Consider the following 144,179-nt stretch of genomic DNA (forward strand, 5'->3'; position numbering starts at 1 on the left):
TATACTTTCTCTGATTTCTTTATTAATTTTCGTTAAATGTTTTCGTCTGTCTGGAGCGTCTCTTGCACTAATTAAGTGGTTTCTTTCTTCTAGGAGATTTGTGGTATTTGTAGTTAGCCATTTCTTCGGTGTGGTTTTGGCATTTGCGCTGAGTTGTATCTGAGATTTAATGGTATTTTCGATCCAGTTGTATTTATCTTGTGTCCCTAATCCTTTCGTGTTAGATTGGGAGTCTGTGAATTTGTCTTTTAGAGCAGCTGTTATTTGTTCTAACTGGTGCTTTCCGAAGTTTGTGTTTTCTGGGCGTTGTCTTGGTCTAGGTTTTTTTGGTTGCTTTGAAACGAGTTCTGCCCTGATTAGTTTGTGGTTAGTATTAAAGTTCAATTTACTGATTACGGTACAGTTGGTTAAGTAACTGTTTCTGTTGGTCATTATGAAGTCAATTTGATTTTTTGTTTTACCGTCGGGTGAGATCCAAGTCCACATGTTTTTCTTCTTTTTCATGAACATAGTGTTTAAGATGGTAAGGTTATTTTCTAGTGCAAAGTTCGTAATAAATTCTCCATTTCTACTTCTAGTTTTGTTGCTATATGTGAATGGTCCCAGTATCTTATTTTCTTCTGGGCGTCTTTCCCCTATTTGTCCATTGCAGTCTCCCATTACTATAAGGTTTTTATGACCGTGCTCTTGAATCGCTTTGTTTAGATCAATGTAGAATTTACTTATTGTTTCCAGATTTGCTTGTTCAGTAGGAGAATATATTTGTACAATAGACCAAGGATCTTTGTATCCAGGTATTTTCAAATTCATCATAGCGATACGCTCCGAGATGCCTATGAATTCTTCTATATACTTTGTAATATGTTTTTTGATGATAAATCCAACCCCATGAAGGCCCGGGGTCTCCCCTATATGGTAAAGCATGTATTCTGGGTGTGATGTGATATTTTCGCCGATTCTTCTCACTTCGCTCAGGCCAACGATGTCCCATTTGATGTTTTCTAACGCATACATTAGTTCTGTAAGATTTTCTTCATTCTTCAGGGTAAGTACATTTAGGGTTGCGATGTAGAATTTCGATATTTGTTGTTTGTGGTTTTTGTTGTTGTTGTTGTTGTTGTTGTTGTTGCAGGTGCTTGCTGGAGGGTTGTGGTCTCTTTCCCCCACGAGGACCAGTCGGCTTGGGGGAGTTTGGTGGTTTTCTGTTTCTTTGTTGCTAATAGTTTCTTTGGTTGGTTTTGGATTCCGTTTGCCGATTCTTAATTGCTATTGTTTTTTGGTAGTAGATATATTAGAAAGAGAGCTGGAACGCATCATATCAAAAGCGTTTGTTCTGTTTGTCTTGGTTGAGGATATAGTCAGTTGCTTTTTAGGCTGGTTGTTATAATCTGAATCCATTAGTTTGTTGCCGGTCCCATATTGGGATACCCTCCTACAATTTAGGAGGGAATTAAATCTTCTCGGGTCCGTGGTGTAGGGTTGGAGCCGGCATAGTTTATTTTTATCGCGTATATATATATATCTTTACTTGAAAAATAATTATAGTATAAAACTAGCCTTATGAACCAAATTTTGCATGTACAACCAGCCTTAAAGTTTGTAGTCTATGATTGTTCATTATTTTAGTATGTGGGTATTTTTGCATTTTGTAATTTTTCCTCAGTCACCCGTTGACCACGAACGCTGTAAAGAGTTCGAAACGTCGGGATGTATTATAAATTCAATATACGCGATATAATCCGTTTTCATAGTTTTATTTCACAAGTTATATGTACTTAGAATGCTACTACTTGAATGATTTGTCTGAAAAGTAAATTAATATTATTTTAGTATCTGCTATGGATAAACGCCTTATTCAGTTAATTCAGTCGTAAAAATGGAGAGTTAGTCATGTTAAGGATGACTCACGTTAGACCGGGCCGTGTCCGGGCCGGAGCTTCCGGCGCTCACTTTTCTATGACATGACAGGTGATCACGTGATGCTTTCCATATAAAACGAAGCGCCGGAAGCTCCGGCCCGGACACGGCCCGGTCTAACGTGAGTCACCCTTTAATCTTACACTTGCATCGTCGCCGTTGTCAAACGAAGGAATGTTCCATAGAGTAAGTGTTCTGTTGTGTTAGGAGCAGCCATACGGAGACTCGTAGGTATTTGTTGCAAGAAAAAAAGTATAATAAATCTCCAATGTACGTCCTTAAAATTATTTTAATCTTGTACTTAGATAAACCTCACGCTTTCCCATTGCGTACATTTATTATTGTATTTTAGTACTATAAGTACTTTACCAAATACTATTTTATTTCTGTAATCATCAGTCATATATATTTAATCACTATTCGGATTGGACTCGTAAGTACGGTAAGGGCTGCTTTGGCGTAATTATTTCTTAATATTTCATCGCTTGTCAGGCGTCATTTGTGACTGGCATCCATTTAATAAACGCTCCTAACGGTTTTGCATGGATACCCACAGAAAATAAGTAGAATAAGTACAAAGTACCTACGTACTTGTAGCTACCGCCTTCACGTATTTTGATATTACGTATCGTTTATGCGTAAAATAATACATTTCAAATTAAACGAATAAGTAAGGAATAAGTGCTCAATACTGCAATTAAGAATAATGATCATAATCATAATCATAATAATCATAATCATTTATTGCACCATGTTAAAAAACAAGTTATTACAAAATAGTAGTGTCTCATGGACCCTAAAAGGGTATGGCAAACATTTCCTTAAATTAACTGTCGCGCCAAGCGCGATGTAAGTTGGTAAATGGTATCAACCAGGTTTCTACTTGTCATGTGGCAACACTGACAGATAGAATGACAGTTCTCATGGCGGGGAAAAGCACGATGGCGCCATTAGAGAAAAAATGAAGGCACGTGCATGAGGTGTTGGACGGCGCTGGGTGTACTGAGTCGGTACACGGTGCGCCTTCACGCTGTAACGAGAGCCTACCCAGGAGTCGTAGCACGGTACGCTTATCACCATGCCTGTCACGTTCTAACAAGTATGTGAGTGCGAAAGTGACGGACTTAGTGATAGGGGAAACCATGCTGCGCGGGCTGGTGAGTGTTTATGCACTTATTTATGCGTATATAATCGACATCCTAGCTACATGGGAGTGGAACAAGGGGTTAACCAACGGTCCTTGGTTAACGTAGTTTCACTAAGGTGTAGTCCAATCTCGACATTGGACTGGGAAGCCCGGGGCTTCCAGGAGTGTGTACCGGAAGCACACAGGCAGGCATGTAGTACGGTCGGTTATGAGTTGGAGTATAAGGGCCGGATCTAAGGGGCAGGCATATGGAGGATCCCGTGGTGTCCATGTCCAGGTGGTGTGCAGGACACCAGGGTACTAGACGGTAGTACCTAGCCTGGAGGCGAACCGATCGTACGGGAGAGTCACTTTGGATAGGCCAGTAGACTGCACTCTCATACTGATACAGACGTGCGATGCCAACTCGGAAGTAAATGTACTTGTACATGTAACAGTGTGGTAGTAGGTGACCCCTTCTCCTATTCTCATGTAGCATGGTGTTATGTGTATTCATGATGATATATTTTGTTGCCCAGAGCAATCTATACCCAATTGGATTCAAGCACTTGTATTATGCATAGCTGGGTATAGATGGCGCGACATTAACTAGGTTATAATTTTAAGAGATCAAAACTATCAGTGACAAAATCGGTGACTGAATAATATGCTTTTTCAGCAAGAAACGATTTCAACTTCTTTGCATACATCGTGTCCCTTTCCTCTGCTTTTAAGTAATTTGGTAGGTGATTATATTTTACTGCTGCATACTCGTAGTGAGGGCTTTTACGGTACCTATATTTCTAATTTTGGCGGGGGTTCGAATAAATTCGAGTTTATAGTTTTGTCTTTTATTCTGTAGCTCTTTGAACAAATGTTTGTTTTTTCTTACATATATACATAACAGATGTAAAGGCATGGAAGAGTGAGTATGCCGTGTTTGATGAAGTAGGGTTTGCAAGTTTGGTTGTCTTTAGTGAGTTACGAATACTAACATAGGTTTTAGTATATAGAATACTAACAAAGTGGATCTTGTTATCTAAATAAATAAACGTTTTTTTTAAGGTTCCGTACCCAAAGGGTAAAAACGGGACCCTATTATTAAGACTCCGCTGTCCGTCTGTCCGTCCGTCTGTCCGTCTGTCTGTCTGTCTTGTTAGGTTGGTAATAACATCACTAGTTTAGTTTGACATTTAGTGTTATCTATGGCAACTCTCTCTTCTACCCAAGATGGCGTCGCTGTACAAGTGTTGAGACTGAGCTCCACAAATATATTATAAGAATAAATTATATAAGAAAGTCAGTTCGTCTTTCCTTCATCACCATTATAACATGGTGTCAGAAGTGTCGTGATGAGTGATTCAGAAGATCAGACAGAAGTCAAACGGAAACAAGAAAAAGTCACACGCGCCGAACTTGCACCTCCAACAACGGAAATGGCGGAGGGAAGTGAAGATGTCGGAATCAAGTCGCATGGACTTGGTACATCTTTACCGAAGCTCATGATCTCGTCGGACACCACAAATAATAATGCGGAAGAATGGAAGAGGTGGTGGCAGCGGTTTGACATATATTTATTGGCATCGGGACTTGACAAGGCGGACGACAAAAGAAAAATTGCAATCATGCTGCACTCCATGGGCGTTAAAGGTTTGGAAATCTTTAATTCTTTCAACGTAGACTTCGACAAATGCCAATTAAAGGAAATCAAAAAGAAATTTGACACTCATTTTGAACCTCAAAAAAATCTTACCATGACACGTTATATGTTTTTCACACGGAAGCAGAGTAAATCTGAAAACATCGATGATTTCCTAACTGATTTAGAGAACAAGAGCAAAGATTGTGAATTTAAAGAGCTGAGAGAGTCTCTTATCAGGGATATTTTTATTGCAAACATGAGTTCTGAGCTGTCACATGTTCGACAAAGGTTGTTACAAGAGCCCAATTTGTCATATGCTAGGATGCGTGAGCTTGCAAAAGCTGTCATTGCGGCTCAACAAGATTCGGACAGAATAGTACAGGAGAGCACCGGCACACAGAATGTGTTGCAACTGAGGGGCAGAAGCAACAACCGCAGTAACAGTCATCACAGATCAAAGTCAAGATACTCAACGTCAAGTCAGTCACCGTCAAGAAGTCAGTCAGCATCAAGAAATCAGTCAACGTCAAGAAATCAGTCAACATCAGAATATCAGTCATCGGGTCGACCACACTACACCCAGTCAGCTCCGTCGAGGCCATGGCAGAGAGGTCAGCAGTCTACATGCACGCGCTGTGGGCAGGTGCATCGCTTCAAGTGTCCAGCAGTCAACGTACAATGCAGGTCATGTAACTCTTATGGTCACTTTGCAAAATTCTGTTTTAAAAATAAAAATGTAAGACAATTAGAGCTAGAAAACCTCGATGATGATAATGCTTACTGCGCTGAGAGGTTATTTGTGGGGCAAGTACAGAACAAAAACAGAAATAAAAAGTCTTGGTACTTAAATGTCAATGTCAATGGTCGAGATATAAATTGCCTTTTAGACACTGGGGCCGAGCTTGATTTGATGTCGTTACAAACTTACAAAACTTTAGGGCTCAACAATATAGTTGAAACCACTCTTACTGCTAAGGCATATAGGTGTGAACTTCCAATAATAGGGGAAACAGAATTGGAATGTCATTTCAATAACAGAGTAGAGAAAATAACCTTTGCAGTGACAACTGTAAATGGTGAAACCATTTTAGGTCTAGATACATGTGATCGAATTGGTATAGTCAAACGTGTTTATCAGCTAACTGAGGAAGTAATAGAAAAAAATAATTGTCAAATTCTTACACAATATAATGATGTTTTTCAGGGTCTGGGGTGTCTACCTCCTGTCTGCCATCTGAAACTGAAGTCTGATGCTGTGCCATGCATTGATCCTCCGAGGAAGGTACCATTTGCGCTACTGAAGGACCTACGGGATGAGCTGGATCGCATGGAGAGCATGAAAGTCATTGAAAAAGTCACCAAGCCAACGGCATGGGTCAACTCTGTAGTAGTCACCGTCAAGTCAACAGGTCAGCTTAGAATATGTCTAGATCCTAGAAATTTGAATAAAAATATTATGAGAGAACATTATCCATTAAAAAATATTGATGAGATTAGGTCGCAATTGAAAGGTGCTACTTGTTTTTCACATCTGGATGCGTTCTCAGGTTTTTGGTATTTGAAACTTGATGAGGAGAGTTCTGAACTTTGCACATTCCAAACTCCCTTTGGTAGATATAAATATCTTAGATTACCTTTTGGCATAAATGCATCAACAGAGATTTTTTATAGAGTCATTAATGAGTTATTTGGTGACATAGAGGGCGTTCTCATTTTTGTAGATGATTTTTTAGTTTATGGTGAGACCCCAGAGATTCATAATCAACGACTTAAAAAAGTGCTAGATAGGGCTAGACAAGTCAATTTAAAATTAAATAAGTCGAAATGCAAATTTGGAGTGTCGGAGGTAGAATTTTTAGGATATATTTTTAACCGAGATGGTGTCAAAGTCAGTCAAGAAAGAGTCAAGGCGATCAAAGAGATGCAAAGTCCCAGTAATCTTAAAGAATTACAAAGATTTCTCGGGATGGTAAATTTTGTAGGATGTTTCATTGATAATTTGTCAGCAAAGACCACTCTCATGAGAACTTTGTTAAAAAAAGACGTGCCCTGGCAGTGGGACAGTAACTATGAAAAAGAATATTGTGAATTAAAGGAAATAATATGTAACACGCCAGTTTTAGCACACTATGATGTAAATTTGCCACTGATTCTATCAGTAGACTCGTCAAAGTCAGCGATAGGTGCTGTAATTTTACAGAATAATAAGCCAATTGCATACAGTTCAAAAACACTAACTAAGTCACAAGAAAATTTTGCACAAATTGAAAAAGAGCTATTTGCAATTCAGTTCGGATGTTGTAAATTCAATCAATATGTCTATGGACGTAAAGTCATTGTGCACACGGATCATAAACCATTGGTTTATCTGTTTAAAAAGCCTTTGCATGAGGTACCAGCAAGACTGCAGCGTATGATGCTAACTTTACAGAAGTATGATTTAGAAGTTATTCACATACCTGGCAAAGAAATGTATATATCTGATACTTTGTCTAGAGCAGCTATGAAAGACCATTTTATTCCAGAAAATGAATCTGATATGTCTTACCATGTCAATTTAGTCGAGTCAAATTTAGCGATCAGTCAAGAGTACAAAAATAAATTAAAACAGGCAACCATTGATGACGAAACCCTTCAATTGTTAAAAAAATATTATTTTGAAGGTTGGCCAAGTAGTAAAGATAAAATCAATTTATTAGTGAAGCCATATTGGAACATGCAGGGTGAAATTCATGTCATAGGAGATTTATTGTTCAAAGGGTCAAATTTAATTGTTCCAAAGTCCATGCAAAAAGAAATATTAAATAAATTGCATGAAGGTCATCAAGGGATAAATAAGTGTCTAAGATTAGCTAGAGATTCATTATATTGGTCTAACATGTCTGCTGATATAAAAAATGTAGTGGAACAATGTGACACCTGTGCCAAGTTCAAGCCATGTAATCAAAAGGAACCCTTAAAAAACTATGAAATTAGCAAATATCCTTGGCAAAGAGTTGGCATTGATCTAATGCACTTTGATAACTTAACCTACATTGTAGTAACTGATTATTACTCAAAGTACATAGAGACAGCATTGTTAAAAAATAATAGTACGGCTCAAAATGTCATAATAAATTTAAAGTCAATATTTGCCAGACATGGGATACCTATGACATTAGTGTCAGATGGTGGTCCTCCCTTTCAGTCATCAGAATTTAAATCATTTCTATATGAATGGGACATAGAACATATAGTAACAGCTCCTTATCATTCAAACTCTAATGGCCAAATTGAAAGTGCTGTGAAAATTTTAAAAAATATGTTCAAAAAATGTAAGGAAGATGGATCAGATCCTTACTTAGCATTATTACAGTATAGAAATACAGCTAAAAATCATATGTTATCACCGGCTGAGTTATTAATGTCTAGAAAATTAAGAAGTAAGATACCAGTAAACTTTAACAAACTCAGACCTAAAGCTGTGACATTTAAGGAATACAAACAATCAGCTGTTAAAAATAATGAAGATATGTCTAGATATTATAATAGGAATGCTAAATCAATGTCCATTTTGTATCCAGGAGACCAGGTTTATTATAAGAAAAATCCACACAGTACTTGGGAAAAGGCTGTAATTGTTAAACGGTTAAGTAATAATAGGTCATATGTGATAAAAACTAGTAATGATGTAACTTATGTAAGAAATAGGATTCATCTTATTCATAACTATAGTATCTTGAATAGTGACTTGACACAATCGTCTCCCATGCGATCTTGCTCACCACGAAGGGAAAGAAGTATGGAAGTGGCAGAGGCAAGACAGGAGACGGGTACTCCAGCACCAGTAATAACTGATCACAGAGTGACGAGATCAGGACGTATTGTTAAACCTCCAAAGCGTTATATAACGGAAATTTAGATATAATATAATTTAATTAAGTCAACTGAATGTAAATGTAGTTTTGCAATTAAGCTATTTCATAAAATGTAAACTAAATTGTGTAACTGTAAAGACCAGTTAATGGAAAGACTGTATCATAATTTGTAGAATATTTTATTGTTAACTATAAACATAAATACATTGATTTTAGTAATGACCATAGAGACCAGTTAAAGGAACAGACTGTCATGTTTAAATGTGAAGATTATTTAATTGTTAATACTTAGGTAACTGAAAGACTTTAACATAACATGTTGTAAAGATGAGTTAAATAAGAGACTGGTCATCAATGTAATTATAATATAAACTTAAGGAAAGGGATGTTAGGTTGGTAATAACATCACTAGTTTAGTTTGACATTTAGTGTTATCTATGGCAACTCTCTCTTCTACCCAAGATGGCGTCGCTGTACAAGTGTTGAGACTGAGCTCCACAAATATATTATAAGAATAAATTATATAAGAAAGTCAGTTCGTCTTTCCTTCATCACCATTATAACATGTCTGTCTGTCTGTCTGTCACCAGGCTGTATCTCATGAACCGTGATAGCTAAACAGTTGACATTTTCACAGATAATGTATTTTTGTTGCCGCTGTAACTGACATGACATGAAGTCACCATAGAAACTCTTCAAGCCAATTAAATCTTTGGCAACCGTAATGTGATCTAAAAATGCGGTGCGATTTTTAAAAAACTCCGCTCCCTTACAGCATGTATACGTCATTATGACGTCAGCGACGTCATAATTACGCCATAATTACGTCATTATTACGTCATAATGAAGTTGCTGACGTCACTTCGCTACCTGACGACGGCACCTTTAGGTAGAAAATTGACAAGGCAGAAAGCTACACTCGAATAAACTTGCCTAAAACATCAAAACCTACGCAATACTACGAGTAGTAGGTATCTAAAGTTTTGCTTTTAGTAGTAAAGTTTGCTATTATCTTGAAGTCATTAGAACTTTACATGGGTGCGGAATTAATTGTTTCTCGATTCAGTAACGATCGTATTATGTAATGATAAAGGGCTTAACTCCCATTCCGGTTTATTTACTGTTATTTATGGATTGATATGAAATTGCAAACCAGCATTATGGCCTCTCATCTCATAATAAGCTCTTTCATTTGATATAGTTTAGACACGAACACGATATAGTTTGAAAAACTTTATTTTTTAATTTTCTCATTTACCCCCCAAAAGTGGCCTCCACGTTTAAAATTCATTTGTTTACGTTACATGTCCATCTTTGGGTCACAAACTTACATATGTATACCAAATTTTAACTTAATTGGTCCAGAAGTTTCGGAGAAAATAGGCTGTGACAGACGGACAGACAAACAGACAGACAGACGCACGAGTGATCCTATAAGGGTTCCGTTTTTTCCTTTTGAGATACGGAACCCTAAAAATACAGTGAATTAAAGTGTTTCATACAAAAATTGTTTTTGCTCTATTACGTTTGTTTTGAAAGTTGGAGCTGTATAAAGTAATTACAATCATACCTAGATATACCTCATGTCGTTCTACGGGATGGTAAAATCCGGTCGAGCTTGCCGGGGACTCTTAATAGCCATAGTGAACCATATTAATACCTATAAGGTTGATTTTTGTTCAATATTTTTTTGTAATTAGTGAGTTTTGGTTGTCACCCACTTGTTACCTGACGATATGGTGAATGGCATCCATTTCGGTGTTATGTGCTTCCAATAAGATGATATATTGGTGAAGTTTCTTATTACAACCAACAAACAATTTATATTTACTATATATATATATAGCTGCTATCCATGCCGTAATAGGCAACGGCGACCCTAGCTAATTACGAGTGTGTGCTCTGATATGGCTGGCAAAGACGAACTTATTTTTAAAAACTCTATCGCAGGTGGGGCATATTTACTATACCTATGTGATTTGTTCCGGCGACGACGCTGCTATCTTACTTGTTTACTTTTAGAATATCTTGCTTGTATCTTTTATTTATCTATTTGTTCATTGGTCAAACTTTTCCATACACCTACACAGTGTTTTTTGCACATTTAAGGAAACTAAATGGTATAAGTAGTTAATTTTGGTAAATTTTGACTTTTTTCATAAAAAGTTCATTCAATTAGTATCAATAGCCTCATAATATAGCATTATTTTATAATAACGGATTAATACTATAACTGTACCCGTACCATGAGTTACTGACAGTGTCAAAACTGACATAATTACGCTTACGTTTACGTAATTTAGTTTCTAATGTTTCTATACACCTCGCTCACACTAATATGCGAGTACGAGCGAGATGCATAGAAAGTACGTAACTTACGTTTACGTAGATAGCGTTTATGTCAGTGCCAAACTAGTGGTAGCCACACTACATTACACCTACCATAGAGATAATCTACCCTACCCACAGAAAGTCTAATTTAAATAACCTTATTTATCCAAGACACTTGAAATTGCAATAAAAATAATTATCAATTAAATGGAACGCTTGGTGGATTTATAACACCAGTAAATTGTACGCAAACCACAGAATAGAACAGCGTGATTTTTTAAATTCTTTTAAATTATTTACTAGAGCTAGACCAATAAAAGTCTGTAGAGATTTTGACAGCACACGCAGTGCCAGTCTGCCAGTGTTATATACGTTAATTTATTGAAAATTTTATTTTTATACAGTTAATAATTGCTAAAGTAAACTTTGTTTCCTTATAAGTTAAAATTTCTAGCAACGGTAATAATGATCACTGCTACACTGCCATAGGGTAGGTACCTGTACGGCTACCATCATGCGAGTGCGAGCGTGATGCATAGAAAGTAAGTCACGTTCTCGATGACGTTTATGTCAGTGCCAAACTGATGGTAGCCGTACTGCTATTTTGAAGTACTTATTAAAAAGGCTTGTTAAGATTTTTATTTTAAAATTTTGTCTGCGAAGTGGCTGCTTTGCTGTAAGCTACAATATTCACGTGCCATAAACTCCATGTCAGTATTAAGTTAATCTTGTGTGATAGTTAATGGGCCTATTGGACTTAATTGAAACGGAAATTACTGCAATGGCTTGAAAAATTCTATTACATGTAAACACAGGTAAATAATAAAGACTGTTAGTCTCCAACTCTTTCCACAAAATCGCGTGGGATATTTGTTATAAGTAGAAAGTGCCATTACTTGAAATAACAAAGATCATGACATAATAGATAGCGATGCTCTATTATTTTTATGCCTGAGACTTCTACGTGTATACCTATATATATATATATTATAGGACATTCTTACACAGATTGACTAAGTCCCACGGTAAGCCCAAGGAGGCTTGTGTTATGGGTACTCAGACAACGATACATATAATATATAAATACTTAAATACATAGAAAACACCCATGACTCAGGAACAAATATCTGTGCTCATCACACAAATAAATGCCCTTACCGGGATTCGAACCCAGGACCATCGGCTCGGCATCGACGTGTGGCATTATATATATAGTTATAATGTAACAATGATGAGCAAGAAATCTCTACACTATCACAAATAATAATAAAATTTAGTATACTTAGATATAAAATGCTAACGTATACAACAACGTCCGCTGTTTAATTAATTTGATAGAAGAAAAACAGGAATCCTTCTTTCGCTCTGATATTGTTTATCGAACTCTAAAAAACTATTTTTAATATGTACTACACGCAAGGCGTCTTGTTTGCACCAATATTATTTTATGCGAGGGTGACTGATGTAATATTGTTAGTGTAATATTATTTGTGAGTGTAATATAATAATGACGCTGGAAAGGAGAAATGGGATACGCGACAGTTTTAGAGATATTGAGTTATATACATCGTTGGAATCGCCAGATTTTTCTGCGTCGAATGGACTAGGTTTCGTACCAATCTGACGACTTTAGTGTCACTCATCCAGTCGGTGATTCAGAGAATCACGGACACAATTTAATCACTAAACGACTTAGAATTTAACAAATTTTTAAAAAGTGGAGATTAGATGAAATGTTATTCCACATAATGTACCTTAGAGTTTTTTACTTATTTGCCAGTACAGTTTAATCTTCACTTGGATAATTTTGCCTTATGACAATTTAACTTTTCACTGTCGGTTAGATTTTTTTACCTGCCTTAATAATAAATTTTAATGTCGTTTGAGACATTTCACCTATATGCTTATGTGGAAATTAACATCGATAGATAAATTTACCTAACTGTCAAAGCTGAATTATCGGCGTTTATCTTTTATATTTACATTTAAAACTTTTGTCGTTTATCCCATTTCTCCTTTCCAGCGTCGATTATTTTAACATCTCAAAATAATATTATATTAGCATCAATCTGTAAGTTTAAAATCGGCCAGCATTTCAAGAAAAGCACCAGTGTGCTCGGAAAGTAGCATACACCTACTCAGCTAAATTTAGCAATTAGTTAGATACCTTATTATTTTGTACCTATTTTAAAATTATACCCTTAAAATGATTTCCACAGTTCCCACAGACTAACATATGTGAATAAGTTCGTGATTCACCATTGACACAATTTCATATAAAGATTATCAGTATTTTATTATTTGTTTGACTGTGTTGCTAAATGTGAACATTGTACGAGAACTTTTAATTTAATAGTATACGAGACTCCAGTTCAAAAGGTTGTTAACATAAGAAATTAGAATGGATGTTTAAGGCGGTTCCCTGAGCCAGAAGGCGAAAAATCTCCTTACATGATCATGTTTTTCTAAGAGGTCTTAATATTAGGAGACGTGGAAAAAATATATGTAGTTCTTGACTATATTATCTTTAATAACATAGCTTCCGATACACGAATTATGACACTTCGCTCGATACAATTAATTCCTAAAGTAACCTCTAACTCGGCCTTTTAATCCAACTTTACTCGGTTATTTATTATGTGATTCTATAAACAAAAAAATAAGAAAAAACAATCTTAACTTAAATAGTAATTTCATAGCTTTCGAATTTCGATATTGTAAGGTAACGTTTTTAAAATAAATAAAAATCGACAAAATTCGATCAAAATTGACACTTGGCGTGCATTATCTTTCCCGTTCTTTCTTGCGAAATGTGACAGTGACAGTGGCGAACCGATGGAACGGCCTTAATAGTTTAGCTGCATGAGGTTGATAATTAATGTAAGTAAGGTGCACGTCTAACCTTTTAAACATCGCTCTCTGTAAGTACTTCTTTAATTAATGAAATTCTTCCAATGCTCCATCCTTTCTATTAATATTGAAGAGATGAAAAACAATCCTTAATTTTATCGCAGACAGTTCCTTGAGTAAATTGGAAAGTCAACATCGTAATTAAAAGTTTTCAAGCAGGACGCTTTGAGCGCTTTATTTCGACCGAGTGTACCTGAAATATCGTGATAATTACTTTCTCGCTTCCGTGTCCGATGGCTGGCAAACGGGATCTTACTTCATTATTACCAACGCCCTTATTCAGGTAATTCTGACGATTTTTATATATAAAGATGATATTTATTGTATAAAGAGATCTTTATAACAATCATACATAAAATGTCAATAACGATTTTCAGCGGTTTGTTTGGATTGGCAGCCGTTTATAAATAATGCCATGAGTCTCTGCTATCTATTAGTATATGTGTCACACGAACCTGAAAACTTAGGTATAGGTCCATATGGTGTGTCATTTATGAATCATGATTCTCATGAATCGTAATTGAAGAGGTATATTCATTATTGCACACTTCAATTTAAGAAAATAGCATAGAAAAAGCAATAGAATTCGCACCATATCAATAAATTATGCAAAACTTGTAACTAAACTTTATAACACGCGACTCTGAAAGTTGTAACTAAACTTTATAACATGCGACTTTCAATGTTTACAATCAATCAATCAATCATTGTTTTTATTTTGCATAAAAAGTGGTACATACTCGTAGAAGTAATAAAAAGATATTTACAGGTTCGCACAATTTACCATATATTATTATATTTATTATATTGTTCCGTAATTTAAAAATATCATGCGAAATGTATTGACATAAATATTCGCATTTTTGCCAATTAGAATGTCAGTTAATATAAAAAGAGTTATTTAATAAGAATAAAAAATTAGAAAAAATTAAGTATGTCGCCTATTAAAATAATCACAATATTCATTTACAGGGTAAAAAACTACTGTATCAACAACAACTACAGCGGCATCTATCTCGGTTTAAACACATCGTGAATATAGGCCGCTGACTAATTCAAGCCTCTTACATTTCAGGACGTCGTATTTTATACAATCGAGAATTCAGACAACCGCGCCACCTGTAGGAGTTATACCGCAACGTTTTAAGGGCATGCTTGAGATAATATAAAACTAGATGGCGCCATCAGACTAAGTTATTTAACAAAATCTTATGGGTACTATCGTTTAGCATGAAGAATTTATGTATAGTGCAAATAGGAAACACCTAGTACCTATTAGAATACATATTACAAAAATGTACCTATTTCTACTATTATATTTCAATTTAATCAATCTTTGGTTTGTTTGAATAACCGAACTTCATGATGTAAAAGTTAAACCTTAGCCTACATTTAATTGATACTTAATGTCAATTTTAATAGGTTTGTCTATGGTAATAAGTGGGCGATTTCATGACAAATCGGTCAAAACTTACAAAATATAATAATTTCTAGTATATTTGTTTTTAAATATGCCTAGCGTTTTCTAATATAAGTTTAGTGTCTGTGTTTTGATTGATCATGGCTGATAATTTGCCTTTGATACCCGGAAAAGAGTGAGTATTTTCACTCTATAATCACACGGTGTGCATATCTACACAAAGTATTGTTTGATTACATAGTATATAATATATCATAGTATATTTTATACTTACTAGGTTCTTGGTGAATCAAAATATTATTGTGTTAACCTACACAGTAATAATGAAATATAGTAGTATATAATAATAAATGAAATAACTTCCAGGCAATACCATATCTGTAGTTATGTCAATACTAGAATGCTCCAGAGCCATTATCGTTGGGTCATAATCTTGAGGCAACCCTTGAAGCATTATAGCAGCCAGAAATTCATCATCAAGAGGTTTCTTCCTGCTACTCAATTGTTCAGCAAGTGACAAGATCTCGTTGACATAAATCTCCATGCTATCGAACTGAAAAGCAGCAGCAATGGGTAGGGAAAGCTGTCAGAAGTTCGTTCCACTCATTATTTCCAGCAACACCTTTGGTCTCGCACCAGCTCAGTCCAACTACTCACAGATTTCGACGGCCCCGTCGTCTGACGATTTCCATGCAAGCCAGACAATATTTGATTAAAATTAATATCCCTTTTAGAACAGTATGCGCGGACGTGAAACCAGTTTTACGGGAAGTGTTTCGAGAGAAGGATCAGCTTCCACCCATCCCAGAGAAGAGCAGTGCTACTGACGATGAGAAACAATGGGTAATGTCAGGTGTTTATTGATATTTGAAGGATTACCTTAGACAAGGGAAAAGGACCTTATTTTAAAACATTCACTGCCAGTAACACGTTACGTGCTTTTTGCTACTAAGCGGAAACAACGTGTTATCGGCTTCGAACGTAGTACGTAGCTCGCGCGGATGGTGAATGATTTAAGAAAGCGGGTAATAACAGTTTACCGCTTTGATAAAATATTTGCATCTCGAACGTCCCAGGATCTTTCTTTTAGTACTTTCATAGAAAAAATACCTCATGCCAAAAAACACTCAAAACCCTGTTACCCCATTTGGAATGTGCCTCAAACAAACTACCTCTTAAAATAAAACTATGGAAACGGATTATATCGCGTATATTGAATTTACAGCGAACTCTTTACAGCGTTCGTGGTCAACGGGTGACCCGTTGACCACGAACGCTGTAAAGAGTTCGAAACGTCGGGATGAATTATAAATTCAATATACGCGATATAATCCGTTTCCATAGTTTTATTTCATGAGTAACTATCGCGGTAACCGAAGACAATATTACCTCTTAAAAGTTATACCTATCTTACCGCTGAAAACTTTCTGACACAAGCCGTTTTCATTCTTAAAAAGTGCAATGTTGCAATGTGCCGAATAAATATCCCATACAGGTTTCTACTGTTTTAACCCGTGTCTATAACTTTTAGTCGGTATTTGTTATTGGTCCTTAAAGTGAACGCAATTATAATTACTGTGTGGGTAACTAATGACTATTTTATGTAGTGCATTTATTGGAGACAATATGTTTTTATCATAAATTATAAGTAAATGGGGTAAAAAAAGAAAGGAAGAGTAATATGTACTTAATAAATTTATTGGTCATGACATTCGTTCTTAATATCAACAATAAAAAAACATGTCATTATTTATAAAAAATGTGCGATAGCTGCACTCGACCCGTTTCCGACATTTGATAATCACTACATAATACCTGTAGGTACTTATAATCAGTTATTACATTTATAATGAAAAATACTGATTAATACTTCTTTATTCGTTTTAATTTATATTGAATCCGATAAGGTTATATAGATAATATGATAAGCGAATCCTAAGGTCTGAAATTAAAAGGTTTCTATTATTTTATTCACACATGCAATACTTAATTATAATATCCTATCAATAAGTTTAAATTGCTCAGCCTTACCGTATAAGTACCTCTAATATGTATATTAGCACTGCCATAAATATGATTACGTATCATTTTTTTTTCACGAATAATATATGTGACTCATTTTACTACGAGGTGCTCAAAAATATCTGAACACGCACTGTAGCGCTTTGACAACAGAGGCGTGTTCAGATATTTGTGAGCATCTTGGCCGCTCCAATATATCTGATGGCGACTGTACCTTCGTATAATGAAAATTAAAGTTTCCTTCCTCTTTTTATGCACAATAAAAACCTTTTCTTAGTGCATGTTTTTGGCTATCTGAATTTATACTTAGATATTATGAAATGAGAACCTATAGAATTCTTGATTTCGTTATGTAGGTAAGTATCACTTCACACATTGAAGTGGGTTTTTAAATCCGCAGATATAATTAAGTTGTTTATGTAGGTACCGGTACTTTGAAATACCGCCACAATTTCAAAGTTCGGGTACATAAACAATAAAGCAGATATGGGTAAGTTTTTTTTATACTACATCTGTGGCAAACAAGCATACGGCCCGCCTGATGGTAAGCAGTCACCTAGGCTTTGGACTCCTGGAACTCCAGAGGTGTTACATGCGCGTTGCCGACCTTTTAAAAACCTGTAGACTCCTTTTTTGAAGAACCCCATATTGTAGCCCCTAGGGAAAACTCGGCAGGAAGCTCATTCCACAGCCGAAGCGTCCGCGGTAGGAAATTCCTCTTAAACCGCGTAGCACCGCAGTATCATGGGTAGTATTACATTAACATACTTCTTATGCCCAACACTTTATATCCTCATTGGTTTCTTCGTATGTCCTTCCAGCATCAGAATTTACTCCGTTTTTTTTGGCACTTTTGATAATATAATAATTAAACCCTCTCAACAAGCACGATTACATACTAAGGTTATATTCGGGTAATTTCGACTACTTCAAAATGTCGGCTAATTTCGAAAATCACCCATAATTCCATCATATAAGAGTCAATATTATTATATTACTACAATATTAAACTGGATATAGTTTATGATTAGAACTACATGCTTACGTCTCCAGAGGTCTTTCTAATCTAAAAATAAAATAAAACATGTATATCAATATCCTAATATATTCTTTGACATTTTTGTTTCCAGTACCTTTACCACAAGTTACTGACAGTGTCAAAAGTGTCAAAACTGACATATACGCTAACGTCTACTTAACTTACTTTCTATGCATCTCGCTCATACTGGCTTATTAGTGAGAGCGAGCTGTATACAAAGCTTTCTATAGAAAGTAAATTACGTAGACTTTAGCGTATTTGTCAGTGTCACTGTTAGTGACTCGTGGTACGGGTACTGATTAGAATCTGAGGGCCTACCGCGAACCACGTACGACGTGTTGCCTCTCTGTCGCTCTTGTAAATTCGTACGTAGATGTGACAGGAAGGCAACACGTCGAACGTGGTTCGCAGTAGGCTCTCTGATCAAGAATTTGTATCAACTAAGCAGTCGACAAAAGTTTTTTTAATTCGAATAATATTACTACGACTAAAGAATCGGTTTTTAGTTTCTTTCCAGCTAAAATGATAAATATGATAGTTATAGCGAATGTTTGAAACGAATTTACAACACAAAATGTATAAATTATATCTTCATGGCCAACTATGAAATACGAAAGCAAATCCGTTGTTAAAACTTGTGCACTAGTAATGCACACTAATATAAAAGCGATCACGGAAGTCTTTACTAAATGCTTAACATTTTTCGTTCTATCAACACCTATTTTACACGCCACGTGAAATATCTCTACAAAAATCAATGCGTTCAAGAGCAACATAAAAAATTTAACCTGAGAATAAGATTTGTAGAAAATATTCCAGTATTCTTTGTAATACGTTAACAAGACTGGACATAAAACTCCAACAGGCAATGTCAAGAACCAAACTAAACATGAAACAATACGTAATTTTATTTTCTCGTAAACAAACACCAAAACCACTTTGTCATATAAATTCTTCGTGAAAATAAACATCCAGAAAACTAAAGCGAAATCCGACTGAAAATATAAGCCGTACACCACTTCGTTTAATAATCCTTGTTCCAAATTCTCGAATGATATCTGAAATTCGCACGCCGTATTCACAATCCTCGCAATGGTTAGTTGCACTATCACTTTTTCGTCGTATTTTCTTGCATTTGGAATCAGAATCAACACCAGCAACTGCAATATCAAACAAGCCGCAGACACTGCAATCCCAAACAGCCAAGGCGTCTTGAAAACTTGCAAAACTTCAATTGCTCCCAATTGGGTCAAATTTATATTTTCCGCACTCTGATTGGCCATTTTAACTGACGGCACTGTTTGTGTATAACTCTAGAGAGTGACTGCCAGTAACGAGGGCAAAAATAACTCCCTAATATTTAAATACTCATCGTTGAAACGGCTTAACTGAATTGAATTTTTAGTACAAACCGTTCTTTATGACTTGCAGATTCATTGAGATATTGTTGTTTTTGCACATTGCTTTATTAAAAACTTTATTTACTACTGTTATTTGAACAGGACACGCGTTAGTCGATAAACGTTGTTGTTACTAAAAACTGGGATGATTCATTGATAATCGTGTATGAACTTACGCTATTTTAATTTAACAATGCATGTTGTCGCTTGGAGTGATAAAAATATCGTTGGAGCTAATTATCAAGTGGCCATCTGGTTTTAGAGTCGTAAAATGCTTTATTTTGTAATAGACTGAATTAAATAGATGCGGCAGCTTACAGTTAAGTTCTTAACTTTAAGTTTAAGTTCATCATCATTTCTATAGACTTGACCATTTAAACACGATCGGCTAACTAAATATACCTATACAATCATTATAGGCGAAAACTCAAAATTTTGTTAAAGTCTCTACCATCAGAACTTTAAATTCATACATGAAGTTTTTGCACACTGACACTGATAGCAAAGATAGATATAACTCCGTAATAGATAGATACAGTCTGAGGAAAAAACGTGCCTCGAAAATCAAGAAAATTTGATTCTCGTTCAGAGGGCGCTACTAGTTTTGGCCTACAGTCGTATAGATGGCGTTGACAGTTTCGTTTGTTATTTAACAATTTTAACGCATATCAGTGAAAGAACATGGGTCAAAATCATAAAAATAATTAATGCAAATAAAAAAAAATCATTTATCTATATTTAAATACATTCTATCGTATTTTTATAAATCTTCATTTTCAGTTTTAAAGTGTGTCGACAGATGGCAGTGAATTTACTGGGGTTACAAAATTTACTATGACAGTACCGCTCTAGTATAAGTTACTCTATGCTGATAGTGACAAGACAAACTAGTTGGATATCTTTAAAGGTTTTCGTTGTCTATTCTCATAAATCTGTGTCTGGTTATTGATACTCGAAATCTGCTAACGGCAAAACCACACTAGAGCCATGTGTGCATAAAAATAACAAAATATTATCTGTTGAAATAGGTTTTAAATATATAATAACATAAAACATAATATATTTACATACTTTGTATGGTTTTCTGTAAAACCTTTATTCGATTATACGAAAGTATGTATTATTTGCCGATACAGATTAATGTTTGATCTCTTAATGTCTCAAATTACAAGTTATTGTCAATTCCATAATTTAGTACTCAGATGATGTCTCCAGACATGCACACTATCTTCACTAGTCACTGGACTGATCTAAGCCTATACATCTTCTTCCTCGCGTTGTCCGGGCACCTTGCCACGACTCATGGGAGCCTGGGGTCCGCTTGGCAACTAATCCCAAGAATTGGCGTAGGCACTAGTTTTTAACGAAAGCGACTGCCATCTGACCTTACAACCCAAAGGGAAAACGGCCTTATTGGGATTGTCTGGTTTCCTCACGATGTTTTCCTTCACCGAAAAGCGATTGGTGAATATAAAATGTTATTTCGTACATAATAAGTTCCTAAAAACTCATTGGTGCGAGCCGGCGACCTGCGACCTCCAGATTGCAGGCCACCAGCGCTTCATCTATACCTATACATAACAGTTTTATATCCTTTTAGCTGGAAAAATACAAATCGGAATGCGAAAAGATCTGGCACCACGAAGGCGATTTGAGACAAAAATTTGCGAAGAGAATATCTAAGAAACCTACACCAAACTTGTACAGACTTTATGGGCCTGAAAGCAAGCAAGATGAAGAGCAGGATGGCTTGATTGTGAGAAAAGATCTTATCCCAAGTATTTTGCAGAGTGCAACAGGTAACAAATAAAATGTATTACCCTACTACCGATTTTACTTAGAACCAAATAACAATAACCTCTTCGTATTTGGAACTCCGATATATGAAATAAAACATTTTTACCATCAGTCAAATAATGGTCCAAAGATACATTACATACCTTAAAACTAGCACGCTCACAAAAATCATTAAAATTCACACTGTTGCGAAATTGTTGTAGTATAGATTAACCTTTTGGACGCCAAGAGCCACTAAATAGGTCGTGTGCTGTCGTGCCTGCCAAGCCAGCGACCACTAAAGTGGTCATGGCGGACGCTGTCAAAGCAATTGTCCTGCTGACATATAAGGTTTATATTCCTTATTCACTAGTCGGGATATTGGCGTGTAGGCCACCTCTTGACGCTTGAGGAAAAGCGTTCAAAAGGTTAAAATCGTCTTCTCTATTCGCACCCAACGTTTTATTCAGAATTAGAATAAAACTTGATTGTCTTGAAAAATTCTATAAAAGTCATATTTTACAGTTCTCGTAAACATTTTGATTGATTAACTAAAAAGCTACTATGATGATTTGACGAAACAACACCAGCGACCTAAATTACTAGTAAAGGCTGTCCCAAAAAGGACGCAAGATTTGAAATTGATGAAAAACACATTTTTTTTTTCGTTATAATACAATTGTATATAAAATCTTGAAATACATAAAATCGGGTTATTTGTGGAATAATACGTCAGGCAAATGTCCTCCTAGGCTTTGCTGGCATACGCACTCTTTTGTCAAAATTTTCTATGACCATTTTGCATAGATGCGGCTGAATTTCTCCGATGCAGCGTCGAATTTCCTCTTTTAAACCATGAGTGGCTGTGAGCTTATTGGCATAGACTTTAGAGTTTAAATAACCCTAAAAAGAAGTCTAAAGGCGTTAAATCGCAAGATCTAGGGGGCCAATTCTGATCACCGAATCGAGAGATCACACGACTAGGAATTTTCGAACCATACCCACCAAACTCATTACTTTCGAAATATTGTTCAATAATAAAAACGCGTTGATCTTTCGTATAACCCGCCATTTTTACAAACCCTAAACATTCAGCTGTCAAATAGTTTTTTTTAGGGTTGCCAGCACTAAAATACAAAAATGGCGGCAAATTGAAATCTTGCGTCCTTTTTGGGACATCCGTTAGGTACATATCTAGCTACAACCATTCATCGTCGTGTCCCTGTCATCGTTATAAATAGCTCTCTTAAAGTATCCTAGTTCTGTGGAGTCATTGCCTTATAAAATTAATTAATTTACCCAAAATAACACGAATGTTTAATTATTTAACGATGCACTAGTTTTCTTAAACGACAAATACTTACAGAACTTGTAAATAAACCTAGAAAATTGCACAGTCATAATAGTTCTACTGTTTGATATGTATACTAATTTGACCGATTGATACTAAACTTGACAGCTCTAAACATACCAGTTAAGAGTATTTTTAAAACTCGATGGGTAGGGTGACAGGTGCCATCTCCATATACATAATTTATAACCTACAAAACGCCAAATCACGCTAAATTGCATTGAAATGACACCTGTCAGCGTACCCATCGAGATTGAAAAGTACTATAATCCATCTATCGGATGGATAACAAGGCCGAATTCATAAATAGACATGAAAAGTAACGTAAAAAATCTTGCCCAAGCACGTTCTTGATAATTTATAAAGAGTAATTTGTTTGAAATTGAATTCTCGGAATTCCCCATAATGTTAGTCCGAGATCCCGCTTACTTGTATATACCCTTGTCTGTTTTGATAGAATCTTTTTGCAAACGAAGGCTAAACGGTATCCAACCAAACGGAGTATTACTAGCCGATTAGAAAAATATGCGCGCTCAAAACCATTTGCGTGGGGCGAATTCCGACGCGCCACAATGAACTACTCAGAACGATAATGAAATTATTAATTTTCGCTGAATATTTTAGTGAACAAATTAGTAGGAAGCTCTCAAGGGGTTATATCATGGGCCTTGGTTTGATCTGTACCTTTGTCTGTACTTAATGCGACCCCACGAGATACGAGCATATTCATCACGAGAAACCCTGATCCTTTAGAATACGATATGAAAGTGCTAAGATGGTAAGGGGATGCTATTGGAGTTGTTTGCGTAATAAAAAATATCTCATAATATTAATCACCTGACGAGCTCATATATTAGGCAGCGGTTCCTCGACTCTGATTCCAAATAAGATGATTGATTTAGTACCCGGAAACTTATCACAAAGTCTGATAACTTTTAAAGCTTCTGGCAAATTTGAGGCAATCATTTTCAATAGTGATTACTTAGCTACGTTAAAGTAAGTACCTAATACCTACCCCACTCCTCTTCGGTAAATATTCATTCAAAAGAGCTTTAGTTTTGAAAATATCAAATGTAATTAAAAGTGTAAGAGCGTTTTCACATTGTCCGATCCGATATCGGATGTAGGATCCTACATCCGCGTAGTCAGGCCGCGGAGGCGCGCCCGGGGGGCACCGTCTTTAGGACACACACACTACAACAAGCATTATGCTTAGTTGCCTACACATACGCACACAAATAAATAATATCGGTCCCACAGCTGACGAGGGGCTCCGACATGGCTGAATTTATCGGAAGCGCTTTCCGATATCAGATGTCGGAAGGCGCCTATGACAAAAACAGCTGCAGGAGAGTGCCGTTGTCTTTATGTTTGCCTTTTTTGCGGTTTTTATCGTTTTTTGATAATAATGATTTAATAAATGCATAAATAAATACAGTAAAACACATATATCTTACATTATAATGGTTTTATCACAAGATCGTGCAAGAACTTTAATAAGTTAAAATTTAAAATCAATTAAAATTGTCTATTGCGCATTTGTAAGAAGCCATCTCGAATACGCCTCTCAGGTTTGGAACCCTTGTTATGACACCTATATTTCTAAAATAGAAAGAGTTCAAAAATAGTTTATTCGTTCTCTGAGATTTAAATTCAAAATTCCAAAACAAAGTTATAAACAGCATTGTGCAAAACTTCATCTGCTACCTCTCTATATCCGGCGTAATATATCCGACGTAATATATATTATGAAAATTGCTCAGAACCATGTAGACTGTCCTGATCTACTAGCCAACTTGAATTTCACAGTCCCCCCACGCATATCCTCTCGCACCAAAAAAACCTTCCATATTCCCTCCGTTCATACTAATTACAGGAAAAACTCCTTCCTTCTAAGAGCTGGTAAGTCTTTCAATCAGTTTTGCAAACATCATGATCTCATCGATCTGTTCTGCGATAGCTTTAGTTCGATACGTAAGCTAATGACTCAGGACTTTTCCCACTGTTAAGTGTTAACAGTGGAAAAAGTGTTAACTCAACATTGTATCTCTATCCTGTTCTTTTTTCTCTCTTTTGTTCTTCTTGTTAACTGTTTAAACCAATTTTCCCTCTCTAGTAAGATAAGTAAAGTATATTTATAAGTTAGTAAGTATTATTAGTTGTAATTTCGCACACCATGCACTTTACGCAGTTTCTATCTGTGGAAACTTGTAATTGGCTCACTGCTTCTATGTTGTTACCTAACGTGTTACTTCAGCTGTAAGTTTTCCTAATAAAAATAAAAAATATATATATATATATACTTCCATCCGACATCCGACATTGGATCAGACAATGTGAAAACGTTCCAATGGTTGTCCAAACTTGTACACAAAGCGAAGTCAATGCAAATATGGAAGGTATTATACATTAAACATAAACGGCCTCCTAGCCTAGTCAGTAGTGACGGTGACACTAGGCCAATACGAACTTATATTTTGATGTCAAACTGATATTTAAATGACATCATTGTATGTACCTACTTGTTCGTCCATGTAATGGCATAAGCGAGATGCACTGGCGAAAACTAACAAAATGACATCAAAATGTCAGTTTGAATTGGCCTATGTCTTGGTTCCGGATTCGAATCCCGGTAAAGGGGCCCACTGACTATCAGTCCGCCGGACGATATCGGCCTGTAAGTTAGAACAAAAATTTTACAGTTCCGAACAACTGACAGGCCGATATCTTCCGGCGAACTGATAGTCAGTGGGCCCCTTAAGAGAATTTATTTGTTTGAAAAAAAAAACGCTGCTGTACGGAATTGTCCCTATGACGGCTTTGGCCGCATTTACATGTATATATACTTGCTTGGGCTACACCCGATAAGCATAATTATTTTAACAGGTACCAAGAGCCTTTGGGTCCAAAATGTTCTGAACAAAAGTTCTTGCGACGTCATCCACAAGGATAAACCAGTGGACACAAGAATGCATCAGCCACTTAAGACTATTGGTCTTGACGAGTATTCCAGGCAGACTTACAGGTTTGAAAGAACATAATCAGACATGATTTGACGGATGGAAGAGAAAAACAAAAATATATGTACTTGGGTTCAGTTCATTCTGCTGCTGACTGTGTAACTTAAGAATTTTTATTTTGATACACTGTTCAAGGTCTATACATAATAAATGATTGACTCTAGGTACTCTCCGCATTCCGAATATCATACCTGTCCTACATAATATGTGGAGAGTAGTCAATCATTTTTGAATGTCATACAATGGACAGCAATTTCTCCTTGGAGCCGTAATTTGCATTAGGACCCGGGTATGTACATAAACTACGTCCGGACCCGGGTATGTCCATAAACTATGTCCAAAAGAGAGGTATGGGCACTGCGAATGACATCTCGCTTTGTGTGGTAGGGCACAGGACAGCGGATGTCATTCCAGATCTAGAGCAGAGCCCAACTGGGGAAGTACCTCCACCTTACAGAAAACCGCAGCCAAATAACACTAGACCCTACTCATAGTGTTGTGTTCCTGCCGGTGAGTAAGGTTGCCAGAGCTCAACGAGGGAGAGGAGTGTTAGGGTCGGCAACGCGCATGTAACTCCTTTGGAGTTGCAGGCGTACATAGGCTACGGAGACTGCTTAACATCAGGCGGGCCGTATGCTTGTTTGCCACCGACGTAGTATATAAAAATAATAATTAGGTATCCGGTTATTCAAACGTTGTTCCCCCTTTGTCTAAAGTATTGCAAATAACTCCCAATTACTCAAGTTTCTTTGATATCTAATCCGAAAGATAATGATGAGAGTTATATTTATGTCGTAATTACGTACCTTTTGATAAATTAATTTGATACATTTGATACATTCGATCTACCTTTACACATACAAAATAGATAAAGTAAAAATATCGATTAGTGCCATCGCTCATACTATTAAGTGACATTTCGTGAACGTTATTAATGAAAAATAACAAGAATAATGATTAATTTGCTTATATATGGCAAATTGAAGTTGTCATAATCTGTATAGAGTCAAACCAAGAAGTCTGCAGGGATATTGACAGCACACGCAGTGCCAGTGTTATTTATACGTCAAAATTTCACAGAAGTTTGTCGTTAAAATAACACCCTTTTCTTGGTCTAACTCTAGCAGGCGAGTCCATACTTGAAGTCGCGCTAGATGTATGGAGTCGCGCGCGAGAACGCAACTTATGCTAGACCGCCTGTATCACATGTTTAGCCAATGTCAGCTTGCCAATATTGATTTTAAAATTAAGCTATTTATATTACTTACGTTAACAATAAACGATTTACATCCATTTTCCATTTTAATTATTAATTAAATTTTATATATGTATATTGAATTATTATTAATATTATTATTTCACAAAAACTACACCTTATTCGTCCAAAAAATATTTAATTGTATAAAAACATTTATTTACTAGCCACTTCTTAAACTTTGCCATAAATAGTTCTACAGATAGTTAAGTGTCACAGAAACCCGCCGCCAAAAAGCCGCTCCCATACAATCAAAGTTACGCTCTCATTTTAAAATGCCATGATTAAATTCGGCGGCTTAGTTCGTGCGACTCTTAAGTGTGTTCAATAGTCAATAGTCAATATATTCTTTATTCAAATAGGCCTAGCAACAAGCACTTTTAGATTGTCAAGATTTAAATAATTATTACCTTAATCTAAATATCAGACTTACTTACTTAAATTCTATTTCTTCAGCGTTGGCGAGTTGGCAGTTAGGAAAACGCCCGCACCACCCGTCGAGATAATAAAACCAGTGCCTGAATACGTATTCTGCTTGCCAGAACAAATTAACTTCGTTAACTTCACTCTGGGACATACTCATACTGTGAGTACTGTGTACAAATTGCCAGCGACCCAAAAAACTAAAGACGCATCTCAAATTGATTTGATATTTATTTTACACTAGCCGCCGCATGTGACTTTCCAACGACAACCAACCAAAACTTTCAACCCCATTTTCACTTCTCTACATTTCATACAATTTGTGTTTGTCCGTTTTATTACGGTCATAGAAGGTTGTATTGAAAACGTAACCAAACGGACCAAACCATTTGGATACATCTTTTTTCTCATTAAAAATGGAAAAAGATCGTGATTATGAGTATAAATAATTTAAAAATTTCCAATTCTGACAAACATTTTTGGTACAACTTTAAATAGAAATGCCCAGTTCCTCAAGTGTATTGGAGTTCCGCCAGAATTTTCCCCTTCTGCACAACTTTCACAGTAGCTCGTTGTAGCCTCTTTTCCATCTGAGGACTTTATAACGTTCTCGACTTTGAATTCAATTGGTTACCTAGGTATATATAGACTTTAACTTTTAAACTTAGCAACCTCTTACAAACCACTCTTACAACCTCTGTTAAATTTTTTGACAAACGTTAATCAATAAAGCCATTATTTGTTTCCTTAGCAACATCTCCGATTGATCAACGTCTCGAAGTTTGAAATTCGTCTATCTGTGTCACTGCCGAAGCGTACTGAGCTCAAAGTAGAACTTTCCGGTTCTCGTGGTCTACGGGTCACTGCCGGCTCAGCTACTGAATTAAAGGTAACTTAAGAGTCCCCGGCAAGCTCGGCCGAATTGCACCTTCCCATACAAACGTAGTTCCGCTCTCATTTTAAAACTACGTATTGAATTGTAATGAAAATTTGCACATACAATGACATGAGGTATATCTAGGTCTGAAATTAGGTTATATAGCTCCAGTTTATAAAACAAACGAAATAGAGTAAAAACAAGTTTTGTATGAAAAACTTAAATGCGCTGTATTTTTTTAACTATGGTATCTGAAGCTACATAAACTAACTACAGACATAGATATACCTTATCCTATTGTAAGTACAAAGTTTCAGAGCAAACTAGCTACATACTCGTTTTAAAATGAGAGCGTAACTACGTTTGTATAGAGAACCGAGCTTGCCGGGGACCCTTCAACCAGGGGCTACTTAATAATAATAAAATATCATTACGCAACAAGGGGAGCATAAGTATTAAAAACTGTTTACGAAAGCTACAGAGGTAGTGCATAATTATTTCCCATCATATTTTCACGGAAACTTACGAACGTGTCTTGCTATGTCAGTCAGTTTTGGTACAAAAAGTACTGACATTGACTGAACTAGCATGACAAATACAAACGTTTCTGAGAAAATACGATGGAAAACAATTATGCACTACATCTGTTAGATATGTTTCGCTCCATAACCACATCACAAGCCGTTTGCGTTGGCTGACGGGCGGACGCAGAGCTGCGATTCAGAGATTTTCCAGTGAATTTAGATTTCCAACGGACGACTTATTGTGTTTTATTATTATTTATTCAGATATCTGCTTATTACTTGAGAATTATTTGTCTTTAGTAGAGATGACATCTATTTCAGTTTGTTCATACTTGTTTGTCTAGTAACTAGACAAATAAGTTCTTTGGATTGGTTTCTGAACTATTTATTTAGCTTAACTTCGCATGCCATTATCAAATACACTACCTTGACAATTGATATTAACATTTAAAACGGCTGAGATGAATATTAAGCATGTCATACGAAGGGTGAATAGTAAATACTTGAAAGATGAAAAAAATTGTATATAAATTTGTCACCTTATGTACGTAAACTTGTGAAGTCCCCAAATTAGGCCAGCGTTGAGACTGTAGCCAAACTCCTCTCGCAGCAAGGCCTGCTCAGCAGTAGCAGCAGGACAAATGTTGGCTGAATTATTACTTTATTCAATTTTATATTATTAAATATTTGCATTTCCTGTGTCCAGATACACTTCCACCCAAACGACGTGCGCGCTTTTCATGACGAGCTGCGTATACGCACCTCTTTGGGCAAGGGCTTGCTTGTGCCAATCACCTGCTACATGGAGCCGCCCGAGTTGCACAGTGAGTCATTACAATCTTCATATACTTCATCACCATAATTTCATATTAAATATATTAATAACGGGTCACTCACGTATTTTAAGTCGAAAAACGCTCCACATGTTTCACTCCGTACCGAGAAATGTCATCAGGAGCTTGCGTTGACGGTGACGGACCGGCGCAGACTGCGGGCCGCAGCCCTTCGCGCCCGATGACGGCGCGGGCGCCGGTGGCGGCAGGGGGGGCGAGAAACTACCCTCGTTTACGGCATTATTTTCAAATGATGGTTATTTAATATATCTGTGTCTCACGGAGGTTTTGTAATTAAAACCATAATTTCAGCCAAAATATTTGCTTGGCTTGACAAAGACTTATCCTAAGTATATCCAGAACGACCAGTAATGCGGTCTTATAACCTCATTATGTACCCTTGGGAATTGAATTTTAAATAAATCTTTTCATAGTGAAGCCCTCAATGGCTGCGACTGACAGCCGAATCTAAATAACGCGACGGTTTTTAAGGTTCCGTACCCAAAGGGTAAAATCGGGACCCTATTACTACGACTCCTAAGCTTTGTCCGTCTGTCTGTCTATCTGTCACCAGGCTGTATCTCATGAACCGTGATAGATAGACAGTTGAAATTTTCACAGATGATGTATTTCTGTTGCCGTTATAACAACAAATATTAAAAACAGAATAAAAAATAAATATTTAAGTGGGGCACTTTTTGCGTAATGATACTGAACCCTTCGTGCGCGCACTTGCCCGGTTTTTTTATATTAGATAATAATGACATACTAATAAATATGTATTACTTGTTATAATTCTTATAAATAGTTGTTATAAATTGTTTTTTATTTATTTATTAAAAGTATATTTTCCTTATAGTGTTCGTGCAAAAAATGGAAACACATGATTTCACCAGCACTGACCTCATGGCCTTCAAAATCTCAGAAAATCAAGGAAATATTGTAGATTTGGGTGCCAAGCTATTGGGAGAACAGCATTACGCTTCATTGGTATTGCAATGCAACGAAGCTCATGCATCATTTTTTCTCCTTACTGAAGACGCTTGGCTTGAATGCAATATTGAGGTAAGTTTTATTTTATTTATTTTATCTATATTCATACCACAAACCCTCTTTGGTGATATAAAAAATGTGAAATCGGATGGGATGAAAATATACTAGTCACAGAACGTACTCCAACTGTTAAATTCGATATTAGGGTTCCGTACCCAAAGGGTAAAAAAGGGACCCTATTACTAACACTCCACTGTCCGTCTGTCTGTCTGTCTGTCTGTCTGTCTGTCTGTCTGTCTGTCTGTCCGTGTGTCCGTCTGTCTGTCTGTCCGTCCGTCTGTCTGTCCGTCCGTCTGTCTGTCACCAAGCTGTATCTCATGAACCGTAATACCTAGACAATTGAAATTTTCACAGATGATGTATTCGTTTGCCGCTATAAAACAACAAATACTAAAAACAGAATAAACTAAATATTTAAGTGAGACTCCCATACAACAAACGTGATTTTTTTGCCGTCTTTTGCATAATGGTACGGAACCCATCGTGAGCGAGTCCGACTCACACTTGGCCGGTTTTATTAAATCGCAAAACAAAGCGACGTCGCACCGTATATCTTTTGTAACTCCAGTTACAAAGGAAATAATCAAAAGATGTAATAAAATAACGTTGGAAATTAACGTAGACGGATTTTTTACATGCTAGTCTGGGATTGTATTTTCTAGAGTATGTTTTGTCTGGTTATTAGAAGTCTATTTAATCTGCATGGTTCAGTTAGGAATAAACAGTGTGCGATCCGGGAAAAAAAAGCTGTTACAAAGTTGCCTTATTTTATAACAGTACTGTTTTCATTTAGCTATGATTAAGCTATACAAATGTGAACCTAATCTTTTATAGGTTCATATTTGTCCTTACTTTTCGATATAAATATCCTGTATAATAATTTTCACAGGAGCTGACTGCCAACGGAAACTTAAGAACCGGCCCATTTAGCATCCATCCGGCCTGGTGGTCCGGCGGCGGTATCGTTCGCGGGATCGTCCATTGTTGCGCCTCAGATCCGGGGTTCCACAGTGCTGAAATAAGAGTTCTGTCATCTACGGCTGTGACTAGAATGTTCCATGTTGTTGCTGACTCAGTTTATTATGATCCTGCGCATATTACGATTCAGGTAATTTTCATTTGCAACTCAAACAAATTGTTAAACATGGGACCGCCGGCGCCGCTGTTGCGCCACAGCTCTAAGATTTCAATGTTATATCAAATTCCTGGGGACCATTTATCAAAAGCTTGTAGCTTGTAATACAAGTGGAAGCTTGTATTACAAGCTACAAGCTTTTGATAAACGGGACCCTGTAATCAACGACTGTCAATAAAATATCCGACGTGTTGCTGACACAGTATATTTTGCCATGCACATATTTTGATTGAGGTAATTTTCATTATTGATACAAATTGTTAAACATAATTATTTTAGTTTCCGGACACTTCCACGGCTGACGCAATTACGCTTTATGTTTTATTATTGATTTTATTTTTGGTTGAACATTAATAAACATTAAAAAATAGTTTTAGCCACTAATACAGTATTTCCATGATTTTCGTAAGAACATTTTCTAAAGGAAATTACAGGAAAAAACCTGACCTCATCTCTCCCATTTTCTTCGGAGAGATGCATGTAACAATCACTATAATGTCACGATCTTACGATAAATTCTGCTCTCCTCGCCGTTTTATCGCAAGTAGTTCAAGAGTTACCACTTTATCTAGCAGAACGAATTGTACTTGTAATAATAAAAAGTTTAATTGTAGTATTTTATGTAACAGATTTTTAGTTATTGTAGCTTTTTGGAAACTTTTGTGTCAAAGATAAAAACAGTAAACATTCTCAAAAAGAATGATTGCCGACATGCATATAAAAACGCAGGTATGTACTAGTAATACTTATAATTTGCCGGCGTATTATGTAAAGTAATAGCTATTTAGAAATGAAATTCTTGTTACTCAGGCCCATGAGAAGGATTACGATATAAATAGCGAAGATGATCCTGATTGCGAGTATTATGTAAACTTGGGCACGGCTTTCCCGAATCGTCCTTTATTCGCTACAATACAAATCGTTAACCATAGGTAAACAACATTAAATATCGTTATATCACTGTATTTAGAGTGCTCGTACTTTCTTGTTAGATTTTTTTTTGCCAAGAAGTCTGCATTTATGAGCTTTTTTATGTGTCCCTGAACCCTGCCGAAGACCAGAAAAATCCAAAAAATATTATAGAAACCTAAAAAAAGTTATTAACGTTGACTAAGAGGGTAAAACCTGTCAAATCTTTTTTTTAAATAGAGAATTTTTAACCTACATACTTATTATAGTTAAAAATAAATTAATTTTAATAATGGATTTACCAAATTTTAGTATGTTTATACTCTTAACCAACGTATACCTTGTTCAGTTGTATTTCCTGGATACTCATGAATGGTTTAAATTGTTTTAAATTGTTTTCAGTCCACTTTCATATTCATTTTCCTGGAAGTCAAGAACTTGGGGCATATGCTCGTGCTGGCAGGAGAACTTGGCCTCAGGGTCTGTTTTGGAGGAGCAAGAGGAAACATGCAGTCAGTTGTGCCCTGGAGCACGAGCTGCTAAGGAGACCGGTGAGAAGGTAAGTAACATATCTAAACATAGTAAAGAAAAAGTAAGTAAGGTGTTCCCATATCATTATGTTCCATCATTGTATATACCCATGTTCTACAGACAATAAACGAATTACAAATTACAATAAAAACTTTTATAAAAAAAAAGATAAACCGACTTCAAAAAGGATGAAATAAAATATTATCCTTTTTAGGGTTCCGTGTTTAAGTATATGCGTTACCAACTGATATTTTTGAAGTCGGTGCCAAGCCAAATTTTAAACCATATATTCATAATGATTTTGGTGCAATTCGATAAAGATACATAGATATAGAAGTGTCCTACGAGGGCGATCTCGTTGCGAACGCGAACGCCTTGGGCCGGCCGCGCCGTGCCGCGTCGCTTCGCTTCGCGTTCGCGAGTGTTCGCCTATGTAAGACGCAGCGTACACGACGACAATAAACGAACTTTCTGTACACCTCAGAACAGAACACACGGTTGAACCTTCTTGGCGCAGTTCGTACCATGCTTGTCGGCACGTTAGTGTAAATCTAATACGTTTTGTCGTCGTATTTTTTTAAAGAGCATTTCTTACTAATTCTTGAACAGTCATAGCACGCAAGTGTGGGATTGGGACTGTCGCTTATCCAGAGGACTACATTTCAAAATATAAAACAATTCAAGGAACCTTCATGCAAAATTTCAGCTAAAGCGGTTCAGTTGTTTAGCCATGAAAAGGTAACAAAGAGGCAGACATAATTGCTTTCACGTTTATAATATTTGTACAGTTGTAATGGGATTTATAGACATAAAGCTGATTATTTTTGACTGGTATTGTTACTACTTGGAGTACTTGGCTTGGCACCGACTTCAAAAATATCAGTTGGTAACGCATATACTTAAACACGGAACCCTAAAAAGGATAATATTTTATTTCATCCTTTTTGAAGTCGGTTTATCTTTTTTTTTATAAAAGTTTTTATTTTTCAATTTTTAGTTTTAAAACATTGTTAAGAGCGTGACGCATGAATGAAAAACATAATGATGTTTAACTGTAAATTCGTAAACTTTATTAAATAATCAGAATTTTCCTCGAGTCCGTCTGGGAAATCATTCCTGTCACTAAATCCATTCTCCGCCCCGCCACTGACCCAATCCCTCAAACCCGGTGATCACTCAACCTCACAGCACATCAACCCCTGATCACTGAACCCCTCGACCCTAAACCACCAACCCTTCAACCGCCATTCCCCGACCCCTAACCCCAGACCCCTTAACTTCTAACCCTAACCCCCGATCCCTTAACTCCCAACCCCACAGTCCCCGACCCATCAACTCACCTCCCCTCAACCCCCAACCTCAAACCCCCCAAACACTAATACCCTCTACCTTCACCTCTCAGTCTCTTTGGTTGTTTCCAACACTACCTACATCAAAAATCATAATACACATACGAGGGAAGTTATCAGTAGCCTTACCACGAGTTTGACATTGATATATTCGCTATCGTGTGCGTAACTTACTGTTTATGCATCTCGCTCGTACTAGCATATTAGTGTACAAAGTAAGTTACGAAGAATATTTAGTGTCAAACTCGTGGTTAGGCTACAGTTGCACTACATCAAATTGGTGGTTTTGGGGAGGAAATGCTTGAGTTACTTTAGAAAACACCGAAATTACCACACACGTGCCTTTAAAAATTGAGGAGTTCCCTCAATTCCTCACGGATTCCATCATCAGATCAAAACCAAAAATATTACGAAAACACCTTGGAGAGGTAACTTCTTTCAAACAGAAAAAGAATAACTCAAATCGGATCATGGGTGCCGGAGTAATCGCTGAAATCATTATCATCAAAACAATCATCATCATCATCAGCTCCACTTCATCAAATTGGTGGTTTTCGAGAAAAAATGCTCAATTTGCTTAAGAAAACGACCAAATCACCATACATGTGCCTTTAAAAATTGAGGAGTTCCCTCAATTCCTCATGGATCCCATCATCACAACAGCACCAGATTAATGTGGGACCACCTTGGAGGTAGTTCCTTTCAAACAAAAAAATAATTGTTCAAGTCGGACCACGGGTCTCGGAGTATTCGCTGAACATCCTACAATAAAAAAATCATCATCACTATCTTCAAAACAATCATCATCATCAGGTGCAATTCATCAAATTGGTCGTTTTCGAGAGAAAATGCTAAAGTTGCTTATGAAAACACCCAAATCACCATACATGTGCCTTTAAAAATTGAGGAGTTCCCTCAATTCCTCAGGGATCCCATCATCAGATCAGAACCAGATTAATATGGGACCAACTTGGAAGTAGCTCCTTTCGAACAAAAAAAGAATTACTCAAATCGGACCACGGGTCTCGGAATAATCGGTGAACATACATAAAAAAAAAAAAAAAAAACATAGCCACAACCGAATACAGAACCTCCTCCTTCTATGAAATTGAAGTCGGTTAAAAAAGAAAATGGACTGTGTGAGAGAAATGAAAGGGAAGATATTTGAAAAATAATCATTTGAAATAAGAAAATTTCCTTGAGACCAAAATTAGTTTTATAGGTACCTATCAATACAAAAACGCCTACAAAGGATACCGAAATGATGGGCTGGTATCTAGGTGTGGCGAGTTTAAGTCTCACCACAGAATGAATTTTTCAACTTTGAAATGTACTCTCGGTGTACAACTATATTTCAAATGTGCACGGTGACTCAAGATAAAAATCTGTGCCTACTTATGCAACAACTGGCTGCATCGTATGCACATGACATTCGCCTGGTTTCATTCCATTTGAGTTACCTTACGAAAGTCTTGGAGCGAGGCCAGAAATTTCTGTACTTACAGAAACATTTATTTTAATTTGTTTTTGAAAAGCAAAAGTGTCAGTTGCAGGCACAATGCTGCCTTAAGCAACATAGCATGATTTTCGAGCTTAATTTTTTTTATAATAATGTGCGTACACCGCTCTACCTCGTTTGTTTCTGGTAAATAATTTACTAAATTCTGAAGCCTTGGTCACCGTTTGCCCTATTTAATTATATGGGAGTACAAGCAACGTTTCTACAAAACGTAAAGCTTACAGCCCTTGGAGTCAATCGGGATTTGAGTCTAAAAGTTCTTCTTTATGTGCAGCTATCGGACCCTAGCTCGGAGGAAAACAGTCGTCGGGTACGACTGGAGCCGGACAGAGCCAGTGTGCGCGAGCGCAGCGCGTGCGCTGTACGAGTTCACGTTTCCGACACCGGCGCGCAGCTAGGGACACACCGCACTGTGTTGCAGTTAGTACAGTGTACAGACTATCGGCAAAATTCGAACATTGCTTATAAGATGTCACAGCGATACGATTGCGATACCGATTTGTGTAAAGTGACGTTTTTGGTTGAGGAAATGTCACTTGTTGACACTAACAGGTCGGTATAGTATCGCTGTGTCATCTTATAAACATTGTTAGAATTGGGCCGTATGGCGCATAATAGCAAGTTTCAAGTTGCAGTTCATGTAAGGTCAACCGGGGTAAATGCCCATAGTTGCAGTGCCTAGTTGCGTCTATTTCGTTATTTCTCGAATATGATTGGCCCATTGGTTCCATGTTAAGTTTTATTATCCAAGAAGATCAGGCTTTTAACACTAGATAAAGGGAACTCATGTAATTCACGTTGTTTAAAAATAACTTAAATAGACGTAATAACCTCATAGTTGCATTTATCCAGGTCGACCTTACAGTTACGTCACCACTTAACCCTTGATTCAACAACGTCCAAAATACTGGACATAACCTTGACCCTCATTTTGTTCCTGTTTTTTTTATAAACCAGAATAATTAACTATTGAGCGCTGATAAGGTATAAGAGTGATTCTCAAAATAGTGGCATCGACAGGTTAAAGTGAAACCTTTTTTTTTATTTTTACTTTTTTCACATTTTAAGGATGGAAAAATATTATTAAAGTATCACTTTTAGCATTTTTACTAAAGGCCACGAAAAAATCATACAAATGTAAAAGTTATAGTCTGTTAAAGATTTGAAGGTACAGGTGAGAGTCACATTAGACAGGTTAAAGAGAGTTGTATGGAAAATAAAATAAAAGTGTTATCAATTAATCAATATATTTTTGAAATATTTTTACAACCAACGTTATGATCGTAGCTAAGCCGAATCTGAAAGTGCTCTGATTTTAATTAGTTTATACCAAAAATATGTGCGGTCGAGTTATGGTAACAATACCAATCATGTTTAAGAAATTTGTTAATTTTTATTATGCTTATTTCTACGAACAATAACTAAATGGCAGTAACTATATATTTCACAACCTCAGTATAATCATTCACAATCACCATGGACATAGAAAAATAAGTAAGCTTATAGAGTCCTCACTCCATACATTCGTTTCCTTACTTAATAAGTAATATTAAGTTGTTTGGTTTGGGAGGTATGATAAAAAGTTTTATTAATAAGTTCAAAACTCGCTTAAAACTTAATAGCAAAGTACTTATTATCAACTCTAAAAGTGTTACAAATATAATAAAACTATGAAAACGGATTATTTTGCGTATATTCGGTATATTGAATTTATAATACATCCCGACGTTTCGAACTCTTTACAGCGTTCGTGGTCAACGGGTGACTGAGGAAAAACTACAAAGTGCAAAAATACCCACATACTAAAAATAATGAACCATCATAGATCATAAACTTTAAGGCTGGTTGTACATGCAAAATCGGTTCATAAGACTAGTTATAAAACAACTATTTTCAAGTAAAGATATATATAGGTATACGCGATAAAAACTACGCCGAGTTTTGAATGATTCACGGTTAGTTTCACTAGACTTATATTGATCCCGGTCTATATCCCGGTCAATATAAGTCTAGGAAAACTACGTCGGCTCCAACCCTACACCTCGAACCCGAGAATATTTAATTCCCTCCTAAATTGTAGGAGGGTATCCCAATATGAGTATAATATGTTTTGAAAAGATGTGTCCCGCCGAGTTTGTTGCCGGTCCCATATTGGCATATTTCAAATGACGACAATTTAGGAGGGAATTAAATCTTCTCGGGTCCGAGGTGTAGGGTTGGAGCCGGCGTAGTTTTGAAGTTATATATATATTATTTAATTTTGCCCTCTATTTAACATATAAAATTTAAGACATAACACACTCAAATCCAAACAAAATAAACAAAGAAAAGCACTCATATTCATCGTGTTCGAAATTCAAATGACTTTTGCACGCTAGCGGATAAAATAGACTTTTGCACGCAGATTTCGCGCTATAAACTGAGGTTTTCCGAGCGAGTGAGGTGAAAAAATATTTTTCCCCTGGCAAGCGTCCCATTAACATCCATCCATTGTACATGGGGCTCTTTAACCTGTCTATGATCACTTTAACTTGTACATTGATTACAGGTTAAAGTTACACAGGTTAGTGTGAAAAGTGTTGTTTATTTATTTTATCTCTAAAACCGTTAATCATACGCATTGCTCATTTTTAGTATCAATCAGTATTACTTATTACAACATTAAAATGGTATAAGCAAAAAAGGCTCCATACCAAAATGATAAAATAATTAAGGTAAGTTAAAGTCAACATACCTGTTACAAACTCCGGATTCTTTCCTTCAATTAGTTTTATCCACAAAACTACGACACCTCAGGCACGAAAGTTTACTACGACGGGTAGTTCGATACTGGCGGCATGTTTTGCAGGGATTATGATCTTAATATGTTTTTCTATGTGTGAGTCAGATGCATAACCACGGATGTACAGGTTACAGTGAAAATATCGCTGGACAAACTTCGTGCGCAAATATTGTTGTATAAAAAATATATAAAAGACCAGTGCTATAAAAAAAACTAAAGGTATTATTCTTGTTGTTATATAGCATGATATTTTTGTGACATTAATTGGTGCTTATAAAATCTAAAGAACTAAAACTAGAACAGCGATGCGTTTGGACAAGACAGGTTACAGTGAAAACTGGTACTCTTTATTTTTTTTAAATATAAGTATTAAATAAAAATAAAAATAAAGACTTGGCCTCGATAAACATTGTTTTTGTTTATCTATACATATTTTTGTTTTATATGAAAAAGAGAAAATAAGCATACATTCCATTCAAAAACTCGATGACAGGTTAAGATGCCACTATTTTGAGAATCACTCATAAACTCTCGATTTAAGGGTTAACGTGGATAAAAGAAAGCGTATAATGCATCGACACAAGCTTTCAAACCACGCCTTACTCGTACATTCATTTAGTTTGTCTTTAATGATAATCAAAGCGTTAAAAAAATTAGATAATGTAAAGTCGAAGAAAAATCGGTGTCTCGAATTTGATGCGCCGTACCGTACAGCGGCATCTCAGTCCGCAAACTACTATTAATATAAAAACGTATTTGTGGGTAGGTATGTCGACAGTTTCTGTTTCCACAGATGATGACAAAAACACACGAGACGGCTCTCTTTGTCCTATTTATTATAGGTATATTATCTGGAGGTAACTGTGGTAGTCATAAGTTTGATAATTGCCATGAGAAAGAGTTAAGTGACCGCCCCTGTATAGAAATTTGTTTGCAGGGGGTTAACTTAACTTTGCAGCTCACTGAACATCAATACATATTTACACTTTACACCTCTTCTACAATTAATAACTGTAGTTATTTCAGAAGTAACAATACAGTAACTATAACATATATACTATATAACAGTACAGCCAAGTCAGTAGGCGGTTTTTACACTGTTGCTGTATCCTAAAGTAAACATGACACCGTGGATGATATACTGATGTCAGTGTGATAACTGCGGCACAGTTGTTTCTCAATCAGTCGAGTAAGTTTAATGCAGAAAATATAGTTTAAAAAAATATAGAGAGATCGCACACAATATCCCACCCCCTGACACGGAAACAAAATGTTCAAGCTCACTGGTACGTGAAAAAGCCTAAAGGTTTAAAATTTAATAAATTGCAAATGAATCCCCGGGTAACAGAAATTCAAATTGTCAATTATGTTCGTTTGCGTTTAAATTTGCATACAAATGTTTGGGTAAAATACCAGACATTGTTTTTAAAAGATTTTTACTGCAACCGGTTGACTGAGAGCACACATATGTATAGTCAACGCATCGAATAAAACATGTGTGTAAAGCACTTTGCACTATAAATGTATTTCATCTAGTGTACCCGAGAGGTTATTAATGTTATTATACAAAATTTTACTCTACATTATGACGCCATTAGTTATCCAAATACTTCTATATTTTATGCAGGTTATAACTAGCAGTACCTACCTTACCTACTATGGTCTTATGTATATCTAAAGATAGGTGACATTGTATGAGTTGCTTTTAGTCGCGCCCAGGCAAGCGAGAAATGTGCACGCGCTAATGAGCTCCCGCATACCGAAAGAGAAATCGACAAGCTTATGTTTAACAACAATTTCTTCGTAGGTATAGAAATAAATATAGAAGTATTTTTTGTGCTCCTTATTATGAGATGAGTATAAAACCTATCTATAGTTATATAATATCATTTCCTACCTATCTATTTATTAAAATTATTAGATTATTACTATTACCTACCCCATTTTGAACATATTAATCTACTAATTTCACAAAAAATTTATATTTTACAGATTAATTTTGGAGAGCATACCAATAGAAAGCTTCAAATTTGAATGCCAACCGAATATCGTATGCACAAGAATAGTGGATGAAGTTAGCCCTGATGGAAAAGTAATTTCCTAATTTGCCTACATGTTTTTAGAGTTAACAGTAAACAAATCCTACAATTCTATTCATTGACTGTCTGTGTGTGTAAAGATTAAGAAAAAATGGCAAATACTTAATGGTTACCGCATAATGTACGGACTACCGACGGAGCCAAAGCGCTATCTAATATTAACTGTCAAATTTCGAAGCACAAATTTGTTCAAACATCAAATTTAAAAATTTTATTTGCTAAAAATGCATGTACAGTCAATTGATAAAATATGGGTGCATATTATAACTTAAGTACTCAAAAATATGCCCCATAATTCTCAATTCGCTGACATAAGAGCTATGAGCCATATTTTTGAGTATGATGTGTGCACCCATATTGGTACACTTGACTGTACCTATACATATTTATGGATGTTGTTATCCTATTGATTTGTTTTAGATTTATTACATCTTAGGTAGCGGTAAAATTAAAAACTTTCAGAGATAACGAGTTTTTGATTTCTGGTCCTGAACCATTTGCATTTCTAATTTCACTTCGATAAAAAAATGATATCAAATTTTGTCAACTCTTAATTAAAAATCTCAACGAATGTTTTTTGTAAAGACTGGCGCTTTTCAAATACGTAACGAGTGTTTAAACACTCGGCCCGATTCAAACAATGATTCTATGTCACAGCGATACGATACCGATCTGCCAGTGTCAAAAGTGTCATTTCTTCAACCAAATTTCACGTTTGATACTGACACATCGGTATCGTAATCGTATCGCCATGACTTCTTAGAAGCATTATTCGAATCGGGTCGTCTCTGTGTGGTAATTTCAGGTTTGGTCCCGCACAGTTTGCGATATCGTGCAAGCTCAATTAGAAGTCTGGTGGAACGTGGTACCTGTTCGTTTCATGCTAGACCCGGTCGTGCTGCCTCTCATTCATTCAAGAAGGTATTTAATTAGATAGCAGATTGAAATGTCTTTTATTAGACTGCATTCTATACCGTCATCTAAAAATCAAATTTGTAATCAGACTGTGTCGACGTCAAAGATGATAAAAATTTTGAAAGATTCACGGTCAGTTTAACTAGACACGGGGGTAGCTCGAAAACAATACAATAAAACAATAGATCGGTCGATTGATGTTTCAGACTTATGTCTAGTCAAAGATTACGAGTATGTTAACGTTTTTCGCCTTATTTGCAACCACCAATTGCTAATTACAAAGGATTGAGTAAGGTGCAAAAAACTTTGACGTCGACTGAGCAGTCGCCTAGGTGTTCAGAAATATATGAACAAAGCCGCTACATATACGTTAATCAACTTCTTGTTTTTAGGGTTCCGTACCCAAAGGGTAAAAACGGGGCCTAGTAATAGACTCCGATGTCCGTCTGTCCGACCGTTTGTCCGTCTGTCACCAGGATGAACCGTGATAGCTAGACAGTTGAAATTTTCACAGATGATGTATTTCTATTGCCGCTATAACAACAAATACTTAAAACAGAATAAAATAAATATTAAAGTGGGGCTCCCATACAACAAACGTGATTTTTTGCCGTTTTTTGCGTGATGTTAATACGGAACCCTTCATGCGCGACTCCGACTCGCACTTGGACGGTTTTTTTAATGCTATCGCTATACAAGCCATTGCATGAAACAGAACTACGTCTTTGTACATTCGCATGTTTTTTGTTTTAGACTTGATGATATAACATCTCACTCCAAATACCTATACCACAGAATAAATAATAGTACTACCGTACAGTTAGGAAACTTCCTATAAAACCGAAGTTTGACAGCGATTTAAGGTCGAATCATGCTATTCCTTTCTAATATATGGCAATCCCTTTCGTCTATTTAGGGTTGTCAAAATTCAAGTCATTATCTTATCTGTGGTCGTGCACGCAAAGGGACGTCAAGTTGTGCCAACCCTAATAATTGCTCGGAGCAATGCTGAACTGAACGGAGCCGAGTTTGCCCGAAGCCAGGAGATTCGCACCCCTGCCTATACATTATAAGGCTAAGAACCTTTTGTATCTACGAGTACTTATATGCCTCAATATCGTAAGTTAAATTATTACTTACGTGTTTTATTTATAAAGGGTGAAAGCTGTCCCAGTCTCGTTTTGCGTGACGCAACTGTATGGAGTGGACGACGTCTCCACACTTTGGCACTCTTCAGCTCCCATGGTGCTGCCAGCTGGCTTGAAACTCTCTCCCTTTAATACTATTGGAGCTAAATTGGTAGTGCCACTACCGTTGCTGCCCAATGAGTATCCTGAAGATGATGTTATAACGTGAGTCATCATTGATTAATTTATTTGCTGTTGTATATTATTATGATCATTACTTTATCTCTAGTATAGCAAGGCCAACATTACAGTATAGTATTTTTTAAACTCGATGGGTAGTAGGTCATATAGTCAGTAGGTTCGTGGTCCACATTCCATTCGTTCGGACGAAACGTTTTGCCTCCTCCTTTTTGGTACGGACGGCTAAGGAATGGAATGCGCTCCCGCCATCTGTATTCCCTGATCAATATGACCTCGGTCTCTTTAAAACAAGAGTGAATAGGCTGTTACTGAACCGGTGAGCTCCATCTTAGGCCCTGTCTTCACTTTCCATCAGGTGTGACTAGGGCCAATCGCCGATCAGTTTATAATAAAAAAAAAATATATATAATTTATACCTAACCTAAAAACGCCAAAATTTTTGCAAATTGTATGACGTAAAAAACTATAAAAAAAATAGAATTTGAAAAAGACTATAGTCATCCAAGTTTGTATGCGTCATTAGTATAGGCGTGCGTCAACTGTTAGGGGGCAGCACAGGAGCCCCCTGTTTATTGGCTCGAAGTGTAAATGTCAAGTTTATGCTTTCAACGTAGCCCACAAGATGGCAGAACCTACAATGCACAAAAAAATACGTATACTGTAGAGGGCATCATTTGCTTTGGCGTGTAGTGTCAATGTAGTATATGTTTCTGATTCTGGCCACAAGATGGCAGACCTTTCAACGCGCAGGTTACAAACGCCCCTATTACAAAAACTGTAAAATTCAGTTGTCCCTAAATAAACTGACATATTAAAATAGCTGATGGAGACAAATGGAACGGGAAAACACGTTTGTTGTAACCCGCAAATGGCTTGTGCTGATTGATGTTACGAGTAAAAGCCATTGGCTCGCGTTGCCAGAGATTATATAACCATCAATGGAACCGCTTACTTTCAGCCAAGCTAATGTGGTATTTTTCATTCGTTTCACGCAGAGTAATAAAATATGGGAACAAGGCGCCGTCTCTTTTGATCTTTTGTCTGTCTAATGGCATTAATGGCATAAAGGTGCCAATGACAGCGCAATATGAGCAAAAAACGGCGTATTGTTCCCAGTATTTATGGTTCCGCGTGCAACGAGTAACAATACCAACAGCTAGGTTGCGTGTTTGGTATGGGACTTTTCCAACATATGGAAAAAGTAAGCACTGGCTTTAGCAGTGATAATGCATACCATATCCCATAGGAACCTATAGGATACTTGATATTAGTATGGTCGGACTTTATTACCATTATCCTCTATAGCCGAAAAGTCCTGTTTTTTAACCGACTTAATTTTTGAAGCTATTAATATTTTTAAATCAAAACCAATTAAGTATAAGTGCCAACAATATTTACTCCTACTGCCAGTTTTTCTTGTATGATGGGTTGTGACTAAAATATTTCTTCAGTTTGAAAACAGGAATGGACGAGTGGTCTGTGAACTGCCGCGTGACACGCGCATGCGCGACACGACACCCAGGTTTAACTCCAGCGCGCCATTGGCTGGGAGTTGTCGTGCCTGGAGCCAAGATTTGTGCCAAAATGGAAATCTTCAACGATACCCACCAGGATGTAAGTTAAATTTTGCTCCAAGGATTCCTACTATAACTGCTACATTTTACGAAGATGGGGACCGACAAACGGTCTACACGCTGTCATGTTACTCGCGCAATCTTGACGTAACTAGAATTCCCGCCAACGGTATACCAGTGGTTTGGTTTAGTCGTGCCTTGAAGTAATATAGTAAGAATGTTGATACCATAAATTAATTCAGCACCCCCGATTTATACGAAATCGATCCCAAACCCGGCCTAGCAGCTTCACTGGTGTAGATAATCAAGATAAAAATAAGAGCCCTAAAAAAACCTTCAAGAGCAGATATCTCAAAAACTATACAAGATATCAAAAAACTTGACTGAATAAAACTTGTAACAAATTAAATCTCTTTTCATTTTGTATAAGTGGCCAAGTCGCTCAGACGTATAGTTTCCGAGATATAATCGAAAACCCGAAAAATGGAACCTTCAAACCCCCCTCTCCCTCCAGCACCAGGGTTATGACCGGGGACTTTTGATATGTTCACCTCCTAACTAGTCCAAACAAAGTTACGATGTCAAAAATTGTGTTCCAAGCATTTCCCTCTATACCTTTTATTGGGCATTTGTTTCTTGGCCTATATGTTAAGAAGACAACGATTGTACGCTAATGATAAGAAAACAATCCTAAACAAATAACACAAACAAAGACGCTCCGAAAATGCTTTAGGAAGATTACTTACGTTCTATAGCAGTGGTTCCTAACCTTTTTAGTACTGTGACCCCTTTGACTAACTAGGGAACTCGATTTTACCCCTCCTCCATAATCATTAATATTTTTTCTTATAGACAGGTACCTACCCCCGTAAAATGCCAGTTTTACCCCGATGGGGGTAATTACCCCTAGGTTAGAAACCGCTGTTCTATATGTAGCGGAATAGATTTTTGTTTAAATTACATTTTGCATTTTCTACGATTCATTGTAGGTAGTTTTGGTCGGGCTTAAGTCACTTTTTTGTAATTTGTTAATGTGATATAAGACATCAGCACCATTTATTAAATTAGAAACAACTATGTTTGTCGTAAAAGAATTCATTGCCAAAGTTATAACAGAATATACTGGAATGATTTAATACTTCAGGGGGAAAGGGATTGTAATTGAAATCGAGCCAGCAATCCAGCCATCATACGCCGCATTACCGATTAATCTTGATTTGACAATTTGCAAACAATGAACTTTTTCCAATACCTGCTTGTTTATAATTCAAAATAAATGCAACCCCTACAAAATACGCGTGCGAGTGGCGAGACAAAATTAAGAGGCGAATAGTGCAAAATCTTTGATTTTCTTTATGAATTACCCTTAAAACAATCATAAATCAACAATTCGGTAATTATTTGAATAAGAAAATGTGGATTAATCTACTAAATAACATATTCAAACTAATTCTGACTTTCCCAATAAAACCCTTAAAACAATAATAAATATTATTAAGCACCACAATTTGTAAATTACTCGGAAAATATGGAATGATCAACTAAATAACCATAAAATAACCAATCAAATGTGCGAGAAAATAAATATTGTTCGAATAGGTATTTTTATCATTAAATTCCAATGAATCATAAAATTACAGGATAATGTCCCGTATTGGTTTTGCCAAATTAAGGGATAGTGAAAAATTCGTGCCTAAAATACTGGACATCCCGTAAAATACGGGACATCTGGGCACCCTAGTGTAGATGTAAGGTCGAAATAATAATAAAAAACAACATTTCTTCGTAAGTCTTTATTGTGCAAGTCGTCTGCTTTCAGCTCAAAGAAATTGTTCTCCGCTAATAAGCTCATTCAACGTTTCTTTAAACTAAATTATCCGTTTCGTTATTCATTAGATACATTTTAAAACTCTCTGTCTGTCTTCGAGTTGTTTACTATTGGATGCAAAATTTAGCTGTCACTCGTCACTCCCCACTGTTGCAAAATGAAATCCATATTATAATAAGGCGTTTCCTTAAGATATTATAAATATTTACTTATACATTATCGTTTTGCGTTCAATCACCTTTTCTTATTTCATATGTAAGAGTCGAGGGGGAAAACATCTTTGGATTTCCCTAGGCGATTAATTTCAGTTTTCCCGATACAAGGAATTGGGCCACAAACGTAAATACAAATGTTATCGTATATCTAATTGAAATATAATATTGTGGCTTTGGAAGATTCCCAGATACTAACATACTCGTATAATAACAAAACTTTAGTTAAAGGCAGATAACTAGGAACTTCGTTTAACAACAATACTTTTCCAGTTATCATAACACTTCCCATAGTAAGAGGAAAATAATTATTTACTAGTATTTGAATTCAGCATGTTATAACATGTAAGAACTAACTACCTAAAATAAAACAATATATTTAATTAAGGCTACACTTAGTTAAGATAATCTCCAAATATATAGATTGTAACTGAGTTGACTGTACCTCATACATTAATTTTTGAAATAAAGTTTTTTTTTACTTAAGTAAATGATACTTATTTCCTTAGATCTGCTGGTGGGCAAGTCCGTACCGCTGGACGGGCGAGAATCCGCCAAGCAAAGCATGCGCGCAGGCCGATCAAACATGTGATTTATGTCTCGAACGCGCTTGCACATGCTCTCTACTCAGACCTAGTAGAGGAAGTTTGACTCACAACAAGCGCTCCAGGATCGAATACCACGTCCATGCGCCTTTGGTTAGTTTTTTTTACAACTTGCAATGTTTTTAAGTACGTATGTATGTTTGGGTCAAATCTTGTAATCCAAATTACACCTACTTCCCATTATTTAATTGAGCTGAAACTACATATTTTCATATTTAAGTTGGGTATGACAATGCAATATTAATGGTACCATCGAGCTGATCTCATGATGGACACAGAAGGTGGCCATAGGAACTGTGGACAAGCCAATGCAACCTAATTGTGTTTGTTAATTATCTCGATGAGTATTAGTTGCCTGTTGATGAAAAAGCACAGTTAGCGATAAAAACCTGTATTTTGATTTTGTCAAAAGACTTATAATTTCTTGGTTATTATCTGTTGTCATTTAATGGATGTCTGTTTATTGCCTACTTTAGACGGACCGCATCGTAGCCACACTGGTGAAACTGACCCGCACAGCTCCTGACACGGCAAGAATACCGGGCGCTCCGGCCTGCAATTCAAGGGCCACCTTGCTGGCTTACCGGGTCGTTGCGCCCCGTCTGGTGTTAGAAGTATTTCCTTGCGGTGGTGACAAGAAGGGCGATTGTAAGAAATACACGTTCAATGGCCTCCCATTTCCTTGTAAAGATCCTAAAGTGTGACGTCGTAACATCCTGATTATCTAGCTGTCGTTACAGCGAAGCTATTGAGGTGATATTTATGGGTTCGAGTCAGAACTATAGCACCTATCCCTCTTGTGCAATCAAACAGGCTGATTACGGTTCAGCTAATCCAAGAATTATTTAATAGGCGAAGCGTGCGACCTGGACCCTGGCGTGAATATCCAAGGCTGCGCCTTGTTGCGACCCAGCCGAGTATTGACTCCTTGCTGCTGCTCATGCTACAAGCTGCGGATAACTAATACTACGCCCATAGCCACCACTGTGCGTTGGGAGGCACCCCTTGGTAAGCAGATACAATTAGTCTTGGTTCTACAGGTGAAGACAGCAAACTTTAAGCTGTTTTTATTCCGTCTCAAACCAATTTTAAGTCTTATTTTGGGTCCTGGTCGTTCGAAACTTAAACCAATTTCGCGTCAGCTGAGAAAGCTTCAGAAATACTTTAAGATCAGTCTCACCACACCATTTGCATGCTAATGGCAAATAGCCCAGTGGAAAGATGGTATGCCAAAAATCAAAGAAACTTGAGGCACCGTATATTTGCTATTTGTTTATTGCTACCTGTCTGTCGTAAAAATAATTTTCCGTCTCACAAACTTAACACTTTACTCGGTTGTAGCAGTTTGTGGTACGTAAAGTTGTTACTTTATTGTTTGTGTTTGAAAGTATTGAAACCTTTCCAATTCCATTCCATTTTGTCTTTTTCTACACTACGTATATAATTAGGTTTGGAGATTACATCCAAAATGACTTAAGTCTACTAGAAAATGTACGATATTTTAGGATGATGTATGCTTTCAAAAATAAGTTGTATGTGTATAAAATGACAAAGAAGTTACTAAGAAGTAAGAACGGATGTATCAATGGCGTGCGCAGTCAACCGACTTAATTTCTAAGTCTACTGAGAAACTATATTGCTCTTGAATTCGTTCTGTTAACATAAAACATTTTTATGAAAGAAGACGGGTAACGTATTATATATCAGAATTGCATCAAAAACATAAATATAAAAGAATGCCAAAGTTCCTAAACGGTTTCGCTAATAAAATAAGTAAGTGAGATCAAACTGGAAACCAAGCCCTTAAAATAAAAGCCTTTTAAACCACAGCTCATGTCATGCATAACATTCTTGAATTACTTAAAATTATTTGTTATGAATATATATCGGGGTTTTCAGTGCGGGCATGTTTGGCATTAGCCAAAGAGTAGGTATCGACTTAAAAAACAGAATTTTCTCGAGCAGTTTTCTACCCAATGCATAATTAACTAAACAAAAGTTTAAATTGGTAAATAATATTTTTTTTATAAATAAACAAACTTTGCTACCAAGTGAAACAGTTTTTTTCACCACACCAACACGAGGAAAACACTAACTGTAAAACATTACAAGTCAAACACAAATGAAAGTTATTTAATACTTATCATTCAAAATAATTATAAAAGTCAATTCTACTAGCCAACATCAGAAATCAACTTAAAATTTGCAGCAAATTACTTCTCCACTCTTGCGGATAAAATGCAACTTTCTCTTCCGTTTTTGAAAGATAGAGGTTCTTTACGAGTTTATGTGGTGCGAATCATCCCGCACTGTAAACCCCGATTTATGGACTTATGATATTTCCATTCATCGAGTTTACTACTTAAAAGATTACCAATAATATTTCACTGATTAAATATTGATGTTAATAGTCTAATTTTGTTTTCAGAAGGCGAAGAATATCTCAGAGTGAAGTTTTTGCCGAACGATTTCGAAATTGGAAGTTACAACGAAAAACTAATATCGGTATGTCTGCCTAGAGTCTTTCATTTGTACATTCCTCTTTCATATTTACATATATTACTCATGTACTATGCAGCCGCGAACATGCTCATCTATAAACTGAAATAAATGTGTGTGTGTCAGGCACCTGTCCGGTAAACGGGGCACGCTCGTTCGATTCCAGCTCTGGACACTGGAGGCTTTGGTCATTTTTTCCGTCGTATATGACATTTATTTCAGTTTATAGTTTAAATAGTAGTGTGTCTACTTGAAAAAACACAAATTAAAATATTTTCATAGAAAATAATTTAATTTGTTCTTAGAGATGCTCATCTATGTATTGTATTATTTGTATTTACATACTGTGTACTTACCCACACCTAAACCTCTATTATGTAAGTTGCCCCCATAGATATGTTGCCCCCTTACAGAGAAGACGGATGATAATAGCTACCAAAGATTACTACTATCACTGGTTAATAACGAATGAAACTTATTAATGATGGATAAATGAAAATTTTGTAAAAATGTGGTCATTTTAGTGCATAATAAAATTAATAATATGGTAAGTGCAAGATTGGCTGAAAAGGGTCTTTATAATAAGTATTTTAAGTAAATAATTATGCGAGTATTGCGTGACAATCATTCAGTTACGATTACGAGTATAGGCTCGTATCAATTCTGTCAAAATACATTTTTTGCCTTGGACAGGTATCAAAGAATTCAAAAATCCCCGCGTTTAAAAAATCCTCAATTTTAATGAATTATCATGAAATAATTTTGTCAGTCTCAGTAAGTCTGTCATAAGATACATTATAGGATGTAAAAGAAATTAAAAAATGCCAAAGAAGTAGACATACGCATATAGATACAATACGCTAAAAACATAACCGTCCCTCAGCAGCAGTAGTCGGGTAAAAACTGAATAGGTTTTAACGATGCCGGGTAAAAACTGAATAAAAGTTAACGGCGCTTAGCGATTATACTAAAAGGCCATTCGTTAGGCACCGTGCCAGAACTTCTTCTTCTCAGTTGGAGTAAAATGAGTAGTCATACATATCAACACAAAGAAACGCATCAATCCGATAATAAGCATCTTTTATCTCTCTCTTATTTTAGCCAAATTGAACCAATGGCACGTTTGTCGTTCTTGGCGACATATAATTGATATAATATACCTAACAGTGTTTTTGGACTCCTTTCTCTCGGCTGACTTTGTAACAGCAGAAAACGAATTTATTTCTTGGCGAATTATAACGATAGTAACTATGCTCCCGATAATGATTAAATTATTTTCTCGATTATTCTCAGACGGCTCCAATATCGTGCGTTCTTAAAGGGGCCCACTGACTATCAGTCCGCCGGACGATATCGGCCTGTCAGTTAGAACAAAAATTTGGCAGTTCCGAACAACTGGCAGGTTCCCTTTATATCACGATTCGCTACCGATTTTTTTGCCGACAGAGTAATGAAACCAGTGGTCCATATTATTTATTTTTAATTAGCTTAAAACAATGGGCTACATGCATGAAAAATATTGTATGATGTTTGTTCAAGCAACACGTTCAACAATACGAAATTGATGCAAAAATGGTAAAGCTGCAATTTATAACCCTAAAAAGGGTATACATTATAATAATAATAATAATAATGATAATAATAATAATAATGGGACCCGATGTAGACCTGCTCGCGTCGGTGAACTGGTTACGATTCGGGGACCTCTTCGGAGAAACCGAGGGTTTTGCCTGTGCAATTGCGGACGAAGTTATGATGACGAACAACTATCGGAAATATATCCTGAAGGACGGTACGGTCGACATTTGTCGGGCATGCCGCCGTCCCGGAGAGTCACTCAGGCATATCATTTCCGGTTGTTCTCATCTTGCTAACGGCGAGTACTTGCACAGACATAATCTCGTAGCCAGGATTATTCACCAGCAGCTTGCTCTTCTATACGGCCTTGTGGACTGCGAAGTACCGTACTACAAGTATTTACCTGTGCCAGTTCTCGAGAATGGTCGTGCCACGCTCTATTGGGATCGATCTATTATCACTGACAGGACTATTGTAGCCAATAAGCCTGACATTGTGATAATAGATCGATCGCAGCGCCGGGCCGTGCTCGTCGACATCACCATCCCCCATGATGAGAATCTCGTGAAAGCCGAGAAGGACAAGTCCAGTAAGTACCTAGACTTGGCTCACGAGATAACCGCCATGTGGGATGTTGATTCGACGATCATTGTCCCGATAGTCGTTTCAGCGAACGGTCTCATAGCGAAGAGTCTCGACCAACACCTTGAGAGACTCTCGCTAGGTGGTTGGATCAAGGGTCAGATGCAGAAGGCGGTGATCTTGGACACGGCGCGGATAGTCCGCCGGTTCCTCTCTCTGCGGCCCTGACCACCGGCAGCTTGGGCCCTGCCCCGCTGCTGGCGGCACCCTAGGTTAGGTTTTTTATAATTTGTTTATATGTATTTTGTATTGTTTTGTAAGTGTTTTTATATTTTACTTTTATATGCATATTATAAAAAACCTAACGTAAGAAAAATAATAAATAAAGAGAATAATAATAATAATCTCCGGCGTGTCTTCGTCGGTCGGAGTGGACCCCAAGGGGACCCGCAGGACTCTCAGCTCTGGCTTGCCTTCATTGGCTGTCCAGAGAGGAGTCGCTAGAGCTATATGCTCCAGGGGTGGAAGTGAAAGATGCATAAGACGCGAGTTGGCACAGTGGCTGGTAACAGCCACTGGGTAGAAAGCGGCGCACACCTCTCGACACCCCTGAGCCGCTCACACCGGTGTTGCTCCTGGTCGTCTTCACGACGGCAGTTTCAGGGGCCCATCTAGTCAGCGGCAAGTCACCACCTGCCTCGATAACGTGTGTTAGCATTGTTATGGCAGGTGTCCGGACTTCTTTTCAATAGCCCAGTCTCATTGTCCACCCAAACTTCAATCCATAGACCGGTATACTGTTCACTTTTTCTACAATAGTCCCAATGCCTGTTGCAACCGGTTCATGGGTGTCTATTGTTGCACCTGTGAACGGGTTCCAGCAGGCGTTCTACATGACATTAAAGCTCTCCAAGGGGCCTCTACGTGTTGGATCTATATCCCCACGCAAGCCTATCAAAAGACCGGGATTTATAGGCCCGAGAAATCCGAGGAGATACAAATAATAATAAAGCCTCTTTATTCCCATATAACTTATAGCTACATGATACATAATTTAAATTTAATCTTATTTAAAAAAATTAAGATTAAAAGGGTATACATTAACGTAATCTAATTATTATAAAAGTTCATTAGGGATCTAAAATAAAATCCTAACTAAACTGAATAATTTGGAAACTTCAACATTGATTGCTTAAAAGGGTATTTTTATCTCGTTGAATGATTTTATTTTATTGTTGATTGCTTCGAACCCTTTAGTCTCTTGAAGTGTCTAATTGAAATGAAATGACTGTTGAGCTTCTAACGAGTACTTTTTAGGGTTCCGTATCCAAAGGGTAAAAACGGGCCCTATTACTAAGACTCCGCTGTCCGTCTGTCCGTCTGTCACCAGGCTGTATCTCATCAACCGTGATAGCTAGACAGTTGAAATTTTCACAGATGATGTATTTCCGTTGCCGCTATAACAACTAATACTAAAAAGTACGGAACCCTCGGTGGGCGAGTCCGACTCGCACTTATCCGGTTTTTACTGATTCAGGTACTGTTTTACTCATTATGCAGTCAACAGTACCGAAGACAAGAGCTTGTTTAAAATGTATGAGCTCGTAGCTCATAACGACCTGCAGTGTTGTCAAAAGGGAGAAAACATTATAACTATTGTTTCTATTAGTCAATCTTTACTATAGTATTTTAAAACTCAACAGCGAATTTAAGCAACCCATCGCAAACAGAAGTCGTGTCACTGTAAATCTCCCACATTTATTATTTATGATCGGAATAGGCAGGGTATAGGTAAATACCTAAACTTGGTAGAATAAAGTTATACACTAAAGTCTCGGAAATGTACTGAGTAAATTTATAATGTCGTTATAAATAGGTACAGTAAAAACCGGCCAAGTGCGAGTCGGACTCGCACACCGAGGGTTCCGTACTTTTTTATTATTTGTTGTTGTAGCGGCAACAGAAATACATCATCTGTGAACTTTTTACTGTCTAGCTACCACGGTTCGTGAGATACAGCCTGGTGACAGACAGACGGACAGACGGACAGACGGACAGACGGACAGAAGGACAGACGGACAGACGGACAGACGGACAGACGGACAGACGGACAGACGGACAGACGGACAGACGGACAGACGGACAGACGGACAGACGGACAGACGGACAGACGGACAGACGGACAGACGGACAGACGGACAGACGGACAGACGGACAGACGGACAGACGGACAGATGGACAGACGGTCAGACGGACAGACGGACAGCGGAGTCTTACTAATAGGGTCCCGTTTTTACCCTTTGGGTACGGAACCCTAAAAACAATGCATTCCTCGTTTTTGTCCTTGCTACAATAAGATACTCGACCATATTGTGAATATGACAAAAAACAAGTTCAAAACTATAATAAAAGATACTTTAATAAAGAAAGGCAATATTACAGAGTAGACGATTATACAGACAAACACGTATGGTGATACCTTATCTACAGTTAAGCGTGGCATATAAGTTATAATTTTAATTTTAAAGACCTATATACTTATTATATAATTTTAATAAAACTATATATTCAATGGCAATTATTTTTAATTGTTCTCGACAATTTTTTGACTTACAAAAAGTGTTCTGTAAGAATTTATTTTGAATAAAAATATTATGATTATGTTTATGATTATGTGTATTATTTCAGGTAATTTTGGAGCCTCGAGGAGTGTGCAGGCGCAGATTGTTCGTGTTTAGAGCGAAAGTCGCGCATGCGTACAAGCCGCTTTATCTTCTCATCGACACTGCTATAGATGTGAGTATAGAATGGATAAAGGTATCTTATTTTATTAAATCCTCGGTGTTTAGTGACATCAAACTGACATCGTTTGATAAACGCATAAAGTCCTATAGTATATTGGCAGTAAATGTTACATTTATTAAATGCCTGGTCTCCGAAGGGTTAGAGGCCGGTTCACACCTCATGCGCATGCGGTTTCTTTGGCAATATATCGCTTGCGTTGCGTATGTACAGTCGCCATCAGATATATCGGAGCGACCGAGGTGATCAAAAATATCTGAACACGCCTCTATTGTCGAGGCGTTAGAGTGCGTGTTCAGATATTGTGAACGCCTCGGAGATATATCTGATGGCGACTGTGCTAATAACGAACGCGGCACTCCACGCAAACGATTTAACCCGCGATGTATAGCCTATAATAATTATGAGGTGATGTTTTTAAAACCGGCGACGAGCTTCATATGCAGACGCATAAAATTGTATGTATAGTTAACAATTTTACAAAGGCACTTCAATGTCATCACCGCCCCTTTTCACCACTTTGGACCTGATTTAGCTAGACAACTTATGTCCAATCTCTCTGTGTATATTTTGACGTGAAAAAATGACAGATGAGACTAGCAATTCATATAATTGTAACTTGTAACGCATCTAACACTAATTGTATAATTAATTGACAACATTATACTGTGTAGGTATTTAAAATAATACAGCATGTTACGGTTGTGAAATCGTAACTTGGGTTTTGGATTATTTTTATTTTTATAATTTATTTAAATATATTTACACGGCATCCCAGCATAGGCCAGTACACCGAATAATTAAAACTAGTTACAGGTATACAAATTACAAATACAAAATATATGTAAAGTAAAATACAGATAGTCATATTAAGTCAAATGCAAGTGCTGGAAAGCCTATCATCCTTCATCTCACAAAACCTCAGACACTCCTGGCACACATTCGCCCATCTCCTTATATAGGAATCAATCTCGTTTCGATACTCCTAACGCCATCTGTCGAGGTCGGGCAATACCTTTGGATAGAACCTGGCAACATTTACTGCAAGGCGTGTTTTTAGATGTTTAGCTACATTATTACTCGACTCGACTGTCACATTTCAAACGTAGACAGAGAGAGTTATGCCGTCTTTGTCTTACACTAGTACTAGCGCCCGAAAGAAAGGGATGAATATGATTTTCCTGGTTGTTACTGACTGACAAAATTGGTTTGACCGACTATAAAGATAATTTCGATGGCTGAGTAATAGTTTTTTTTGTCCTCTGTTGATATGGCAACTTAATACGTGGAAAGGAGGACAGTGCTCGATGACTTGGAATCTGACGGCCATGTAAAACGTGACGCGAAAGACAATCTCATCGGGCAAGCAGCCCTAAAATGCAAACACACTAAGCATTACAGCTTATAACAACGTGGCAATGGCGTGCTCTGCTTTTTGAATCCCTTATGGGAATAATTTGATTTGGTTTCGGGTCAACATGTTACAAGTTGATACCAACAATTTCATCAAAAGTCCGGCTTGAAAGCCGGTGCTTCCTTCCTTCCCCACGGCATCCTTCCTTGTGCCCCTGCACACCTGGCTTTGTCTTCTGGAACGTGCTAGTGCAGCCTGCTCTTGCGGTATCGTCCTTGTGACTCCGTGCTGTTCATCGCGGCTGTGGCGTACCGGTAGAACGGCTGGCTGGATACGCAACGACGGTCTCGCTGCGTATCGTCGCGACTCCTGCCGTCTGCTGCGCGCCACTGGGATGGCACGTGGCCACAGTTCTGCTGCCTCTGTAGCAACACGTGTCTCAGGTGTGGTCAACTCTAATTTCTCTTAGTGATCCTTTAAGACTTAATTAACCTAGTAAAGAACATATAATAGTGGCCTCTTAGATTTGATTTCAAGTGCGAAGTGTTAAGCGTAGAAACAGAACTTCATAGTCTTTTACACGTTTAACGTCTAATTATAGCATAGTTCACCCTAGCATAATTACCATAAGTATGTAAATTCTGTATCAGGCCTACTGCCCGTCATCTATTTATTTAAAGATTGTAATTAAATATGTAACTGAGCTCAAACAATAGTTTATTTCATCTCATACTAATCTTCCTTCTTTTGCACGCTTTATGTGTGCTGGCGCCCAATCTTTCTTTAGCTTAGTATACTTTATCTACTAGGAGATACCTTAAGAAACTGCCAGACGGGTATTGTGATAGCAGCGTCGAGACCCACGACACTGAGAGAACCTATATATAGTCCACAGCTTAATATACATGTTAAGTGTGTATGAACCTGAGCAGAACACAAACATGTATACATGTAATTATCTAGTAAGCAGTTGCAGGAATATAACAAGGACAGGACCTTTCTTATTTCCAGAATCCCTCGGGATTAAGTAGACGAATATTTTAATTATTATTCATTAAAGTCACTATCACTACAAACAAAATTAATATTAAGTACTTACTGGAATTTCTGAATGTATTTCTATATATTATTTTATTCCTTGGCCAGACGAAACAGATATTTTATTTTGCTTTCTATTGTGTGAAAGTTAATTACGCTCTCTAATTAAGGAAACCGATTTTATCTACCAACAAACATATGGTAATTTCAGTACAGTACTGAATTTAGTTAAATTCTCACGAATACGTGGCTTTTTCTTGTTAGGTAGTCAGGTAAAAAACATGGAAAATGTGTCAACAAATGGTTCTGTTAAACCACGCCATTTCCTCCAGGGATCACTCCGTTATTGATTAGCGCCCATCTCATCCATCCTGGCGACGTGTGATCGATTTTAGGTTCAAAACCCGTGAGTGATAATTCCGTTTGGTCATTGATGAAATAATTTTATAAATATTTTTTCCCGTGTTGTCCTTTATGAAGTCCGGATAATTTTACTACGGTCTACGAGTACCTTGGGGAAGCCAACTGTCGAGGGCTAGATCAAATCGTTTGTTTCCACAGTCAGCTGAACTATAAAAGACATGACGAAACTCCAATATCGCCAGGAATGATAATGATGTATTTAAAATCCCTGTTTTTTTCCGGCTGAAAATAACCGGACCCGGGTATGTCCTTAAACTTCGTCCAAAAGAGAGGTATGGGCATTGGAATAATATCTCGCTTTGTGTGGTAGGGCACAGCACAGCGGATGTCATTCCGGATCTAGAGCAGAGCCCAACTGGGGAAGTACCTCCACCTCTCCACCTTACAGAAAACCGCAGCCAAATAACACTAGACCCTCTCATAGTGTTGTGTTCCTGTCGGTGAGTAATGTTGCCAGAGCTCAACGAGGGGGCGGAGTGTTAGGGTCGGCAACGCGCATATAACTCCTCTGGAGTTGCAGGCGTACATAGGCTACGGAGACTGTTTAACATCAGGCGGACCGTATGCTTGTTTGCCACCGACCTAGTATAAAAAAAATAACGCGAAAACAGACTTAAAACGGACAAACGGATTTTTATACGGGGTTAAAACCTTGCTGCCATTAGTCTATGTAGTTGCCACACGGTTGGATTTGACAATGGATGTGTGCTCCCCGCGCTTATTTAAATGACGTTCACATTTGCTGATCAAATTTCATACGTGCATATTGTCAACAACCGTAGGCGACTTGAACGTTTAGACGAGTGAAAACTGAAAACACACCATCCTATTTGCACTTTGCAGGATATTTTTATTTATTTATTTATCACAAGGTACCTACCTACACAACAATTTTATTACAATGAGGGCTAACGCGTATGAATTCGCCGCTAGGGGCGCTAGTGTAGATGGTGGTCTTTTCCATACTTCGAAATGTCAGATGTCACTTGTTACTTTAATGACTGACAGCTGTTCTTTAGTCTTTTGGACCACCATCAACAGAGGCGCCAACTGGTGAGCAAAAAACGATAGCCCTCATTATATTCCTCGCCAAATTGCGGTTGCAGTTTGCTGGCGAAATAGCTCGCTGATTTGAGCGGCTTCATGCTTAATCTTGCAGAAATAATCACTAAGCAATAACACATGTCACAATGTATAAGTTACCATATTACAAAAACGTTTACGCAAATTATTTGTACATGCAAGTCGCTGTAATGTGGCCGACGCACCGAGTACCATGTTATTGATATACTTAAAGTTTTGTTTATTTTTTTTTAGCATACAATGGCATGCCATGATATACTTCAATATAACAACGCGTAGTGCTGGTGAATTAGGTATTTGACTACTGTGCACAACCTGACTCAAACTTATGGCGCGTTTCAAAGTGCCGCTAATTCAGCCGCTACTCCTGCCGTCCGGACGGTTCGGTCAATGTGCGAGTTCCCGGGGGCTCCGGCAACGGTTCAACTATACATCTGTTAATTTATTATGAATATGCACGTGCATCAGATTTAATTTAAATAAAAAAAAATTGTTAACAGGGTGTTCGAATAATCTGCGAAGTGCCTCTGGGTGGAGGTGAGAGGAACAATTCCATCATTGCTCTTCGCGGAATACAGGTAAATCACATAATCGAATTTATTAACTTTTTTTTTCCACACATCCAATTATCATTACGGGATGAACCCAATGCGATAATTTAGCAAAAAATTAAATGTATAATCATTTCCACTTAACCATATACATTGTTAGCCTTAACGTTTATTTATAACAACTGATATGATATGAGTAATGATGAGCGACGACCGATCTGGCCTAGTGGGTAGTGACCCTGCCTGTGAAGCCGATGGTCCTGGGTTCGAATCCCGGTAAGGGCATCTATTTTGTGTGATGAACACAGATGTTTGTTCCTGAGTCATGGATGTATTCTATGTAATTAAGTATTTGTTTAAGAATTATATAAAGGGTGCCCATGAGGAAGGGGAAAAATTTAAACAACGTATTCCTGACTATATTTAAAGTTAGAAATGTTTATTAACGTCTGCTAAATTAGGCTCGGTTTTAGAGTTATTTCCATTTTTGTGTAAAAATGTTGTAATGAAATTTCCAGTATGAAACACCTTTATGATTGCGACGTTGCGAGACTTAAACATCTAATTTGACTGTAAAACTCAAATCCAGTTCTGTCACTGTGAGTGTTTAGCATGACATTGTTTACGTGTCACTTAGTATCAACAGAAATATCGTCGTATTATTTTTTAATAAATAAAGATGAAGAAGGAATCCAAGAGATAGCATAGAGGATACCCCACAGAACTAGGATGACAAAGAACAACTGTCAGGCTTTAAAAGTGCGACCAAAAATGAAATGCAAGTGTGTGCGTAAATTGTCTATGTGAGATCAAAACTAGTGATGTCAAGTTACAACATATTTATTTAATCTTTATTGCACAAAAGAAAATACAATCGTACAAAAGGCGGACTTAATGCTATGAGGCATTCTCTACCAGTCAACCTTCAATCATATTAATAATCTATCGGTGTTTGACTGCTTTATCGACTACTCCTTCAATGTTTCTTATTAAAATATAATGAATGAATTGAATCCTAAACGAAGCGAAGAATTCTATAGAATCCTGAGCGTAGTGAGGGATTCAAGTGTGTTACGCCCAAGATGGAAATAATTTTGCTACCATGTGACACATACTGCTTTTCACATCACCTATGAGGTAATTATGACGTTTAAAAATATTATTTAAGCTAAATTAATAATGTGCATTTTTTTTAAATAGTGTCTTAGAACAGAAAAGTGTTACTTTGATGAAAACCCCTTTTTCACATCACCAATTCGAAAAAGGGGTTTTTCTTCCCTGCTAGGAGAGATCAAAGTGGCACTTTTCTTCCCTGCTTCCTAGCAGGGATCAAAGTAACACTTTTCTGTTCTAGGACACTATTTTTAAATTTTTTGTACATTTTTTTACTCTAAGAAAGGCGGCGCCACAAGCCTTCGGGAATTGTCATATACTTGGAAATTGCGACCCATGCCATCGTGACCGGATAGCCGAGCGGTTCAGGCACCTGTCCGGTAAACGGGGTACGCTAGTTCGATTCCAGCTCTGGACACTGGAGGCTTTGGTCATTTTTTCCTTCGTATATGACATTTATTTCAGTTTATTATTTTTTTTAGCTTAAATAATATTTTTAAAAATCATAATTATCTCATAGGTGATGTGAAAAGCAGTATGTGTCACATGGTAGCAAAATTATTTCCATCTTGGACGTAACACACTTGAATCCTAACTAACATAGCGGTTTCACTCACGTGTTTTTAGTCACCGCTACTCACTCAGGCACTGTTAGTGCTTGAAAATGGAGACCTAGGCTCTCCGAAACATGTCGCGCGAGTGACTAAAAACACGTGAGTGAAACCGCTATGTTAGTTAAGTTAATATGTCTCACGATAGTTTAAATTCGCTTATTGCAAACACTTGAATCCCTCACTATGCTCAGGATTCTAGTTTAGAATCCCTTGTTACTCTTGGGATTCTATTATAGAATCCTTCGCTTCGTTCAGGATTCAATTTACGCCCTCGCCGTAAATGTCATTTTGCTCCCTTGTGACACAATCTACTATTTCGAATTGGTGATGTGAAAAGATATATATTATGTAACTCCGTAAAAGATAAGTAGTCTAATGAAAAAAAAGCAAGCAAGCGTTGATAATAGGCGTAACATACTACCGCACCGCACCGTTACAGCTTTAAAGCAGATTTCTCGTCGTATGCGTGTGTGTGGTGCAACGTCGTTAACACAAACACATGCTAACAGTAGGCGCAAAGAGTTGACTTACCACAGAAAATATTAATTTCGCCACAGAATAAATAATAGTGCATATGAACATTTTGTCAAGCCCTAGCGTATAGTAACAGTTTAAGTTTTTACACAAAATATTCCAAATTATTGACTAATATGATAAAATATTAGCACACAACTGACGAAAAACTTATAATTAATTGTATAAACCGGCTTTATACACTTTTTATGCTGTTAATTTGACAAAATATCGTTAAGAAAACTTCGCTCGGAATATCATAATTACCTGTGAAATGAATGTTTGCCTGGGTTATTTCGCCCTGTGATACTACAATCCGGCACACTACACGACACTATCTTTACTACATTACTTTATTGTACGTTTTCTTCCTGATTCCTTTTTATTTTCAAGATTAAAAAATACGGCAATGCGCTCCCGGTCGAGTTGGGCCGCCTGTCACTCAAAAATGGTTACGTTTTCTCATTTGTAGTCTGACTCTTTCGCACTCATGGGATGTTCATATACGTGATGGCTTCCCTTTCCCACACTACAGCTGTCTTTAAGCGTAAGCATAAATTTTAGGTCTGTGGGATACCCAATGCAAATAAATTGATGAGTATTATGGCTAAGAATAGAGTGATCGTATTTTTTGTAAATGTACTATTGAGAGCGTCCACTGATGCCAGGGGGCAAGGAATCAAAGAGTGATAGGTTTGTGCACTGTTCACCCAACGTTTGTTTCACATGCAGATTACTCCTGCTAATTAACTGGACTAAGTAACCGCGAAAATCGAAGTTCACGGGCATCTTTCTGTCACTCCAATTCCGCCTTCATTGGAGTAAAAGAGAAATATTTCCGCAATTTGCGAATTTCTGCCAACCGAACGTTAGAAACTATGTACGGTCTTGCTCTCCGGAGGATATTGTAGAAGACGCCGCCGTGAGATATGACTGGGAGTGGGAGATCTACTAGTAAATTTGATTGTGCATGTGATTATTGGACAATAAACGGAATATTGTAACTATTTAATTATGTATCTTTTGTTACTATTTGAAAAATCTAAAGTGAATAAAGATTAACTCTTATCAAGATCCCATCCATATTGGAACAGGCTATTACACCATACATTGCAGGTAACCTATGACTGCCCAGCAAGTAATATTTCAGTCTCATTTTCAATCAGCCGCAGAGAGACCCCCTGCATCCAAAGTTTGTATCCATTGGGGTCCCGTTTATCTGCAGCTGGCTGTACTCAATTGATTTTGTCCTTATTATGATTATCATTGTTATGATACCAGGTCGCTTAATTGCATCTAACTAAAAGTAAACAAGTCCCTACATAAATAAAATATTTTATTTTTTTACAACTGGGACATAGACTCATGTAGAACAATGGAAGTGATATTTGTTTACTAGATTAAACTCCTTTCTTTATGAATCATAAGCGAGGTTTAGACTAGCAAGAACTTGCATGCAATTTACGTTAGGTTGCTGACTACTAAGGTTAACTGCATACAAAATGTTTATCAAATACCGCAATGTATTGAGAAGTGCATGCAAGTTCTTGCTAGTATAAACCTCGCTTAAGAGGTCATTATTTGATTGTATTAAAAGTTTAATACGATTATTATTATGTAATTAATTTCATCCATAATTTATTTATTTATTTATTAAAAAAAAACAAATGACGTCCCTATGTCGGTGTGAAGAGAGCGAGCATTTGAATTTTTCTAATTGGTCATCTCAGCGAATTACGCTCGCTTCAGTATAAAGATACGAGCCAGAGATGCTCTGTCTGTGATGTCAAATTGAGATGAAGTGGATTTAAATTGGTAGTCAAATACTCACTCTTATTAAACCGATACAGGGAATATCACTGCTACTTTTAGTATTTTGCTAATTTACTCATTTACTCAAAAACATCGCCCGTAAGTCTGAAATTGCCGCATCTCAGTATAAATGAATGTTTTCAGAGTTATTGTTATGACTACATGCACGCTTACACTTTTTTCGCATCTTACTTACACTGTTTTCCCATTTGTGGTAAAAGTGAAAGTGAAAATTTCTACTTCGCAGATTTTTTCGCAAAAGAAATTTTATTTTATTAAATGTTTAGTTTTCCTTCAATGTAAAATTTAAATCTCGTGTTTTCGAAACATATTTATATCTGGAGTAACAGACATCCATAAGCTATCCTCCTATATATCTACATACCACCAGGTGGGTATGGCTCTTATTAGCTAAAGTCAAATATGTGTAGGTACTTATAAGTAATAAGTGAAATATAAAATATTAATTAACAATATGCTCAGGTACGTTAGGCAATATTATGAGACCCACTTCTACACAATTTGGGCTGATAAAGAGCAATCAGAAGGATCACTAGGTATTACAAATTCAATACGATGGAATCCGTTTTCATTGTTGCCCAGTGATTATTCATAATGATTTGGGTCACTGGGATAATTATATAATTGTCCTGTCAGTAATAGTCATTCAATTTACTCTATAAAATGAATTTTATACTTTTAATTAAACGCCTTTTCGAACTAATGATGTGTAAATGTCATTAAAATAAACAATACGTTCATGAAACTGGGTACTGGATAAATTTACAAAAGCCTACAACGTACCTACAACCTACAATGTATTTATATGATGTATTTATATGATAGAATGTATTGAAAATGTAAATGTACATTCTGCATTGTTTATAAACAAAATGTCCTTATTTAATATAATAGATCAATTTATATGTTAAAATAGCTGTACATTATGTATTTCTTATAATTAAGACTACGCCTTTTAACAAAAGCATACGATTTTATTTCTAAAATGACATAATAAAGTATTGATTGATCCATCGACGTACAAACATATTGCGGTACAGTGTTTTCGTATCAATATCAACAATCAATCGGTCTCATTTATTTGCACCCGATATATTCTCAATATAATAATAAGATTTGACGAGCTTCGATATTATAATATCAAATTACAATTGTTTGTTAGATTACGAGTAATATTAGACGTAATGGATCTTGAACTTGATACTCTCCAAAAATTGTAATCATTAGGGAGTAACTGGATATAGGGGATTTGTTAAGCCTGTTTGTGTTTTTACTTTAATTAGTGATTAGTGCGAGTGATTACATCAGGTCTTTAATAATTAGTACTAAACATGTTTTGATGGCAATTTATTGACCGAGCGGAGCGAGTCTTCGTTTTAGCTTGGGCAAAAATGCTTTCGTATGTACGGATGTACTCCTCTACAGGCCGCAATTTTCAACTGATGTTCGTGAAATTTTGTGACCAGGTTCGATGATTAAATAGAATTTGTTTGTCGTTTCTTTGGAAATTTTTCATCATGGCGGCATATACATATACATTAATTCAATTTTAAGTTATGCTCGCGAGGTCTACAGTTCACAGAGCCACGAGTGCCACGACACGTTAGTGATTAGGGAAGTAACTTATTATAAGCATTACTTACTATTCTAATTATAATTTTCTGCAAGTAATTGTGCCCCACGCACTTCTAACCCTTATCTGCAGGGTACTTTTTTTTACTTCACTGACATAATAATTGATACCTAAATGGGTGCCAAGTTCTTCAAGAAATAGATAAACAGATAACTTATGATGAATTGAATCTTCAGACTTGATTTTTCAAGTTTTTACCAGCAATCCAAAATTATGGAAAAGTTAGGTTTTTTTATCTGATGGTAGGATAAAATCTATTGATTGATTGTGAGCTAACTTTTATGTAAAAAGCGGCTAAAATATAAAATGCCGTGTGGCCGTATATATGTATTCTACAAAACTTATGTATTATGTATTTCGAAATTAAACTTTCGTAAGACATATTTTAAAATATTTAGACCATAACGGTTACAGTCACTTGAATTTTTAGTCGCAATTGGCGACATGTTTCGGGCCCGTCGGGGGTCCTTCTTCTGGCTCGAGTGCTCGCGGCGGTTGCACTCCGTGCACTACGCGCACCGCTGCCCGTCTCCCGCCCGCCGACTAAAAATTCAAGTGAGTGTAACCGTTGTGGTCTAAATATTTTATGTTATTCTCAAAGAACAAACATATCTAAGCTCTTATTACTTACCACAGAGTACGTGTTATCTTCAACGCGCTATTCATTCCAAAGACAAAACCTGTACTTCAAAGGACCCAGTTTCTATTCAAGACGTTAGAATAGCAGCTGGTATTACTGCGAGAGTTGCCCCAAGGATTATCTAATTTTGTTAACACAATAAGCAACTAAATTTTCGCTAAATTATAAGGTACGCGACTAGACTATATGGTAGTAAATAGGTAATAATAGGTAGGTAAAGGTAACCTACCTACAGGTTACCTATACAACCTCCTTTGTTTGAGTAAGTACCTACGTCCTACAGTCGCCATCAGATACATCGCAGCGGCCAAGGTGCTGATAAATATCTGAACACGCCTCTATTATCAAAGCGTTAGTGTGTGTTCAATTTGTTTTTGAAAACCTCGGCAGCTCCGATATATCTGATGGCGACAACTACATAATACTATGTCTTTAGCAATTATACAGTCGTCTCTAATAGGAACCCCAATTCAATGTGTTAGTCGTATTGTATTGTATTGTATTAGATTCTATTCCTATTATTCTCCTCTATCTGTCATTTTGTCCTTGGTTTAGAATTTACTAATGTACTATCGTAAGCCGTATAATATTGAAAGCTTATACACAGGCCTCTCTACGTAAGACATCAGGCTTTGTATCATATCAAGTATTGTTTTAATGTCCTTTTGTTGACATGTTCAATGACATTAGCAGCAGTTTAATGATAAATCAAAGTTCTTAGATTTGTACCATACAATATTAGAATACAATTTACTTTGTACTTTTTTATACACGGGTTACATTGCACTTGAAATTATGAGCTTTTCAATTGATTTGGAAAACAGTCTTAATTGCTTTCCAGAGCCCAAGAAGACAAAGTGACCTCTCGACCTGAATGGCTTCTCATATTTATATTTGTTCGCAGACATCACAAACATTTATTTAAATTTGAAATTTGATTAAATTGTTGTTGTTGTTGTTCGAATTTCTTCCTTTTAGAAAAACAATATCCTTTGCCAAATGTTTATAATAAAATAAAATTAGGTACGTTTTTAGCTTTTTACGAAAGCGAATGCCGTATAGCGAGCAGAGCCTTAATCCGTTGTACAGCACGTATAACCATTTGCAGGGGAGGTTGACTTGGTCCCGAAGGACCCTTCAATTTCTGTTATTTACTACATAATTGCAATTCTCAACGGTTGTTGATAACGGCAACATAACACTCGTGAATTTACAACTTGTGTTATAATGGCTGTTCTATTTTGCGTGCTGCACTCCAAAGTTTGCGGTGCGAACTTCACTCCGCCTGAATATTGCATAATTGAATGCAAATGTGACGAAAAGCTTAATTAATGTTTTATGTTCCTAAATAAGTTTTCGCAAAGTTTCGTCGCCCATTCCTCGTTTTCTCGTGATCGTAAGTGAGGTTACCTCTTCATCACGAGTTTCGTTGCATAGGTCTATCAAAAATACTCAAAAGTAGTTTTCGAGACAGATTTTATTTTTTATATGTAATGGCATTACATAATAAATTTAAATATATCAATTTCCGTCAAATGGGGTACCTATCTGGGGACGGATGATGGGGTAACTAATAGACAACGTTTTTTGAGTATGTTCTAATCTAGCTAGTTGAATAATCGTCCCTAAGACTGATCAATCATGATTCAAAGATTGCAAAAAGTTCACTCCTGTCAACCACGTTCGTATAATTACTATAATTAGGGAATATTTCATGTCTATTGTTACCTCAGCCGTCCCCAGTTCCCCTATTTGACGGTTATTCGGTTTGAAAAAAAAAACCGGACAAGTGCGAGTCGTACTCGCCCACCGAGGGTTCCGTACTTTTCAGTACTTGTTGTTATAGCGGCAACAGATAATAATGCCCGTGTTATAATAACACGTGAATAACGCTATTGATTACTTTTTACGAAAACAATATATACATACAGGTATTCCCCTGGCTTACGGCAGCTAAACGCTGAATAAATGTTATTGTATCGAGATAGTTATCGAAATTTGGTTCTTCGTATATCTGTCACAATTATAAATACCTACTGTAATATATATACGTCACACGTTGTAAAATAAAGGAAATATTAAAAATTAAAACACATTTATCTCCGTTGTGTTTATATTAGGTACTAAATAGTGAGTTGGTTTTCACCCGTCGAATAAATATTTTTCACTTTGTTTTGACATAAACTGCAACATGCATAATTATCAGTATCTAAATGAAATGAAATGAAATAAAATGAAATGAAATGAAATGAAATGAAATGAAATGAAATGAAATGAAATGAAATGAAATGAAATGAAATGAAATGAAATGAAATGAAATGAAATGAAATGAAATGAAATGAAATGAAATGAAATGAAATGAAATGAAATGAAATGAAATGAAATGAAATGAAATGAAATGAAATGAAATGAAATGAAATGAAATGAAATGAAATGAAATGAAATGAAATGAAATGAAATGAAATAAAATGAAATGAAATGAAATGACATGCGTTTATTTGCTTAACATTATGTACAGATAAGATGGTAGAGTCAAAAGTATTATGTCCAGAAATTGTCAATACCTTATAATACTTAAAACCTATTAACATTATATTACATTATATTACATATTTACACAATCAATTACAATAATTTATTAAACATTTACATTTACAAATTGAAATTAGAGCCAAGAATAGGCGAATTAATAAATAATAAAATGTCACAATATTAATAAAAATCTACATTTAAATATTCCTTAACGCTATAAAAATTGTGCTCGCTTAAAAATATTATAATTGCACGTCTAAATTTAATAAGTGGCATGTCTCTTAACGATTGTGGCAGTTTATTATATATTGTGTATGTCATCCCATTACATTCTTTCGATAAAGAGCCAAATTGTTTTCTAAGTAACATAACTGCAAACACAAATACAAAAAGCTGCTGCTTTAACATTGATATCCTTCACAACCTCATGGCAACCTAATACAGCCGACATCAATGGGTCGCGATCAAATAAACAAAATAAATAACAGAAAATATATCTTATCTAAACATCTCGTTTTCTTCCTTTCCTTTGCCTGTGGCAGGCTCCCCTAAATGACAATGCAAGACATAAAATATGTAAGTATGCTCTCACACATTCAAGTTTCCCTTGACCCTCTGTGTGTCCTCATTGCTTAAGTTTGCAGTTGTACGAGCGAGTCGATCTTAAGTAAGAACAGATGTAAAGTAGCTTCAAGACAGTGACATGACTCAAAACGCGGAACAAGTAATAATAATAAGCCTGCAGGGCAGCTTGTGGCGAGCTGTTGGGGAGTGACGACCCCACGGACCCGAGTGCTCCAGAATCGGTCAGGGTCTCCGTCTCCGGCGTGTCTTCGTCGGTCGGAGTGGACCCCAAGGGGACCCGCAGGACTCTCAGCTCTGGCATGCCTTCATTGGCCGTCCAGAGGGCAGTCGTAAGAGCTATATGCTCCAGGGGTGGAAGTGAAAGATGCATAAGACGCGAGTTGGCACAGTGGCTGCTAACAGCCACTGGGTAGAAAGCGGCGCACACCTCTCGACACCCCTGAGCCGCTCACACCGGTTTTGCTCCTGGTCGTCTTCACGACGGCAGTTTCAGGGGCCCTTCTAGTCAGCGGCAAGTCACCACCTGCCTCGATAATGTGTTTTAACATTGTTATGGCAGGTGTCCGGAGTTCTTTACAATAGCCCAGTCTCATTGTCCACCCAAACTTCAATCCATAGACCGGTATACTGTTCACTTTTTCTGCAATAGTCCCAATGCCTGCTGCGACCGGTTCATGGGTGTCTATTGTTGCGCTTGTGAACGGGTTCCAGCAGGCGTTCTACATGACATTAAAGCTCTCCAAGGGGCCTCTACGTGTTGGATCTATATCCCCACGCAAGCCTATCAAAAGACCGGGATTTATAGGCCCGTGATATCCAAGGAGATACAAATAATAATAATAATAATAATCCAACGTCCAACGTTTATACGTCCAACTGCAGGGCACACAGGCCTCCTCTCATGCGCGAGAGGGCTTGGGCTAGGTGCGTAAAAGGGCCTCTCAAATGTATCGCCTGCGGGGTAGCACCAACAGCTTGCTGGTAGATATAGCCGAGAGGTGGGATTGTCCGTTTTTTAGCCACTGGGCGTCGGTTCATCGTCCTGTTTACCGGGACCCCAAATAAGTAAAAAAAAACTGTAATACCTAGGTTAAGATGTACTAACTCTAATATTATAAGTCTGTATATAACTAACAATCTATGGGCAATCTGGCCTGAAATAAAGAATTTTATTATTTATTATAAGTCCCCACGCTTGCCCAATGCGGATTTAAGAGAACATTACATTGCATAAAAAAATGAAAATCGAATTTAAACTATCGTGAGACATATTAACTTAACTAACATAGCGATTTCACTCACGTGTTTTTAGTCACTCGCGCGACATGTTTCGGAGAGCCTAGGTCTCCATTTTCAAGCACTAACAGTGCCTGAGTGAGTAGCGGTCACGATGGATGGGTGTCACGTATAGCGGCGCGGCGCGTCGCGCGCGCTGCCCGCGATGATATAACCGGTTGAGGGGAGTCTTGCGCTGTTGTTGTAGGCGGGCGCGATGGAAGGTTTGGGTCACCCAACACTTGTAGCGATGAACAACACGAACTCACTATGTCCACTGCACTGTCACAACACGCACCGGATTTTCGTCCCTGGAATGATGCAAATTTATAGTGTAATTTTTATCCTGAAATAAATAAATCTAAATCTAATCTAAATCTTGTTACTAAAGGCTAAGGCACCCCCTGGCCATCCCTAAGGTAGAACAGTATGGTTCGACCTTCTAACTGAATCATCCATGTGATTTCGAGCTAGCGAGAGAGATGGCGCTGCCAATCAATACTGTTAGAATCAATACTGTGTGTGTGTGTCTGTATTTTTTATTCTTAACTTTTCATTAAGTGAAATGTATATACCTGTGACCAATGTAAGATTATTAATTTATTACTGAATAAATGATATGATATGCATGCATAAACATCCTACCGACGGCGAGCGGTGCGGTGATAGAAAGCGGCCGTTGGCATCATGTCAAACAATTCTTCAGAGCACAGCCTATTGTACAAGCGGTATTAGAACTTAGAACACACACAGGGAGGCGAAGTCCCGCTTGTGAGTTTGGGATCGTCGACGATTCGTACAGCGTGCCTTTGGACTGAGTGGAAGGGTCCAAGCTGGCATCCAGGTGCTCCTGCCCAAAGGTGAAAGCAGCACTCCATAATATATGGAGTACTGCTGCGACCTGCTGCTGCTGCTGCTGGAGTAGTGGAATATGCAGTTTTGTTTCTTTTATTTTTTTAAAGAAACAAAACTGCATTCAAAGATTTTTTGAAATTCGTTTGTTTCTCCCGGGAATCGAACCTACTAATTAATAAAAAAAAAAAAAACGCTATTTTATTCTACTATTCGATACAGTTAATGTTAATGATAACATTTCTCCAAGAAACATTAGGCCTTACACTCGTCTGAACAAAAGAAACAGAGGCTTTTGTTTAACAGATTAGGGTGCGAGGCGTAAAAATCATTACAGAAAATTCGTACTAATTCATACTATACTTATATTGGCGCCAGCGAGACGGACGGGCGAATGATTATAAGACGAAGTAAAAATGTAAGTTTGAATTGGCATCCAAGTAACAATATAGAACTTTGCGTTATTGCATTGGAGAATTTGCTACTGAAACTAGCCGTATGGTTTGGCCTCTAGCCAGGGTGAAACTACTTGAGGAAGATTCTTAGCAAGTCATAAAGTTCTATCACTTACCCCTAGCTGATTTGATCTGTAGCATGAGCCAGCCTTAACAAGCAACTTGTATGCAGGGCTCGTAAAATGACAAAGCTGCTATAAGTACTTATTTATGATCGTATAAAACAAAGTTTTCTCGCGTTGAATACTTTTTCAACCGACTTCCATAAAAATATACGATACACATCATGTTTTTTATTTTAACCTTTTCGCCGCCACGTCAATGAAGTGTCATCAACGCCAAGCGACAAATTGCACGTAAACAACCCGTATAACATAATTATCTAGTCGTGGCATGTGGGGCACGAAATGTAAGAATTTATAATATCAAGTCAACGGCGGCGAAAAGTTTAACTCATAACAAATTCTGTTCTTATTGAACTAATTAGGACGATTCAAATTACCATTACTTTGACATTTCCATTACATTATCAATTTACCATTAGATATTTCAAAAAAATTTATTTACATTTTTGTTATATGAAATTAAATTCGTTTAACTTTTATTTCCTCGAACTCTTATCGAGGAAATAAAAGTTAAACGAATTTAATTTTCTCCAGAAATTACTTCAAAGTGACAATTTCTCTGAAAATCGACGTAATTTTGATACTTAAACAATGTACAATATTTGCTGAAACTATTCTTATACATCAAGTTGTATAATTTACCACCATAATTTTTTGATGAATCTTTAAGAACTGCCCCTTCTCTTCATATATTACCGGTGACGCACGCTCGCGACCTCATTATTAAAAGGCAAGATGAGAAGACGTGCTAATAGAAACCAATTCTTGTTATTTAGATATTACGTAACAAAACGTGTATAATTTCAACGACTAAATCTATCAATTTTACATTTTTGCTCCAAAATCGACTACGGCCTCTTAACTACTTACATACACACTTCACTACTTACATACTTTCAGTATGCTCCTTCATTTGATTTTTTCGTTTTTATTATCATTTTAAATTTTAAGTCTTATAAATTGCTAAATTAATTAGAATAAAATCAAACAAAGTGGCATAGCAATAAAAATGTGAAAAATATTTTCTTTAATATCGATACCCAGGGAGGAAAATGGAGACTTCGTTTGTATGGCGAAGTGGCTGTCCGCTATCGTGTAAAGGCAACTGTCAAACACAGACATAATTACTCCCGCGTACTGATGTGTTGCTAAAATGTTTCCAAACTTGCGAAATTTATACAAAGAAAATTGTTGTCATATTTTTTAATGGAGATAATCCATTTCCGTAATTTTAGTTTCCATCAAATTTTCCATAAATTCCTAAGAACATTTCCAGAATTTAGAAAATTTTCCGCAACATGCATGTCCTGTTCTACCGCGTCACATTATTAACTAGTATAGATATTATAGGTATTTGTTGTCAACAGAGGGAGACAAATCCATGGGACAACACTAACAAACCCACTACGCCAGACGAGTGTTTTGAGGCCGAAGACCACAAGAGAGCCATAGTGCAAGGTAATCTTCATCGTACCAACTTTTCTTTGTTTTATGCTGCTCAGGAAAGAAGTCAAAGAAGTCAGGAGACAAGTTCGTTTGAGAACATTATACCGTCAGGTGACAGCCAAAACTCACTAATTACTAACAAGTTAAGGACCGTAGTGAATCGTGCTAGTACTAAAATAAGGATATCGTTTGTCTTATTATTATATTTTATTTATATATCGAGAATTTAAATTGGCGCAAACTGAACTGGCCATACTTCACTTGACGTAACGTAACTTATTGTTAGCACACACCACGACCACCTTCGACCAAAATTTTACACAGGACTTTGCGTTACCAATGGGAGGGATTGTTTACCCATTAAGTGGGTATTCCCCACTTAATGGGTAAACACCGGCATTCTGCTGAGGAATCACAGGCTTCCATGCTGGCGGCACAGCCCAGCCGCTATCCCGATTGAAATTAGGCTCTCCGAAACATGTCGCGCGAGTGACTAAAACAAGTGAGTCTAAACCGTAAAATGATTTAATGTTAGTATGTCTCACAACAGTTTAAATTCGGAAAGTCTAATGCTCAACGATTTTCAGCTATTACTGTAACCGGATTAACCGGAACTCTATTTTCAGCTCCTTTATTTATTTATTTATTTAATCTTTATTGCACAAAAGAAAATACAATCGTACAAAAGGCGGACTTAATGCTATGAGGCATTCTCTGACAGTCAACCTTCGGGCAAAGCAGAGAATTTGTAGGCGGTGCAACATAGTGATTACATATATACAAGTATAGTTAAATAATGCATAGGCATAGACATACATACATATATCTGTATATATAATATTCATATAAATACATACAATATACATACATACAAATACATAAGATATCAGATGAAACTTTCAAAACAGAAACACTAAGAATTCATCGTTCTGCCAGCAAAGTACTCACGTAAGGATTTTTTAAATGCAATCTATTCGGACACTGTCTAATTTTAACAAGGAGACTATTCCAAAGGCGAGCTGCCTGAATAGAGAAAGAATAGGACATGAAACCTGTTCGGTGAGATGGTATGGACAAAGAAAGAAGAAGAGTAGAGCGAAGTTGACGGACACGAGAAACACCATAGTAGTTGAGAAAGATTTGAGATATTCGGGAGATTGGGGATCATTAATAACAGAAAAGAGGGTGCAAAAGCATGCGAATATTTCGACGAACACGTATAGGAAACCAGCCGAGTTTAGAGCGGAAAGAGGAGACATGGTCGTATTTACGAAGACAGAAAATGAAACGAATGCAGTTATTTAGTAAACGATCTAACTTGTCCTTCTGCTTAGATTAGATTAGATTTATTTATTTCAGGATAAAAATTACACTTTAAATTTGCATCAATGTCAAAATTATTTTTATACCTGACTTTCAGAAAGCAGTTCATCGGTAAATATGCAAAATGCAGAAAAATGTTCCAGTTTGCAGCGAGAACTAGTGACATATATTATGCTTGCTGGCGAAGTTTATTTCACATATCTACAGTTAAAAGATATTGTTAAAAAATATACAAAGTAGTAAGGGCTTGGAACAAACTCCCGGAAGACGTAGTTTCAGCACAAAATGTGAACCAGTTTAAAAATAAATTAGACAAGCATAACACTACATCTAATACTCGTTCATGATATATATCTTTATGATTACTGGATACAGGCCATATCAGTTGCCATAACTGCCTGCCTGCTTATTAAATAATAATAATAAAAATTACTTGAGCACAATGATAAGTAGGTACCCTGGTCTCAGTATATTTTCGAAACAAAGGTAAAAAAAGCACCCTCCTGATTGACCCCTACCTTAAGTGAATTATATCTCAAAGGAAAACTGACTTAAAAAGTTGCTTAACTTTTTTCCTCCATTTTGCCATAATTTACCGGACTTATTTACCTATATTCCTGTAAAGCTGGAATAGAATATGAATTGGAAGTGAAAGAATGAGTTTTAAGAAAAAAGTAAATATTATTTTAACATGGTCACTAAATATAGTCGCGACTTAAGTCGCTAACGCAACTTTCAAAGGGAAGTTCCATTTTTAGAGAGTACGAACTATCATGGCAGTGGAACGTGCACTGTTAGGTTATATTCAAGTTACTTATAGTATTATACAGATACATTTATCTAAAGCCAAAAATTATTAACAGATTCTGCACTCGCCAAAAAAGTGAACTAATGGGAAAATCCGTCCGTCTCACCAAAAAGAAATAAGAAGACATAGAGTGCTCACTCCATACATCAGTTTTGTTACCAAAACTACTTTTATTTTCGAAGTCTACATCTAGCATCAAGTAGCGGAACTCTCAGTACTGCTCCTCGACAATAGATGTCGCGGCAAATGGAAAGTCTAATGCTCAACGATTTTCAGCTATTACTGTAACCGGATTAACCGGAACTCTATTTTCAGCTCCTTCTGCTTAGATTAGATTAGATTTATTTATTTCAGGATAAAAATTACACTATAAATTTGCATCAATGTCAAAATTATGCTTTTCTTATCATGATCGTCAAACATATAATATTATAATAACAAATAATAAATTAATAATAATAATAAGTCCAGTAAGTACCTAGACTTGGCTCACGAGATAACCGCCATGTGGGATGTTGATTCGACGATCATTGTCCCGATAGTCGTTTCGGTGAACGGTCTCATAGCGAAGAGTCTCGACCAACACCTTGAGAGACTCTCGCTAGGTGGTTGGATCAAGGGTCAGATGCAGAAGGCGGTGATCTTGGACACGGCGCGGAGAGTCCGCCGGTTCCTCTCTCTGCGGCCCTGACCACCGGCAGCTTGGGCCCTGCCCCGCTGCCGGCGGCACCCTAGGTTAGGTTTTTTATAATATGTTTATATGCATTTTGTATTGTTTTTGTACGTGTTTTTGTATTTTATTTTTATATCCATATTATAAAAAAACGTAACTTAAGAAGAAAAGTAAATAAAGAGTATTATAATAATATACTTATAATATTAGTTACAAAATGTTGAGCAATACACTTTTCGCCAGTCGCGACACATGACATCTAGTGTCGAGTAGCAGTACTGATATAGTTTCGCTACTTGACGCTAGATGTAGACTACGAAAATAATAGTCTTTTTGGTAATAAAACCGATGTATGGAGTGAGCACTCTGTCTTCTTAATTCTTTTTAGTCTCACTTTTACGTTAAAAGCTTTATGACACTAGGTCATCGCCGACTGAGCACTCTTAGCAGCAGACATTTTGCTCATTACATGGCTTTGAAAATTCGGAGCGAGTATTGTGCCCGCAGTACAAAAGTTATGAGTATTTAGCTTAGCTAGCTAGCTAGCTAGACTGGGCGTTGTAATTGTTATTAAATCCATAGTTATTGTTTAGAAAACATGCATGATTAAATAGGACAGTTGAGGTTAAAATGATGCTAAAAATTCAATTCATGTCCGAAGTCGAAAACGCTCGACATGTTTCACTCCGTACCGAGAGCGTCATCAGGAGCTGACATGATGTGGATATGTTTAATACGTCTGTGTCTCACGGAAGTTTTGTTATTAAAATAAAATATTGTTTTCTTTTTTCCTCATTTTTTTTTGTTGTTTTTAGGGTTCCGTACCCAAAGGGTATAAAAACGGGACCCTATTACTAAGACTCCGCTGTCCGTCTGTTCGTCCGTCTGTCCGTCTGTCTGTCTGTCTGTCACCAGGCTGTATCTCATGAACCGTGATAGCTAGACAGTTGAAATTTTCACAGATGATGTATTTCTGTTGCCGCTATAAAAACAAATACTAAAAACAGAATAATATAAATATTTAAATGGGGCTCCCATACAACAAACGTGATTTTTTTGCTGTGTTTTTTCCGTAATGGTACGGAACCCTTCGTGCGCGAGTCCGACTCGCACTTGGCCGGTTTTATGTTGTTTAGTTTTTTATCTTATTGTTTGTTTGTTGTTACTTTAATGTTAATCTTAAGTTTAGTTATTAGTTAGGTCCCTACCGAAAATCAGCGCTGCGGCCAGCCATGGCATTAAGCTGAGTGGGGGTCCTTTTTTCGTCCGCTCCTTTTTTTAAACTCTCTTATGTAACCTACCATTGTGACGTTAATAAATTTATTCTATTCTATTCTATTTTATCGCCATGGGAAAAGGTACTGCTGTCTGATCGATATAGACCAGCGCCATCTCGTGATTTAATTTATGGCTTGCCAGTTCCCTCCCTCGTGATTGCTCACCCATGGCCTCCTAATAATAGGAGCTTCTCGAAAAATTGAATTACTTCCAAGTTAATGAGGTGTTGTGCTTACGCTTTGTTTTGTGAGGGCGAGAATGTTTCAGATACGGTACTTTATCATAGTTTACCTTGCTGTAAGTAAAGACGTTAATACCTCTTAGTAAATTTACTATATCTCAATTATAGCACTTAGGGTGATGAAACTGTGTCTGTTTCGGAATTCCTGTTCTTAAAACTCCAATAGAGTTCATGATGTTATTTGTAGAGATCTAAATCAATCTATAGTATGTATTGTATACAGTGTGGAAAAAATAATGGGCCCTGGAGGGAAAGTGCCTTTAAACTTTAAGTTAGCCCATTTTACTTAAAGGAACTACTACTTTCTCGCCCGGGAATCAAACCGACTAAAAACTTCAAAAAATAAACACTCGCTATTTTATTCTACTAGTCAATACAGTTAATGTTAATGATAACATTTCTCTAAGAAACATTAGGTCTTACACTTGTCTGTCGTACAAAGTATCCATAAAATCGAATATTTAGTACTCAAAAATATTTAAAAAAATTGAAAAAAAAAAGAAAAATCTTGAATGCAGTTTTGTTTCTTTTTAAAAATAAAAGAATGTTTCCTTTAAGTAAAATGAGCTAACTTAAGGTTTTAAGGTACTTTCCCTCCATTTTTTTTCCACCTTGTATAATGGAGGCTCATCGTAAAAATGTAAAAATAAAGTAGATTTACAGATTTTCCTGAAATCTTTTGAATTGTATTAAAAAACGTACGGCACTCCGCTAAAAGAAATTTTAGTGTAATAAGATTCTGGGATAAGAAATAAACGTATACGCATAGGTAGATGGGTAATTAACCTTAAAAAGCCATCTATAGTTACGAAAACTGTTCGTGGCACTATTTGGTACGTAAGACCTTTCTAGGAACTATTGCAGGTCTGAGAATTCGCAGAAGTTCGCTTCCTGCATTTGCTCATTACACAATTCTAGTTTCCAGCTAAAGTCTGCTTGCTAGTTTTATTGCTTGTCTAAACCTCGCTTGATAGTTCCGACAGTCAAGTTCAAGTAGGTAGCTAAGCGCGGTGTCGGATTTCGGATTACTTGACGGATTGTCTTTGCTAAGTCAACTAATGGTATTTCATTATTTGTAATACTACTAGAGTAGAGTATAATTTTGTAATACTACTCTTAAACTAAACGAAATTAGTTTTTCGCCATTTTGAATTAAATGTAGAAAGTTAATTTTCTTGTCTTTGCACTTAAAACGCTTTGGCGAATAACTCACTTATGTAATTTAATGCGGCAGTTGAAATAAATCACAAAGAGCTACAATGGCAAGATTTAATCTTCTGTGTGTTACAACTATTATCAATTCCGTGTACACCTTCTGTTGTGGCACATTACTGCGGGCTGATGACTTAGTTGGCATGTTTTATGACCTGGTTCTGTCTATCTTCTTCGTGGTGTACCGTGATCGTGACGCCGCGCGGGGCAGGGGTTGTAGAATCCACGAGGTTGTTATTATAGCCTATAGAAGACTTGCTTCTTCTACAGTTAACGCATCCACTGTCCCTCCCAGTTAAATTTTAATTTGACCACTATTTGAGCTACGTCAGCTAATGTTTAATTTACTTGTAGCTTATTGGTTGATTCACGCCAGAAATACTACGTTCCTGTACCCATGGGACACTAGATTGGTCAGTTTAAATACGACGCGGACTTAATCGCGGTAGAGGCTAGTTTGTTTATAGATGTTAAAACATTTTGAACTGAAACATAAGGAAATATAAACATCAAGTGACTAATGAAATACGACGCCCTATTAAACAAATTAAGCTTGTTTATGAAAAAGCAGATTTTCCGAATCTGTGTGTATATTAATTTAGATTAATTGCCTACGTAAGAAATAAATTATAATTTATGAGTCCTTTAATTTACTTCGGAGCAAATGAATCAAATCAGAATTAGACGTAATTTCCAATGTACTGAATGATCTCTAATTTAAATCAATTTCCAGATATAAATTTGAGAATTGTAATGTTTGTTATGTCTTGATTTTGGAGAAATGACTAAAAATAATAACTGTTAATCGTTTTTAATTATGTATTGTGTTTATTATTATACTACTGTCTGGAATTAGAAATATCCTACAAATAACAGGCTTATGTTTATATGCAGCAGGGCAGTTTTAGTGTTTTGCAAAAGTCGCCTAAAGAGTAATAGAGTCTATTGAATAAGCAATAATTACGAGTAAGTATATTGGGCCATGAAATGCATAAAATCTTCGTAAATAAGTTTTTGGCAAAAATTCAATTTTTGGTACAAGCTTTTATCGCTAACTTGACTTTTCTTTCGACAGGCAACTAATACTCATCGGGACAATTCTAAAAAGCCCAAACACAATTTGATTGTGATATAACAACAGATATGCAATATTACGGTACTATCGAGCTAATCTGATGATAGAGACAGGAGGTGGCCATAGGAACTCTGTGATAAAACAACGAAACCTAATTGTTTGGGGTTTTTAGAATTGTCTCGATGAGTATTAGTTTGCCTGTGGAAAGAAAAGTACAGTCAGCGACAAAAGCTTGTACCAAAATAGTACATTTCGATGCTAGTGCGGAAAGCATGTCATTACTGCACGAGTACCGAGATATCTTGCCACGAGCCGTGAGTGGCAAGACTCGGGACGAGTGAAGAATGACATATTCGCACGTGTATCGAACGATGTTTTTTAATACAGTTTCGAAAAAATAAGAAAAGCAACAAGTATTAAGAAATGGAATTCGAAACTTTTTATATTATTAATTCTGTGACATCATTGACATTGACATTATGAAGAGGTGTTTTTCTAGCTTTTATACGACTAGAATAGATTTTGTTATTATTATTAAACCCACTTCAATGAAAGTTATTTTTTTTCAAATGCATGTTCTATAAGAAAAAAACAATTGTAAATATTAAAACATTGTACTATTATTACCTAAATATCGTTATTTACGATTATTTGTGTATCGTATATTTATAAAAACAATATCGAATGTTGCCTTTAAATACTACGGTCGATGAGTTTCTTTTTCACTTAAGGTTAGATGGGGTAAGAAGACCACTGGGGCAAGACAAACACTTGTAGAATCTTCATAGTGTTTCTCTTGCCCCGAGTAAAATAATCTCCCACCCCTACCCCACATGACCTTATTCCTAGTTTTCTTGAATAAATAACGTTTTTTCGTCTGGAATACTACTATAGATAGCTACTTTTTGCGTTTTCTCAAAGTTAGGTAACGGTCTTTACTTGAAACAAAGATAGATATAACTCCTTATTATATCCTCTTTGTTTGAAACCACTTAACGATCTTGTTAAACATGACTTACTATCATCGTAAGACCCCGAGTACTTGTTCAAGTACAAATTCAACTCAAGTTTTAAACTCCAAGACACAAAATAAAAGGAAATAAAAGAAAATTCTAAATTCAAAGACACAAAAATTGGCCAAGGTCTGAGCTATTTCTTATTTTGTTAAATATTACCGGCCAATACTTTTAATTTCACCTTTCATCAGCTACGTAACTAAGACATGGTTTATTTGCTAAAACAGAAGTTCTTATTCCACCAGTAATTTTAATATTTACTGAAGTGCTGTTCTTTTATACGACTTGTTATTTATTACTCTTACTCGTAACATGTTGTGCAATATAAACGAGCTTTGCGTAGGTAAAATTTATGATTCGCACACTGACACCGAAGAGCGCGGTTGTTTTATGCGATAAACGCAGCGTTGAACGCATGCGGCAACGGAATGTAGGAAAAATGATAATACGCTTACCGCTGCGTTTACTGCGTAAAAAAAACGTAGTCATTAGATTATCTGATGTAAAATGGGTGTGCGGCAAACGAAATGCGTTTAACGCAGCGTTAATCGCATAACAACCTCGCGCTTTAAATCTTCACGATTTAGCGGAGCAACAAATTAAACTAAATGTCGTCATCATCTTATCAGGTCTTTATCGCCCACTGCTGAGCATAGGCATTGGTATGTATTTAAGTCGCGCCTTACTGCTAGCCCAGACTGTTCACAGGACAGGACTAATAAAATTTGGCGTCCCGTGGCGTGGCGATCATTGTGTGAATCGCCTGCAGTGAATAAAAAACGCAACTGACTGACGTTTAATTGTTAATTTAGGTCGCAAAATAATTGATTACGTCTGTTTATTTTAAAGTAGTTATCCGCGTTCGTATTTGTTCAAATTATAATATAAAGCCTGAGCAGAAATATATGATCATTGTCAAGAGGGCGCTGTTATTCTCAATGTATAGGGTGACAGTTCAGTATAGTATGAAAAAATCAGAAAAAATTAGTTCCAGTGAAATTCCGCAACACGGCGCGTGATCATATATTCCTGGTCAGGCTTTAAAATACAAATCAAGAGCTAGCTTCATATTTGGCAATGGTGTCACTTTTTAATTGCGTATATCCGTTTGATAAAAGCATACTTTTAACTCTTTGTTGCAGAAAATATATGTCACTGCAAATTTGAGTTGAAGTATATTCCATCGGTAAAACCTCTTCGACCGCCGTCGTCCGTACCCTCTTCTACAGAAATAGGTAAGAAACCTTACTGTATTTATAATTAGTAACTAGGAAGGAATCTGGTTAATAATTGTATTCTAGTTTCACTAAAAATAACTTTATTATACATACTTACATATATGTACTAAATATTTATATATCACATTGTAGAAATGAAACTATGCACACATGACCTACATAGTTTCATTTCTACAATATTTTCACAGGGCGTAAAATTGTACTAAGGCAATATCTTGGCCCTTTATCAAAAATTTTGCTGAGATTTTCCAGAGAGACTACAGACTACTTCTTCTTCATAAAATGAGAGTACCTACAAATTTTTAAAGCGTCGGCAATGTGCATGTAACATCCCTAGAGTTGCTGGGCATCAATAGGCTACAATCAATGACCAATCAATGAATGGATCAATGACCGATTACCACCAGTTCCGTGTTTGCCACCGACGTGGTACAAGTGTAAGGCCTGAGTGGACGCTCGAAGCGGAGCGTTCGGCGGGGCGTGCAGCGTGGCGTCGGGCTCACAAGTGATTTGAGCAGCGTGCACTAAGGCCGCTCCTTAAGTTTGCATTCAATTGCTTAACATGCACGCCGCACGCCCCGCTCCGCTGCACGGCCCCACTCAGGCCTTACACTAACAAAAGTCGTCATCATGATTTCAGCCACTTATCACCCACTGCTGAGCTTAATATAATATCAGACTGTTCATTATGAGTTTCATTTAGCATCTTTCACTCAAAGTGACACGTACGAACACAAAGTGAATCTAAATAGCAGAATGAATTATATTTATTAGTGAAACGATCCAACAATGTTGAATATTTTCATTCGGCATCATCATTCACTCGCATTCCGTATTAACAAAAAAAAATATATGTATAATAATTCATCTGAACACAGAGAGAATTTATTCGGGTTCTACAAGTGAAAAATTCTCTTCTCAATATAGATAAATAGAATACTCTTTATTTATAATGTATCTGATTTAATCTTAGACGCGAAACAAATTTCTTCTAATCCGTGGCCCCTGTGTTGCACCTACAACACGAGTTAATTTGCCGTGTTATGAGAAAAACTAAAAAGGCAATCGTAACAATTACAACAGTGACTTCGCCTCCATCGTTGACGAGAGTTTGCGAGTGTTTCGGCAAGACAAAACCAGTAGTCCCTGCTAATGAAGAATCCTGCTGCTTACAGTTCAGAAGCATTCCTATAAAAACAGGTATTGTGCCTATAGGCCAATTCGAGATTTAGTTATTCAATCTTCCGATATGATACTGATCCGTCAGTGTCAAAAGTGATACTGACACACACTGACAAAATGCAACTATCTCATGATGAGATATCAGTTTTTGAAGAGTAAAGAGAGCTGTCAATAGCTGGTGTGCTAAAAAAATATTATATTCCTGGTTTCTTTATAACTGCCCTGGTTCTTTGACTATTTGTTGCGATGCACCACGTTTCCTTCGCTTTGTCCATGTGATTGCATGACATATCTTGCGCTCTTACAATTAAAACTGAAAGAGGTTCTGCGCTTGGGGGGGGGGGGGGGGGGGGAACGTAAGCCGAGGGAACCTGGTTTTTTAATAGAAGGACGATGTCTGAACCTCAGCATGGACGGAACGACTGAAAAATACCAACATATATTATGCTTAATCACTTAGGTACTAATATTTTGAATAGGTTATGTTACAAAGTCGTGTGCATTTACCATCCTTCTTGGCTCTTCTTTTTCTCAGTAAGAGCTCGGAGGCTGACCCTTCGCAACGATGGCAAGGTGACGGCACGATGGCGGATGGTGGTCCGACGCTGGCCACGCCAAAAAAATCGAGTGGCCACTATAGACGCATTAACTTTTGGTAAGTATCTGACTCTTTACAAAGTAATGTCATTAACATTAATTAACACATCATCATCAATAACGCGATTAAATTTCATTACTTTTTCCTTTTTCTTAAACTGAAACGTCGGAAAAAAGGTAAAATAATGAAATTTTATCGCATTAGACCCGTTAATGACATTAATTAAATCAAATTATTGTATTATATTCTCATTTGTGTTTTTAAGTAGTCACTCTACGATCCAAATACCTATCTCTATCCTTCGCGTTGTTTTGACCCAGACAATAAAATGTAGCGTTCAAAATTAAGAAATGTCAGTTGTTCAAAAAAGTTGATTTTTAATTGGCTTTTCCAGTTTTATAAAAATCTCTGCTAGAAATTAAAAAAGCCAGATTTATCAATGTAGCTTTCAGTAGGTACTTTGTGTAGCTGTGTATGTAACTATGTAATCATTCACCTCAACTCTACTGGCGATATCGATACCTATAGATAAGGCTGCTGTGTTTAAAATTTATTTTGTGTCAACGCACATCTTCCGTCTACTTGGCAATAAATCTTATTTCATTATATTTGAATATCCTAACGATATGCCTAATAAATGTTTCCAAATTACTTAGAAGACTATTAAAAGATAAAGATAAAGTTTATTATTTAAGTAGGCATATTACAATGCGCTTATGAACGTCAAATAAAGCTACGCCGGCTCTAACCCTACAACTCTGCCTCGAGAAGATTTAAATCTCCTCTCAATTTAAGGAGGGTATCCCAATATGGATATATAAAATGTTAATCTGTTTTTTTATTAAATAAAAAAAATAGATTTTACGGATTTCCGTAAAATCTAAAATTTCTCTTATCCAGTTCCATGAATCAAATGTCAAACCAGTTGAATGATCATTTGGATGCAGACCACGTATTGCAATTTTGGACTAATGACGCAAATAGGTTAGCCTTTGACCATTGCATTTGCGTGATGCGATGGCGGTGTAATGTTTGGGAAAAGCTTCTAATTAACATCATTAATCAAATAATCATCAGTATGTCGAATCCAATTCAAATTTCCAATGTGGTTCTAATTGTTTATGATAGCCGTTAATAACAAAATACCTGAAGGTCTGCCATCTTATGACCTGAATCGGAATATCGGAATAAACATATACATTGCCAAAGCAAGTGCTGCCATCTACCGTTCCCGTACGTTTTCTTGTGCATAGTAGGTTCTGCCATCTTGTGGGCTACATAATGGAAGCATAAACTTCACATTTAAAGTGTATTCATCCTTACGTGTCATAACTATCATGTAAACAAACGTGACGTCAGTGCCATTCCAACAATACAATCCATACATCGTAATGCCAGATGTTTTTGAAGTGATCCGTTCGTTAGTACGATTAGTGATGAATCTTATTAGAATATATATTTTTCAGTGGTTATTTGGTTGATTTCAATACTTTGTGAGTTTGTTTAAGTAGTGATGAATTGATGATTATTGTGTAATTCCAGAGAAAAGTGTGATAATGTCTCCAAAAAATGACTGTTTTCATGATAGGACAAGTAAGGATGAATACACTTTACGCCTCGGGCCAAACGGACGGGCGATGCTGCCTCCTATAGTTCATGCGCGCTTCCTATACATAAAAATAAGTACTTAAGTGCAATGTAAAGGTTTTTCGTTCTTGTTAACTTGATATTTTATTAAAATAGGTATCTATAATATTTCCATTACGCAATTAAATTATAAAATCGTGTGCAAGTTAAGAGTCAAATGTACAGGTACACCGGTATTTACCGGTATTGATTTTAAACCGGTTCAGACTTCAGAGCTATGGCTTCCATGGCTTTATTTTTCATTTTATTTAATTCAAGCTTACATTTTGACATCATCATCATCATCACTTAAGAGCTTTGCTCTTGTCGGTGGAGTAATTGCCAGTCCTTTCTTTCCTGAGCCAGTCTTTTGATTGGCTCGTACGATGCATTCTCTTTTACTTGGCTCAGGTATGTGATTCTAGGCTTTCCACTGCCTCTCGTCTTTTCAATTTTTCCTTCCAGGATGTTAAGGAAAAAGTTGTCGTTTCGTATTAGGTGTCCTAACATCTTGCCTCTCCTATTCCTTATGGTATTATGGTTTGACATCATAAGTAACCCGTGCGTCTTGCTTGTGCCAATAAATGTAAAGTATGAGCAAAATGCACGCGCGAAAGAGAACAACATGACATCATTTGCATATCAAATTGCACGTTCGAATTGGCGTCATGGTAACAACTATCTGTTATAGGAAAGTTCACTTACGCTGATTTACCTCAAAAGTTTCGGTTTACCTAACTAATAATATATTTTAATTAATCCTGGCCATTTTCACGAATTTCAACAAAAAGCTTTTTCATTTTCATAATGCAGAACGTTACCAAACTGATTAATTTGCGAGCTGAATTTACTTGAAATCCTTTGGGGCTTCACCGATATCTGCTTTATGAAATTGAGCCTTATTTTGTTTGTTATAATGACATAAAGTCGCAGAGTTGGATATTAAATTTGAAAATTCAATATTTTCGTGTGTAGATAATATATGCAGTGTGTAAATTCGGGCGAATATTTAAAAAGTGACGAAGCCCTCCGGGCCGGCAGGTCCTGCCTTCACCCCTGGAGAGCTTGGTCACTTTTTCTTTTAGGTGGGGAGGTGACGATGCTAAATGTGTAGTAACTCGAGCGTCGAGAGATCTATTGGAATCACAAGACTAGATGATGGGAAGAAAAAAATTTTAGACAATATTTTCTTTTTTAGCGAGTAGGAAAGCGTCTACAGATTTTTTAAAATGTAAAAAAAGACCGCCATGTGGAGTTACTTGAGCGCGTCAGATATTGGTAATGTCAGTCGCGCAACATGTCTCGGATAACAAGGGTATGTTAATCTGCCGGTTTACATATGCAGGGTGGGTCATACGGAAGGATAGAAAATTCGGAAAAAAAATTTACTCGAGCGCGTCAGATATTCAAAGGGGTTGTTAAATGGGCCCTACAAAGGTGTCTATTTCAATAATCTGACGATTTCAGCGAGCAGAAAGCAAATGGCAGAGTCTGTATAATAATCTGACACGCTCGAGTATTTCAAGGTGGCGATTGTTTTTTACTATTCTGACGGGCTGTCCTTGCCTCTCTGCTCGATGTCAAGGACGCATACTTGGTGGAGTTACTCAACAAGATGCAAGGTATCCCCCATATCTTTATCTGACGCGCTCGAGTGACTCCAAAAATCCCCTCTTGGGCTCCCCGACCATTTAATATTATGACATCTATTTTAGTTTATAATTAATTTACCTATCGTCAGTGTGACCAAATTTAATCGAGTTCCATTTATGATGCTTGTAGCGAGGAGTTTTAGTAAATTAATGTTCTTGAGAACATAGACATTTATGGCATTATTCATAAACGCGTCACTGGCCTCAGCGCTTCTTACATTACCTAGTTTATTTGTGTACGTCTTACATTATTTGTTAAAAATCTACACGAAACAGAGGAGGATAGACAAGTTCGTACCAAACAGTAAATTTGTATAATAGGCTACCAAACGAATTAAAGGAAATACGAGATTACCATGTTTTTAAAAAGTCCCTCAAAACGTTTTTACTGAAAGGCTGTTATTATAATATTTATAATGTATAGTACCTATGTTGAATGCAAATAAAGAAATGAGATGAGAAACGAGCAATTGCGATAAAACGATCTTACCCGGGTATACCTTATACCTTATGTCATTGTATGTGCAAAGGCTAGTAAAGTACTAAGCGATGTTATCACAAGTTTACAAACTCGTTAAAGCTGCGAAGTTTCTGTTGAGCAGAATTACGTGACCAACATGAGATAACGGATCGCAGTTACAAGCTGTGTAACCGTCTGAGAATCAAAATTCGCAATTTTTCAAATAGCCTAGAGCAGGCAAATAGTCATCAAAATTTGTGCGACTATTAAGTCTACCGTTTAACTGAGATGGTTATTAAGAAGTTATTAAAACCAGCTATGGGCTTATTGAAAACTTGGCTGCATGTTTGAGCAAATATCTATATAAATCTATATACCTATATATAAACGTAAAAGTCCTGACTGACTGACTCACTTAAATCAACGCCCAGCCCAAACCGTTGGACCTAGAGAGCTGAATTTTTCAAAATAGGTAGTTTTTATAACGTTAGTATCCACTAAGAAGGAGTTTTTCAAAATTCACCCCCCAAAGGGGTGAAATGGGGGTCCAAAGTTTGTATGGGGTTCAAGTTTTATTTTAAGCTATGAATTCGAACCTTGGGTAAAATATATATTATTAAAAAAACAAGTAAACAAATTTCAGCGTTTTTGAAAATTCATCCCCTAAGGTGGTGAAAAAGGGGTTGAAAGTTTGTATGGAGATCAAAAATTTTATCAATATGCGGGACTTAAAACTTTGTATATGGCCATATTATTAGGATACAAGAAAAGTAATTTCAGCGTTTTTAAAAATTCATCCCGTAAAGTGGTTAAAAAGGGGTTGAAAATTTGTAGAGGTCCTAATTTTATTTTAAGCTTGGTACTTGAAACTTAGTAGAAAGATATTGAATTAAAAGGGAAGAAAACTTATTTCAGCATTTTTGAAAATTCATCCCACAAGGTGGTAAAAAAGAGGTTAAAAGTTTGTATGGAGTTCAAACCTTTTTTTGAGTACAGGACTTCAGTCTTTGTATAAAGGCATATTATTTGAATACAAGAAAAGTAATTTAAGCATTTTTAAATATTCATCCCCTAAAAGGGTCGAAAAGGGGTTGAAAGTTTGAATCCATTACAAATGCTTTGAAACTTCTTAGAAAGGCATTGTATAATATTACAAAAAAAGTTATTTCAACGTTCTTCATAATTCAACCCCAAAGGGGGTTAAAAAGGAGATGTAAGTTTATATGTAGTACAAGTTTTCGTTTAAGCTAGGAACATGAAACTTGGTGAAAGGGCATTATATTAAAATAGACGTAAACTGATTGCACCGTGTTTGAAAAGTTTGTATTAATAAAGTTAGCATCGATCGGGAGCGAACATTTTTTTAAATAGCTGACTTGACAATCTAAGTGTTGAGAGAGATTATATCGAGAACAATTTTTTTCAGTTAGGGGCTTGAAACTTCGTACTTTGTGAAAGACAAATGTCATGCGTTGTATAATTATTAACAAATGATTAACCGTCCCTACTGATATATTTTGTTGCATAATATTCTATGCTCATGTAAAATATTTATTTATTTATTTAATACAATTCTGGTTAAACGGCATTACAGCAAATTTCATTTCCAGAAAAATATAATACAAAAGTAGGTACAAGATACAAAATACACAGGAAGAAACAGAAATATATAATCACCAACATACATATCCACGCGTACGAAGTCGCGGGCAACAGCTAGTACCTATATAAATATAAACTAGTTTTAGTTCCAAACTCAGTTACCTTCTACTAGAAAATCATCGCACAACTTTTTTACCAACCGCCTGAGAGGAAGAAGAATCATGAGTTATGACCAACCTAAAAAAATGTTCTGTCAAAAAAAACTAATGTAAATTTCATCATCATCTTCATCATGTCAGCCGATAGACGTCCACTGCTGGACATAGGCCTCCCCCAAGGCTCGCCACTCCGACCGATCCTGTGCCGCTCGCAACCACCGAATTCCCGCGACCTTCACCAGGTCGTCGCTCCATCTCGTTGGAGGCCTACCGGCAGTTCGTCTTCCGGTAGGCGGACGCCACTCCAGAACCTTAGATTAGATAAATAATTGTATTAAACCTTTGTAGATTTACCACTAACTAATTAATAGGTAAACTAATGTATATAGAATAGGTACAGCAAAAACAAGCCCAGTGCCATAATATTGTTTGTTTAAAATTACCCTTATCAATGTTGTCCATAAAGTTGAAACTTTTGTTGACATTTGAAACCGAAAGCAGACTCTAAAGAGGGTTTGACAGAACAACAACTCCCTAGTGATATTAGGAACCCCAAAATGTTACTGGTTAAAAGTTCCCTGCGATGAAATAAAAAGGGTGTTTTTTTTGTTTATTTCATTTACTAATGCTGTATGCTCGTTGCTCGTACCGTTGAGAACATAATTATTGAATTTACATTTTCTTTGACTATATTCCCAGTTGATTCTGGTCGGGTCGGGTATTCTCCAATGGGTTGGTGTTTTGCTCTTAGATCTCTCTTTGCACACTGGACTACCATGTAGAAAGTGACCTAGGCTTTTTATGAGAAAGATTTCCTCACTTACCAGTGACTATATGTAGAAGTCTGACTAGACCCCAAAGGTATTGTGCCGCGACCGTCATAAAGAGCGGTCGCGGAATTCAAACACTATCACAAAATTTATCAGTGTGTAATTATGAGTTAATTCGTGCCTATTGCTAACAGGGTAATATCGCGCCAACATTGCGGATTATAGTAACAGGTCACGCACTGATATTACCTAGTTACTCCCGTTGGATGCACGAAAGCGGACATGTTCATTTCTGGGGAAAACCGGTGTAATTTGACCTTGATATTTGTAAAAACTTTGTTATTAGAGAGGGCACTCCTGGGTTTGCGAAGCGATCTGAATAACAGAGTTAGATGGCTCTAACTGTAGGTATTGAAGCGATTATTCAACCCCTCTCCTCCCGAAATCACGGCGTAATAATTTACGATCGACGGTGCGCAGCCCGCGAGGTCATTAACGCTTTCATCGTTACTGAACAGTGAACAGGATTGATTCCTTAATATATTTAAAGTGTGCTATGATTATATCCTTGACACGGTAAATCTTCTTACACAACGGGAATTAAACTTGGAACTCGTACGCGTCTCTTGACTGTTTGCCGGTTGCATCCTAAAGTAGACCTCAGAACTGAAAGTAAGCCCGGCCTAAAGTAGACTTGGCACCTTTATCCCAAGAAATGGCACAGGCACTGGGTTTTGCGAAAACAATTACCCATCTGACCTTTAAACCTAAAACAAGAAATTAAGACGAAAGTACTACGTTTGTTTTTTTTTTTTTTCAAATTTAAAAATAGACTAGCTATTTATTATTCTTTTCGTAGCTGTTAAATAAGACAGGAAAGCTCAATTATTTTAAAAACCACGAAACTTTTATATATAAAATAAGTGCATTTTCTCGACCAGTCTAAGGTGTCCTGTCGGCAGTTAGATTAGAAGGTTATCCATTAATTATAATACTGTGCACCCAGTTTACATAAATATTTATCTTTTCGCACTGCCTATCCGAGTCTTCATAATTAAGATTTTATGCAAACAAATTGTCAATTATGACTCCACTAACTGGAAATATTAAGACCATTAAAGTTATTAGTGTTATTACCACGAACCAACTCGATTTCGGGTTCCTTGTTGCTTGGGAAATGTTTTAATATAAGAAAACTTTCAACGGGCATAGATTAAAAGTTTTTGCAGCTTTTTATAGTCGTTTTAATTTCTCTTTATAAATACTATGATTATAATGGAGTAATGGTTTACAAATTGAGAGATAACTTTGACGGAATTATTACACACGTGTGTAAAATGACGTTTAACTCACATTCGGTTTTGGTGGTATAAACCCTTTTACAGCTAATTTAAACATGTTGAACTAAATAATTATAAATGTTTCAAAACGTTATGAATCAAAATATTTATCAGTACGGTTTTTACTCACTATTATGTTTAGTCGCTTTTGGCGACATGTTTCGGATTCTTTGGGAATCCATCCTCAGGCACGAGTGTCCGCGGCGGTTGTACGTCGTGCACTGCCCGCGCCGACGTTATGAATCGCTACTAATCAATCGTGTTTCGGTGAAAAAATTTCGGTTAAAACAACTTGAGAAACGGAACTAATCGTAATAAGGCTAGTTGACTCGTGGCAATCGTTTCCGCAAAAGCGAGAGCCAGTGCCAATTCTATCAGACCCTAGACTCTCTAAATAAACCGTGGCAGACAATGCCGGAACAATGCAAGGAAGATATGAACAATGTCAACGATATAGATATAAATATTGGTCGTAAAAAAAACCACAAATGAACGAGCGATCGAATGATCTGAAAGAAATCCATTCAATCGTTCCGCATAATTAAACTGGATGGGTCGTGTGAGCACTATGGTTGCCACATTCATTCAAATTCAACTTTTTAATTACTAGAGTTAGACCAAGACAAGTCTGCAATGATTTTGATAAGCACACGCAGTGCAAGTATTATTTATAAATCATAATTTCATAGAAAATTGACGTTTAAAATAACGCACTGCGTGTTCTATCAAAATCGATGCAGACTTATCTTGGTCTAACTTTAACTTAAATTTTATAACCACTAGGTGTTGCGGCTGAGTATATCAAACGGTGGCGATTAGGTACAAAGGTTTAGACAACTGCCTAAGCGCCATTAGTACGAGTATAACTAAGTTTTGTATGGACGACGAAATGGATGGTTTACGAAACCTTTATAAGAAAAAAAATACAGATTTGTTATTTACTATCACATTAATTTAGCTTTAAGGTCATTAAAATTACAAATAACTTGTGTAACGTTTCAGAAATATATTTGATCTCCGTTTATTTATGTATTTAGAAAGTTAGTATCCATATCCATTTCTGGCAAATTAAGTACAATCGTGCCATTTTTTAGTTATACGTGCAGTACATGCACTAATAAGAGGTCTATTTAATTAAAATTACTTACATGTACAATTGTACATTGCTTTATGCATGCAATTTTGCAGCTTGCTGTACACAAACAAGTCACAGTGACAACCATTTATACAATAGAAGTATTCTGTCACAAATTATAAAGTGGCAACCCTGAGCTGTTAGGTAACGGCATGGGCAGTCGTAACGCAATATCGTGAAGGATTTATAGACGCCACATCCCAAATCCAATTCTTTGTGTCGATATTTGAACGGTTTCAGAAAAAAATCGTGTGAAATATGTACACCAATTAAAATATGTTACGCTTGGGGATTGGAATATTTTAGCAAGGCATTTAAAAAACAAGCTGTTATTCACTGGAAGTTTTATAAGTAAATTGATTGCGCTCTTTATTTAACCTTATCGCAATTATAAAGAAGCAGCTCTAACTCTCTAATACAATCTTTTTGCACAAAACTTCTCAGACTTTTGAGAACTATTGTTACCCCACTTATACAGTTTAGCGGCGATCCCAGCGGTTTACATAAGAAAACCTCCTTAAAACACATTCGCCCGCCATTAGTTGAGTCTCTTTCGTTTTTAGACTTATAATTAAGTTGAAACTCGAGTAGGGAACTTGATAAACACCCGAGTCGTTTGTAGGGACTTGTCCTTTTTTTACAATCATTTTTTTTACAGGAAAAATCATAATGACTTCATGTAAAATGTAACGTAGGTAGTTACACAAATCATACAATAACGCTTACTTTCTTTACTTTTAGTTAAATTAAACCTACAAAATTGTTGAAGGAGTCTTTATTCGATGGCTCGCGTCCTTGTGAGTTGCGTTCAAAATCACATTTAGGTTCCTTATAAGGCTCAAACTGGAGTTTCCGATTATCGGAGTTTTGTTATTATTTGAGAACAAAATATAAAGTTATTATGTAACTTTAACAATACCTTACAGACTTTGAAGAGATAACGTTTATTAAACAACTAGCTTTTTCCCGCGACTTTGTCTGCGTGGAATTAGTAATTTGGGTACCTTAATTCTTAAACAAATCTGCTTTTTAATACATCCTTTTTTTACCCCCAAATTGGTCCACACTATACATTTCCACCCCATTTTTTACACCCTTAAGGGATGATTTCGGGGATAAAATTATTCTATATCCTTTCCCACAGCTCAAACTATCCCCATACCAAGTTTCATTTAAATCGGTTCAGCGGTTATTGATTCCACCCCCCTTTTCATCCCTTTGAGGGGTGAGTTCTGGGATAAAAAGTATCCTATGTCCTTCCTCGGGACTCAAACTATCTGTATACCAAATTTCAACTAAATCGGTTCGGCGGTTTAAGCGTGAAGAGGTAACACACAGACAGACAGACAGACAGACTTTCGCATTTATAATATTAGTATGGATGGAATAGTATACTTATAGTATATTATATTATAGGTACAGTCGAAGGCAAAGATATCCATCCAGACAAATGGGTCAAAAATATGTGAACACGACTTTATTGTCTAAGGTACACATATTATTTAAACTTTGGGAATGTATATATATTTATGCCCTTGACTGTACTGTGCCCTCTCTGGTTGTCAAAGGTTGATGTTTGACAATTCAGTTACCACAAAGCCACAAATCATATTATGTCGGCGTACAACGCCCTCTTTGTTTGCTATTAGATTCAGGGGCACGTTTTTTTTCTTAGACTTTAATCAATAAAGTTAATATGGGTTTGATTTTTCTGATGAAAACTGAGGCGCTCGCTTTAAAATTAGCAAAACCAATATCTATTTCACTTTCGGATATCCGAATATGTTTTCCAATTTGGCATAAACAACTGTTATGCAAATTTCTGGTCCTGACGCCTAGATTCTATTGAAATATTACATCACCATCAAACTGGCCAGACATAGGCGACGGGAGATGGAAACATTATAAACAAATTTAAAAACCTCATCTAGTTTACGAGTTAAAATCGTCTTTATCAACACAAGTACAAAAAATTACAGCTTACAAATATTAACGTGTATCAATAACCCTATGGTAAAATTTGTTTTATTTTGAATGGCAGGAGGCGACCGATGGGCGGGCGACGTGCGATCGCCGGGCGTTGCGATTCAGTGTACCCCAGCTAAAGGAATCTGCATGGTCGGTCAGAGCGTGGACATATTTGTGCAGGTGTACGCGGACTGTTGGGGGCTATACTATGACCAGATCATGCTGATGGTAAGGTTAACTGTAGCTAATGTAATTTTTGATCTAATATTCTCCAGGTGCTCCACGGTGCAAGGCCTGTTAAGACTGAGGGCTATCAGTCCTCAAATGTGCGTTTTTCCACAAACTTTCTGCCTCTTACACATAGACAGTGTATACAAGTAATTATATACGCGCCACCGAGAGACCGGGGGTAAGAAAAAGAATATTCATATAAAATTTGAGCAGCATAGGATTTTTCCTCTTTTACTCTTATATATTTCGGTATATTTCGCCATCGCCTCCTACCTATGATGCCACCCAGTCGGTGATAAGGACAAAGCATCGCACTATTTTCTCTTTCCTCTTATAGGAATCGCAATAAGACTATCTTTCTCTATCAAAGAGTGTCAGGCCCTTGCTCTTACAGCTAAACTGTGGATTGAACGTCATGTGTGGTATTTCCATCCGGACGTTATGACCTTCAAACCTTCAAGAAAAATCTTAAAGGCCGTCCCTCCGCCCTCTGGTGTTGCGGGTGTCCATGGCATTGACACTGACAGATCCGGTCGATATAGTATCGTAGTAGCTAGGGAGCCGGCGGTGCTAAATGTGTAGTTATTCGAGTGTCGTAGAGACCTATTGGAATCGAACGTTTAGATGATAAGAAGAAAAAAAAGGTCATATAAAGTTTTCTTTTCCAGCGAGCAGGAAAGCGTCTACTTGCAGATTCTTTTAAATTTCGGGGGGTTGGTGGAGGGTTAAAAAAATCGTTAAGTAGATTGTGGATTTCGTCATTCTGGTCCAAGTTAATGCTATAATTTTTCTGTAACTTTATATTACACTTATTTGTGCGCATTTCCTTAATCTGACGGCCACAGTCAAGTTCGACGCCCGATTTTCACATTGTAACCGTCAGATTAAGGAAACGCGTACAAATAATTGTCGGATTTAGTAATAGCACAATTATAGCATTAATTTGGATTAAAATTACCAAATCCACAATCTTTTTAAAGATTTCTTGAACCCCCCACCAACCAACGGCTCAACATAGACGGCTAAAAGTGGTAAAGGTAGACTCCACGGAGCAAGATATCACTCATATCTTAATCTAACGCGCTCGAGTAACTACAAAAATCCCCTCTTGAGCTCCCCAACCATAGAGAGAATCAGGCCGATACTCATTCAGGTACGAGTATATGTGAACTGCTTTTAGTACACATTTCATTATTAAATTGTACGGATAAAAAGTACGAATAACGTTCCACAGCTAAATGCATTTGCACGCTAGCCAAGCAAACTTTTATAACAAGTAAGTTTTTAGGTCAATTATCTTTTAGGTTTATTTTTGAGTATGCTGTTATTAATGAACCCTAGAACACATTTTTAGTCGATTATATTTTAGTGAAATTTTAACCTTTAGACAGAACAGATATCGATAAACTCAATTACCGATGCTTTCCACTTTCTAAGTGTCCTCAGATAAATTTGAACCATATCCATAACAACATTACACGTATAATCTTGTTCATGTTCACAGGTGGAGCACGTAGAACCCATCGTTGTGGACGTGTGGATTGAGGTGGTTGGGCCGGTACTCCAGTTTGCTACTCACTGTACGGTGCAGGAATTTGAATCCACTATGTGGTAAGAATGGGTCTCTATTGTTTGACATAATTATTGAAAGTCATAATGTAATGATTGTCATATTATCATTAGTCATAATTTGGTTTTTGTCAGAAACGCGTAACTTTTCAGGATTGCCATAAAACAAACCTAACCTAACCTAACCTATCTATAGGATAACCAGTACCCGTACCATGAGTCACTGACAGTGTCAAAACTGACATAATAATATACTCTAAAGTCTACGTAATTTTACTTTCTATACATCTAGCTCACACTAATATGTCAGTACGAGCGAGATGCATAGAGAGTAAGTTACGTTCACGCTAGCGTTTATGACAGTTCCAAACTGATGGTAGCCGTACTGAGGAAAATCCTGAAAAGTTAACGGTTTCAGAATAATGGCTAATGATTGTAATATGATGTATTTCTGTTGCCGCTATAACAACAAATACTAAAAAATACGGAACCCTCAGTGCGCGAGTCCGACTCGCACTTGGCCGGTTTTTTTATAATTCTCATTGAGCCTTTGTAAAAAAAAAAAACTTTTATAAAAGATTTCAAACGAAAATGAAAGTAAAACGCGGCTACATTATTACGTGAAAATACTTTCTACAGACTCCTAAATCATGGAAATTGATTTGGCAATCAAATTTTATACGCAGTTCTTCTACTTCTGTCAGCGCCTTTGTAGCATTTGATGAAGGTTAAACGTTTTTAGAATAATTTCATTTTCAAACAAACATCAAAATATAAAAACAGAAATAATACTATAATAATTACTATACTGATATGTGTCTGTTATATTTATCTATATTATGTTTTGTGTTATATATGTTATGTATGTTTGTGTACGTCTATTTGTATAATCTTATTTGTTTGTATAATGTTTTTTACTGTTAATTGTGTGAAAGTAGGCTTCATAAGGTTATTGTAGCACCTACTATTTTTTGATTAAATGCTTTGTTTCCGCTACCCCAAGGTTGTCTGGAAGAGATCGCTCTTTAGCGATAAGACCGCCTGTTGTCTGCCTGTACCTTTTACTGAGGTGTGCCAATAAAGAGTATTCTATCTATCTATCTAATACTAAATTAAATTAACTAAAAATATCTACCTATATACACATATTTACAATCAATGGGAGCTTGCTCGGCGCCGGATAGTAAGGTGCCCAGAAAGCTGGTAGCATTGCCGCGCTGAATGGCGATGCCAATTCGCTGGGCAAGAAAGTAACCAGCCCTCTGATCACCCGTAGCATCAGTGAGACGCTTCGCTAGCTCCCTAAATATGAATTGCTAATCAGTCATTGAAAGGTTTGTTAAAATACCGTTGAGTATCTTTCGTTATCAAAGGAACATAAGTTAACAAAGGTTTCATTTACAGTTATAGTTCTACTGTACCGCCTCAACGTTCATGTATAAAATGAACATGAATTTTATTTTTCAATTTACGTCGACAGAAAACTTTCATCCTTTGATGTTATGCAACTTTACAATCGCTTTGCTGATTGCTTTTTTTAAATAAATTCTGAAAAATGTAAAACTAAATCTACCATTCTCGACACTCGTGTTTTAAATTTACCTTAGACATTTTCCACGCCCGCCATTTACCGATCTAATTAACAAAACATTGTACTTACTTCAATTGTAACTCCATTCTTATTATAAGACCTTGGTTTCGTGTAACGTGACTGAGTCCTCCTCCTTTCGTAATAAGTATTCTTAAGTGATGCACTCGGTACTCTTTGTTAATAACAGCCCTGACCTGACCACTACACTAATATGATACAAAAAGGCCGGATTAGGAACACCTGCTGATTATCAAGAGACTCTGGCTAATACCCTTCACATATATCTTAAATCTATCGTATCTTAAATACACAGTTAGTCGCTTAAAAGTCAATCTTTCACCTCTGAACTAAGGTTTAAATTTAAGAGACTAAAATAGGATGTTTGGGGTTTATTTCTTTCTCGACTAACGAGATCTTTGTGCGTGCGTCATGTTACCTTTTCTGGTCACCTAAAAGGGATTTAACTCATTATAGCCACGTAATAATAGACGGCAGGTCTGGTAAATGAAAAGCCTCTGGACGTAAATGCTTGAAGGCCCATGGAATAGTTGAAACGTCCGGCCTGTAATTACTGGAAACCGGAGTATTATACAATTAGGCGAAATTTGTCGTCTATTTATTTTTGTTTTGTATAAAATCTTACAATGTTTAAGAAATATCCCGGCTATTATATAGCCACTGGCAGGAGTGAATTACTCCAGTTACATTAAGTTCCCATCATTACAATTTACATCACGTGTTCCACCTTACTATAAACAAAGAGATTTATCCGTAATAGATGGATACAGTCTAAGTAAAACACGTGACTCGAAAATCAAGAAAATTTGATTCTCGATCAGATGGCGTCACTACCTTTGGCCTACTCTCAGATAGATGGCGTTGACGGTTTCGTTTGTTATTTAACAATTTTAACGCAAATCAGTAAAAGAACATGGGTCAATATAATATAAAAATTATTAATGCAAATTAAAAAAATATTTATTCATTTTTTTAATGCATTTATTTATTTAGGGATTTTTAATCTTAAGATTACGCCAGTCCCATCGTACCTCGTTCATATGTAAGTACATTTTTTGATATTTTTAGTTTTAATCGTGTGTCGATAGATGGCAGTGAATTTACCGTGGCTACAAAATTTACTATGACAGTACCGCTCTATCCTATTAGTGACAAATAATTCCTTGTATTTTATTCCAAATATGGACGAATCCGCCACTCGGTTTTGCTTGCGTGGCATGTTGCTGGACACACAATAATAAAAAACCTGCCAAGTGCCAAGCGCACCGAGGGTTCCGTACTTTTTAGTATTTGTTGTTATAGCGGCAACAGAAATACATCATCTGTGAAAATTTCAACTGTCTAGCTATCACGGTTCATGAGATACAGCCTGGTGACAGACAGACGTACAGACCGGACAGCGGAATCTTAGTATAATAGGGTCCCGTTTTTACCCTATGGGTACGGAACCCTAAAAAGACACAGTGAAGAATAAATTTCTCTATCTCCAGTATCTCCTTCGTCTGGTGTACAGCCTCTATGGCCTCGTGTATTTCAGTACTATCTTCTTAAAGTTTGAATCGTCATATTTTCTCGTCTATTAAATTTACCCGCATGTATGAGCTCTAAAGAAACTTAAAGCTGTGGGCGCTAGAGACTTGTTAAACTTTGCAGTTGGCGAAGAAATTGTCGGTAGTACAGTGTAGGGAAATCATTTCACAAGTAATTTTTGCACTGTGATTTACTTTATATAGTAGCTTTACCCTGTGCCCGTTTTACTTTTTGCGAGTTTATGGCTTCGTGCGCCTTAATGTTCTATTAATAAACAATAAATGTTTTGTTTTATTGTTTTGTTTTGTTTTATTGCTTTTATGTTGTAAAAAAAAAGTTTTATTTAAAAAAAAAGTTGTCGTATTTTTTAGGAAAGGGCGCGTTCATTGCGAAATTATATTCTTTCAAATAAAAAAAGAGTTGAGTAGCATTTTCTAGTCCATACTCCGTATAAAATTGCATTATATCTATCCATATGTCTGTATATTCGTGGCTCCAAGACTTTGACACGAGTATAGATACAATTTGGTATGAATTACATGTCAAATATTCTAAAAAAGTGGTAAAATGAATCATAAAACATTTACACCGAATGTAAACGCTTATGAGTCATATTAACACTATAAATTTTACGCTTTTACACACGTACCTACGTCGCGTAAAGACTAAAAATAAACAAGTAAAGTTGGTGATGTGTCGCTTTGTAAAGAGTTTTCATAAAAACATATAATCTGCCTTCAGAATTCGGTGGACAAAATCAGTAGGTACGTTGTGTTCCCATTACGCGGAAGCACACGTATCCTTTAGGTCTGTATTAATGAAATTTTAAATTGCTACTTCCAATAGGTAAAGGAACAGAAAGCGTCCTACGCAAACAATAGCTCTCCTAACACAAAGATAATTTAATTAACGAAGTCCAAAATCCTTTTAAACCTACAAAATTTCATAAATATTTCTAAGTTGACGATTAGGGTCGTTCAAAAAACCTTTTTTTTTTCGACGGGGCACCTCCTTATTTTGTTACACTTATTATTCTGATAAAAGACACCCAGTTTCGTAACTTTATCTCAACTACTACTACTCAACCACTTTTATTTTATTTTATGTGGTATGAAATTAAAAAAAAAAACTAACTAACTCCGCTGGCTCAGCGACCCGAAGTGAGTCTTGGCCTCCGATACGAGTTGGCGCCAACACGCCCTGTTTTGTGCGATCTCCTCCCAGTTTTCTGCTTGCAGGGCGCGTAGATCTTTCTCAACTTGGTCTCTCCAGCGGTACTTAGGACGACCTGCTGGGCGTCGACCTATGTGGCGTCCAACGTAGGCCCTTTTTGCTGCCCTATCGCCTGTCATTCTCTCGAGATGCCCAAGCCAACGGAGTCTTGCTGACTTGGTTTCGCCGATGATGTTTGGTTCAGAGACCAGGTTTTCTATCTCCTGATTTTTCCGGATTCTCCAGCTACCATCTTCTCTTTGTGTTGGCCCCAAGATCTTTCGGAATATTTTTCTTTCAGCGACAAGGAGCTGATTTTCTTCCTTCAGAGTAAGTGTCCAACATTCGCAACCATACATCAAGATCGGTCTAATAACGGTTTTGTAGACACGAATCTTGGTTTTCCGGCGCATAATCTTGGACACCAATATTTTGTGAAGGGCCGCCGCGCATCTGAGGGCACTTTGGATGCGAAGTTCAATGTCCTCTTTTCTGCAGTGTGTGTCATTAATAATGCAGCCCAGGTATTTGAAATTTTTCACTCCTTTGTACGAGACACCATCGACAACTAAGTTCTCTCTTTGCTCCAAAGTGTTCCTGCGCCTCCGCATGTGTAAATATTCCGTCTTCTCTTGGCTAATTTTGAGACCGACCGTCGAACCTTCCTCCGTCAATACCCTTGCTTTCTCCGTGACGGTTACGCTGTCCTCTCCCAGAAGAGCAAGATCATCTGCGTACCCAATGATCTTATGCAGGCCGTTTAACTCCACTCCGCCGTCCAGTATTTCTACCTTCCTGATGACGTATTCAAGTACTAGGTTAAACAGTATGGGTGACAGCGCATCTCCTTGTTTAAGACCAGTAATGACTTCAAACTCGTCCGTCAACTCTCCTCCCACTTTGACTCGCATTTGACTTGTACCCGTGGCGACCACAATCATTCTTACGAGTTTGTCTGGGATTTTAAAATTCCGGAGTATGGAGAAGAGCGCCTGCCTGTCTATACTGTCGTAAGCTTTGGCAAAGTCCACGAAGAGAGAGTGTATTTCCATCGCATATTCCCATTTCTTTTCCATGAGCTGTTTGAGGAGGAAGATTTGGTCAACTGTGCTCCGATTACGCCGAAATCCACACTGATAGTCTCCAAGGATTTGCTCTGCGTATTTCTCTAATCGGGCCAGCAGCACACACGAAAGTACTTTATACGCCGTTGGGAGTAGTGCTATTCCTCTGTAGTTAGAGCACTTCTTCTTACACCCCTTCTTGTGTACTGGACAGATGACTCCTACGTTCCATTCGGTTGGTTGTCGTTCATGTTGCCATATAAGAAGCAGGAGTTCGTAAAGACGGGATTGTATTGACCCACCTCCATACTTCCAGAGTTCACCAGCCAGTCCATCGATGCCAGGTGCTTTATTATTTTTAAGACGCATGATAGCTTTTCTAACTTCCTCAAAGCCCAGGGGTTCTTCGTTTTCGCTATCGGTGGACGGTTCACAGTCCTGTATATGATTAGCGGTTAACGGGCAATTTAGAAGATTCTGGAAATATCTCCTCCACATATTTTGAATTTCCGTAGGGTCCGATATCAGGTTTCCATCGTCGTCTTCGAGTAATTGGATGGTGGGTTGGTATCCTTTACGAATGGTTCTGATTTCTTGGTAGAATTCACGTGCGCCACTTATACGGTTCAGGGTTTCCATACCTCTCACAGTATTCTCTAAATGATGGTCATCTTGCTCTGCCAACATTTTATACTTACGCCTTTCTTCTATGACCAGATCGCATGCCTTTGTCCACCATTTTCGTCGTTTTCGAGGTTTACGCCTTCCTAGGATTTTCAGACTAGCCTCTCTTACGATATCTCTTGTCTGGTCCCATGCGGCATCAATATCCTCCAAGTTATCAAGGGATTCGAACCTGTTTCTAAGTTCCAGTCTGAACTGTTGTAGTATATTCTCGTCTTTTAGTGATGTTGTGTTAATCTGGGGCCGATCGGTTGTGTGTCTGGGTTTTCTGAGGTTTTTGATTCTGAATTTCATTTTGATACCTAGAAGGTAATGGTCGCTATCGCAATCCGCGCCTCTGAAGGTCCTGACGTCTTCTATCGTACTCTTATGTCTACTATCTATAAGAACGTGGTCAATCTAGTTGATTGTTCGTCCATCTGGTGACTTTCATGTTCCTTTGTGTATGCTTTTATGTGGGTACATAGTACTTGCAACCGCCATAGATTTGGATGCGGCAAAGCTAATCATTCTAAGACTATTGTCGTTCGTTGCTAAGTGTTTGCTATGCCTTCCGATAGTCGGTAAAAATATATCTTCATGGCCGGCTTTTGCGTTAAAATCGCCTAGGCATATCTTTACATCATACCCGGCGATTCGGTCATATAGGGTTTCGAGGTTATTGTAGAAGCTGTCCTTGATGTCCTCATCGCTTGCCTCGGTTGGTGCATATATGTTAACGAGGGTTATATTTGAAAATCGTCCTCGTAGGCGTAGGATACATAATCTATCGGACACAGCTTCGAAGCGTAGAATATTCGCAATTAAGTTTTTACTAACAATAAAACCTGTTCCATTTATGTGCTGCTCGTTGTCCATCCCGCTGTAAAATAACATAGTTCCATCATCAAGCCGGCATTCTCCTTTTCCAGGCCACCTGACTTCCTGAAGGGCCGCTATATCTATTTGATAGCGTTGCAGTTCTTTTGACACTTGGTGTAAGGCTCCCGGTCTATACAAGCTTCTTACGTTCCATGATGCTATTCGGAGTTCCGTTTGGTCACGCATTTTGTAGTTGGTGCACTTTTTCTACTTCGTATCGTATTCGTAACATTGGTTTTTTAACGTAGGAGGGTCGTCAACCCGCCGCACAACCCCCGAATTGCTGGAGGACCGCACCCTAATGTGATCTCGTCACGGTGGTGTTAAAATGCATTGAAATACATTTTAAATAAATAAATTATAAAAAATGTATCAAACTACGTGTGACGTTGACATTAGGGATATTGACATGAAATACAAATAAAAAACCGGCCAAGTGCGAGTCGGACTCGCGCACTGAGGGTTCGGTACTTTTTAGTATTTGTTGTTATAGCGGCAACAGAAATACATCATCTGTGAAAATTTCAACTGTCTAGCTATCACGGTTCATGAGATACAGCCTGGTGACAGACGGACAGACGGACAGCGGAGTCTTAGTAATAGAGGGTCCCGTTTATACCCTTGGGTACGGAACCCTAAAAAAATTAGTATTTATTTTTTAAATTTTTATTTAAGTATCTGTTTTCACTCTAAAACTTCAATGCAAAAAATAATTATTTTATTTTATTGGATTTCATACAACGTTGAAAAATTTCAGCGGTTGAGCAATGAGCACTCCCTTGTAGTTGAAACAAGGTTACAAAACTTGGCGTGTTTTATCAACATAAGTGTAATAAAATAAGGGCCAATAAATTTAATTGGAATTTCGCTCGGCATGCCGATAAACCGATTGAAATTTCAGCGTTAGCATACGTGTGGAAAAACAAATAATAGAAATATTGTCCCATTTCAATATGATTCTCCATCGCATTTGAATTTATATGTAAAGATGCGCTCTGGAGAGAGCGCAAGCATTAATTTAATACGTTTTCGATATTATAATTCAAACATCATAGACGGGAACAACGCCCCAAGGAGCGATGCGGTTTATAACGTATTGTTCGAAACTTTTGCCAGTTTATTATAATGAATAGCGCTTTTACTTTCCTGTTCAAAGTTGAAACTACTATTTAATATGATTATTCCTAGATCTTATTTCAGCAAGAATTACGTTGTTAAATACAATTTGTAACTATTTAATCTACGTTATTTTTTTAAATATTGTGCAAATCCTTGCAAAATATTAGTCAGTAGATTAGAATCTACACATTTATATAATAAATTTTGACTAAAAACTGTTTTGCTTTTTATCTATGTATGGAACCAAATTTTGACCATTTATATCTAAAACCATTTTTTTTTCGCTCAATATACATGGAGGTCAAATCGGTAGTTAAAGGTTCTCTGTTATTTATAGAGTTAGGACCAATGAAAATTGATTGTAATAATACTGTTCGGTTTAAACACACATTAATTATTTTGTTCTCTAGGTTATCAACATCGGATCCGCAGCGCACGCTGCGAGTGAAGAACACATCGCGTTCTCAGCTTACCGTACATGCTTATACACTTCTAGAACATGGTAAGAAGTAGACCCTAATTACACTTCTCCAACATGGTGAGAACTGGACCCCATATTAAAAATCACAACTAGGTACAAATAAGCCTTAACGTTCTACTGATAAACACACGCTTTCTCTCTCGCTCTACCAAATGTTTTGAGTTATACCTAGCTTCTTTTCACAGTCAATAAATAATTTGGTGTCAAGTACTTCAATGTGAAGATGAATACTAGGTTTTCAACATCATATTTTCAGTGATACTTCATATTTCATTTCTAAAACAGCTTGAATACGGAAACTTTGCAACGATATATCAATGTCAGATCCAGAGCGCACGACGCGAGGTAAGAATATATCGCGTACTCGTCATTCCTTGCAGACTATTATTGTATTCACAACGTCAAATTTCTAGCATTACTTTATTCAGCCATTGAAAATAATAAATGGAACAGTAATTAACTATGAAAAGATGCACTCGAAAATCCAGCGACGTCAATGCAGCGGTGTAAAATGTAGACAATTTAATTTTAATTTGGAAAATTACACACTGTACACAGACTTATTTTTAATTTAAAAACATGCCGTCTTTCAATATCATTTTTGTTTGGCATTACTGATGCTGACTTGATAATGTTGATGGGTGATGTGATCAGAGTGACAGAGTGATGTCCTTATGACGTTTGAACAACACTCTGTGCAAACTTCAGCAGTGTGGACTAGCGCCAGCGTAAACGTAGTTTTAGTGTTAAATTGTCTAGACAAGAACTGCCAAAGTACATTTTCTGATATGAAGCAGGGTATTACAAAAGGAAGAGTTGTCTCTGGAGTCTCTCAACTTCAGACACTAGATAGTTGAAACTTGTTTATTAATGAAATGACGCATGAGGGACTTATCTAGAACCGAAACATGAAGCAGCTTCAAGCAGGTTGAATTTATTTGATGTAATGTTTTAAATCGTAATAAAACCGTAATAAATTATGAGAAGGCAAAAATTGTTGTTAGTTTTTTATTATAATTCCATTCTTATTGCCTTTAAAAACGGCCATGTTACATCTACGGGCAAGACCTAGTAACAGTAGTAGTAGTTGGTAATGAATGGTTATTATGACTCTGAAGACGTAAGCTTATTAATGAATAAATGTTTCTTTATGCAAGTAGTGACCGTAAAAAGTTGGCGAGTTTTTTATACATTTCATATGAAGCTTTGACAGTTAAAAGGCAAACATATACTAGTACTTGTTGTTGTTGGCGACTTCGTCTTTGTAGATATCGTTAAGTTTTTTCAGCACCATTTAGCTACGTACGAGGATAAGCTCTGCAATATTTGAAAAATATGTTTCTAATTCCGAGGTCCTACGTTCAACCGATTCTTATCTGCCAGTGTTAAAGTAAAATAAATAATATTATAGGACAGTTTTACACAGATTGACCTAGTTCCAAAGTAAGGTTAATAAGACTTGTTTTGTGGGTACAAGACGACAACATATAAATTAACGTTATATATATATATATATATATACATGCATACAAATACATACACAGAAAACATGCATAACTCAAGAACAAACATTTGTGATACACACACAAATACGGCTAGTGTAAATGATAGAATTACTTAGCAACAGTTTGTAGTTAGGTTAGTGAGAAATAAATAACTTGTTTTTAATTTGGACATACCCACGTGTTTATAAGTATACAACTTTATAAGCGTGTTCGTATGCCTATTTTTATATGTAATTCTCGTAAAACATGTTCTAGTTTTTATTAATTTTATCGTGGTCAACGGGTCACCCGTTGACCACCAACGCTGTAAAGAGTTCGAAACGTCGGGATGTATTATAAATTCAATATACGCGATATAATCCGTTTTCATAGTTTTATTTCATGAGTAACTATCGCGGTAACCGAAGACAATATTAATTTTATAATTTGTTATAAAATTTTATATTTTATCTTGTATTTTCTCTATTTTAACTGAACTGTTAAATTTCTTTTGAAGAAATAAATTACTTTAACTACAAATAAATGCCCTTAGCAAGATTTGAACCCAGGACTCCTTCGAAGGCAGGGTTACTACCGACTAGGCTTGAAGGCCGTCAGGCACATAGTAAATACACTATTTTTTTATGGTTTCGTCCGCTCGAATAAACGTTCCGCCTTTTATAACTAAGATTTTTTTGAATACTTGCCAAGGCATTCAATAATAATAGTGTCAAATTTGCAAGAAAAAAGTTATTTTAACTTATGGTAGCATGTTAAAGTCACATTTAGTTAAAGTCAGACCCTATTTGTTAAAGTAAGAACTGAATTTATTGAAATTAAATTCGATTTTGCTTGTTAGATAAAAAAGCCGATTAAGTAAGGTTATAAAAGAATCTAAAAGGGTCAAATTGGCTTTTCGTGCCTACCTTTAGATTTATTTACGAATACATGAATTTGATACCTACACATAAATTTATTATTATTGTATACTCACGTAGTCGGCAAAGGTATTTTTTTGATATTGGTTACTGAGAATTTTATGAATTCATATTCAATAAATCCGAAGACCCTATCCAATATTTCAGATATAGCCCATCCAATATTTAATGCGAGTATTGTAGCTATTAAAATTAAATAATCAAACATAATAATGTTTTTAATACATAATTATAATTACCAAAGTTAAATATAACGTTTGTGTTTAGCATTTTCACGACGCACTTGACTGTTTTCATTATCTTAACATTACAAGGCGTTTCATTCAATTAGGCTTTTTCCATTCTGGACATTTTATAATAACTTTAAATATGGTGATTTTTTACGTAGTAGGTACCTAAGTTAAGCAAATAACTTCGTTACTAAGAATTGAAAAAAGCTTAATTGAAACTAAAGTCTTAACGATTTCGGATGAATTAAAACTAAATATATAGACCTAAAAATACTTTTTAGATCTTTGAAAAACTTATTGAAAAAACCCGAATTAAGTTGCTAAAGCGAAAAATCAGAAATTATTCAATTACAATCTACTAATTTTATTAATAACAAATTATAAACTGTAAACACAAATCAAAAATATTTAATAAAATAATTTGATTTGTTCCCAAAGTTGTTTATTAATAACACCCAAGTTAAAAACTTTTTGTTTGGTACTGACCCTTATTTTATTTTATTGAACATGATTGAAAATATTAATTTACGTAGAAATTTACTTCAATAACTATTTGTCATGTATTTTTTTTTTCAGAACACTTTCAAGACACTTTGTCCTTCCGACTGTACATGCGGTTCACGGATAATTTGAAGCCCATCTGTCCTTGTTCCAAAAATGCTTCTAGTAAGTATTATCTGAAAAATATATTTGATAGGCATATAAAAGAAAAAAGAAATCGAACCAGCGTCTTCTGCATATCAAATTATTTTTATAATTAATTTAGCTAAGGAATTGCCCGCCCAGCGTGATATTAATATTTAGGGGCGAGCAGTGACGCCATTTTATGAACACAAAGCGGTAATTCCTATGCCGGCCGAGGTGTGTATTTTTCTCAAAAAAGCCAATAATTCACCGCCTAACATGCGCTCACATTGCCGATGCCGGTCTAGATTGCCAATGTTGTAAGTAAATCCGTTGCTGACGAGCAACATGATATTCGGCAGCTTTTCAAGCATATAAAAGAAAAAAAGATTTAATAGTCTTGAAATATTGTAATTAATTTGTTATTAAATTAGAATACTTTGTCTACCAGGCGATTCTTTAGCTACTAACGAGGAATCTTCCACGTTTTCGGACAAAATGGATACTGGTATTGAGGTATACTTAGCAGAAGACTACGGACTACAGGTCAAGGAATATTATAAGGTATGATCAGATATTCCTTTGAATGCATTGGTAAGTTGAAAATGGAATCAAATTTGAAAACAATATAATATAAGGCAAGCTAAAAAAATTCGGCATATCATAGAATTTTACAAAATGATTTCTTCTTTCGCATCTATCTACTGTAACTTATGGATCAAATAAGAGCTCCACAGTTGGAATCTATGTTATTTCTTCAACGTGTAGCAAAAGCGGGCAAAATGCAACTTAGTGAAACATAAAAACGAATTCCATGGGAAAATTAAAAAAAAACGAAGGCAGGTAGAATATGGACTGACGACGTTTCGTTTATACAAAGGTAATAATATAATAATGTAGTGGTTTGAAAATCGGCTCTTAGCATTTTTAAGTTTTATTTAATAATTTCGGAATTTTGTGTTACTAGTTTTGTCTGTTTAATGCAGGTGGAGCCACAGGTTTGTTCAGTGGCGCCTGGAGAATGGAAGGAGTGGCGTGTGAGTTTGAGCCCCTTGATAGGGGGTGAGACTGCGCCACCTGGAATGGTGTTGCTAAGAACTATTCCAGTTGACGACCGAGGGTAAGGTTCCACTTTGCATGGCAAACATCATCTCACTCACCATTAACCCACATGAGCCGAAAGAGGCACAGGACAGGTAGAAGGGGTACATAGGTAAGGCCTGCCTCCTTTTCCTGACCCTCATCCCTACAACGATCGACTGTGCGACGTGTGATCCATTTATCGACGTACGTTGTTGGAGGCTTTCCAAGCCGTATCTTCCGTAACATGGCCATCAAAAATAAGTAACGTATTGTGTCAACTGCCATTTAACTATTTTAGTGTCAAAACAGCCAAATTGCCAATTGTAAATGCCAGCTTCGTGTAGTTAATTCTTTCGCTTTATTATTTTCGAAAAGTATGCATTCGTGGTTAGAATATTGATTTAAAAAAAATTAACGACGTATACGGACTTTATTATTTTATCGTAAAGCGTAGCGGGAATAATTTAGGTGCTTAAATAAATTGGCAAATATCATTGTTTTTTTTTCTAAATACTAGTTTTTTTAATTTCATTCATTCGCTGCATTATCTTCGAAGGGTATATGTAGAAGGGTTAGAATTTTGATGGAGGTACGTTTTAAATGAAAGAAGGCAGAGACTACATTTTATTAGGATTTACGATAAGAAAAATATTCTATAACGTTTCTCTTTGCGCTATACGAAACTTCAAACCTAATAAGATAAACCACTCTGGATTTCTCGTTTCATTTCGCTTTCACAGTTGCACTTTGCCTTCGCTTCAAGCGATTCAAATATTTTAAAATCTCCCGACTTTTCCTTCTTTGCTTTTCAGTTTTAGTTTTATCGCAGTTCCAATTTTGCGATAAGATGTTTGATTCTGTTTGTGACTGGCTGAATTTTATATTATTAGACCTCCCTAAAGAGATTATTCTGTGGTAAATGGGAAAACTAGTAAACTAATTTAATATACAAATAATAAATCGCAAGACGATGAATACGTAGCATTTACACTAAGAAAAATTTACAATTTAATTAATACAAGGACAAAATTGAAATAATTACATTATAATTATTTTTATTAATTTAAATAAATAGTAAATGAAACACATGAACATGACATAAACCATAACCCTCGTTCTAAAGAACCCTTGCCGCCAACTCACAGAACATTTTGGATTTTACCGGGTTTAACTAAAAAATATACACAACAGAGACACAGTAGGGATAAAATTTTGTAAAAAGGCAAACTCATTCACAGAAATCAACAATCACAAAAAAGGGATCAATTTACTATTATCATACATACATACAAGTCACACTATGTATTAATTTATAAACTGAAATAGTTATAATATACTAAAGAAAAAGTGACCAATCCATCACTCTCCTCCGGCCGCGGCCACTGGAGACTTTCATCAAGCTTAAATAATACTGCCATAAGAGTATACAATTTATTGACTAACGAAATTAAAAGTATAGCAGATTTTAAAACTTTTGACAAAGCAGTTAAAGAATATTTCTTGAGCCGTCCTTTTTATTCCATAAATGAATACTATGATAAGTTTTTTGACCAATGTACCTGACATCTCTTTTACTACTAATCTAAAGCATTTTGTTCTTCTATAATAATTTGATATTTGATTTGACATTATTATTGTTTTTTTTATTTTACATAGTTTTTATTATTTGTGATCCTTGTATTAATGTTTTATTCTTTAAACTTACCTGTCTAATTTTAAGATGTGTGTGTGTATTGAAATAAAACTATGAAAACGGATTATATCGCGTATATTGAATTTATAATACATCCCGACGTTTCGAACTCTTTACAGCGTTCGTGGTCAACGGGTGACTGAGGAAAAATTACAAAATGCAAAAATACCCACATACTAAAATAATGAACAATCATAGACTACAAACTTTAAGGCTGGTTGTACATGCAAAATCGGTTCATAAGGCTAGTTATACACTATAATTATTTTTCAAGTAAAGATATATATATATATACGCGATAAAAATAAACTATGCCGGCTCCAACCCTACACCACGGACCCGAGAAGATTTAATTCCCTCCTAAATTGTAGGAGGGTATCCCAATATGGGACCGGCAACAAACTCGGCGGGACACATCTTTTCAAAACATCAGAATGTCCAGCATCATCCAACACTACGGTCTCACAGTCTATGTCTCGCTTGCTCCTTTATCAGGTGGACTACAGGATCCCAAGCTGGTGGTAGAGAAAAGCCATCTTCCCTATTAAAGTTTGGATATTTCTTAATCTCAATGGCCTCGCGCAGCATTCTGGGTATGTAACGCTTCTCCTTGGCAAGAACCAGAGGCTTATCAAACTTGATTGAGTGATTGGCTTTATCCATGATCTTGGCTTTATCTTGAAGCGTGCTTCTATAAAAACATATTTCAAGCCAATGAAGAAGATGTCACAATTCCTGAGGCCTGTAAAATGCAATACCCCTCTACAGACTGCAGGAGTGTACAGGCTGGACTGTGAGTGTGGCCTATCATATGTCGGGCAGACGAAACGGAGCATTTCCACTCGGGTGAAGGAACACATAGCTGATGTCAAGCACCGTCGACCTAGGTCTGCTGTCTGTGAGCATGTCATGGATAAAGCCAATCACTCAATCAAGTTTGATAAGCCTCTGGTTCTTGCCAAGGAGAAGCGTTACATACCCAGAATGCTGCGCGAGGCCATTGAGATTAAGAAATATCCAAACTTTAATAGGGAAGATGGCTTTTCTCTACCACCAGCTTGGGATCCTGTAGTCCACCTGATAAAGGAGCAAGCGAGACATAGACTGTGAGACCGTAGTGTTGGATGATGCTGGACATTCTGATGTTTTGAAAAGATGTGTCCCGCCGAGTTTGTTGCCGGTCCCATATTGGGATACCCTCCTACAATTTAGGAGGGAATTAAATCTTCTCGGGTCCGTGGTGTAGGGTTGGAGCCGGCATAGTTTATTTTTATCGCGTATATATATATATATCTTTACTTGAAAAATAATTATAGTGTATAACTAGCCTTATGAACCGATTTTGCATGTACAACCAGCCTTAAAGTTTGTAGTCTATGATTGTTCATTATTTTAGTATGTGGGTATTTTTGCATTTTGTAATTTTTCCTCAGTCACCCGTTGACCACGAACGCTGTAAAGAGTTCGAAACGTCGGGATGTATTATAAATTCAATATACGCGATATAATCCGTTTTCATAGTTTTATTTCATGAGTAACTATCGCGGTAACCGAAGACAATATTGTGTGTGTATTATTATTTCTAATATGTATTGTTGTGATCTATTTTTTTTTTTTTTTTTTATTGTATTTGCATGCATTTTTATGTGTTTGACGCAAATAAATAAATGAAATGAAATGAAATGAAAAATTAGTAATTGACACTTTTTCAGTTTATAAAAATGAGGAATACCTAGGTAATAATAATTTTGCTCTCTTACCCTTGTCACAGGAACTACTGGTTCCGCTGGGAGCCAGCACCAGCGCGGGTGGGCGTCCGACAAGCGCCGCGTGCGGCTGTCCTACGTCTGTCGTGCAGCGAGGTGCGCGCGCATATGTGCGCGCTAGAACTACATTACAATGAAATTGCTAGGCAAGTCTTTAGTATTAGATAACTATTGGTTCCTGCAGGAACTAGCAGATTAAGCGTGCGACATGCGCTGCGTGTGTCAGTTCTTCGTTTGTAGTGCATGGGGGTGTGTTAAAACTAAAACATTATATTACTACATTTATTATAATTAATATTATTTAATAGGCGAGTTTTATAAACAGAAACTACTGGATTCGGTGAGAGCGCCTCTTCTGCTAGAACTATATTACATTGTGCTGCTTATTACGCAACGACTAGTTATTTTATGAACCGATCAAATCCCGGGAATCTATTTAAATGCTACCAATGGACTTATAATCTGATATGCACGGGAAAGACATTGAGATTGAATCCTAGGAATGGGGTGAATAGAGCACTCCGCTTTTATTAACAGCTAGGCAATGTCGTCAAAAGCCACGTTTGACTTTGAGTCACGGCACGTACTCAGCTATAGACGCCAACGCTCTTACCAGCATAGTACGAGGCGTCCCTAAGTGCATCTGTAAAGGCTGATAAGATTGATTTGCCTGTATTATAAGTAGGTAGATTCATTTTATAATAAGGAGATTTTTATGAAAGATTCACATTAACACTAAATATCATGATTTATTTTAGCATGCTGCCTAATATAGTTTTTTTTTTATACTTAAGCTTCATAATTAAGATTCAGATTTCAGATTATTTATTTGTTTTTTACGTATAAAAGTACATGAAAGTGCAGTGTTAAAATCTATACTCTAAAATACAAGTGTTGTTTATTGTGAATATTGTAAGGTTATGTTAGTTAGTTCATCCTGTTTAAATACTTCCTTATTATAAGATGTATAAGAGTTCAATGACTTCCTTCAAAATGTCCCCTTATCAATCGTAGCTTGACAATAACTATAACACACTACTTTTCGTGCTTTCAACCACTCCCTATAAAGTCAGTTGCAATAACTCATATTGGCCTAAATACTGGAAAAAACTAGGCTCTGAAACAAAATAAAAAATCACATGAAGTTTTTTTTAGGGTTCGCAAGCGGTTCCGAATGCGAAACATCGGCACCGCTCCATTACTAGTGCATTGTGGAACCAAAGCCCCGTGGCAAATCGTCGTAAACAAGCAGCGCAACGATTGTGAATGTGGCTGCGAACATGAATTGGGTGAACGGCATGACGAGGTTGAGCTGATGGTGGAACCCTGGAGCTCGACTTCGGTAAGACTGATGTTTGAGATATATTTTACGTTTTAGTCTGATTAACCAATTTTGTCAGTAGAAAAAGGCGCGAAATTCAAATTTTGTATGGGAGGTCGCCGATATCATTACAAAACAGCAAAATATAAAAATTTTAACTTGATCTGTCAAGTACATTGTATATAATGCAATGTTATTTATTTATATATATTATATATAGTAAATATGTATATTATATTTGTATATATGTGATTATATGTCATTTTTATTTTATTTTTGCTGTTGTATTTGTAGCACCGCCCACAATCTCTCTGCTTAGCCTTAAGGTTGACTGGTAGAGTATGCCTTATGGCATTAAGTCCACCTTTTGTACTGTAAGGTTTTTTCTTTTGTGCAATAAAGATTAAATAAATAAATGTTAATACATTGCTTTTGATAACAATGTTATTTCTGCTAACATTTTCATTTAAGATGTGCGTAGAGGTCGCGGTGGATACCGCAGAAATGTGGCCGATTGTTGAAGAGGCAAATGGCGTCGACAAAAAGTGCATACTCTCGAGCTACCCTCCTAAACGTGAGGTCACCGGTCAAGTGGTGTTCTCCTGCGAGGAAGGGATTTTGGAGGTCAGTGGATCATAACACCAGCCAATAATAAATACTACCAGGCCTTAAACTACAATAAAAACAGTATCTTGATGCATGGAATAGACAAAAGTGAGATTATGATGCCGTCTTTGCGCTTTCTAAGTAGGAAGGTGCGGCAAAGCGCACAACAGGCGAGAAAGATGGGGTTCTGTTTCCACTTGTCTAATTTCGTTTTTAAACAATTACGAATCAATTGACAAATATTAATAGTTATTTTATTTATGTCTCAAGACGTTGCCACTGATACTAGATGTGGACTTTCCCCGCCTGTCTCTCGAGCCGGAGGCAATTGATTTCGGATTCGTCACTCACGGAGACACACGGAAGACATACTTTTCAGTATGGCATTCAAGCCGTAAGTTAACATTATATCTCCATAATTTTTGTTTGTCATTATCTACATACTCGACCATTGTATTTCTTTATTTAGATAAAAATATTGGCTCATGCATAGCCAATAGTTTTTAGCTGCCACCATAACTATCTAAAAGCGACACCTGCGTCTGCCAACGATAACTTAAATCACATGAATGGAGATAAATATTTGACATCCGAATGAATATTGCACATGCACGTGCGAGTATAAAATAAAATTCCACTGTAAATTGCTTGGATTCGATTTAGCGTAACGGAGGTAACCGGAGTGCAGAATAGATATATTATATCCTCAATAACTACGGTTAAATATAACTGCTTCACTCTATCTCATTCCAAATGTTCCAATTGAGAAAATCGGTGAATAGGTCGTCAACTAAGGTATAGCCAAGTTTACTTAAAAGTGTACCTACTTTCTTGTTAGTCTCATAATCAAAGTTAATGACATTCCATACATCTGAGGATACCACAAAGAAACACAGATAACAAGTTTCAGAAATTACCTCACCTTCGACACAAAGCCAAAGTCACAACACAATTATAAGTTTGTAAACGTTAAATGAAGTTTCTAATTTTAGTCGAACCACGTGAAAATTTAGTAAATCTTAATATCCCCGAGGAATGTTCCATGAACCTCATTCAGAATTAAAGTTCGTTCAGGTTTTCAAGGCAACAGAGGTGACTAGGGTTCATTTTGTAAGATTATACAACTGAACATACAATATATTATGCAACTGTTGTTTTTTTTTACTTCTAGGCAAATATCTACAGATGTAGTGCATAATTGTTTTTCATCGTATTTTCTCGGAAACTTTCGTATTTTTTATGCTAGTTCAGTCAATATCAGTACTGTTTGTACCGAGAGTGACTGAAATACCAAGACACGTTCGTAAATTTCCGTGAAAATATGATGGAAAATAATTATGGACTACATCTTTACAAACAATTATTTACTTTGATTTTATTTATAATTTTAGGTGTTTGCTGTCTTAGAAAAAATATTTTGTGCAACGGTACATACTTAATTAGGTTTTAGAATTCTCGGGCCTGTCTTTACAAAACTCAATTACGTTTCGTTTTGTAACTTCGGCCCTTGAATTTAAAGAACCCTTATTATATACCTGTTGTACAAAATACTATTAAACAAGTCTTTAAGAATTGTTTATGATTCAGTGATTAGACAAAAGATGTTACCTACGATCGTATACTTTAGCAGATAGTAATGATACAAATAAATATAAAACTGGTGCATCCTAAAATAATATGTTAATATGTCGCAGACCGTTAATTAGGGATTTATGACGGCTGCGTCCATACCTTCTTTCTCCGCCTATGTTATATGCTTGAGTGTGTTTGGCTGCGACACAGTGACTTATTTTATTTGAATGACCCGAACAGCTGCTTTAATGGATTGATTGCTGGCTGATTCTGATGACAGCCCGAAAGGGACCGAGAGAGGTTCCTGAGAGGAACCGTCAGTCAAATTTGAATTGGAAAGTGTCGCAATCTCACTACATTCCTATAATTTATATTTTTATGAATTGTATCGTTTTAGCTATGGCATTCATCGAGTATCATTAATCTACGTGATCGTTCATCTATCTCCGATAAATATATGTTTAAAAACATAAATTTCTATACATCGCTAATTTATAAATTATATTATAATTTTTTTAACTTTTCAGTATTTGTGTGTTTCCTAAATTATTCGTATGTTACCCATATCCTTTTACATTCTAAATTCCCTGTATCCCCTGTCACCCGTACAATTATTTCGGAGCCAGGGTGGTAATTTACGAGTGCCTTAAATTTTTAATCGCTCCTGTGACACCTTTTTCTCGACAAACGGCATGATTTCTCATTGACTAGGGGAGAGTAGCAGAGCCTACCGATCCTTAGGATACCAGTAAAGTTTACATCAAGATCCTTTACCATAGAGAATACATATTATAGACTTATAGACTTATTGTACTTATTTTGGTGTTTGACGATCCTTTTGTGAATTCTTATTATTAAGTTTGACATATCTATAATAATTCAATGTTTTTAAGAATAATAATAACTGCATCAATAAATTGCTCTGATATTTAGATTAAGGTAATATTTAAAACTTGACAATTTAAAAGTGCTTGTTGCTAGGCCTATTTGAATAAAGATTATATTGACTTTGACTTTGACTTAGACTAGCCTCTCAGTACAAACATGGTTTTCAAAAAACAGTCCATTATTATTATTTTATTTATTTAATAAAATACAGAGTATTCATACAATAATCATAGCCCCGCAAAACTCAAAAATGAGTTTGACTGTGGGGTCATCAGTCTCTAGATACATATGTACTTAACTTAATTTTATAGTCGTGCAATTACTACAAAATATTGAGGTAGTGTATTTTTAACATAGATTTAAATTTAGACTTCTTATTTTCACATCTTATGGCTTCGGGCAAACTATTAAGCAAATATGGAATTCTTTTCCTAAGGGTTCTATCCCTGTAGTAGTTATTAATTCTAGGAACGCATAGTTTGCCTGAAGTCACAGCCTTTGTGATGTAAGTGTGATTAACTGGTGTTAATGCATCCTCTGAGTTAAGCTCCTGCCGGCCATGGTTATTGATCGCAAGTAGGTATTTATGTTTTAAACTGACAGGTAAGATATTGCAAATTTTGAATAGAAGTCTGTAGTTACCTTTACATTTGAGTTTAGTTTTATGGTTAACAAGTAATTTTAAAAATCTGATCTGCATATTTTCTAATTTATCGATATTGGTCTTAGTTGTGAGTCCATAGCTGTCAAGAGCATAGCTCAGTATTGAATCTACAAGTGACATGTATAAACATCTAAGTGTGCTAATAGGAACTTTAAATTTTAAGTGAAAGAATTTACCTAATAAAACTAAGTTTTTCATAAATAAAATTAACATGATATGACCAGGAGAGGTGCTCGTCTACTTTGATTCCAAGGTAAGTAATACATTCTACTTGTTGTATAGGTTCACAGTTACAGTTATATTTGTTTAGATGAAAGCAGTGAAAAGTATGGGCATACAATTTGGAAGGGATATTCTTGATTGGTAAATACGGTGAATGAATTAGTAAGAACTTGGTTTTATTGGAGTTGAGAACTATCCCATTGTCGTGAGACCACTTAACGATATAAGTATTACACTGAGTTTTCCCTTCTCCGCTCCCAGTGTATTAGCCAATACACAATTTCCTGCTATTAAAAAAAACTGGTAAGTAAAAATGTACCTTATTTTAAGCAAATAAAGAATATTTATTTATTTTATTTATTTAATGTTATTTAGCTAAAACAATATAATACCGTCAAACCTCTTGGTTGACATTACGATATTTGGCGTTGTCAAACCGTGCCCTGTATGTACAATTGGGTTCATCTGAGCGATTGTCTCGGCAAGCATTTGTAATGACAGTCCCGAATGAAATGGTGGTGGTTGAATAATACGAGTATACGACGCAATGGTTTTAGGGATGAATGAGTGCTGAGAGGAGGTGTAATAAAGTCGTTTATTTTTACTCGTCGTACATTTGTTTACTGAGGTTTAAAACTGTTTAAGCATGGCAAATATATAGCTGGTCTGATGGTTAGCGTTTACCGTAAATAGACACTTTTATCCCCAGGAGTGATACATATTGTGTTTTCAAACCTTAAAACATGTACAAGCCTTTATTTGAGAATTCCACATACATCTCTTGAGATCACCTAAGCAGGCCATACAACATCCAAACTTCCAAAGTATTCGCGGAATAAAATTCCCCAGAATAGATACCGCATTGTGCACGACAATTTAGTTTCCGTAGTGTGAAGATGAACAGTGTGCAACAGCGTAGTTCGGTGGTAGAATTCAGCCATAAGAATAATCCCAGTTTTACCGACCGTTAGTTCACTGAGTTTTGTTAGCTCACCGACTCTATAACTAATGTTGTTACAGTAAGCGCGACCATCACACTAGGTGTGATGTGGCACGGTAGCGCGAAGCTGCGGCTTTATCCTCGCCACTTGCGCGTCGCCCCGGGGAAACGCGAACATGTCTACCTCCAGTATACTGCTGCGTGAGTATCAAGAATATGCCAAATATGGTAATTACCTTCACCATGCACAAAAGCCTGATTTAAACAATACTTATAATATACAATAAACAGTCAGATACGAGTCACTTCTGTCTTACGCCACTACGACGCCACTGTAGTGTTATTCTTTATAACTAGTCCTTCGAACCTTGAGTTCCTTTAAGAAGCATAGGGAGTGCGATCGACCTAATTTCAATGTTTTTAGGGTTCCGTACCCAAAGGGTAAAAACGGGACCCTATTACTAAGACTCCGCTGTCCGTCTGTCCGTCTGTCACCAGGCTGTATCTCATGAACCGTGATAGCTAGACAGTTGACATTTTCACAGATGATTTACTTCTGTTGCCGCTATAACAACAAATACTAAAAACAGAATAAAATAAATATTTAAGTAGGGCTCCCATACAACAAACATGATTTTTTTGCCGTTTTTTGCGTAATGGTACGGAACCTTTCGTGCGCGAGTCCGACTCGCACTTGGCCGGTTTTTATTCCTTGTCAGATGGACAGGCGCCCCTGTACCAGTAGAAGGCTGCGTCCGCATAGCGGCAGCCGCCGGCGCGGGTGCGTGGTGCCGCGGTGCGCTGTACGTGCGCGCTCAGCCCGCTCGCGACGCTAAGTTTAGCCAGGAGGTTCACGACCACACGGATCAATGGAACCTGTGGCCCCCGTCACTGCCTCGGTTGTAAGGTAAGTTTTTTCTCCTATCCGTTTCTAGGGTGCAAGTGAGAGCGCGGCCCGTGCGCGATCTAAGCTTAGCCAGGAACCAGGAGGTGCACCTGTGGCCCTGCCTTGGTTGTGAGGTAAATCATCAATCTTGTTAAGGCGTGTTTTTCGTGGCGTGCTAGATCTAACTTTAGCAAGAAATACACTTGTTAAAATCTTACGACTTAAGCTATACACATATATTATACTAAGAACCCTAATTATTAAACTGAAATAAATGTCATATACGAAGGAAAAAATGACCAAAGCCTCCAGTGTCCAGAGCTGGAATCGAACCAGCGTCCCCCGTTTACCGGACAGGTGCCTGAACCGCTCGGCTATCCGGTCACCCGGTCCGGTCCGGTCCGGTACCCTAATTATTATTACTTAGATATAAAATATTGAAATAGGTAAACCAAAAAAGAAAATATTAACCCCATCGGCACACAAATATTAGACTGTAATTTGTTTGAGACCACGGGGACAACGCCGTCCTCGAAACGCTACAGGTAAATTTAAAAACTTAATTACACGCGATTAATTCCCGTTCGGGTAGATAATAATGTAATTTGTTTGTTTATTCAATAAATTAAAAAAAAAAGCGTAAGTTCACTCGATGATTGTTGTGATCATAAACCGAGGTTTATTGTTTAACTTTTCTGAAGATCTGAACAACGACCGGCCGTATGCAGCTCTCATCCAACAGTGCCTTGCAATATTGACCAGATCATTCGACTGCCTTGTTCGGGAACTTCGTTACGGCAGTGCACATAATATATAAAAAAAATTAAAAACCTGTAACATTTTTATTTAAGTATGCTTTAAACAACACAAACCAAACCTATCTTGTGTTTTGGACAAGAACTTAATTAAAATGTAGACAGAATTTCTGGCAAACAGAGCCCTCATTCTCAAATTAACACTTAAATTATCAAAATGATATCGAAAATTGGTTCCGTAAATTAGATAGACTTAGGTCACATGAGTGGGAGTCCAGAGTAGATTTTAGTCAGGAAACTCTGTATTTATAGGTAGATGGTAACTTGTTATCACATAATCCTTGTTACCACAGGGTAACAAGGATTTTCCTTACCAAATTTCGATTTGGGCAGAATAATCCTAATCTCTTCCGATATAAATTTTGCGCCGACTTATCCGGTATAAATTTCACTGCTATTTTTATACTTCATAAATATCGCAAGAAATTTTAATGCAATAAAAAGTTTTAATTGAAAAACAGAAAATTGTCTTGTTGGGCTAACATGTGATGTTGACAACGATACACTGATGTGGGTATCTAACTTGTATTACATTAGTACTGAATATTCGTTTCAGTATGCAGCTACTGCTATAAAAACAATAAAAGAAAGCAGTCATGAAAGAGCAACCAATCTGTCTTGCTGTGCTGAATATTACGATAGTAAAGAAGCAGAAAATGGAACAATTCATTTGCAATTTCCTTAACATCAAAGTTTCGTTGCAACTGAATACTACTTCTTTTTAAAATTTTATTGTAGATACAGTTGATGAAGAACGCTTTATAAGTAAGTGATTTGATTTACATAATCAATATTTAACAACTTATATTAACTTGTTTCTAGATCGCGGTTTTTGCGAAGATCTTGAACGAACACAGTGGAGAATTAAAACTAAAGCTTCGTTGAAAGCAGATTTCTATCTTTTTAACTTTACTGTCCTATATTTTATAAAATGTTTCAATAAACGTCGCTATCACTACTAATAAGATGTTTTTCGTTTCGTACTATGGTACTAAAAATATTTGTCTCGTACGAGCACGGAGATGGTGGCATTGGCATATATGTTTCTGGTTGGCGCTGTACGCTGCGTAGGTCGTCAATTTGTATGAGAAAACAGTAACAGTTTCTTTAAAACTGTAAACGATAGACGAATTGCCAATTTTAGGATTTCATTTTTGTTGGCTGATAGGTTGTTGTAAAAAGTCTAGAAAGGGGATATACATTCTACCCGCGACATCGTCTGCGTAGACAAAAACTATCCTGTGCTTGCCCGGGACTCATATTATCACAGTGCAAAATTGTATCCAAATCAGTTAAGCGGTTTACGAGAATAGAGATAACAGACAGTTACATTCACATTTAAAATATTAGTAGGCAGTTGACGACGATGAAACTTCAGTAGACGCAAGTTAATACACGTCGGACAAAAACATATTTGAAAACTGTTAGCCCAGTAACAGTTGTTAGTTGAGTCAGTTAGTTAAGTCATGATATTAAATAAACTTGGAATCAAGTTCAATACATGTAAATTCCGGGCATTAGAGTAATTCCGGAACAACCGGAATTCTCGTACAATAGTTCCGTGCACTATTCTACAATGGGTACACTAAGCGAGTACCTATTTAATTAAACCCCTTATCGGGCGTTAATAGCGCTTCATTGTGACCGGAAAATCAGTTCCAAATAATATCGGAAACTTTAAAAAATCTAGCTTGAAGTACACGCCGGTAAGCTCAGACTCATTTAGGGGTTCATGCATTGATAACCGGTCCAATAAATAATCAGATTTGGAAATTGAAACATAACACGGATTCGTATTTTTTGGCTTTTTGGGTGTTTAGGTTTTATAATCGTGTTTTTCTTTAATAATAATTCATATGAAATTTTGACATAACTTCATATCAAAACAGCTTTTCAAGACCTTTAAGTACAAGAATCTTAGGAATCTTAACATCAATCTATTCGCGAATTCCGAGCTTCAGGAAAAGATTGGTTATTCCGGAGGGTTCCGATCACCGGATTTATTTATAGGATTAGCCCACAGATCACGTAGTACTAAAGGGAGCATTAACCCTTATCTTGGCAAAGCTCAAAATATTTTAAGTTTTTTGTGACCTTATGATCCTACTAGACTATTAAAAAATAATTTAAAAAATCTAAGGTTTTCCAGTTTCGGAAAATCATATATATCATATTTTAATACAATACCAATCCCTGGACCAACTAGTTGCCTACTTTTTAGAAGAAAAATGTGAATTTTAATAAAAATAAAACATGCAATGCAACAGAAATCATCGTTTATTGTTATTAAATCGCAATCTTAGCATAAAATGGCTATTTCCACCTGTAAAAATAAATGGCGTCTACGAATATCTGATCACATGTAGAATTTTTTTATCCTGTAGAGATTAGAAAAACACGTTAACAAAAAGTTTTGTAAAATAGGGAAGTAAACAAATAATTGTAATACTAAAAAAAAACCTTTTTTTTACTTAGGGGGCATTTTTTGGCATAGTTATATTTGGCGCGCTACGGTCTACGGCGTAGCAAATACGGCTACAGCGTACGAATGTACAGTTAAAATAATATATATTATTTTACGTTAAAACAATCAAAGTTCACTAACAAAATAGTATGATAACTAATATGACATTATTTGAAACATGTTTTGCAACCCACAAGTACAAAAAAATAAAAATATAAATAAATAGACAACAACTTGGCAACGTATTAAATGTAATACACATGTACTTTTATGATTTCTTGGCAATGTATCAAATATAATACATAACAGTTTTATGTAAATATTCTGTGTGTTAAATGTTTTTAAATAGGGCAACTATGTAAATCCTAACACACTAACAGATAGTAAGTGCATTAAAATGCAAATTATGCAAAAATATATACTAATCTAAGAAATAAATTCAAAAATTACAGTACGAAACGAGATTTGTTGTTTTTGCTGCACTATGTTGATTACTAATTCATTTGCAATGGCACTTGTGTGCATCATTTTTTGATATAATAAAGGAGGGTTCGACATGTTTATAGCAGAATTATTTTGTTAAGTAATGAAATGAACCTGCTAGATTTTTTTATGTTCCATGTATCACGAATGTTACAATGCCAAGATAACCCTTAACCACTAACATGTTTTTAGGTAAACGTTTATAAACGTTCACTAAACATCATTGTCTTTTTATTGATTTTTGTAATAACCCAGGTACTATTTTAAGTTTAATAGGGATACCACATAAGTGCTTTGATGTAATACTGTTAACCTGTGTGTAAAGTTTAATAAATAAAGTATAAATAACGACGACGAAATAAAAATACATAATAAATATATATGTGTTTACACCCCACACAACTACAAACATGCACACTCACACACACACACACACACACACACACACGCACGCTCGCTCGCACGCACGCACGCACGCACACACACACACACACACACACACACACACACACACACACACACACATCTTAGCTAATTAATTTTAGTTTAGTTTGTAAGATATTCATTTTAAGTATATGTTCGGTTACTTTGTATGTAACTCTGGTAGGAAGAGCGGGATCTCCTGCCACAAGTATAATTTTACTTACTTGGAGATTCCAACCATGATTTGCTGTACACAATATTGTAACCAATGAACGCTTTTCCATTTTTCATTTTTTCATTTTCACTTTGTATTTGACAGCGTACTTTAGTGGATGAGTGTTAAAACGACTCGCGTTTGTAATTCATACTTAGTAAGAAAGCACGGTGCCTGATTGGAGTGTCGTCAAAAATAAAAAATTAAGATTATTATCTTGACTTCTTCTTTTTAGTAACAAATATACTTCGGCTCTTGTAATGATAAAAGAGTGATTTACTTGAAGAGTGAGTGTAAAAGCGTCTGTATTGTGACTGCTTCTTTCGTATTATTATGTTTCACAACGTGGGGTCTTAGGGAGGTAATATATGTCCGGGGCGCAGGCTGTTCATTATGCATGTTCTCATTGGAACCTGCCACAAAATTAAGGTTAACACATGTTACTTAAAATTAGGCGGAAGTTTTTCGGTATAAATCATGGTCCATTTTCATTTTGGGTATTATAAATTTAAAAGTGCGCCAACTGCTACGTATTGAATACGTGCATAGACTACGAGACTAGAAAATAGAACTAAGTCGTAAACTACCGCGCAAAATATGAAAACCACACGTTGACAGCTGCAGTAACGCCGCCATACGGTGCCATGCATTGTAGTAATTGGATTGTCAAACATTAGAGCTGAATTTGATATTTGTAGAACAACAGGTACAATTTTTACCGACCTCAAGTAACGGCTGCTTTTAGATTTGATTTATAGCGGTTTCTTACGGTTTAACTCGCGTATTTTAGTCATTCGCGCGACATGTTTCGGATAGCCTAGACCAGGTATGTCTCCATTTTCAAGTACTAACAGTGCATGAGCAGATGTCACGATAGCCGTGCCCTACATACTACTCGCGAGAGCGACTAAAAATATGTTAAACCGTAAAATTTGCGTAATTATATTATAAGCCTCCCTGCTAGCCCGAGTTCGCTGCAGCACCAACGGGATCCTGAGCGCGTTCGCGGACCGCTGGGATTCCGCGCTGATGCGTCGATAGACGCAGCTCCATGTCTCGCGCTCCACGTAGGTAGGTTATTTAGTTTTGTAAGTTTTTATTAAAGTTGACTTGTTTATATTATGTATCTTTATTTGTTGATATATTTATAATTGTAATTGTATGTCACAATATGGAACTTGTCCTGAAATGAATATTATTCATTCATTTATAAGTCCTTTTTAGTCACGCTGCAAAACCTGAATGTGCAATCATATGCATATAGATACACGGACAAGACAAAGGATTTATATAGAATACGGAAGGTACAGATGAAAGCCGTCTGCAGTGTGTTCCCAGAAATACATAAATCTGGGCATATAACAATGTGACCAAGTTGGAGGAAAAATTTTAACGACATTGCAGCGTATTAACATGAATGCCTTTAAGCTTTGCTTCCCACGGTTTCCACCGCACATTCCGTTTTCCACATTAGCTGGAAATGTTATTTTTTTTAATTCAAAGCTTTAGCTTAGTGTAAACTGGATAGGATGTTGTGCAACTGTATATTTACGTCACTAAACGGGATATATACGCGCGAAATACAATGGCCGCTGGAGTAGGGCTATTTGCAATTTTCCCTTCTCTTCTCAATGGACACCTTTAAATTAGCTACGATAGTTAAGACAAAGTTTTAATTAGTATTTTCGTGAAGCGGAGTATATGATTTTTTATAATATAATATAAGTATCTATTTTACTGCCAACCTACCTGAAAGTGAATATACTAAAATGATGGAGGGTCAAACAAAACCATAAACAATAAATTGATAGCATGTTATTATGGACTCACCTAAAACAGACTTAGTCTCAAATTTCTCAATTACTGAAAAACAAAGGTACTAAACTTAGGTTATTAGCGAACAAAAATATTATGGCATATCTATATATATATAAACGTGAAAGTCCTGACTAACTGACTGACTGACTCACTTAAATCAACGCCCAGCCCAAACCGTTGGACCTAGAGAGCTGAATTTTTCACAATAGATAGCTTTTATGACGTTAGTATCCACTAAGAAGGGGTTTTTTAAAATTCATCTCCTAAGCTGGTGAAAAAGGGGTTGAAAGTCTGTACGGAGATCATAAATTTTTTTGAGTGCGGGACTTGAAACTTTGTATAAAGGCATATTATTAAAATACTAGAAAAGTAATTTCAGCGTTTTTGAAAATTCATCCCTTAAGGTGGTGAAAAAGGGGTAGAAAGTTTGTATGGAGGTCAAACATTTTTTTAAGTGCGCGACTTGAATCTTTGCATAAAGGCATGTTATTAGAATACAAGAAAGTGATTTCAGCGTGTTTAAAAATTCTTCCCCTAAAGTGGGTAAAAAGGGGTTGAAATTTTGTCCTGGTACTAATTTTATTTTAAGCTAGGTACTTGAAACTTCATAGAAATATATATAACTAGCTGTTGCCCGCGACTTCGTACGCGTGGATTTGTATGTTGGTGGTTATATATTCTACATGAGCATAATATAGAACATTATGCAGCAAAAGATATAGTAGGGACGGTTAATCATTTGTTAATAATTATACAACGCATGAAATTTGTCTTTCACAAACTACGAAGTTTCAAGACCCTAACTGAAAAAAATTGTTCCCGATATAATCCCTCTCGACCCTTCTTAGAAGATTTACAAGTCCACTATTTAAAAAAATATTCGCTCCCGAAACTATTAATACAAACTTTTCAAAAACGGTGTAAGTAATCAATTTTCGTCTATTTTAATATAATGCCCTTTTTACCAAGTTTCAAGTTCCTGTAACTTAAAACTTGCTTCAAGTAAGCTTAAAAGAAAATTTGTACCACATATAAACTTACATCCCCTACAAACTTCATATAAACTTCAAAGAAATATATATAATTAAAAGAGAAAAAAACTTATTTCAGCATTATTGAAAATTCATCCCCTAAGGTGGTAAAAATGGGGTTGAAAGTTTGTATGGAGATCAAATATTTTTTTGAGTGCGGGAATTGAATCTTTGTATAAAGGCATATATTATTAGCATACAAGAAAAGTAATTTAAGCGTTTTTAAATATTCATCCCCTAAAAGGGTTAAAAAGGGGTTCAAAGTGAATCTATTACAAATGCTTTGAAACTTCTTAGAAAGGCATTGTATAAGATTCCAAAAAAGCTATTTCAACGTTCTTAAAAATTCAACCCCTAAAGGGGTTAAAAAGGGGATGTAAGTTTATATGTGGTACAAATTTTCTTTTAAGCTTACTTGAAGCAAGTTTCAAGTTACAGGAACTTGAAACTTGGTAAAAAGGGCATTATATTAAAATAGACGAAAATTGATTACTTACACCGTTTTTGAAAAGTTTGTATTAATAGTTTCGGGAGCGAATATTTTTTAAATAGTGGACTTGTAAATTTTCTAAGAGGGTCGAGAGGGATTATATCGGGAACAATTTTTTTCAGTTAGGGTCTTGAAACTTCGTAGTTTGTGAAAGACAAATTTCATGCGTTGTATAATTATTAACAAATTATTAACCGTCCCTACTGATATATTTTGCTGCATAATGTTCTATATTATGTTCATGTAGAATATATAACCACCAACATACAAATCCACGCGTACGAAGTCGCGGGCAACAGCTAGTTTCACATACACGTGTCGGGTAGCAAATGAAAGCAGATTGACCTCCATCAATCAGTTCTGGTCGTTTCAGCGGTTTTGACGTAGAAATTCCTCTTATTAATCAGCAATCTTGAGATGTTCAGTGTCGTACAACTTGATTAATTTCTTTCCGTAGCTTTTGAAGGGCAAATATGTCGCCTTTTGTCGAAATGCTATTGCCTAAACCTTTCCAAAGCCAAAACGGCTTTCCGCAACAAACGTTGTAATTTGACCAAAAATTGTTTTGCTCTTTATTGCGTTTCTTTTCTTTGCCAAATGTCAAAGTAACCTACGTAAACGTAAAGAATTTGTGAAGTCTATTCGTGAATGAAACAAGTTACAACTGGTAAGGCTATAACCAAAGATAGATATAACTCCGTAATAGATGAACACAGTCTAAGGAAAAAACGTGATTCGAAAAGAAAAACTACATTACCAACACTATTTAATTTTAACATCATTCTTTATTTTAATAGCTAAACTTTTAATAATGATTAAATTTATTATGTTTTAGTTAGCAAGCATTTCCGCAACAGAATGTCATAGTGAACTAAGTTATCTAGTCGAAAATAAAATATTCACGAGTTGAGTTGTTGGTCTTGCACTAAAGCATGGTTAACTCTGTAATCTAGTCGTGTTAGCATAGCTATGAGAATAAATTAGCTGTGTTATTGCAAAATAGACAAGTTTAGCTGCGTCATAAATTATTTTGCAAGCTTTATATTAATAAATATGCATTTAGTCCAACAAACGTGCAGCTTAGAGAGCGACTGAGGCTCATTCTGATTGTAATAACAGGATATGAATTTGATTGAAGTGACGTTTATGTTTTAATAAATGTACTTCTTCTTCCTTGTCGTATCCTCATCATGGCCGAGGGACGTGATGACTGTGGACACTCTTCACCAGTGCTCTCAAAACCGCTCTATCTTGGCCCCAGTACATGCTAGCCTGCAATGTGGCGTTTGACTTTGACGTAATTCTGTCTAAATGTACAGCGATCCACAAACGTGCATATCCACTTTATGAATGAATTCCGTTAATAAAGTGGGTATGTACCTTTGCAGCTGTGTGTATCGACCTACAAACCTACTCTACCTGTGACCAGTGTTCGTTAAAACTTAAACGGAGTATAAACGCTAAGCTTTAAAGCGAAGAACTTATTTCGCGGGCGATTACACTTTATTTCTGTTTATTTTTACACCGTTTGCGTTTAACTTCATGAGCCCCCATCACCGATAGGAGATTTCAATTTCCATTTAAACGAAGAATGTCTGGAGTGATAGCCTTGTGCAGTGACTGGTCATAAAGATGTATACGAATTTAGACTTTATTTCAATGGCAAAAAGGGTTTATGTTTTAGTCGTGATCGGCCATTAATGGCGCTGGGCTTTAAGGTTGGTAAGGGATTAACTACTCTTAGTTTGTTTGATGTAGCGGTTGAGGTTTTATAGCGGCATTGAGTTTTGTGGTATTTTAAAGTGCAACACGGTGTTGTGTGCCTGAGAGGTAATGGATACCTTTGGTGAGATAAATAACCAAATGGCTAGGGAGCACATTACGGGTCACTGTGGTCCTAAATATAGAAGTGTGACATTGCTTATTTCGCTACAAAAAAATCACATTACATAGTTTTTTTTTTATAATTATTTATTGCAATAATGAATGAATTGTGTTTGTATTGTGTATGTGTGTTAAATTATGATATTTTTTATTTATTTTTAAATTTAATTTGTATGTGTTGTGTATATGGACAATTGTGTCTGAAATAAACGTATTCATTAATTCAATATTTCAGATTAAAAAAAAGTAATTAAGTAATTAGAATTTACCACCCATGATGTAAATAATGTATTCTCTGAATTTTAATCCACAAACTGGGAAAATAAAATAAAGACCAAAATGGAAACTCATCAAGGAACCGAGCGTCACTCCATTTGAATGTTGCTTCTCTTGGATTCCCTTTAATTAATACGAGGAAACTAAACGTTTACGTGGCTTGAGTTTTAACTGGCTTTGCAAGGATTAGCTTTTCTATCTAAGAGTGAAACGACGACTGGTATTTATGAGCGTCCGATATTTTTAGACAGTGATGCTGCGAAACTTTTATTTTGCGACTGGTATCGTGCTTATGAAGGCCGAATTTGACTCGAGAAAATGACAGCTGGTAACTTAAACTGAGATCAATAATTCAGCGGACTAGATAGACAAGTCAAAATGCACAAATGTTGCCACAGTTTGGCCAATATTGTTCATATCGATATTATTAAAAAAGTTTGCAAATGTGGTAGAAGTCCGCTAGGCTCTAGGGTTGCTAATGTCGCGGTCGCGCGGTCAGTTCAAATGTCACTAAGGGTCAGTTGCACCAAACCGTCTGTCACCGTTAAATCGTTCGCTAAATTTTATTGTATTGTATGGGATTTTACGAATGTTGGTGATTATTCTGAAAATTGTGCAATTTTGCAGTAGTAGGTATTGTGACAATTTTTATATACATTTGATAATGATTAAATAAATGTTACGAACGGTATGATATGGATGTGTTATGTACTTACTAATGCGAAATCGTGAGAAATTTAATTAAGATTAGTTTTCTTTATTTTATGATAAAAATTACAGTATAATATTGCAGCATGTCAAAATTATGTTTCTCTTCTCATCATGATCGTCAAGATATTACAAAATTAAAAAAGATTGTCCTTCCCAATAAGGATCATTTAAACGACCATTTATTTTACAGATCAGAGGATAAGTCTATCACCTTTAAACATTTGAGTTTGACTTCTTCACATTCAACACTTTACAAGCTACAAAGTAATTATGACATATGACCGTCATAACTTTGTCAAAGTCAAAAGTGATTCACTGAAGAGGCTCGCTCAAAGAGCAAGGCGTCTGACATTGTGTCCCAGTTGTTTGTCATAATAGTATTATGTCGCATTAACGCTAATGTGTATGGTTACAGTTCAACGAGTCAACATACCTAATGGGAGGAGAGAAACGACGGCAGAGTGATTTCACGAAATTCGTAATTATTAAATATATTTAATCTCGGTAAGTGGGATCGTAAAACCGTTCATTTACCCCAGGAGATTTCTCAAGGGAAAATGAGTATGCATCAAGTAATTAAGGACAAAATATAGGGAAAATAAATAAGTAAGTATGCATTAAGGAGGACAACATATACATTGCATTGAAATTGAATTTCGGAAACTTTCCTTCAGCACATCGGTAAATACAATTGTTAACTCACGTACTGACTTTCAATTTATATGTACAGTGTGTAAATCCAATACGGGCAGTAAATTAAACCAGACATATAATTTACCCTGGTAATCATGAATTAAGAAGTATTTTTAAGTTACACTTAATTATGACCCTGTAATTTATTTTTGAAAATTTACCGAGCAGCAATGTACTGCAAACATTGAGAGACATAACATGACTTGACTAGTATTGGTCAAGACTTGTCCTATAGTCATCGGCTTTAAGACTCGACTGTGGTTTTCAGACTCATATAATTAAGTCGAAACTAGAGTTATTTTCAACTTGTTAGAGACCCGAGTCTTTTGCAGAGACTTAAGTCCTTTTAAGAGAAGTCTCATTTTATTAAGAAAAAATTTAAAAACTCCTTCAGCCTTCATGTGAAATTCATGGGTTCGGTACACGTACACCATACCATAAAGTTTATTTTCATTACTGCTACTAATATTTAGACAAAATCTACAAAATTGTCGACGAAGTCTTTATTCGGAGGCTCGAGTCCTTTTGAGCTGCGCGTAAAAGAATTAATAAAGGACTCGACTCGAGACTTAAATTACTCAGAAGATTTATTCGCGCAGTCTCGTAAAAGCGAGTCGAGTTGCTCAATTAAGACTAAAAATACTCGAGTTCTGGCCAAAACTTAGAAATGACAATTTCGAGATACGAGCTTTTTATGGTAACTGCCAATAGTGTTGACCATTACTTTAAAAAGGTAACTTATGTGTTGCTTTACAGACATTGCGAGCCTATTTATTTTGTATAGTTAATAATTTCATTGTATTTATAAGCAAAAGTTATCTCAATATACTTCTTAAGTCTTATGCTAACCACCGTTTAAATATATTTTTTTTTATTTTGCCCGTAATGAATTCACACACTGTATAACTTAACTCGCAGTGAATCTCGGAAGCGCTATTGGCGGGATTTTTAAACCTGAATGCTTCTGGGCAGCTCGGGTCAGATAACGAGAGAACTTTAAATAATTTGTTTTATTTAAGACGCTTATTGTGCCGAGTAACTTCGCACCCGGAATAAGGGAATTCATAGAGGTCAACCTTCAAAAATAAGGAACACAATACAAGCAGAGACACGGAAGACTGCATAAAGTCCGTAGAAACACCTCGCAAGGCTCGACTAACCTTGCCGTCATAAATAATGATAATTCCTCCCTCTTATGAAAACGGAGACCCTTTTGTGATCGATCGCCGGCGTGTATTAATTTTAGCGACGACCATTTATCCTGTTTAGTGTTTATATATGTTACGGAGTTACGGAATGCGAGGGCGACACTTTGTCTCAAGTTTGAATTTCATATAAAGTATAACACTTTAAACACTCGCGTTTTAAACACATATCAAAACCAGTGTGCGGATATTGTTAGTGTTGCGTGACTTGCGTGTCGTGCCGCGGACAATAAACATTAAACAGAAACGGGTATATACATCTATTTGTCTACCCCGAACATTTAAACGAATGTGGGGTAGTTTAGCGTTGTTTACCAATATCTCAATTGACATTTTGCTGGGACGTCAGTCTTCCGTGACCACAGCTAGTGCCACCTAGCAGAAACGTCGGAATTAGAGGTAAAAACAATGAAATTAAACCGCGGTAGACCCGTTAATATAAAGTAATAATTTAGCGGTGGAAACTGTTGCGCGTATGTCACGGTCGAGATAATTATAACAATCCGTAAGGACTATTTACATGGAGCGCATCCTTGCTTATTTTAGCGTGAGAAATTTTATGACGTCTATGTGTTTGTATATTATGTGAAAAAAAAAAGTAGATCTTACCATAAGTATGATAATTCTAAATAGGAATACAAGAAACTTCAAGGAGATAAGTGTCTACTATGTTCGATTCGTGTAGACGAACACACCTGTGCTCAATTTTAACTTCATGCGAGTATTTTTAGAATCTGTTTGATCCTATTTGTCTAAGAGGTACCCCAGTAGGTATGCAGCATTTTATTCCGTTTTGTTTATGCAGACACATCAATCTTTAAATCAAGGCCCTGGTTTTTCTTGTTCAGGTTGTACGTGTGCCAAATTGAAATGTAAACTGTTTATTGCATACTGGATTGACTTATGACCTTATGAGACTGTAGAAATTCAGATAATCGGGGCAAAGAAATGTAAGAGAAAAAGAAAAAAAGAGAGGGCGAGATAAGGCCGAATATATCCGACGATGAAAGTGAAGCCCCCTTGTGTTGAGGTAGGTAGGTAGAATGTGAGTAAAGTATAGGTAGGTACTATATTCTACTAAATATATTAAGCACCACTTGGACTCAACGGTACGCAATTTATAAAAAGTTTGGAGGGTTATTTGTAAATATAAATGTAAAGAAAAAATTTTAAGAACCACTCTGGTCTGTTCTTATTGTATATGGTTCACCAACATGAAGACTCCACTCTCAGACGTATCAGGATCTATAATTTTGATAGAAAAAGAGGTTCTGCAGAACTAACTGACAAAAACCTCTTAGCGAGGCAAAACTGACACATTATTGTCCAGATTCTTGCTGCATCTGCAGTTAGCCTAAAACAGTTGTACAAAACAAATCATAGAATAAATACACATTACTTAAGAAGTTCACAGCAACATTTTAAATACAGTCCAACTTCAGTCAATGCTCTGAATAAGAACAACTCATCTTAAGTCGGGTAGTCTCAAGGATGCTTAACAAAGTTGCCCGATTAGCTGACTATGCAGAAACGGGCGATTCTACCGCTGCAGTCCACACTTGTCTACAAAACTATCCCAATAATCGCGACCATCAGATTAATACCAAGTGATTTTACAACTTGTACGCAGCTGGTATTTTTTGAATTTTCGTTACTTGGGCTTGTATTTTTGACTGAAGAATAGTAAAGTATAATATTTACGTCCGTCAGTGGTTTGACTATTATATACTCCGCGAGATGAATACATTGAACAATTGTTTTGTGAGTAATCTGGAAATTGTCAACAAAAGTTAACAGTTGTTTAAATGAATTTCATATGCGTAATAGGTAAGGTTTGCAGATGATATCATAGTTATGTCTGAAAATCCGCAACAACTGCAAGAAATGATCAACGAACTTTACAATGTCAGCAAAAATATTGGTCTGGAACTGAATACATCAAAAACTAAAGTTATGAGCAACGGAGCCCAATATCCAATACGTGTCAACGAAAGTGACCCAGAGTATGTGGAAGAATATATATACTTAGGAAAACAAATAACATTCAGAAAAAGTAGACATATTGAAGAAATAAACAGACGAGTTGGTATCACTTGGAAAAAGTACTGGAGTCATAAAGAAATTCTAAAATCAAACCTACCAATTACATTGAAGCGCAAGGTACTTAACACTTGTATACTTCCCAGCCTCACCTACGGATGCCAAACATGGATCTACAACGCAAAGACAAAGAATAATATCCAGGTGTGTCAAAGGAGTATAGAGAGAAGTGTACTCAACATAAAACTTAGAGACAAGAAGAGATGCTCAGAAATAAGAAACACAACTAAAGTGATAGATGCACTCGACCACTCAAGATCCTTAAAATGGAAGTGGGCAGTCCACTTAGCCAGATTAGAAGACCAGAGATGGACCAAAGTGGTGACAGAATGGCAGGGACCTCATGGAAAAAGACACAGAGGGAGACCAAATACCAGGTGGATAGATGATATTGTCCCAATAGCTGGACAAAGTTGAATGAAGAAAGCACAAAACAGAACACATTAACTTCCAGCGCTGATATTCCGATGAGACCATCATTTTAAATTATATTTACCAAAAGTAAAAAGAGTCGGTGAAATGGGGTGGATTACAGTAAAATTCTTAATTGGGCACATAAATGGAAGAAAATACAGAACACAGATCAAACCGACACTAAAGAGCGATCTGTTCGCATGGCAGCCATCAAAGGATGGGTAACGACATTCCTAAAGTACTTTGTACCATTACAGCGATGCCCAGTCTATCAAGCGTGACCATTATGGCATCGCAAAGTAGGTTAGCTGGGGGCCTTTGTCCAGCAGGTTGTACTTTGATTACGGCGCGTGCCCTGTCATATATGCCATTAGACCCTGTTCTAATTATATTACATGTGATTTTCGATCGGATATTATTATTATTATTACCTATACGGTATCCCACTGCTGGGCAAAGGCTTCCCCCTCTCGATTTCCATTCGTCACGGTTTTGAGCAATCTCCGGTCAGTCGTTGAGATATGGGTCCAGGTCGTCCCGCCATCTCCGTCTGGGTACCAGATCCCGCCCGACATCATCTGCCTTTAAAATTTGCTACTGCTAAGCATAGGGCACCTCTCACTAGTGGATTTATACCCACGCGAGTTCAATACGCAGTACGCAACATTCACATTTTAATTTCTTGGAAATATAAGTACTGTAGGATTCCTCAGGGTGCTTGTCTTAACAAATAGATAAAAGTATATTTGTTCCTGAGTTATGGTTGTTCTCTATGTACATAAGTATGTAATTATATATATAAGTATGTTTATATCGTCGCCTAGTACCCATAGTATAAGCTATGCTTAGTTAGGGGCTAGGACGATCTGTGTAAGATGTCCCCAATATTTATTTATTTATAGCTATACAAGATCCGAAAACTTATTAAAACAAGTCGGTGATCGGATCAAGGCCGTTGTTTGGAAACCGACCGCCTTTTCTCGCTGCTACCATTGCAGTGTATTTAGTTTTAAATATGTTTTCCATTGAATTTACAATCTTTGATAAATACTCGTTTCGCCTTTCACATATAGTTTTCCTCAAAAGATCCGAAAAGTAATATTTTGTAAACTAAAAACTCCTCGTAGTTTGTTATCACACAAGGAAATTGCAACTAAGCCCTTTAGTTGTTATCTTTAGTGTCCCCCGGCGAGGATTCCGTTCGTTCCGGTGCTTAGGTACTGATAAAACTTTACTTTTTATGACGCTTAAAAGACCATAGCGAGACTATGTAGAACAATTTTGCATTAAAAATTCGCAAGTTAGATAGTTTGTATTATTGTTCTCATTTGAGAGAATCCCATGTGAAGAAATAAAATAAATGAACTAACTATTGCAACAAAGCAAGACTAAAGTTAAAAGAATTGTATTGAACTCGGCCAGTTTTACAAAACCCTAATAAAGCATACGCTAACACACTTTCATGCATATAACTTAATTAAAAATGGCTTAACTGTCGTAACACAATGGAATCAATTAACTTCAGACTAATTACAGGTCCTTGACTACGTAATTCTTTTTGCAATTCACCCAAACAGTTAGTCCAATGAAGGGAGTCGTAAAAAACAACCTGATTATTATCTATTTTTGCGTGTCGTAAGTCGACAGTCGCCTCGGGCTTTGCGGAAATGAAGGCGTGTAGGCAAACCCTTTGTAATGATTTAGGGGTTGGGAGCCTCCCCTAAATCATTACTAAGTGTAACAGTCATAAGCAGAGTTGACAATAATGGTAGTCGAGGTAGTCGATTTCTTTCTGGAACTAAATTAAAATAACGGTTTATGTTATTGAGGTGACACCAAAATATTCGTCCCATAAGGTAAAATTTACAATACTTATATGATTATAATCATCTCATCCCTACCGTCTCTCTAGTCTTCGTCTAGTCCATCCAATGTCTTCGTTTACTAGTAAATATTGTATCGTAGAGAGAGGACAACTCGCAACCTAAACAAACCACTTGGGCCAATGGAAGAGAGGACAAACAACGGAAAACCGTAATGGCTGCTTCCTGAGAATTTCCGTGAGCGATATTCACTTCACAAAACGTTTCATCTCAATCATAGCCGTACTTACTGCAAGCTGCAATCAAATTAAATTTGACCCTTAAATCCATAGTCATTGTAAGTAATCAAAGTTCAAGCGTACACTGGTGGTGAAATGAATAAGACCCAGTCGCTCTCAGTAAATCCGCTGTTCTAGGAGTTTCATAGAGCATACTTCCAAGCTCTAAAGTCCAATTCAAGTCGCGTGTCATAATCCTTATCCTTCTTCAGTCAAATATTAGGTTTCCTACGCTATTTTTTGAGTATAACAAAAAGTTTACGTAGCAAAATTATGAAATTTAAATAGAAATGAATTTTGAATGCTTAATGTACCCGAATATAAAACAAAAGTAAATAAGGTAAGGAAAAATTGAGTTCACAAATGCCTAGGGAATGTACCTGCGGGTTAAGTACATAATCGATTCAAATTTCAAACGTTTATTTAAGCACTTTAAGGGCCACTTGCACCAACCCACTAACACGAGGTTAACTGGTTAAACCGTTAACCCAGTTGTAGCCGGCAAACTAGAGCGGTAGAAAACGAAAACTAGTTTCTTATAGTAAAACAATATGATAGTAAAAATATTTACAACAAATTAATTTCTGTCGGTACACGAGTCTAAACTTCTAAACCAATAAAATATCGTCACTGGCCTTAACGTTCTCGAATTTCAACTTTCGTCGAGCCGAACGATGAATTCCGGCAGCGGGTGCTACTGCGGGCTACGCGGGCTCACCAGGCGCAAGCAGATAAAAACTTCAGGAGAGAATATCCAGAAAATAAGTAGCTGCAATAATGCGTCTTCAGTTTTAAACCAAAAGAAAGGGGTGCATTAGACGCAGCCCTTGTATTAACTTTTAACACAAATCATAAGCATTGAGTCACATTAAATAAATAAAATCAGAGTTGTGCTATTTGCAACAAAATTCCAAGAGAACATTGATGAGATATAACAAAAGACGGGATAATGGCTTAGTTTTTTTTGTACAACCGGCCAGTGCGCGCGATGGCTGCACTGCAGGTTTGCCTTGTTACACAGTATCAAATTGTTCTGGTAACCAAGGTAACTCCAGGTTTAACCGGTTAACCCCGGGTTAGTGAATGGTGCAAGTGGCCCTAAGGCAGCGTTATAAACGATGAAGTTAGTCCTTAAATGCGCTAAGGCGAGAAGAAAGTTTTCTTATAAATCAGGCGTCTGATGATAATTAATTACGGAATACAAATTGCTTCGCGCTAAGTTGATTAAAAAAATAGTAAAATCGTGCCCGTTAGGTAGCTAAGGGGGCGGGTGGCGCACTGAGTTCTTTGAAACTTAATTTCAGCATGTAGGATATTCATTACCTACTTTTAATCACGACGGAATAGAAACGCTTTGTGCCAAAATTTCCCAGCGGCTCTGATAAGGATTTCTAGAGCTATCAAAGGAGAGTTGGTTAAAAAGCAATAAGTTTAGTAAATTTGTTTTAAATTAAATGAAACTGGGTAAATTTATTGTTGAGGGCATCACATTTTATTCATTAAGCCTAGAAGACCAAAAAGCTATTCGTCAGGGGTCTTGCTATTCTGGTCATCTTGTTTGCTTGGTCAAGTCGAGTTATGCATCAAATGCAAGTGCTCGGTTTACACATTTATAATATTGTTTTTAAATTTAACATTTGTAAAATAACCTAATAAATAAAAAGCAAGATAACAACGAAATAAAATAAACATAATATCAACATAATATAGGTACTACGAGTATTTTACATTTGACAAGAAACATTACGGTTTACCACAGATACAGTTTATTTGAATCTCTATGGTGGCTTAAATCTATCAGTTAAGGGCTCCACAGACCTTGCAATAAGTCGCACGCGGTTTTTTGATCCATTGCCGACTGAGTAGGTGCAACAAATTCAATCCCTCTGTATTGTTTTTTTGCTAAACGCGAGTTCTCAGTTCGGGGCGAACTACCAGTTATGTAAAACATTTTTGACCGAAGAAATGTCACTGTTGACAAGCTGACAGATCATATCCACAACAGTTTTTTAACATTTAAAACTTTCGCGGTTTAAACACATATTAACACATTTAGAAACGGGTCTATCGCGAATTTATCGTACTTAAGAAATTCTCCATCAAGGCTGTATACAAGCCGTTATTCAAAGTAGCAGATCTTTTACGCAGTCCAAAATATGTCATTCCGTACCAAAATCCGGGCGTTTACAAAATAGAATGTAGTTGCGGAAGTGTGTACATTGGTCAAACCAAACGAAGTGTGCAAGAGAGAGTGAAAGAACACATAGCGGCAGTAAAAAATCGCCAAGTAAACAAGTCCGCGATCGCCGAACATCTACTTACATGCGGCGCAAATCACTGGATTGAGCTTCATAAACCAAAAGTTGTCTCCACTGAACGCCATTATTATCCTCGAGTTGTGCGAGAAGCGATTGAAATCAAGAAGCACCCCAGAAATTTTAATAGGGAAGATGGTTTTAACTTATCGGCAACTTGGGGACCAGTGATCCAGAAGTTAAAGCCGAGGGATCTATCTTCGGATGTGTGCGCGGATGTTGTGAGTGTTGTGTGTCGGACTATTGACAATAATTAACTTTTATGTGTAGTGGGTGGTTTGAAAATGTGATGTCTACCTCGAACTTTAAATGCACTTTTCGTGGGGTAGCCACACAAATCTCTGTTTTGACATTTTGCTGGGACGTCAGTTAGCCGCGACCACGACCAGTGAAACCTGAGTCGAAACGTCGGTAAATAAAGGTAAAAAAATAAATTCGCGATAGACCCGTTTCTAAATGTGATTTAATAAGTTTTTTAACAATAAATAACTATTTTACCTACCTACCTAACTATTGAACAGCCAAAAGCTTCCTGCGAGAAGCTCATCCGAGCCAGTGGAATTAAAGCACTTTTTTTTTACTTAAAACATAAATATCATTAATTTCTAAAATATAACCTTAGTGTGTTCAAACCTATTCCAGTGAATCGGCTAAGTGCTTCTAGAAGCTCGCTAAGTTTGAGTCGCTTGGGAAAAGAAAATACGTAAAGAACCGAGATTTTTTAAAGCAATTCAGTCACGTAGCTATTTCAAAACTCACATACAAGAATGAACCTTTAGAACGGATTTCAGTTATATCATATGAAGCGTTCACGTATAAGTATCTCTACACCGAATGCTTTCAAGATGAACTCGGTCTTTATTTTGACTAAATAAAATGGTGGTTTCTTGTGATGAGGATTTATCCTAGAAGCTTCTGATTTGTGGCTCGTAAGCAATCCTGCTCGAGCAATTGTGTCAACTGCCAACTCCAGACCCTTTATTCAAAATGCTTTGTACCAAAATCTTATTACAAAATTACCTAATTTTAATATGCGATCAAACGTTATGTTAAGGCTCTCTTTATTATCAATTTCCGTTGAGTATTTGCAATTTGTTATGTTTTAAACAGTTTTAATATGGAATATTACGCAAAACTCTGCGTAGGGGGCGCCAGGGCGCCACTACCACTCACGATCTGAGGTTCTATCGCGAAACAAGAAAATGGAAATTTCGTTATCTCTGTCACTCTTGCATACTCTTGTATTCGAGCGATAAAGATAGCGAAATTTCGGATTCGCGTGTCCCGGTGTACAAACCGCCTTGATGCATCAAACATCAAACATTTATTCAGCAAATAGGCCACAGGGGCACTTTTACATGTCAATTTTTACAAACAATAAAAGTAACCCAAAATTACAAAAAACAATAACATAAATATAAATGTCAAATTACACAAAAAAAAACTAATAAAAAATATACAAACTACAGAAGTACTAAAATTGTTTAGAGATGTAAAAGTCTCTAATTGTCAGAGATAAAATGTAGGTATATAATAATAAAAAAGATCATCAAATTATCCAGAGATGTAAAGGTCTCCAAGACTTGAATTGTTATATAATTAATAAAAAGACAAGATATTAAATCAGACAAACAGACAAGAACCGAATGAAGTGCCTCACGTTAATGCCACTCAAAAGTAAAGTTACATAGGTAAAATGAAGCCCGTGTAATTAAACAAACCGGTCTCCACAAACAGCACCCGTTTACGAGTATGACGCGTATCTCAGCCATGGTCTCCCTCAACCTTCATTCGGGAAAGTGGCGACCCGATCAACGACGCCACCGTAAGCAAAGACTTTTAAGCGAGCATGACATGTTCAAGTTGCCGGGCTGTATTAATGTATATAAAGTAAATTAATTCAGTGAGATGCAACATTTGTGCTCGTATGTTACATTAAAGACGGCATAACGCCACATAATGCATCAATGTCATATTTTATTATCTCTGAAAACTTGTCATAAACCTATTAAAGGCACAGTATGTATAATTTACTCTATGGTTTACTAAAAAGGCTAGTCCTGCACTCTGGTGGCAGAACATTGCAGTAATATCCCCTATTAGGGCAGTAATAAGTATTTCATGACTGTGTAAATTAATGTGCTATAGGCGCGGTCGGGTACTTCGGGTATATACCACGCTTGTGTCGCTTGACTGGCTCTGGGTCTCTGTAGCATACCTACTGACTTATTTTGGGGTCCGGATCCCGAATGTCAAACATGTATAAAGATGGTGGTACTGAACAATGTTTTCCATAGAACCGTTATTAAAATCGTAAAAAAATATACCCCTGAGCCCATACGTTTTGTCTACTTCGGATCCTTAAGGTGTCCATTAGATTTTTTGGAAGGTTCCATGGGTAAATTTGTTTTGTAAGATCATCTTAACCCAACCCCAAACCAAAATCACTTAGTATATGACGTCCCTCGAATATTAGTTTGCGCCTTTTGTTCGTGTTAGGCTAGTTCCTCTCATTTCTGAACCAGGATGTAGAATAAGTGCAAATCTCTCTTGGTGTAAACTTTATAGCATAGAATTGGCCGTCTGACTCTCTCCTTACTCTTGGCCTTTGGGAGCTGTATAAAGAGTCACACGAATCCGTCGCCGAAAAACCGCTACCATACAATCGAATTTACGCTCTCATTTTAAAACGACATTCTGGAATAATATGATACTTCTACTCCCTTTTTTCTTTTGTATTACAATTTCTAGCAACGAAATCTAGTACAACCACTTGCAGTATGTTACATAACCAAGGCCACAAAATTATCTGACACGATCTTATTTGTAGAGACATAGTTTGTCAAAGGACTGTCTCATTTCAGACATAGACAGAGAGAATCATACTCGTCTAGGTATCCGTAGTAAGTGAAAACATTAGATGCGATTCGTAGGAGGTTTAATTAATGAGTGACAAAGTACAACTACCCTATACCTAAGTAAGCATAATCTAGGTGTGCTTACCCACATTGTATATATATATATATAGGTACATATATCACAAATATGTCAAATTTCATGTTATTGTAGAATGTTGTTTAAAATGAGAGCGTAACTTCGATTGTATGCCGGCGGCTAGGTTCCTCTTAATTTTTTTTTTTTTGAAAAAGCTTTCCATATTTTTAGTCTTCATATAACCTTATTCACTTAATGAAGTCCAAATAACATGACGCACCAATTCATCTTCTCATAATAAAGTTATCTCGTGAACTGAAGATAAGGTTCCATTAAAAATATGGAAGAATTTTTTAGTTTGAGTCTTACTAAAGAGACAGAGAGTTCGAATTCTTTTGAATTTGTATTGCTGTAGCTACCTTTTTACGGCAAGGGAACTTAAACTAAGCGCTAGCTGATTCATCGAGGCTAAAGATTACATACCTAGTGTCTTAGCAGGTACTGTACTATAATAATAATAGTTTGTATAACAAGGTCAAAAAGAGTACTCAATAATTTAATTACTACTACTACTACTTCACTGGCTCAGTGACCCAAAAAGGATCTTGGCCTCTGACACAAGAGAGCGCCACTGCCCTATCCTGCGCCACTTCACGCCAAACACTATACTACTACAATACAATACAATAGAATACAATACAATACAATACAATACAATACAATACAATACTACAATACTTTAATTAATTCAATATTATCTTTGATACTAATGTAAATATATATTTTTTTTTTTCATTTATTAAAGTTCTAAAAATTAAATAAATCGCAGTTTCATGTTTCTTAACTGCTAAGCCAAAAATGGCTTGTAAAGCCAGAGTTCGAAACAAATACACTACATAGGTATGTTATTATATTGCACACATGTTATATTAAAGTTCTTTTTCTTATAAAATATATTCATAATTACTAAATGATAACAGGTATTTTTTATATGTTTATTTGATTATGGATTGGTCAGGTATAAATCTTATAAATGTTTCGGAAGGCTGTTTAATATTTTTGGAAGCAAGTAATAGTTGGCTCTCATACCTTAGACATTTTTTGTTGGTGGTAATATAATCGTTGTGGGCTAGGTACACCTCTTAACCTAATGTTACCTATACATATATTAAAACACTGTGCAACGTAATGTCTTCTAGATAAATCACTTACGCAGCGTACTACGTAGGCGAATAACACTGAACAAACCTAGGGAAAATCTAATCAAACTCTAAAGATTACTGCAAATATTTACGAATTTATCAGATCACACAATACAAAACCCATTTTCCTGTCGCGTTCAGAAGGTAAGCAAATTGTGTTTGTTTTAGCCACTGTTGGAAATAAACTTGTTTTTCATCATACTTGCTCGTAAAAGATCCAATTTCATGCAGGTGTACTAAAGGGCAAAAGGCCTATATTGTTCCCGCGGGAGTTATGCAATGTGAAAATAATTATTTCACTAATTCATACGAACCAAGTAGGTATAAATGAGTTTTACTTTTAAAAAACGTTTATAAATTAATACTTTTGTTTATGTTTAATCATATTTAATTTGATTAATTGAATAAAAAAGTAATTGTGTGGTTTAATGAAACCACGATGCAAGTGAAACGTTTTTCGGATTGTAGGCATTTAACTGAAAATTTTCGGCAAATTATTCGATTTAGGGTATTAAAATCGCGTTTTTAATCTAAACTTAATAAATATCCTTTTTAATTATCTTACAAAACCTCCCCCAACGCCAATGTAATTCAGCTACTCAGCACGGAATGGCGCTGTAATTAATTATTAATATCGCTTACTTATCATACGCGAGTCAAGGACTAAAGAAACCGGTATAAGTAAGCTCTCCGATTACGCATAGGTTGTTAAGGATTTCACGGTCACGTTACAATGGGGTTCTCGAGATGTCTACACGCTTGCGAGGTAGCCAGCCGTTAGGAATTGTTTTACGGAATCGTGACGTACGTGACGTTCGAAAACAAAAAGTCGTATGTGACTCTACGAGTAAACGTTCTATTATTTATAATCTGACTATTTGCCATT

At 36.5% G+C, this 144,179-nt stretch overlaps 4 protein-coding genes and 1 long non-coding RNA gene across 5 annotated transcripts; 4 read left to right on the forward strand and 1 right to left on the reverse strand.

Annotated features, from left to right (window-relative positions):
• Positions 1-18,579: 18,579 nt before the first annotated feature.
• LOC134745988 (uncharacterized) lies at positions 18,580-19,710 on the reverse strand. Its single transcript, XM_063680153.1, has one exon. It carries the CDS (start codon positions 19,545-19,547, stop codon positions 18,705-18,707), a length of 843 nt encoding a protein of 280 aa, XP_063536223.1. The 5' UTR covers positions 19,548-19,710; the 3' UTR covers positions 18,580-18,704.
• A 1,544-nt stretch (positions 19,711-21,254) lies between these two features.
• Positions 21,255-29,752, forward strand: LOC134745853 (uncharacterized). The gene is made up of 5 exons (XM_063679945.1): positions 21,255-21,463; positions 25,678-25,816; positions 27,523-27,652; positions 28,241-28,378; positions 29,597-29,752. Exons 2-5 carry the CDS (start codon positions 25,761-25,763, stop codon positions 29,750-29,752), a joined length of 480 nt encoding a protein of 159 aa, XP_063536015.1. The 5' UTR covers positions 21,255-21,463; positions 25,678-25,760.
• Positions 29,753-33,226: 3,474 nt separating this feature from the next.
• LOC134745995 (uncharacterized) lies at positions 33,227-41,095 on the forward strand. The gene is made up of 3 exons (XR_010128213.1): positions 33,227-33,379; positions 36,494-36,639; positions 40,994-41,095. It is a non-coding gene; the product is annotated as an uncharacterized LOC134745995 (long non-coding RNA).
• Positions 41,096-41,894: 799 nt separating this feature from the next.
• LOC134745854 (uncharacterized) lies at positions 41,895-112,789 on the forward strand. Its single transcript, XM_063679946.1, has 20 exons — positions 41,895-42,021; positions 43,173-43,367; positions 44,795-44,957; positions 47,467-47,655; positions 48,039-48,210; positions 48,415-48,570; positions 49,991-50,067; positions 54,910-55,017; positions 59,422-59,499; positions 73,010-73,100; positions 81,857-81,949; positions 83,036-83,152; positions 83,670-83,789; positions 94,517-94,671; positions 96,179-96,285; positions 104,733-104,824; positions 108,032-108,121; positions 108,531-108,643; positions 109,066-109,199; positions 112,627-112,789. The coding sequence occupies exons 1-20, from the start codon at positions 41,981-41,983 to the stop codon at positions 112,787-112,789; spliced, it is 2,454 nt and encodes an 817-aa protein (XP_063536016.1). The 5' UTR covers positions 41,895-41,980.
• Positions 112,790-113,779: 990 nt separating this feature from the next.
• LOC134745989 (uncharacterized) lies at positions 113,780-121,493 on the forward strand. The gene is made up of 6 exons (XM_063680154.1): positions 113,780-113,963; positions 114,414-114,566; positions 114,819-114,942; positions 118,915-119,035; positions 119,554-119,741; positions 121,358-121,493. The coding sequence occupies exons 1-5, from the start codon at positions 113,796-113,798 to the stop codon at positions 119,738-119,740; spliced, it is 753 nt and encodes a 250-aa protein (XP_063536224.1). The 5' UTR covers positions 113,780-113,795; the 3' UTR covers position 119,741; positions 121,358-121,493.
• The last annotated feature ends 22,686 nt before the right edge of the window (positions 121,494-144,179 follow it).

Source organism: Cydia strobilella, chromosome 12 (assembly GCF_947568885.1).
Source record: "Cydia strobilella chromosome 12, ilCydStro3.1, whole genome shotgun sequence".
Lineage (NCBI taxonomy): Eukaryota > Metazoa > Arthropoda > Insecta > Lepidoptera > Tortricidae > Cydia > Cydia strobilella.

Bases quoted from the DNA above. Each gene is read 5' to 3' on its own strand.
- LOC134745854 (XM_063679946.1), top strand. From the start codon at position 41,981: ATGCTAGACCCGGTCGTGCTGCCTCTCATTCATTCAAGAAG. The intron at 59,500-73,009 runs GTAAATCACATA...TGTTGTCAACAG, and splicing joins TTGCTCTTCGCGGAATACAG to AGGGAGACAAATCCATGGGA. The intron at 108,122-108,530 runs GTAAGTATTATC...TTTGTCTACCAG, and splicing joins TTGTTCCAAAAATGCTTCTA to GCGATTCTTTAGCTACTAAC.
- LOC134745853 (XM_063679945.1), top strand. From the start codon at position 25,761: ATGCATCAGCCACTTAAGACTATTGGTCTTGACGAGTATTCCAGGCAG. The intron at 25,817-27,522 runs GTTTGAAAGAAC...CTATTTCTTCAG, and splicing joins TATTCCAGGCAGACTTACAG to CGTTGGCGAGTTGGCAGTTA. The intron at 28,379-29,596 runs GTAACTTAAGAG...TCCTGTGTCCAG, and splicing joins GCTCAGCTACTGAATTAAAG to ATACACTTCCACCCAAACGA.
- LOC134745989 (XM_063680154.1), top strand. From the start codon at position 113,796: ATGCGAAACATCGGCACCGCTCCATTACTAGTGCATTGTGGAACCAAA. The intron at 114,567-114,818 runs GTCAGTGGATCA...TTATGTCTCAAG, and splicing joins GCGAGGAAGGGATTTTGGAG to ACGTTGCCACTGATACTAGA. The intron at 114,943-118,914 runs GTAAGTTAACAT...ATGTTGTTACAG, and splicing joins TTCAGTATGGCATTCAAGCC to TAAGCGCGACCATCACACTA.
- LOC134745988 (XM_063680153.1), bottom strand. From the start codon at position 19,547: ATGGCCAATCAGAGTGCGGAAAATATAAATTTGACCCAATTGGGAGCA.